Source organism: Numida meleagris, chromosome 8, assembly GCF_002078875.1.
Source record: "Numida meleagris isolate 19003 breed g44 Domestic line chromosome 8, NumMel1.0, whole genome shotgun sequence".
Taxonomy (NCBI): Eukaryota; Metazoa; Chordata; class Aves; order Galliformes; family Numididae; genus Numida; species Numida meleagris.
In genome coordinates, this window is record NC_034416.1 from 10,418,004 (window position 1) to 10,562,182 (window position 144,179).

At 36.5% G+C, this 144,179-nt stretch overlaps 1 long non-coding RNA gene across 1 annotated transcript; it reads right to left on the reverse strand.

Annotated features, from left to right (window-relative positions):
* Positions 18,736 to 114,125, reverse strand: LOC110403435. Its single transcript, XR_002441664.1, has 3 exons — positions 114,052 to 114,125; positions 87,678 to 87,851; positions 18,736 to 20,143 (listed from the first exon to the last, which is right to left on the reverse strand). It is a non-coding gene; the product is annotated as an uncharacterized LOC110403435 (long non-coding RNA).

Sequence of the window (144,179 nt, forward strand, 5' to 3'; positions counted from 1 at the left end):
GATATGACTGATCTTCACTGTCACTAACTTGCCTCTCTACAAAGTAGTTTGGATCAGATCAGACGTGATATCAATTTAAAGGGCTTTATAAAGATCCCTAAATGCAAATTTATCTTGTAGATGTAAAGGATCCCCAGGGCAAAAGAAAAAATATATATTTTCCAGGCACAGAGCCAGCATTTTTATAAAAGCTCAAATGAGTGTTCACACAAGAAACCTCCATAGCTTAGCAGGAGTTGCAATACCTTAGCAAGGATTTAATACATAGTTAGCCTTGTTTTGGAAATGCATTCTACTAAGTGTATTGTTCTTTATTAGTGATTTGAAGGACCTGAGCTTCTGAAGATTTCTTACAGGCTGAACCCAAAGTGCACAATGCAAGAGAATAACAGTTAACCTGTTTGCTTTGTGACAATATTATACCTCTCAAATGCAGCCTATTTCCAAGACAGAAACATTTGGTACCACCACTCATTAAATAAGGAGATATGAATATTTTGTTTACAAACTCCTGAAGTGTTATTCTAAATCAAAAAACTTCAGTGTTGAATTTAAGGTATGATCTCCTAGGAATTCATATACTAATCTTTGAAATAGGATCTTCTCTGTAAATAAATTACAATTCTAGTGTTTTCCTGGAGAAACTGAATTTTTGATTTATCATTGTTATCTCAATTCATACCACATAGCTGTAGGTCTCTTTAGGGTGATAATGTTTCCAGTAATACGAGGCTATAAATGTTTATATTTGTCTAAGTTCTAGCATTGGAAAGGGAGCTGAGCCAGCACAGAATTTGCTCTCACAGCCCCCTTGAGGCTGTATATCGCTTTCTAGTTGTCATTTAACCTCTCTTTAAGAACTCCCTGGATTTCTGTATTTAAATACCACAATTCCTGTAGTGGTGTATTCAGGAGATTTTCAGATTCAAAAGAATAAAGTGTGTATATATACAAGTATATACATACACACACGTAAAATAGTGCTGTGGATATGGCCCAGTCATAGCCACATGAAGCTGTACAAGACCTATTTCTATCTTGTATTTGCAGCACTAGTTCTATGATCATTCCTGCTTGGATAGGCTACCAAGTCAAATTCACACATTTGGTCAAGAACACAAAATGGAGCAAAATCCATCTGTTATTTAAATTAATTTAAATAGAATTATGACTACTTTAAGCAGGGCTGAGTTTAGTCCAAAATCCAGAAGCTATTTCTAATATATATATAGTCAAAAATATTTAATTTGATGGCGATTTTCATGTACTTAATTAAGAGAAAATATGCAGTGCGCATCATGATATAATAACAATCGCTTATTATCTGCATGCTACAGAAAGGCAGAAGGAAGAAAAAACACTGGAAAAAAAGATCTGAAAGAAGTAGTACTTACTGAGTCACTGATGTGTAAACAGTTGTGAGACTACTTGGTAGCATTAATTCGGCACTGTGCTAAGCCAACATTGCCTGGTATTCATCTCCTTGTATAAAAATATTCAGTTATATATTGCACTGCTTAAAAGGAAATGAGAACTTGCAATGCATGACTCGATACCACTTGGGATGTCTGAATATATCTGGAAAAACTTGGAGTATTTAAGTACTGTCCAAAACAAAAATACAAAAACATAAAGGCACGGAAATATTATAGTAGATGCTCACATATTTCTGTTTTCCCTCCACTGCTATTTCACTGCTTGCCATCTCTGAAAATAAAAAAGGAAGTGCAAATACTATTTATGGGCAAATCTAGATAAGCTGTTTTGCAGGATGGTGGTAGACAGCTACTGATGCAAAGAGCAGATAACAAAAGCTGGGGCATTTTGCATCATCCACCTATGCTCAGCACCCACAGAATCTCTCTCTTCATTTAGAGACGTCAGTACTCCTGCTCCTTTACCTTGTCCCCTTGGGACTATTATTAATGACTCAAAACATTTCTGTCATTTCATTAAAAAAATAAAATGGATATACAGGAACGCTCTGCTGCAGGATAAAATTTTGTTGCCTCTGTTAACTTCCTTTCAACAGGACTATTTGTTAGCACGTGGATACAAAAAAATATATATTTCCACCCCTTGTATTTAACATCAGTAGACTGTATGTCATGCACTATGATAAATTGTGCTCTCCTCTGAAGAATCAACTCAGAAATACGTTATAAAATTTTAGTTTCCTTGTTACCAGAAAGTTTTCATTCTGTTTATTTAACTGGCATAAGTCAGTAATGGTGGACTATATAGAAGTTTAAACCCAGAAAAAAAGTAATAAAAACATTTATGTTGTAAAAAAACCTCACAACAAACAACACAGTAATACAAGAAAATATATGACTGTGCCACTCAAGGCAATAGTGGATATTCAGTGGAGCTACAGTGGCAGAGGATCTATGAACAATTCACAGAAAACAAACGGAAACAATTGAAATATCACATCTGTCAGGAATTACTTAGGTTTAAATGAGCAACCATAGTGAAAGCATGACAGGTTTTGCAGGTAAGAGTATCCAAGAGAGCAGTGTGTCACTGGCCATGTGTTCATCCCCCAACCTAAATAGACAGGTTCATTTCCAGTTGGATTAGTGACAGTTGACTTTTGGCATGTACCCAAAGTGAGTCAAACTCCTACTTTGTTATCAGCAATGTCTTCCCATCACTCTGAAAGCCACAATCAAAAGGAAGAGCCAGACTGATTCATCGTTCTTTCAGTAACAGCAGGTTCAAAAATAGATGGAAATATTTCACTCTTCCAATTTCTTGCCTTAAAGAATTACTCTACAGTCTGAGCAAATACTAAGTAGAATGATAAACCCGCCATTAAAGGAAAAAAAAAAAAAAGAAAGTTATAGGCTAATAAATTCAATTTCTTCATTTAAATGAAAAAAATTGGCAGATTGAAAAATGCTTCTGACAATTCTGATCAACGGTACATTCACTTTACAAATTATCCTTTTGATAGCAAACATAAATAGTGTGTGAGATACTATAAATTGAAAAGATCAAATGTCATTAAGCTGTGCACTCAACAAGGCAACATCAGAAAAAAACAGTATGTGTATATGCCATCATACCAACACGCGACTTAAATTATACAGTGATGTAGTGGTAGTTTCTCACTTTTGACTACCACCAATTGTATTCGTGTTTGTCTCCAAGCATGAACTGATCTGCAAGATTTGATACCTAATTTACGCATCAAAAATCCCCAACCCCAGTAAAATCATAACCATGACATTAAAAAGAAAAGAATCTTAAAGATCAAAACAGTATTTTGGGCAAGGATGTGTAGTACATTACAATAGAATTCTGAGGTGGTTATCTTCAGCCTTCATTAAACGTGCTGAATAGCCTTCAAAGCTTAATTGGCATATTGTGATAAATGCTTACATTGTTAGTTACAGCAGCAATTATTTGAAATGTCAGCTCCTCCTGCTTTGCTACTGCAAACAGGCCTAAATAATAAAGGAACTGGTCTTAAAAATGCAAATTTTCTTTAAAATTGTTACAGATGAGCATTTGTTCATTGCCAGAGCTTTGACTGCATTTTATTAATGCTACATTTTGCTGCTATTACCTGAAACCTCATGCGCTACTGGTGACAGTATTTGACAGTTTTATTGCTTATTTTAATCTTATTAAGATAGATATCAAGTTGCTGTCTATTAAAAAATTCCTGTGTATTTATTAACTTCTCAGTTTGACCAAGCTTATTCAGCTCCTCACAGTTCATTTTAAAAGAAAACGAGAAAAGAATTTATTTCCATGAAAACTATATCAGAATAGTTAGTCTACTGGTAAGACTGAGGGTCAAAAGTCAGATTTCTTCTAGGGTTTTTCCAGGATACAACCCTTAGCAAGTTGCTTAATCTCTCTGTCCATCTCTGCAATTATCTTGTGTATTGGGCATGCTAATAACTTTACAGCCAGACGTTTTCAGTACCTTTATTTAAATGCAAATCCATGTTGTTGTCTCACACAATGCAGAGAACAAAGTATGTCATCATGATATTAAGAATTTCTTAGAGAACTGACACTGCTAGTCCAGTCACCTCCAACAGCTGTGTTACTGCATGTAGTCTATAGTGCCATAACAATCCCATTTCTTGGGAAGCGCCCTGACCTCAGAATTAAAAACTGTTCCTTCCAACAAAATGTGGGTAAATTGGCTAGACTGTACTTTTTCATAAAATGTGTGACTCCCACAGATTCTCAAGAAGGTAAATTGGACCACTCAAGATATGGGCTCCTGCTTTAGGTGGGGCTGGTGGATTTGGAAGAACTGTGCAACATATATAATTAATATTTGGTAATTATAGAACACAATAGAACTGTATAGATACTGCAGCTAGCCTTAACATCCTATTTCATCCCTGTCCTAATTCTGTTCTGACACAAATATTAATCAAGACATTTCAAGTGGAACTCGCTGGAAAAAAATGAAATTGCCTTATGTATCTTACCAACTGTGAAGTCAGTATTAACAACCACTTCTGTACTCACAGCACCAATTTAGGCTTATAGCCTGCTATTTATAGCCTTGTCTCACATAAGAAATCTTGATAAATACAGTGGACAAAACCAGAAGTTTTATTTATCTTAGATCAAGGAAGTTCAGCACTGTTATTCTAATTGGTGCTAAAATACAGTCCTCTATAAAAAACACAGCTGCGAAGCTGTGTTTGGATTAGCAGTTACCACATCCTGCAAAAATTCATACAAACTCTCTCATCAAGTATTACTGAGGAAAAAGGGGACAAAAAGGATACATCTTCTCTCAACCAAACTGGCATAAAACTAGAAGCAGCTTTAAGGACTGCAATTTTAACCAAGTAAAACACAAATGCTTAACACTAGTTAGCTAGTTATTCTTGTTAGAAATACTGTACAGGACCAGATTATAAATTAATGCCAATAATTCACTGAAGCATCTGTTCCTTTCTCTAGAGATCACTGCACAAATCTTAACTTGTACTGAGACTTACAGGCATCAGCTCGCTCCAGAAAGTGCAGTCTTCTCTCTGTCAGCTGTAACAGCAAGGCCTACAGTTTACTGTTCCATGTAATGCAAGAACAGACGTCATAAGAGTTTGAATGTGAAGGGAATGTGTGGGCTAGGTCAACCTAAAATAATGAGAATTGTCCTTTCTGAGTGTAAAAAATTTAGAAACACTGCCTTTTAAAGCTCCATTTTATTAACCTTTACCAGCTGCTGTGAAACTTGCACATGATGAGATTTTTGAACTTTGCTGTCAGCAGCTAAAGGGTAATGCTTGTAGTGATTGCTGTTTTGCAAAATGATAATTCTTATGTGTAAAAGGTCTTCTGTTAGATTTATTCTCAAACGATTGCCAAGTGGCACTGGGAGAAAAAAGCATGCTTGGGTGGTTGCATCACAGGGCAGTGTCAGGAGAGAGGTACAATTACTGACTTTCAGCCCTGTCTCCAGAAACGAGATCAGGGTTGGAAAATTGCTTCAGGTGAGAGGGTTGCTTCCACTTTTAGTTATGGTCAGTGCCCCGGAATATAGATGTGAGACCAACTGCTCCCAGCAGCCTACAGCCAAATCCCCACTGATGTCAACTGGGCAGACGAGCAAAGAGCTTAAGTTAAAACAAAATCTGTGTGAAGTAATTAAATTTGCAGTTACACAGTGAGAGCCAGACAGCACTAGGTTGAGTGAGACAAGGACAGACGTAAAGCTTAACCCTTCCACATCCTTACAAAGCTTCATAAAAGCTACCCTCTGAGGAATAATGAACCCCATCTGTCCCAGAAGGACAATCATTCATAACAGGGTCACTCCAGAATGAAGTTTTAAGAAACCTCAAACATTTCAGCAATACTAATTTTACAAACTGCAGGATGCTAAGGCGAACAATCAAATCCACACAGACAGAGCTACTGAGGTGAAAAGCACTAATCTTAGCTTTTCCCTTAAAGTTTTTTGCATGTATTGCGATGACCCTCTGAAGCCTTGTGATAAGAGAAGCTCCAGGGAAAATATCCATAAGAAGAAGTTATCACAACTAACTCTTTCCAGGATTTTTTTTGTAACAGGTTCAGGAATCACCAAGGGAGATGGGCTGGTGTTTGGCAGCTAGACAGAGCCGAGAAGCAGAAAGGGCAGAAGTCAGGCTTGCTGGTTGTTAAAAAAGAAGATTAAAAGGGAAAATTGTCTGAGCAGCCTCTTATAACTGAAACTGAGCAGCTAGAAGCTATCAGGGAGTGAAGAGGCCCAAGATGCAGGGTCAGTGATCTTCAAACAAGTATTGAACTTCAGCAAGAAAGAAGACCTGAGAGGCAGCAGCTGCAAGAACATTTTCACTGCCAAGTTGGCCACTGAGAGTGCTCCTTGCTGCATTTAGTTGCTTGAGAGAGACAGGTCCAATGACACACGTTTCACACAGCAGATTGCAAGGTCTCTAGCAGGAAAAAAGCCCAGGATATTCATTTTTTCCCCCAGATAAGGTTTTCAATATACTCTTCATCTTCAAAGAAATGATATACTTGGTTCCCTGATGGGCGCTCAGGAAATGTATGCCCACCTGTCCTCACCATCATCTGTAAGAATACTGATAACTTAAAAAAAAAAAAAATTAACAGCCTATTACCATCCAGAAAGAAATAACTTCTAGCAGAATATCCTAAAGCAAAAGGCTCGAAACAAACCAGGTGAGAAGCAACAAAACAGGTAGAAGAATGTGGACAACTATTGGCTGTTGACCAAAGAATTAGCACTGCCAGAAAAATAATTGTGGATCATTTCTGTTTCTCTTATATTGAGCCTCAGCACTAAAAAGCAGGAACAGATGATTCCATGTTCCCCAACAAAGTAGTAATACTAAAAGAAATGGCAATAACAGAAAAGTGTCAGTCAAACAGGCATACGGAGACAGCTTTTAGAACAGCTTTTTGGAACCTTGGAACGAGTTCAGAGGAGGGCGACTAAGATGACCAGAGGGCTGGAGCACCTCTCCTTTGAGGAAAGGTTGAGGGAACTGGGCTTGTTTAGTTTGGAGAAGAGAAGGTTCCAGGGAGACCTCATTGTGGCCTTCCAATACTTGAAGGGAGCATATAAACAGGAGGGGGAACGATGCGATAGGACAAGGGGGAATGGTTTTAAACTGAGACAGGGGAGATGTAGGTTAGATATTAGGAGGAAGTTTTTCACACAGAGGATGGTGACGCACTGGAACAAGTTGCCCAGGGGGGTTGTGGATACTCCATCCCTAGAGGCATTCAAGGCCAGGCTGGACGTGGCTCTGGGCAGCCTGGTCTAGTGGTTGGCGACCCTGCACTCAGCAGGGGGGTTCAGACTAGATGATCTTTGAGGTCCTTTTCAACCCAGGCCATTCTATGATTCTATGATTTTTTTTCTTCTAGTATTACTCATCTGTGGAATCATCATGTCATTCTTCAGCATGGATTCCTGGATTTAATCTATATCACAGCTACAGTAGATCTGTATTAAATAAATCTTTTTCCTATGTGTTTTGCAAAAGGGTTAATTCTTTCCATTATATATTCAAGTAAAACATATAAAACTTGATGTGTCCTTTTTAAGAGATGCTGAGAAAGGATGAGCTGTAGCTCAGGTTCTTTTCATGTGTGATACCTAGCTATAAATAACAAATCCGTAGATCCTCTCTTTCCCCCAAAACTGATGAGTTTATATAATCACTTTCACATGTAAAACCTTCTTTACGCTGTCTACTGGTGTCCTAGATAAAACAGACAATACCAGCCTGAAGTTACTTCTGTATAATTGCCTCTGCTGCAAACCAAAACTAAACGTGGATCCAGCATAGACACTCCACACTGGAACATGGCTAAAGAGGAAACTTGGATTTGTGGAACTTTGTCACTTCATTCCCTGCTTCATCATTCAACCAAAAGTATCACTTTTGTTTGTTCACTTTTTTTTAATGCAGCTATAGCTTTCTGCCAAAGGAAAATATCAAATACCAGAAGTCCTTACTCAAGGAAGCAAAGAAAAAAAAACCAACTTCAGAGCAGTTTAAAAGGTAGAGCGTCTACAGGAAGAGCGTGAGAGAACTGTACCACAGTTGTAAAAAAGAAGAAAAAAAAAAAAAAGGAAACTGGAGTCTGCATTAAGATTCTATAGAGATGAGTATTATCTTTCCAGTCAGTAGAATTAGACACAGCTGACTTCACAACAGGGTGATGAACGTTTCTATCACTCAAGCTGCTGAATCTCATTCATGCTTTTTTTCTTAAACAGCAGATTCTGGTTGGATTTTAGGCCAATCCTACTGTCTCTCCGCTGCCTTATCTTCCTTATTGGTAAAACAGACGTAATCTTTTAAAAATACATTTGGGAAATGTTTTCAAATCTATGCAAATGCAAAGCGTCAGTAATTACTATAATTCTTATCTGTTTTAAAAAATATAAGTACCTATGTACCTATAACAGGTATTTCTGCCATGATGCAGAAAATTAAGACAGGCACATCACTCCTAAAAAAGGAAAGTACCTGGATGACATTTGTACACCTGCCTCAGAATTTTTCTGCACACAAATTGAATGTGAAAAGGCATTCTGCAGAAGCTCCTTGTCATTACAGGAAATAAAAATGCTCTAGACCAGTAGTGAAGATCTAAGATGAATGTGTTAATGTGTGTTTTTATTGTTGTACATATTTAAGAGTTATATACTGTAATCAAACCTTAGTATTTGACCACGTATTCTCATCACACTGTATACTTATTTAAAGTTATATCATTGATGTACAGATGAGTCCAATGATGCACTCTGAGCATTTATTTCTGGGGGATGTCAGTTTGTTGAATTGGTTGGTTATGCATTCTCCACTTAAAGATTCTGAAAAGAAGTAGGAAACATTTGTTTCTTCTACATGAAAATTAAAACGTACAAAATGGAAAATGCAATTACCTAATAGTATTACAGTGACAGTCATTGAATTCATTCAATTTCTCTTTATGCATTGATACTGTGCATCTAAATTATAGTCAGAGAGAAAGAGTAAAATGCATTTTTTGTGTGTAATCCCACAAAGTTAAATCCTTCCTAAGTGAAAATTTTGTCCACCCTTTTAAAAATGCAAACTGCCCTCCCCTCCCTCCTCCTCCCAGTACTAAGTTCAAAGTTTGAATCTGACCTCAAAACAAATACTTGCTTTACTGGCACTTGCAAAACATCTCTCACTTCTTTATTTTTTCATTTAACCTTGGTGACAGCTCCTTTTAAAAGGACTGTGTTCTACATTAATACAGTTTTCTATTCAGCTCAGAAGTGAATAATTTTGTAACAGCTTTACTTTGATTTGTTGTTCTAACCAGACTAAAGAACATAACTTTCCACTGATTTCCTACCAAACACACACAGGAACAGCAATAGCAAGATACATGAAACTAAACAGAATCATAGAATGACTTAGGTTGGAAGGGACCTCAAAGTCCACCTAGTTCCAACCCTCCACCATGGGTTAATTGCCACTCATCATTATCATGCTGCCCAGGGCCCCATGCAACCTGCCCTTGAATTATTCTTCCAACTCACACTCTTCAGTCTCGGTCATTCATTCTTAACAAAGATTAGTTTTAGATTACTTGATCTGCAGCTGTTGTGATCATTCATCACACGGTACCATATAGCTTCTCTTTATCATCACTGAGGTCTTACGGATGTTAAGATTCTATTACGCGTTTTCACTATTCCCACTACAGATATTTTGTTCTTAATTTTTTCCCACTATTACAACAAAGATGACATGACGCAAATATATATAGAGAGAATACAATGTGGAAGCTTTTTAGATATGACAAGAGGTATGCTGAAGATACCTAGTAGAAAGGTGCAGAAAGAAACTCCTTTAATCAAGCGAGAAAGGGTATTTAAACTGAAGAATGTTTTTATAGGAGGTGCTCATACTTGATAAACTTGAATTGGAAGCAGTACTAAAACACAGTTCTCCAAGGATCCCAGTAAAGTGACCTTAATATTCCAGTTCAGGCCATATTAACCTTAGAACAATAAGACATCTCTCAGGAGGCCAGAGAGGCTGAACACAGGAATATATAGGGGAGAGAGTTCAGCATGCAATTTTTTAGCAGACAAGTATTTCACTGTAAAGCATAAGAACTCTACAATTTATATTTAATTTTGGAGAGTAATTTAGAATCAATATATGTAACTGCCAGTGGTACCCAAAAGAACCTGTGCTATTCCAATATTAGTAGCTAAGAATTTGGGACAAGCAGAACAGAAAACGTTGTGTGAGACATAGTGATGAAGCTGAATGGATACCAGGATAGATTCATCCTACAAATTTAATCTTTCGCTTTTAAAGTTAGACAAGATATTCTGAGATACATGTTGCGTACTATACTGTCTTACTGTTTTATTTTTTCAACAGAGCAAGAGAATAATAAAAAGGGTGGAGTTTTTTTTTTTACGCCATCTAATTTAGATGACAAAGCAAAAAAATGAATATATGCAGCAGACAGATCTAGTGTAATAAGCAAAAAAACTAAGCTTACTGGTATTTAGAGAGAAAACACGAGGAGCTTGCAGAACTAACAGGAAGACAGCTGAACATCAGCAAATCAAAGATGGATTCATTGGTGAGGACAGGAAAGGCTGTAGTTAAATTTGATGATTAGAGAAGATAGAAAATAATTTTACACATTGTAACCTTTCCTCTTACAGATCTTCTCACTTGCATGTTCAAAGCAACTAAATTATAAGTGCAAAGATGGCAAGATTCACCTACTAAATCTATCCTTATTTGAGACCAAAACACAATGACATCATCTCAGGTGGAACATCAAAATACAGCAGTAGTTAAGTATAAGATAGACCATCTTCTTTGCTAAAGTGAAAACTATGGTGAAAATACTTTTATTTCCTTTATAGGCCAATCCAACAAGCATTTCAGTCACAAACTTCAAAAAATTAATTACATTGAATACATTCCTTGGACATGGTAGCATGACAAAGTGATTTGGAAACTAATTTTCCCAGTACTAAAGGAAAACACGTCTACCCAGTTTCAGAAAGACATCACAGGAGTGGCAACACTCAGATGAATTATGTGTTTCTAATGAAGTATTTTTCTTTGGCTCAAGCTTTAAAAAATAAGAAGCGTTTTCATTACTTACAATTAGATATTTCATGCATAATACACATCTTCATTTACACATAGGTTGCTCCAAAAGTAATGCCTCCCATTTATTTCCATGGAATCTACAACAGATAAAAAGAACAAAAGAACAGCACTCAATTCAGCAAATTCATAGCTACAAAACACTATTTTTCAACATGGACACCAACATTATCTATGCATTTTTGCCAGTGATGAATAAGAGCCTACCTGCTGCATTTGTACAAATCTGAAGCAGTGGAGATGATCCACTGTTGCTACTGCTGAAACACACCACCCACCAGCTCACTGTGTTTACATCTACTGCTTGGTGTCCATAAACATTCAGCAAGCATTGATGAATATCAACAGATGCCATTTTTTTCACATGGGGGAACTCGGTTGCACCCCTTTGCTTCATATGTGTCCTTCCATGTTAGACATCATTTTGTCAGACTGCCCCCTGCTGCAATCTGTCACACGGCAACAAACTGTAAAGGAATATTGTCAGGAAGATTCAACTTCTACTGCCATACCACCAACATTCACCTCTGCTATCGTGGGCCAACATCATAAGATAGGAGGCGTTACTTTTGGAGCACTCTCATACAAACAATTCCAAATTCAGCTCTCCACAGCAATTGATTTGGATTATATATGTGGTTTGCCACGCTCCTTTTTTCTGAACTTTTTCCACATACATATGAAAGAAATTTTCACAACTAAAAGAAAGACAAAATATGACACTTTATTACATAAGACATGATAGTTTGTTTTGTTACTGGGGCTTTGTCACACAGTGAAATCTTACGGGAAATTTCAACTATTCTTCTAAATTATTCCTATCAAAGTATTCCTATCAAAGCCACCAGAAGAAGAATGTATTTCCTTTATGTAAGTGAAACAGTAGTTGATCTCTTCAGAGATGAAAACCAGGCAGTCTTTAATTAGTGTTCACTTTGTAATCACTTTCATTCCTCTGTTGAGATCCAAACAAAATAAGATTTATTATCCAGGTTTAGCTTTGACAAGCCACATGTCATTTTCCTCTCTGTACAACACCACCTTGGGATTTAACCTATCAGCAGGCTGCTATTCCATCACTCTGAATCTGCTCCAACACCAGTTTTACCACAACGTGACTGCACTTGCTGCAGTCTTTAGAAAAAAAAAGAAAAGAGTCAGGTTCAGTGATTTCCTGCCAAACTTTCTTGAGTCTGACTATAGAGATAGGAGACTGAGATTTGAAAAGAAATAAAAATATTTTCAGTACTTGTTTTACAAGTGAACATGTAATTTAATTGTTAACTTGAGCATTCGTACACGGATACAAATGGCATAGGTAGTTCTCCCTTAAATACAATTGTTTTTTTCATGAGATTCACTTTCTATTAAAAAAATGAATAAATTACATCTCCCTCCAAGAAAAAAACACTTGGGGACCTAACACTGACTGTGGTGCAGAAGTCATTGTCAGCATTGTGAGCACACTCAGGAAATGTCTTCCTCTCATAAATTCCTGCCTAATTAGTGAACACTTGATGGCTACCATACATTCAGATGGAAGAAAACTGATAAGCAACATTACCATTTTTAAGTACAAAACATAATGAATTCTCCTCCAGAAAGCCTCATGAGAACTTGTTGATTTTTATGACAGCTCAATGGGAAAAGTCTACAGAAAAACTTGGCTCTCATTTCATTTTGGAAATGTCAAAATGTATTGTTTTTAAAAGGTTAGAATAATTTTTCGATTCAGTTTTATTGTGTTGATTCATGTTAATCCTCTGTACTATCTATTACTATAACAGAAATAAAACAACATTAGGATGGTATTAAGTCTATAAGACATTAATCGTTATTTAAACTACCTTATTTACTATACTTGGGTGTCTCGACTGCATATAATTTTAGATAATGAAGAGCACTTGGCACTTGAAAATTTTAAATTCAGTTCAAATTATTGAATAATCGCATTTGAATATATATGGGAAGAAATTTCTGAAACATTTCAGAAATAGTATTTAAATTGAATAAAATTAAGAAAGCAAAAGAACCCAAGGATGCACATTTTGCATATAAAGAAAGAAGCTTCAGAATGAATTGAAATTTATTATCTTTTTTTCACCAAAAGAACAAGCAGAAACAAAAACAAAAGCAAAATATAATTGAAGAATTTCCATCTGGACCTATTTTTTAATTGAATTTTCTCTTCTTTTTTTTTTGCTCAGCATACAGTTCCACAGCTCTAATCATCTACGTGATTGTTTGTCAGGATTTTTTTTTACCTGGATAACTGTCATTTTTCTAACATAAGGCATCTATAAGGAACAGGCAAGTTATAAAGGCTGAAACAAGTAATACTTATCTAGTATTTCCTTACTTCCATTAAGTACTTTCACACATCTGATTTTAGTCAACTAATGACTTGAACACAGTGCAGGAGAAACCAGGTCTGAAAAATAAGAATTGGAAACCTTACTGAAATCTGAGGAGACTGAAGAAAATGGGAATATTGCTATAAGAAGAAAAATAAGGAAAGAATAATTGTGTGTGGGAAGAGGGAACAGAAGGCATCAATCAAAGAATAACAGAAAGGCATGAGAATTAATGACTGCTTCTTAACAAATCTCTCCCTATTTATACTTGGCATTTGTGACTAGTTCTGTTGCTCCTGCTTTTTTCCCAGTCACATCCTCCTTTTCTGACTCAAAATCTTATATAAAGACTTGAAACTGCTATATTTTTGAGTTATTATTTGGTTTGGTTTGGTAGGCTTTTCTTGACCCCACAAATCGATATCCTCCAAACCAGCACAAATTCCTGTGTAGTGGCAAATACATGTTGATACAGTATGCACCATGCAGCAACCCTTCACATACAAGGAAATCACTGTCCTCAATCCTTCCAGCTAGCCACAGGCTCCACTGTCATTGCAACAGTATAGAAACGTTTCCCTATGTCTTGTAGATAGGAAAGACTAATGTAGGTGCACAGTGTGGCCATAACGTAGCCTGTCAGAATGCCAAAGGCTAATTTCCTTGTGAATTGTGCTATATAATTTGAGGCAGATGAGGATGCAAGCCAGTGACATCTGTCAGACCGTTCAGGTGAAGAAGGACATGTCAGAGGAAAAGGGTCTAGAGGATCAAAGCTAATGCTCTGACCTCTCCTCTCTGCTGTTTGGACTCAAGCTCTTAAAGTGCAATTTGATTAAATTTCAACATGAAACAACTTTATTTAAAAATATATACACCACTCTACTTTTGAATATTAGGTCCTTCTTATATGTATTCACAATTCAATTTTATTTCAGGTAGAAAATTACAATTTTTCAGCTTTACTTTTATTTTAATGCACAATGAAGTAGTGGCTGAAATATATATACATATAAAATCAGTTAAAAAGAACTAAATGATTAAGCATTACGTCAAAGTTAGTTTCCCAAAGACTTAGCCATTGTTATAACATTTGTAATAGAATTTAGGCAAATACAGTCCAGAATTATTCTATTACACATTTATGTGAGAAAAGACTCAAAGTATCATAGCTTATTCATTAAGTGGAAATTGAACTTGTGTCTAATAAATGGTGATGACAGTGACTAAACTGCTTGCAAGTTTGCATGAAACATCTGCATCTGCCTCTAGTTCAAACATGCAATGACTTTTAAAGATAGGGTGATTACCAACTCTAGAAAATATCCATCATCTTTAATGAAATCTCAAGACTCACAGCAAGAGTTTGTGTATATGAACTATGAAATAATTAAAAATTTGTTATCTAAATCCCAAGTCTCCTAAGGGAAGTCTTCATTAATTGTCATGCTATGATCATTCATACTTGTTGGCTTATTATACTCAGACACTGCTGATAAATCTAACTGGTTATTTTCTTAACAGAAATTTAGCATCTATGAAAATCTTCTGGCAACTTCCTTTTCTATATTTTTTTTTCCAAGATGTGGTAATTAAAAATTAGGGTGCCAAGGGTGCCAGTAAAGTTTGATTGAAATATCTGATAAACTACTAACTTCATGAAAATGAGCCTAACTAGCAGCCTTAACAGGACATCCTAGGAATGGAAGAAAGTAGCAGAAAGACACTTATTTTTGCTCCCCACTGCACCACAAAATACAGGAACAATATCTTCAAGCTCTCTTCTAAGTATCTATGTATGTATGCTAAAAATAATGCAGAAAAAAAAAAAGGTTCTGGTCCAAGTATTATTCCACCAGAATTCTATACACAGCCTTGAGTGGACCATTTCAGGACAAGTCCATCATGTGCAAAGGAAGAAAAACCAGAAAGGGCCTCTAAACCAAGTTTCAGGGATTCTCACTTCTACATTTTGGTTTTAGGCCTATATTGTAAAACACGCTGACACATGTCACCATGTTCAGTCTTGTAGGGATTGACCATTTTCTGATTTTCCTGGAAAAGTCAACTTACGTTTCCTAAAAAGGAAAATTAGTACAAAAAGTTCAATTCTTTTTTTTTTTCCCTCTTGAGAATCAAGCAAACACTACAAAGCAACTGGGTGCAGAAATATTTTTGGCTGCTTTTATCTGCATTGGGAACACATAAAAAGGTAAGAAAAACATCAAAGTCCTTCCTTTTTATTCCTGCAGTTTTACATTTTCTATGTATTACATTAAAACAATCACTGTTTCAAAGATATGAAGTCAGATATGTGAAAGTTTTTAAGAATTAAGAGTATACCAAAGAGTCATGAGAAAAAAGCGAAGGCAACAGTATGTCAGAAAAAGAACAAAGCTAACTGTGTCCAGTAGTAAGCTGAGAACGATTTTAGACAGGTATGATCATGTTCAGCTTTTTTTTTTTTGCTTTATTCTTGATGCTACCCGACCAACATAAGAGTGCATGTAACAAAATATGTTGGTTTCTAAATCTAAAATGCAAGGAAGGCTGAAACCATTTTCTAAGGCAAAAACACAGGCAGAACTGTAATGCCCGATATCAATTTATGTTTATAAACTAGAATACATCACACTACAGGAATCAAATTCCAACATGAAATCATGGAGGAGCAGCAGTGTCCCACATCTATGTTGCAATGTGCAGTCTGGATTGCACCAGTGTTCATCTGCAGATGACGATGATAACAGGCTCTGCAAGTGCATAAATACTTGTGCTGCTCAATGTATTAGCATGGCAGCATGGGAATTCACGTTTTACTGTTTGTTTTACAGTTATTTGCTTTGGTAAATTGGTATTTATATTTTTGTAAAGTGCATTAGTTAGCATAAGATGTGTAGGCACCAGTTCCACATTGTTAATGTTACGTAACAATATGCAAAACAATGGGCTGGCTCTGGTTAGCAAAGCTGCAAAAAAACCTTGGCTTTCTTGCATCTTTGTTAAAACACTAATTAAAATATCTGTTCGAAATAAACTGTTTTAAAGAGAAAGATTTAGAGTGCTGCTATTTTTACCAACTTAATTACATCCTTCTCGGTGAGGTAAAAGGATTGCAGGTAGAAAAACTTCAGATAGAAAATTATAATTAATAAGCTTCTCTTCTGAAATAGTAATAGGGATTCTGTCGTGCATCAAGAACAATACTTGGGGGTGCTGCAGAGATACAGTCATTCCCTCCCATGAAATATAAAAGGTCATGTAAGGAGAGGTGGGGAAATCAAACTGCCTTGAAAAATGCAAACCGTACCTGTTATGCAAGGATTCTGGCTAAGATCGTGAAAAATACCTTACACTGGAATTTCACTCTGTTATTACCCTCCACTATAAGTATAATTCAAACTATCTGAGTTCCCACAGAACACCTGAAGTGCTTTAGAATAAGGTTTTCATTATTTACTCGTCTAATGTATCCACAAAATGTGAATTTCAACACCAAATGTGTTGGCTTACGAGTACTCAAAATTTTCCACATCTGTGGAATGACAGACCTTTTAGAGTCTGTATTTCTTTCTACTCATAAATGTATTGGTTCTCTTTTTTCCTGCTCACCGTTGTGCAAGGTCCCAAGACAGCCAGTGTGTTCACTTCCAGAGAACCAACCTTGATGCATTTTTAACTTTTACTGTACTACAGTGCTAAGTACTTCTGTCTTTTTTGGCAATTCTAGAGCCTTCTTCTCTTCATTTCATCTCTCCCCTTCCACCTGTGCTGTTACTGTCAGCTCAAAGCAAGGATGAAGCAGCACTACCCGACACAGCATTACATGCTGCTGTAAGGAGGTACTCTAAGACCCCTTGACTGAGATTCAGCTCTTATTAACACCAGTGTTGAAACAAATGTGTTCCAACTGGTTTCACCTAGCAGGCTTAAAAAAAAAAAAAAGCTACCAGTTGACATAATGTCCAAACCTATTCTTATTTATCTTTCAGCTATTCATAATCCTTTATTTTGTAAGCGCAAATAATTTTCACAATGCTGCAGAAAAGAACAGATGACAATCTTATCAGCATGATCATTTTTCTACTGACATTTTTAGTAGCCACATTATTCTCTCCTTTCTCATCTTTTCTTATTCACCATCTCAGCTCCTTTCCTGCACAGCCCTTCTTGCACATTATTAGGAGCATTCTCATCTTTTTAAAGAAAAACATCACTTCATACTGTAGCACAATATACATTATTAATTTGTGATGACACTAGTCGTCTGGGAATAAAACACCCTGAAAGTATGTCATCGTTTCAAAAGGATGCAGTGATTTATTTGAGGTCAAATAGTAAGTGCTTACCCAGGAAAAACTCTAATGGCAAACAGCCCTTGACAATGAAACCTTCTGTCAATTAGTTATTCAGAATGCACCTGCTTCCAAAAAGTCCAACTCCCAACATACAAATACGTTTCTTTCAAATTTTGCTTTGTTACAATTCAATAGCCTGTTTACTTGATTTTGCAGTGGCTGCTCCTGGATTTCTCAAATGAATTTCAATGAATAATACTTAACAAATGTGTTTCATCTGTCAAAGACAGCATTTTAATTGTATTCCCTTTTTCAACTCTATACACAATTACTGCATTAAGCTTCAGAAAACAGATTTTTGTTATAAGTATTTGAAATGTTTTTTAAAAACAACTCAAAATAACAGTTTCAGAAGCATAGGAAATATCCTAGTATTTGGAAAGCTCATGGGGAGGTCTAAATGACACCAGCTCATAGCTCATATCCACTTCTACTGACTCATGAAGCATTTGAGTTTATGGAGAATCAAAATTGCCAACTCTGCTGTCTGTAAAGAAGCCACGAGGAAGCCACAGCCCTATTATCTTTCTTTTCATTTGGCACAGTGTTTTTAGGGGAAGTAGCATTGCAAGAGTGGGGAGGACTAATCTAAGGAAACTTATAGTTATCCGCAACAGACATGCGCATACATAACATCAAGGCCTTTCCCCACACATGCTCTACTGAAAAAAAAAAAAAAAAAGCAATCCTTAGTTCATCCTCATGCTTAGAATTGCAGAACCCTTTACTATGCATCAACATTCCTATACTACAGTTTCAAACAAAATTCTGTACAGAACTTTACACATATATTACTGGTTCCTTCTTCAGTAGTATAAATACTATGTATTTGTAATTAGAACGTATGCACGTCAGAAGAAGAGATAGAGACAATGCTCTTAAATGACATTTATTTTCTTTACTGTATCATTGAGGTTATATCTTGAAGAACTGAGGTATGCTTTAAACCTGATCTCTTTAAAAAGTTAATTCAAGGCATAGGAAAACAATCTGTACAGCTAGCCTTTCCGAGCTTGAATCTGGCTCCTCTGGAAGAGCTTAAAAGTGAAATTATAGTTGTTTCATGAGATGCTAAGTCAGTTCATGTGATCTTAGTCTTGCAATTAGATGCTGTTTCCATCCAGAACTCCAGCAAGGTCAGCAGAGATCCTTACAAGATGTGGTGTACTTCAATTTTTTATTTATTTTTTTTTTAACTAATAGGCAAAATATCATTTGGAATCTTCTGTCCTGTGGCACTCTGATAGCACAAACCCACCTCTTCTGGATACTGGAAAATTGTCCTCTCACTGGAGGATTCAGGAAAGTTTTCAGAGTTGCCAGAGGTGTTACAGGGTGCAGCTCCCAGCCAGTAACAAGGGGAATGCCAGACTTTCACTTGTCTTCTCTTTAGCTATTCAGATTTATTTATTTTTACAAATCAGAGAAACTCCATGAAAACTGACAGCCAGGGTACTTTCACAGGCCCAAAGGATTTAAGCTCCTTGCTCTTCCTCATGTTCACAGCAGAAATTCCTTATGAAAGTGTAGCACTGTCCAACACAAGTAAGGGGAATGTTTTCTGATCTGTTCTGTTCGATGCTGCAAGCCCCAGATGGATTGCTGATTCAACCCATGTACCTCTCCAAATTGAGAGGGTACGGATGGGTGTTTTTGGCATCCTTTTCCTGCTGGAGTTAATACCTCTCCCACACAGCGGTTCAACAGCTCTTTGGTGTATGAGCCTCTTCACCATCTGATATCCAAAAACCGATGTTAAATACTTTGCAGCTGTATAGTGTCGCTGCAGTTTGGAGTACCAGACTGTTTTGTCGTTGCTCCTATCCATTCAAAAGCAAGACTGCATCTCTCTAAGTGTTCTTCATCCCTTCCCTTCCACTGTTTGAAATGCCTTGGCAGGTCCCCCACTAACAGAGATACATTTCTCATCTCAGTTAGCATGCCATTTTCTTCTCATTTTCATTAGATTCCCTTGATGGATTCTTACCCAAGATAAGTGGGTTTTCTAGTTGCTTCTGCTGGCTCTGTTGCTATTTCAGTAGCACAGACTCATGGCTACCCAGAATATTTTGCAGAAAACAGGACTGCTGCCATAAGGAATTCACAGTGTGTACACTCACAAAAGTAAAGCTTTCTAACTTGTCTGCTGTTAGACAGGGTAATGGGTGGGAGGAGATTCAAGATGAAACGGCTTCCAGCACTGTTCTTTACTTCCCCTCATTAGGATTCCATATTTGTCCTTCACTTTTTTGTTGTCTTCCGTAATGTAAATCATCCAAACCCACTTTGAGAAAAAAAACAAAATGTGCCATGATAATCATTATCTTAATTTGTACTTGCAACCACTTTAAAATATACATTTTGGCTCAGATTCGCAAGGCTTTCTTAGCCTTCTTTATCGACTTCCTGACTTTGGATCATTTAGAATTCATATTTTCAAACTATTTCTTGTAACCAAGGTGACATTGTTTGAGAAGCCAAGCTGTACTGAACTACACACATAATGGACTATGTGATGTGTTTAATGCCCTTTACTTCAAAGATAGATCTCAAAATTACATAATTGCTACTAGTCGTCGTGAAAATCTGCATCCCTGCCAAGGAACAAAAGTAAATCCTAAACTCCAAGTTCAGCTGACCCTGTTGGAAAGTAGAACTTATTCAACTCAATCTTAGAATAAGATAACATTTTCAAAAGGAAACTATATTCAAAACCTTTTGTACCAAGGTACTACTTTGCCAGCAAAATTCTATTAAGAAAAATAATTTTATCTAAGTCAGAAAGTATTTGTCTCCAGAAACAGAGAACTAGACTTGAGTAATTCAGTATATGTGAGCGTGTTATTTATGATATCTACAGTAACAGCAAAGTGCAGTAGCATTACCTTTAGTGGGATAATAAGCAGAAAATTATATTCTAAGAGAACTTGGTTTAGTAAACATGAACTATTTGTTATTTGGCAATAACTTGCATTGAAATTGTCTGTTTACGTAAATGAAAGCACACAATTCATTTCACATTTTTCAATATTTTAAATATAGGTTTTTTTTTCATTTACATAACATGGTAAAAGGATTTTAAAGGGCATATTTAAATGTTATAAAACCGAGTAGCCCATTTGATTGGTTAGTACATTCACAGCAACATTAAATAATTACCAGAGCTCAGACAGATGAATGCCAAATGAAAAAATGCTTTTTTTTTTTTTTTTTTTAAACTTCTACCAACTTGACCATGCCCTTTTCTCCACTGCAAAAAAGTATGCAATCTTATCCATGTCTGGGAGGGCTGGAGGAGGACATGAGATATGTACAGTCCAAACTCTGGTTAAAATATGAGTTTGGGCTTGCTTAGTCATTACATTGGTTTTGCTCTCTTGTATGCCACGTCAATCATTCCAGCATCTGTGGACTTATACGTCGTACATGTAGCAAATTAGTTTTCTTCTAATCAATTTTTTCCTTTTTCCCTTTTCTACTCTCATTTAACATCTTCTACTCTCATCCATCTTTCATGGAAATTTATTTTTCCACTCCTCATGTTACCTCCCTTACTAGTTCTTTCTGCAGCAGCTTAAAAGGTGATTATTTCTCTGAGCCCTGAAATGAACAGTATGATCACAGGATCTTCATTTCTTAGTCAGCTATTTGGCGAAATGTTGTTCAGAGAATTGGATTCCTTACACCCCCAAAATATTCACTTTAACATAAAGTCAAAGCAGCCAGCAGATAGAGACAGAAAAATACATTTAAACGAATAGTTTAGTAGTTATTCTGGAAAATATGTAAGTATCAAGAGTCCACAGTGTATCTACAACTTGAGCTCACTTCAGCAGATGAAACCATGAGCTAAGTGCCACTCTTTCAGCTTGGATATATGAAAGATAAAATGAAAATGTAGCGACCGAGAATACAAGAATCTGCACTTTTCTGCAGATTTACAGGATGAAACCCCAGCCCAAGTGAAACACATGCAGCTTTATTGCAGGTTTTTATGAAGACAATATTCTTCTTAACCTTCAGCCTCATACCACTCAAGAGCATGAAACGGATTTTCCACATATAAGTCTTGGTCTGACTTTGATTATACACATACATTTTAAAACACCATCCTACTTTGAAAAGACTGTCAGCTTTATTCCAAAGTACAAGACTCATGCTGTGGAATATGACCGCAAAGGAGAAGGAAGGAAATCAGAAGCAGAAGAGAGTGTTTGGCATTAAATTTCAACATCTAAATATCTGTTACATCCAAAGGAATTTAACATTTATTCTTAAAGAAATCTTGGTTTTTCAACCCTGTTTCACTTTTCCCACCTGGGCAAAGTGAAAAGCAGCAAGAGATCAATTAGCAGTGTTTTAGCTACTTCACTGCTTTCCTAAATCTTGCAGATGTGATACACAATGTGGAGAAGAACTCAGGCTGCTGTACTTTCATCAGGTTGCAGACCCATCTATCCAGATCCTAACATTTCCATAGTAGTCCTTGAAAATCAATGGAGCTACATATGGACAAATAAGAAAAAAAGGAAGCAAAGACATCAGTATCACTCTTTGCTCTGCAGTATTTCAAGCTTCTGTGACATTTTAAGATTTTTCAGGTGAGTACATCATACAATAGCACTTTTTATATCCAGATTTTTAAAACTACAAAACCAAGCTTTTAGAGACTCTAAAATATGGCATTCTTGCTAACACCTTCAGAAAGTTAACATCTACATAAAACATACTCTATAGACTATTTCATATTAGGAAATAATCCAGTTTAATCCAAAACAGAGAAACATTTACATAATTAACTGAAATATTCCTACATTAAATTTAATAAACTCACTAGGAATGACAGAAAACATTTTGTTGCCCATTCCTTATGAGTTTCTCTCAACTCAGAGAAATTCACTTCACTTCTTTGTCAATAGAATGATTTAAGTCTGGACAAATCAAAAATCAGAGTAATAGATACTGTATAAAACTAGTGCAAATGAAAGAATCACTGACCTGTTCAACAAACAATACTAACATATTTTATCCATCATTTACTTATTTATATAGCTACTATCTAAATAAATACTACAATCTTTTTTGTACATTCAAACCTGAAAGAACACTTTCAGAGATTTTCAGTGCATTTTGCTTTCTGACCATCTCCATCAGGGAAGAACTGGGATACACTTATGTCCCTACTGAACCATACTGCATGTTAAGCAATATTCTACTTCCTTAAGAAAAACCCTAAATTTAGTCCTCTTCTTTACCATATTGAAATAAACTTTTTGCCTATCACACTCTAATTATTCCATACCAGTTTAAATGGAAGTAATGTATCAGTGAAAAAGGCTTGGAAGCTTCAAAGTATGCTTACTTCAAAGGCAGTGCTATTTGGTATAATGGTGTCACAGCATTTTGAGGCAGCACAGTTCTAGTCAGCAGTCTAAGTCATCCGATACCAGACATAATTATTTTATTACAACAACATTAGTTTGAAATACTTCTTTCTTTAGTCTTCCAAATTCTTTCAACTTCTAATTCTTTCATGGCTCACCCCGAGGCTTGCCTGCATATCAAGTCTCTCAAAGAGAAAAAAGCATCTAATGTATTAACTCCCACATGGCCACTGCTTAATACCTCTGCTGAACCTGTCCATTGCTGTAATACAGTAGAGACAAGCGATCCATGGAAAAATGCAAGCAACATCTATACACAAGAGACATCATAAAGCACATTCAGTTACCCCATATGCTTATTTAACTATTAAAACGTAATTCGCAGCAGTTATTACAAGAGGGTTTCAGGGAAGAACACAATAATCAGTCACTGATGAAGTCTTTCTGGGCCTGCTAGGTTCATATTTAGTGCCCAAGGCTGACTCCTGAAGGTTTCCAGCGTGCTCTTTTCTTCCTTTACAGTCTCATCTTTTCAGCACATTGCCTAAGGCAAATATTGTTCATTTTGCTGATTCATCATCGCTTAGATCTGGGGATAAAAGACTGGGGGGCGGGTGGGAAAACAGGGAGGAAAGCTTTCATACGTATTTTTATATTTTTGACTCACTGCTGATCAGTAATTTCACATAAAATAGTGTGAATCCTCATCAGGTCCAGATCTGTTCCAGCTTTTACAAAAGGGACTGGAAGCCCTAATCCTCCTCCTCTTTATTTTGTAATTGCTCTATGGACATGCTTCTGCTCCCAGAGGGACACACTCAGCACATTGAGAAGAAGCAGATTCAAAGGAAAAAGGAGGACACAGTGATAAGAGGGCATTAGCTGTGGCAGGAGCAGCAAGGGAATAAGGAAACAGCATGCGCTTGGGCCTATCATGTCTGACACCAGCCAGGAGGAGGCCTTTTCCCAGCCAAAGAGGGCTCTGCCTACACAACAGACACGGGTGATACTCAGCACCAGGCCACTCTGTTTTCCTGGCACCTTAGCTCCAAACAAGTCTGCCAACTCCTGCAATAGACCATTCCTCAATTTGGCCATTTTAAACTAAAATACGTGTAAACATGTTGCATGCATCTCTCAGTAAGAACGCCTAAGAACAACTACAGAGCAATCAGGATATGCCCATGCAGAGCTAAACAAAATAAAACAGAGAAACCTCCTGTGATGTAGCATTAAGTGATTTTGGTATTCACTACGGATCTGTTTGCTGTATAAATGAGGATATCCTCCTCTTCAAGACAGTCAGTTATCTCTTGGGAGGAAAAGGGTTAGCAGAATAAAAAAATAAGGGTATTTTTTCCATATCTGAACTTCAGATTTTGAATTTCTATTCTAACTTCTCCTTTATCTCCGCATTTCTTTGTGAGAGGTGAAACAAATCGCTCTGGGGAACAGCGTTTCTGGAAAAGTTCATTTATTTGTTTGTTTTTATTTTGCCAAGTCCTGTGAATCATAATGAAACCCTGACTGAAACTACAGTGGAGATTTAGCTAGATCAGCTTTTCAGCTCTAAGAGAAGAATTTGACCCACAGAGCACAGAGTAGAAAGGAGGCAGGCTGGGCCAAGGAAGTAAAATTAGCCACACTGAGTTATGCTCTGTGCAGAGCCAAGCTAATGTTACCAGCTGATATCTGTATAATCCTGACATAAGAAGCTTGTTGATCAAATAGAGGAGATAAACATACAGCCTTTTCATCAAAGGGTGCTGAGCTCCCTGGTTGGCTCTCTGTTCTACAACTCCCTGTTCGGTAGCTTTGAACACTGGCTCACAGCACTGTCTATGAAGTTAATTGAAGAATAGAAACCACAAAGCCAAAGTTTCTTAAGAATACTCATAAAGTTAATTGGCATAATCCACTCAAACAGGAAGGACTGAGGGAAAAAAAAACTGGAAAGAAATAAAAAGGAAAGCAAAGAGATTGGGAAAGGGGGTAAATAAGAGCAATTGTTGCTGAATTCATACGGTACAGAAGCAAAACACTTTCCCTCAGAATTAACAGGTACCAGCTGTATATTACATTGCTATTTATGAACTGGGACTGCATTAGCTCTAGTTAAATGCTAAAGTCCTGAAACATATGGATGCAGTTGGGATCTCAAGAAGGCCTAGAGGGTGTGTCAGAATCTCTTATCCTTCCTGTCTGTGTAACACTTGTCTCATGTCCTTCTAAAGCCTTTAAACTCCTCCTTCCAAGCAATACCCAGATACTGTGGCTCGCTTTGGGGAATGCAGAATAGAGTCACTTTCAGAATTCAGATTGTCTGTTGTGGGATGACTCTGCCATGCAATTCAGGATAATTTTTTCAGACACATTAAGCATTAAAAAATCAGCAGCTATAAAGTAGAACTGGGTTAAGATACCACTCGTATCAAGTGAATAAAAGAAAACTACAAGTTTGTAATTTGAAGTGTTTAAGCACATCAGAAAGGCTTAAATATGAACTTAAGCATCTTCAAAATTTTAGTGAAAAATAACATAACATTAAATTCCGGGAAAAAGAATCACCAATTGCTATATTGAAATGCTAATATGTTATTCTTTTGTCATTCCACTACTGAAGAAAATTTGTTTGAATGTGCCTTGGCTCAGTGTGCCTGGGCTACTTTTGTAATAGCAGAACAACTGGAGCACAGCAATATCACATTTTAGCCATAGCCACACTGCACACATTTGGGAGAAAACATCAGCAATGCCACCCGTTACCTGATGCATGTGACAAGCTAGCAAAATCTTTTGAACCTTATAGAGGAAAAGTGAATGCATGAACCACTGGAAAACCAAGCATAAGAATCTATATTTACATTTAGAAGAAAAAGAGACCACTAGAGATCATCATGCTCTCCTTTGTATTAGAAGTGAAAGAAATTGGCCTCATCTGCACATGACACCATCTAGAACTAAAGCTGCTGTACATGGAACGAAATGTTTTAAATGGAGAAGTGTGGGGAGTCAATTTTCTCCATAAATAAACTGTGGAAAAAATATTTAGCTAAAAAGAGAAATCGAAACAATGTAAAAGCAGTTTTTCTCCATAATCATAAATACTGCAGCCTCTCTGCTGTCACATAGCCCTTCTACATTACAGAACTACGAACTGTGTCATGAACAATACTTCGATTCCACACATTATTCTATTAGCAACCATGTTTTCCCTAGTATAACAGAACAAAACATAAATAGGTTTTTCCATTAGGGTGTAGTTTATAGACAGAACAGGACTTGCCTATCTGCTGAAACCAAACAGTCACAGTGGAGAAACTAAGATGGACAGATTCATTCAACTAAATTAGGAATTATAAAGGTATTGATCCTGTTGTGTTAAATTTACTAATTATGAAGTAAATCTTGTCCAAAATCATTGGCTTTGGCCTTACCAGATAGCTGCAAGTGCTACAAGGGGCTGAGACTGAACATTAACATGCTGCTGAAAGATTACCCTCACTCATAAGGGACTTGATACCAAACTGTCATTTCAACCTGTCTAAATAGATTTTCAGGCAAAATTCAAGTAGACACACTGTCAGAAAATTTACTTCAGATAAGACTGAACCTGGGTTGGCTTTTGCTGTTAGCTATCATCTTAATAGGAAGTAGCAAATCTCCAAAAAAAATGCTTGAGTTTAACACTGGGACTACATCCACGCTCAGTAGGCGAATAACACAACCCTCATACATTTTTTTCTCCTCTTGATTCCACTGAATTAAGCACCAGTTTAAGTTATAAGCTGCCACTAAACCATCATATTAAAGAGGGACAAATCAGAAATAGTTGAACAGAGAAATATCAGATTTGAAAACAAAATTTATAAAAGAAATGTTTCTATGTTACATACAATCAGAGAGACACTAGTAAAAAGCACACAGGGGAGCAGTTCAGAATAGATTCAATTCAGCTTTGAGAAAAAAGAATGGACCACTCACCCCAAGGCAGTTCTTCTCATCTAAGGAAAGTCTTTAAAAATGCATATAAAGTTACGGCTGTATGGATACTCCCAAGAAATAGAACTTTATTGTATTATGAATAAAGATATGAAGGAACATCTGAATTGTTTTTTTAAGCCATAATTCACATATCTGAAAGTTTGCAGGTAGAGGTATAAGACTAGTAAGAAATATTTTTCAAATGCTCCTTTCAGAAGAGATAATCTCCTGTTTTGTAGCCTAGCAGCCTCAAGCAAACAAACTGCTACATTTTCCAAGTAAAATTATTTATTATGAAACAGTTGTTGCTAATACACTGTTAATATATGGCATAAAGCAACCAACACATCAAAGCAGATACTAGTAAGCAGCATGGTAATGAGAAAGTCACAGTACCATGGGCTGTGACAAAAGCAAGGCAAGAAATCAGAACCATCAGAGATGCCTTTTGAACCTAATTTAGCCACTGTTCTTTTGATTAAATAGGCATCAAAGATCTGCTGATTTCACTGTCTCAACTTCAGATGTTTGGGGAGCACTCTACTGATAGGAATATTCTTCATGCCTGAACTGTTGGGCAACTAAAACTACGTTAATAGAGACCAAGATATATGTACCTTAATACAAATTCATACATGTATGAACATACATACATTCCTGTAATATATTCTAGTGTATTATACTAAGGTAAAGTTAACTGCTCTACAGCATCAATCATTTTCGAAGCAATTAAAGAAAGCAAAACCATAAACTGATATGAGGTTTTAGGCCTAGATAGAATGTATTTCCTGAGATAGTATCCAAAGCTGTGAAAATGGATATCTTGGAGGAATCAAACATATGTCCACTACGATAAAAAAAAAATTTCCTTTAGATAATTCATAAACAGAAGAATACATAGGAATAGTTCAGTAAAGATTCATGTGAAAAAGTATTAGCATGAGGTTGTTCCTAAAAAAGCCATAGTATTCCTTATTTCATGTGGTTCCATAGCATTTCAACAATCTTCAAAAAAAAAAAAAAAAAGCCTCAAGAATCAAATACATAAACTTTCTACCAACTCTTCAGTTCTCTTAATACGCTAAGCATTTATTTTGTCTGCGTACTCTCATGAGCACCACATTACTACTTCTGTATTTTTTCATGTAGATCAGCATGAGCTAGCAATTACAAGCTCAGAGCTCATTTTCTAAGCCAGACTAGAAGACACTTTGGGAATCGTATGAAGATTAATTCTATCCTCAAAAATCACGTTTACATGCAATTTACTGGCCCTGGGGAATATGGGAATATATTTTTGCACGTGTGGCAACATGAATAACTGATTTATTCCAGAGCATTATTACTGAAACTTTTTCACTACTAGTAAAAGTAGAATACTCTGTCTACAACAAAACGTCACTACAGAAGTGAGGTCGCAAAAAATTGTATTTGGAGAAAAAGGTTCTTATTCCTGTTTTCTTGCTTCTCATAAAGCTAATTCAAAAGTCAAATAATCCAAAAGTACATAGAACAAAGGTCAAGAAAAAATACCTATGTTTAAGAGAACAGATGAATAAAAAAATTTAAATCACAAGACTATTTTCAGAAAACTTGTTTTTAAAAATACTTCCAGAAGCAATGACATTTCTGCCATTCATTTTGTCACAGAAAACGTGCAGGTTGGCTAAGAAATCTAATAATTCAAGTATTAAACTTACATATTATCTCTCCAAGTAGATTTGAATATTATCTTACAAACTGGCCTATGGCTAAACAAAATGTTCAGACAATGAAAACCACTTGTAATGGGAAAAAGAGAGCAATTCTAACTTCTGAGAAGATTACACAAGAACATCTGCTGTGACACCAACATTTTATTCCTCTGACCACCTATGAATATTAACTTGCCAAAGGCATAACACTCTTGTGCTTATAAACATATTTTCCAGCACAAAACACCAACTGGATATAAGCATTAAGCATTGCACCATACTTTCATCGAAACAAATGGTTACACTTCTTTCTGGTACACTTATATAACTGCTTTGTAAAGCAACTGTGCCACAAACAAATTTCCGCATAAGTCTATGCAAAGCTGTTCTATTCAGTTCTATCATAAGTTCCCTGAGCAAAAAAATGTCTCACATTAAAGGCTCAAGGATTGGTTTTCGCAGGTAAATAGTCCAGATATACTAAACAGACCTCTGGCTGCAGATCACTCCTTTCACACTAAGACTAAACAAACAACAACATGGTGTCAGAAGAAAATAAAAATAAAGAGCAAATCCAAAAGGCTAAATAGCAGAGTTTGAATGCTATATTGTGACATCTCTGGAAGGAGAGATTATTGACTTCAAAAGAGCAATGCGTTTCTTTCCCTGGTCACTTTTATTTATTATTATATTACTTTTCCCTGAGTTGTAAACTACCAAAAAGCAGAAGTAAGCTATGATGCATATGGCTCATTTCCATGCTGCTTATCTTCTCTTTGGAAGAGTTAAAAACCCTGATAGTTTTCTAATTAGACACATGCCCTTTTTGATGTGATATATCACACCAGATCAAAGTAATGATGATCACCTTGTTGCTGATTTAATGAGAACCCAATTTATGGCACTTTACAGTTTGCAAGCTTTTTTTTTTTTTTTTTCCTGGAGACAGTTGAATTTAATAAAAAAAAAGCCATTTCTTTCTTAACCTACTCATTTCAAGGTAAGTCAACATACTTTAAGGCAATTGAGAAAACTGCTCGATTTAAATGTCTGTGAAGTTATTACAGACTCACAGTATTGTTTCTTTAAGGGTATGAGGCGGACCTGGCTAATCTGCTAATGCATGCATACATTAATTTAATATACTACTCTCCTAACCTATTTTCTGAAGCAACAACGGGGAGCAAATGAAAAGGTACACATTTAAACTACACATGGCAAGTAATGCTCAAGGCAATTTTTGAAAGTGCTTGAAGATTTTGAGATGACATGAGAAAAGCTAGTCTTGCTGCAGGAAAACCCATAGGAGAATGAATATTTCCAGCTCCACATGATGAATCCTGAAGTGCTTCAGAAAAATTGGGAATGAAGAGATGAGAACTGTATTTTCAGTATTTACATTATGTTCTATAAATAACACTGCTCTGTGTTCTCTATTTCAGCAGTGATTTAGCTACCTGAACTACATATAAAAGATTTATTTGGATTTTCAAATGAGTAGGTTGGCTCAGTTTGTACTAATAAGATTATATTCTTATCATGCACTCTAAAGAATGTTTCCTGGCAATAACAGATTTGCAGTGTGGGCTATATTACTGCAAACTGTACTGGTTTTAGGGCCCAGCAATTGCAAGGAGTAGCAGGTCATCACATTTCAGACACCTGCTCTTGAAGGTTATCCTTAAATAAATGGAATTACTCACTAGCACGCCAGGGATGTCAAAAACTTGCTTACATCATTAGATACAAAAGAATCCTTCCAAAATTGGGAAATAAATGATGCATATCAGCTGGCTCTACAGAGTACACACATGCAAACATCCATATCATGCAAGCGTGTCACTGAGAATGTTCTTTCAATACAGAGCAGGCTGTTTTCTTAAAAAGCTCTTGCAAGCCCCTTGAGGGATTAACTATTCCAAAATTAGAATTTCCTTTGAAGTCTGACTTAAAGTTTTTTTGTTTTTTTTTCTTTGAACAAAAACAACCATGCTGTAGATTGACAGCTTTCACAACTTCAGAGTTACAGGTGTGTGGAGACTTGATATCTGCAGAAATGGGATCAGGAAGACTGACTTCTGTTGTTGTTCTTCAAAACAGGTTTTTAGATTTGACTAAATACACATCCTGTGGTATTTATATTTTCAAAACTTAAAAAGAATTACCGTCTGTGCAGAAAAAGCTTGGCAATGCACAAGGTGGCCAGTGCAGCAAAATGAAAAACTCATGCATGCATGTGTTTTACTTGTTCTCAATTTGCTGTTTAAATTCAGTTACCCTAAAGGCAGAAAATCCAAATACTAGAAGTATATTATCCACTTACTTGTGTTTATTGTACTTCTCAGCAACTTAAAAACTGAATAACTATGTTTTCAACCTTTATTTACCTTCAAACATCCTGTGCTTCCAATTTCCCTCTCAGCTGACTGTTTTTAACACTCTTAAATGGTCAAAGCAAGTAAATTTTGTCATAACTGGAGTGAAGTGCTGGCTGCAGACAATCCACTTAACATGGAATGCAAGACCACTTTCTCCAAATATATCTTTAATTCTTTTCAGATGGTATATCTAACAGAATTCCTCATCCTTTGCTAAGCAACATACAAATGTAAATTCAAATTATTATGTCTGAGACTAGTCAGATCTGAGACTCTCAGTTTTAGGTGCTGCACAAATATACTACAAAAAGCAGACAACATTGCTCATCTTTGGAACTTTTAATTGATTTTCCTCTGCCCTTCTGAAGCTGCTCTTCTAAATCCTTTCTTCTAAACAGAATTTCTTCATAATGTCTAAAAGTTAAAGAGTGTGTTTAGAATAAAATAGTTCAGCCAAAAAGGACCTACAAAAATCAAGTCCAACTGCCTGACTGCTTCAGATCTAACCAAAAACTAAAACATATTATTAAGAGTATTATCCAAATGCCTCTTGAACGCTCACATGCATAGAGCATCAAACACCTAGGAAGTCCGTTCCAGTGTTTGACCACCCTCATGGTAAAGAAATTATTCCTAATATCCAGTCTGAACCTCCTCTACTGCATCTTTGGACCATTCCTGTGCTTCATATCATTGTTTACAAGGGAGAAGAGACAGGCACCTCTCTTCCCACTTCCTCTCCTCAGGAAGTTGCAGAGAGCAATGAGGTTACCTATCAGTCTCCTTTTCTTCAAACTAGATAACCCAAGCGTCCTCAGCCTTTCCTCAGAGGAGTGGAGAATGCATGAAAAATGTGTTCTCCCTAGAAGTTTTCTGACAGGTATATGAATGGTTGAGCTACTTGGAAAGGTCCAAACAGCCATATCACAGTGGCAATATTTTGGTGTCTGTTAACTCAGCATGAGATAACTGGGGTTACCTCAAGTTCATCCACCTAGCACTTTTTGTGCTACCTGTATTGGATTTGGCAGGTGAAAAGGCAAGAGATTTTCAGGAAGTTAACCAATTGCAGTTCAGTTTAATCTTCCTTTTTTTTTCCTACTATTTTTAACAATGCATGCTTTGTACCTTAAAATTAAATAGGTTGCCTCAAGGAACAAACAGTTGCCTGAGTACTGGAACTAGTGAAGCCGCTTCCAATAGATTTGAGCATTCTGATCGATTGCCTTTTTAAACTGAATTATATCCATTTTTTCTGATGCTTTCATGAATCTATAGTATTTTAATGGAAACATATGAGCTGCCAAGATCAGCTATAGAAATAAGGTGACAACATCAAAAATTATTAGGGGAAAAACTCTGAAACATTCATTCTGTGCTTCTTTGTCAAGTACATTTGAAATAGATCACGGAGCCAAGCAGCCTGGATGTCTGCTTCTGCTTTTACCATGCTCTTGAATTTTTAAAACTTGCCTTTCATGACTCCAATATAAAGAATACCACATTTTTTGCCAAGATACAGTTCTCAGCTCTGTAACCAATCACCTCAGAACAGCATCAAGTCCTCCAGTCAACTAAGGAAGACAACATATATCCTCAGGAGATTGTTGCCTTTTCCACTTCAGAAAGCTCCTCCCTGCAGGCTTGACACCCTGGGGACATTACCAGGCAGCCTGTAGTCCCAAGAGGATTCCTGAAGGCAATTCTGCAGACTTTCCTAAGCTTCACTGGCTGCCATAACAATCTCTCAGTTGAGTTCTTTTGTAATCCTTGCTCAACTACTCCATGCTACCTAGAGTTTCCTTCAAATTTTCTGATTTATGCAGTTTTTACAGACTGTTCTGATACTCAGTGCTCCAAACAGACTCAGCAGTACACAGGCTGCTTTTGAGATTTGGTGTCCCTGAGATGCCAGAAAGCATCCTCGTCAAGAATTATACCACTCTTGTCTCTGTCTAGGTTTTTTTAAACCTTGCTGTTGGCCTTATTGAACTTCAGGAGGTTCACATGGGCCCACCTCTCAAGCCTGTCCAGGTCCCTCTGGATGGCACCCCTTCCCTCTAGTTAAAGTAGTTAATAGTTACAAGTCCTACAAGAAAAAACTTTAGTAATAGCCATACAGGATTGTTCTGTCTCAGCCTGTTGGCTGGTTGTTACATTGAGGTGAATAGCTACGTATGGATTGAGAAAGCAATGCATTGCTTTGTTTTGAAGTGGTTTTTCTTTTATGTACACATTATTCTGGACATAGCATGGAAGAAGAGCATCTTCCAGGTGATTCAGAAGGTTCAAGGAGCATTTTCAATTCATTTAAGAATCCTCCTTTTCCATCTTACAACATATTGTGAGGTATCTTAGGTGAAAGGGAAAAATCAAATGCTTATTTTCTCAGATTGTGCACAGAGAGAAAGTCATGTCAAAAGGAAATTCATTTCAATTCAATTTCAAATACTTGAGCAAGGGGTTGGCTTGGTCTCCCACATAAGCAAATTCACAGAAAGTCTTCTAGTACTTTTATCTTTCCTGAGCCACAGTCTCAGATCATTTTTCCCTTCTCCTACTCCTAGTAACTGCGGGATAATCTAACTTTTACCTTGTGTCTTCAGGACACTCAGTTTCACCCCTAAAATAAAATACAGTAACTGGTTCTTTCTCTGGCACTTTGGTTTCCTGGACCACTGTCAGTTCTACTGTTTCCACAGACCTATTTTACAAGGTTTTGATAACACTATTTCTTCCATATAGCTGTAAACTACTCAGCTATTCCGATCAAACAAACAAACAGGCTCACTACCACTCCTCAGTCTTTTGATTCCCACTACACTGCCTCTTTTTGTATTTTCTGAAGACCCTTCTTTCTCTTACCTTCTTTTGAGGCCAAATACAGCCATTTGACACATGCTTATAACCCTCACTGATTTATAATAGGAGAGAGCACTGCTTGAGCAGAGCAACTTCCATGACCTTTTTGTACTTCATTTGTATTTGATGAATAGTTCTGACAAAGTGCTTATTTGCTTCGTGTTTGCAGTACAGTAAATATACTTCCAGGAAAAAATACTACTTAATTTGTTGTTAATGTTCAGTTGGACTTGAGTTTAACAATTTGAAATTATCTTCTTAACTATATATTCCTTTTTTTTTTTTAATGGAAAAAACAAAAATTCAGAAGAAAATCAATAGTTTCAAGAAAAAAAAATGGAGCCAGGCATCTCTCATTTTGTAAACCAAAAGTTTTCATGTACCTCCTAAAGAGAATTAGAAAAGATTGACACCAGCTTTTCACTATGAGCAAATAAACGACTGAAAGCAATTCAGTAAATTTAGTACTAATTGTCCATGGAACAGATTAAATTGGGCTTATACAGTGGCAGGAATTGCTGTGGGAGGAGAAAAGCTTTTCTTCAGATATTCTGACAAGAAACTTATTACAAAAAAGAAAACTACCAGCAGGAGATAAAGTGATATGTTTTTCTGAGAATCTTTATCGGTATTCAGCGAAGAACAACTTCAGATCACAATAAATAACTACCTGCTAGGTAGAGGTCCTGAGGTTAACATAAAATTGAAAGTGTGAACCAGAGGTAAAATTAAAGTTTCCGTTATTCTTAACTTATTAATAATCTTGGCTGCACATTTTTACAAAACAATAGTATTACCACAGTCACACATTTGTTAGACACTGCATGGCAAATATATATACGTTATGTTGTTGAGTGTGCAACCCATCATCTACAGGAGAGAGATCAAAGTCAAGAATGCTATTCCTCATCTTGAACATGAAAGAGCTTACTAAAAAAGCATAATGGTTTGCCTTGTTTTACGCTTTCCCACTGAAGCATTGTAGAAAGTACATAGAACATTAAAGGTGCTATGTTAATTTGACAAATTCTACTGATGATCAGAAGAAGGAAAGTAGATCCCTTTGAGCTAGTTCTTGGAACAAACAAAAAAAGCCTATGATCCACACTCAGAGAAAAAGCAGTAAGGCATTCATCTTGCGCCCCAATCCCTACACTAAGGCAGAGCAACGAACCAACCATTTGCAGAAAGAAGATAAAAAGATCTTCAATAACCTATGGCCCATATTCTATAGTTTATAATATGATCAATTGCTTGTAAAATATTTGGCTTGCAGAACAAATATAGGTAATTGCAGTTGTATAGTTTTTTACTTCATTTATCTAGACTGAAATTCTGAGAGAATAAACAGTGAAATACAATAGCTCTAGAACTTCTGTATTTCTTCCTAAACTGTAAATCTCTTCATTCTCAGGAACGAGAAGGAAAATGAGGAAAAAAAATCTGTTTCTGAAGTTAGCTCTAACTGCAAGACATTTATTAAAACAGGGCAGATGTAGGCATGAATTTTAAACTTATCTCTAACTCTGAGGTCAGAAAAATTGACTTTATCCTTCCTCTATTCATCACTAGGTCCCTCATCAAATGCTTTTAGAAATCAAAGTAAATTTAAATAAACAGATCAGCAATTTCCTAATAGGCAAGCTTTAGTTCCATGAGAGGAATATAGTTTTCCATCTCATTACCATAAGAGAGTCAAATTTCAAAATTTGAATAGTACTCAACATCTTAGAACAATTTCTTCCAAAATTTTGCACTGCTTTGCAAGGAACTAAGTTTCATATTTCCGTTTTATGGACAGGCAAAGTGAATCTCCCAGTTTAAGTACTTTTTTTCCTGAGGTCTAAAAATATAAAATCACAGTATTCTTCTGAACTTTATTTATTCATTTTATCTGCTTTGGGCTGCATACTTTTTGCAGTACAGGACAAGCATATAGAAGAGTCATCTGTGGGAATGAAGTGATGTGTTTCTGGCTCAGACTCTGTGACAACACTGTATGGAACTGTAACCTGCTGAATTCTCGCTCTCTGATTGGTTAAGAGACAGTCTTGCAGCTAACTGATGACTAGCGAAACAGAACAGAAACAATCTTGTGAAGGCCTCAGAACAAACACTCTACTGGTACACTTGTGAAAGTTGCAGAGCAAACATGTTGTGCCCAAGCGCAATGGAGAAGCTGGGAGTTGGTGATCTTGCTTAAGGTGGTCTCAGGTCCCCCTCCCCAGCCACAATCACCATGCAAAGGGAGAAGCACAGCCAGTACAGCATGCACACAGCTCATGATACCGGACAGTCTGCCTGGTGACAGCTCCTGGTCCAAATGGAAGGGACCACCATACAGCATAAAAAGCATTGCCAACCTCACAGCAGGCAGCACACACCCCACCACATCCTCAACCACTCCAGAAGAAGAAGAGGGAGTAGGACAGACCTTGAGAACTTTATGGGAGCTGCAGTGATGACTTGCTTTTCTTTCCTTTTTCCTCTGTTTCCTTTTCTTCACTTTTCTTTTTCTTCTCTTGCTCCCTCATCTTTTAATAAATAAAGGCATGCTCTTAATCAAAACCTTGACTCCACTCCAAGTCTTAATTTGGAGGGATTGGGATCAATATGATAAACTGCAAGCCACTTCGGCTTGCAACACCATCATTCTAACAGTGGTCTAAAAACTACTTCTCATGATACTTACGCAAACTCACATACACCACACTTCCAACATAAATCAGGCAAGATCCTGCCCTCCCTCCTCTGTGTTGTTTCTCTGCCAGTGTCCCAACACAGACCAAGAGATCAGTGGTCTAACTAACCTGCCATCATTCAAGTGTGACATCTGCCAGGACCCTGACTACTTCTGGTCATTTAAAATCCTGTAATATTTTTTTAATTAACTCCAGGGTCCTAGCCAAATCCCATTTTTGCTAATTATGTTCAGTCTGCCTAACATGCCCCCTGTAGTTTTAATCTAAATAGGTTATTCTTCACTTTTCTGCCCAAAGATTTATGTAGCTATCTTGTGCAAAACAGTGTTTAAGGTTTTTAAGAGGGGAAGTCATTGTAGGTCAGACAGAATTGTATCACTGTATTTTGACTTTGTGTTCAAACCTTTTAACACAACTTCTCTTTAAAAAAAGCCAGTATGGGAAGTCATACAGTTTCCCGATAATAAAGATTGAGTATCTACAAAAGAATCAAAAGGGACAGAATTTTTAAAGAGAGCCTTCAGTTGCAAAACCTCCACTCAGTAACAGCAGGAAAATTAGCTGAATTTTGTCTATAGATTAGTACCGGCCAGGATATGCTCCTCTACTAAAAGCAAAAAAAAAATGTGTCCTCATAATGAACTTTGAAATATTTCGCTACATAAAACAGGCCCAAGCCACTGCTACTTTTAATTGAAGCTTGAAATCACTACATTATTAAACTCCTTTCATGATTCTGTGTCCACTAGTCATCTGTCAAATGGCTTCATTCCCTATAGCACAACAGCCAAGATATTATATCTTTGTGACGAGTTTCATCAGTATAGCTTGGTCATTCGTTGTCTTAGAACAAAATTGTTCAGTCATCCTCACAAACTCCTAAATTTCAGGAAGCTGCATACCTGGCTTTGTTCTGCCTCAGGCTCATTAACCTCCATTTCTATTAATATCAGACCAAAAAAGGCACTGAACTTCTTTTAGATTCTTGCTCTGCATTGAAGGTGATTTTGCAGCTACATGCTTCTGTCTGCTCTGCGTGTCTTACATGCCCCCTAGCACCTGAATGACTTACTCAAAGCATGGCTCGCTAAATCCTCTGCACTGATTTTGCTTACACTGCAGGCATAACCACAGCCTTCTCTAGATGAACAGCACGATTACAGACAAAGGAGATGGTTGGATCTTTCATTATAACCGTAGTAGCTCAGTGAAGCTTATCCTAACTTCATACTATGTCAAAGTCACATCAAAATCAGAATTAAGCACATATAGAAGTGGTTGGGCTAATACCACAGAAAGTGATCAAAAGGAAAAAGGTTATATAATATTTGAAAATCTTGCTAAAATGAAGAAAACCGTGCAGAAAATAGGGGTATGTATCTAACTGTCCACCAGGAATTTTTTTATACCTTTGGGAGACCGGTATGTCTGCCATCATACCGTATTTAGATCATTTATTGCCTTCCTAGTAGACACTATTTAGCACAGCAGTTTGTCTCTCTTGATCACCAAGTGAGCTGTCTTACCTGCTAAAGTACTGTGTCTTTGTAGTGTAAATTCGCACTGTATGATTTACTTCTAAATTCTGTTTCAGAAGAATCCAGGAAATTGTGAACTGTTATGCCGACAGTAGGAAAGTGCTGTATCCTACCAGGATCAATAGGTTTCATTGCTGAAAAGCTATGGCAGCTCTGCCTTGTCTTCACAGGAAACTTCACTTAGATTCATCTTGTTATTTTTAAGTCAAACATGCCCAGGGTTTACAGTTTCTCTAACCCTTGGTTAAGAGGAAGGCATAGTCAAGTACACAGTAAGCTTATTCCTTACTGGCAACCTAAAATTTATGTAATTGAATTTACTCTTTGGTGGTGCTGTAATCTACTTATGAACAATATTGACACATGTTCTCTGACCAAAAAGTATCTTGTCTTCGTGTTCAGCACCCTCAACACCAAACTGCTTGCAGTTTCTGCAGATTTGCTCCTCTGTGGGAGAAACACAATTAAACACAAGAAGCTCCTACCAGCAGACAGCGCTTCGCTCAGAAGTTGTTCGGCACCTGCTGGTCAATAACAAAACCAGACAGTTGCAAAGCCCTACACTGAAGCAGAAAACAAGAAAAGAGAGAATATCAGTATTATATTTTACAACACCAATGGAGGATTTTTAAATCCATGGTAGCCTGATCATCTGGTGATGTTCCAAGCAGCAGTAAGAATGCAGACCCCCAGTGCTAACACAGACTCCCACATGGGACTGCATTCAAGTTTTGGCCTTCTGAGACATTTCCTGCTGTCATCCCCTGCACGGACAGTCAAGTTATTTTAAAGATTACTGTGAGGGAAAATTACAGCTGAAATATACAGGTATGAATCATGGGGATATGCTTCCAAAGAACTGTTCCACTTCTTACAGAGACAGTGCTGGCTGGCACAGAGGTGTGGTGTGATGGCAGCAATCCTGTATATATAGTGTGGATGCATTTTTTTCTCATTAGGTTTAGCCAACCCATGATTGTTTAACCCATAGCAAAGCTGCACTGAAGCCATACTTCCGTAATGTTAGCGTACCTCTGTCTCACTTAAAAGCCAGCAACTTCTCCACTAGCCACAAGTCATAAAGCTGGTATCCCAACACAGTGCTAAAAAAAAATAAACTAAAAGAAAAAAGTATTTGCTTCATTTTGTTCAATTGCTTTTAAAAGGGTTTATGAAGGAATCATTTTTTCTTTGACAATTTGCAAGGTCCTTTCAAGGATCCATTTCATAAAAATCATTCCCAACACAGTCAAGTCAATTACTCAACACTTCTCACTCATCAGAAGTACCCAAAGAAATGGATCTTTTAGTAACAAAAAATATACAAAAATAAATCAAGTTCAATTTGCCTTATACAATGGTTTCACATCTATTCTCTTATGAATTTCAGCTCACGCATTGACTTTCTCTTGACCATCTTAGCCAATCCCCAGGATGCTCATTTGCACAAGAGACTGCAAACTTTCCAGTCTTTTCTTTTAAACTCTTCAAATTGCTATAGAAGACAGATGCAGCCCATTTCAGTCATAAGCCACTAAAAATATTAATCTGCGCGTAATGTATCTTTATTATTTCCCCCATGAAAGCAAAGAATTTCTGCAGCTGCTCACAAACTGTGCAATGCTTTCACAAGAATATGAATACTACCAAAATATGTTGCAACTTTCTTCTAATTTAAAAAACATAAATAAACACATTCCTATCTTGGAAGAAAATTTTGCCTATGACTATTTGCAGCTTTGTGACAATGGTGCAAAACACTTGCAAGCAAGAAACAAAATAGACAGAACCATTGAGTCAGAATGACTCTCTTGCAGCACTACTAACACATTACACCAACTGGAGCAAGTCATCTATAACAAGTATCAACTTTAATAAAATCCATAAGCAGAAGGATTACTTGCTTCAATCAAGTACCCAAAAGGCAAAAATCTCACCTCAGTTTTTCCCCAAGCAATCTATTACTCAGCAATGACAAAAATGCCTCTTAAATCTTTTTTCCACTTCCAGAAGCAGATAATGTTTTCAGAGCAATCTTTATGTACCTTCATACACTAGCCTAAAGAAATTTCTTACCTCCTGTGTAAGAACTAACAGCGTGCTAGATCGAAGAATGAGCCTGAGGGAAGCAAGTGGGAGTGTTGTTAGGTGTAAACCTGTTATCAGTCATGGGGATTCCTGATCACTGTATTTTTTTGTCTTTATCAGTGGTAGACAAATATGAGGTATAACTGTAAAAGACACTATTCCAACTTCAAATACCCAGGGAATCTAAGATACCTGCAAGACAGAAATACTAGAAGAGAAGACAAGTATAGCATGAAGTAGCTACTGCTTCTTAGGTCTATCCTACAAAAGACCGAAGTGAAAATATGAGCATACTAGGAATGAGAAATAAGTTGTTAAAGGAAAACTTGTCCTTCCAGCCTTTTCAGCAACAGTCTATCAGGGATCAGCAAGGTTCAGCTCTTCCCTAAATTACAAGGACCAAGGGATGGAAAGACCCAAGGCTGAGCTTCATTAATGACCCTGGACACATATATGAGGGTGGTGGTGGGTAGGGTGGAGAAGTTTAGAGGCCTATCAAGCCCTAGACGTGGCTCATCAGGGTCCTGACACCCTGCTGGTGTCATCAGGACTCAGAGAAACCACATAAAATATCTGCAAAATTATGTGATAAGTGAATTAAGAAAAGCGTAAGCTGGTAAGAAACATGTAGGAAGTCTGCATTGCTGTGGCATGAAATAAAAGTAAGCCAATTTATAGAGATTGAATATACACGGGAATAGTTTCATTTTGGGACAAATCTAGACGTTCAGATTTTGCTGGTGCATGTTACAAGAACTGTATTCAGAGCTAACTACAATGTTCAGCGTTCCAGCTTACTGATGCAGCATTTCAATAGCACTTTAAAACATTTACAAAACTCAGAGTTTCCCCAGAGAGAACCTTCAAATCACCTTTGGTTAACAGGCATTATGATACAAGCTCTTGGTTTTGTGAAATTTTGGTAACCTCAAAGGAAAATTAAGCTCATTCTGGTATCTTCTATTCATAAACATTCTAGTAAAGTAGTCTAATGAGAAGCAATAGTTAAAAAGCATGCAATGGTCACTATTGAACACATTTTTTTTTCCCAAAAATAGCTGTTCTATGAGCCAGGCCATACATTTCCATGGAACAATCCTAGGTCTCCTTCAGTGAATTTTCAAGTTCATTTAGGAAAATTTCCCTCAGTACAGAATAATCCCAGATTAGTATAATTTCAAGGTATTGGAAGATAAATATTCATCTGCACAAAAGCTTCCTTGATAAAGAAAAGGAAAATATGTAAGATGTTTGATGTAATTATTGCTTAAAACCTTTCCTTTATTTTCAAGCTTTCAGAGTATTCTAAAAGAGCGTTACGGAACTTTTTTTTTTTTTTTTTTTTTTTTACTTTTATTCAAAACTCTTAACAACATGCATCAAAATTTCAAATTTTCACCTTTTCCTCATACTGCAGTACCTCATCAGGAAGAAAGAAAAAGAGTTGCAGAAAACTGAACTCCAAATTCACTTTTTGAAATACTTATTGGCATTTTTCAGCTAACTCCAGAGCTGACAACATCTGGCATTCATCTGTTCTCACTTTCTGTTTCAGAGCTGTCTGTTCTGGTTGAACAGCAAGACAGTTAGTCTTGTTAAGTAAAACTGGAGTCTTCAGTACAATCCAAGAAGGCTATGCAAAATTTAATAGGCTGCTGAAGGACTGTTACCCAATAACAAAAAATCTGATACTATCTATCATATTACATAAAAACATGTTTGCCCATTACCTCCCTGAGCAGAGCATCCACATTTTTATAATTGCCATTTTCCTGCTACCAATGGAGTACAATGTGAGGGAGTCCCTTCCTATACATACAGATTTCTGTATTACAGAATTTAGTTAGACTGTTTTCATGGTCTTTTACTCTTCACAGTTAATAACATTTTAGACAACCTCAGTATGAAATTTAATCATGTATCCATCTACCTTTGGTTTAACACATTGAGTACTTAATAAGATCATTGTCATCAAGCTCTTATCACTCATGATGTATTCTGGATGTCTGAAGCTACACATTTCATATGCAATTACCATGCAAAATACAGACCTTGATGAAATTGTATTCTTTGCAGTTGTAGTAACTTTAATAGCTAAAGACAACTGGTGATACAGCTGAATGCATCATAAACCAAATAGCTCCCCTTTATAGTTAGCCAAACAGCTTCTTCCTCCCCCTCCAGTAAGTGAAGAACAAATTATCAATAATAGGCAGATGGCCATTAGCATAATCCATAAAGCCAGAAGACATTACAGTACTTTGTATCTATCAACACTGATTAGCAGCATAACGTTTAATTAGCCTCTATGAAGAGAACAGTGAGTAACAGAGTAGGGATATGACAAAGGAAATGGTTTTAATAATATACTGGATGTTTTTCAAAGTGAAATAATTTCGAGCTCACAGGCTATTCAGTAAAGGGTGCTTTAGCAAGGATTGGTTCAGAACAAGCACACTGATCAAAACAAGGAAAATTACAAGTTTTCTTAGGCGTAAATTTAGCTCAAGCATTAGAAACTAAGCAGAAATCATCTTGTATAAGCTGAACTAAATCTAGCTTGCTAACAAAAAAGCAAAAGGATTAAGGGGTAGAAGCATTTTCTGCCCGCAGGAAGAAAAGGTTGCATACTAAAGCATGGTCAGTTCTGTAAAACTTTCACTGAGTTACGTCCAACATGCCTTTGACAAATCCTTTTTTGCTGGCCATCTTTAAACCCTGTATATACCTATAACTTGCTATATACAACTACAAACTCGAAGTCAAAGCATAACATCTTAGAGCTTAAGTCTCAAATACTTATTAAGGGAAAAAAAACAATTTAGCCTAAACAATGTACTGTTTCTCAGTTTCCTATAGATCCAATACATAAATAAGGTAAAATAACCTGAATTTAATGATTATGTAAACATTAAAAGATATGTTAGAAGAAACACTATTTTTTATATTCCTTGTATGTTTCATAGAGAGATCTGAGCATTTTATAACAAGGCTTAATATGCAAGAAGCACAGAGAACACAACATTCATAAAAAAGTATTGAATTTAATTCACTATGAGGTGGAACTTTCTATACTCAGTAGAAAAAGGCTCTGAATCAGAGAAGGCAGAAGAATATCCTTTCCTTCTGTCACCTGTACTTTAAGTTTTAGTGTATCACCATTATTTTTTGTGAGTTCCTCTCCAGTAAGATCTCTTGCACAGTATCTGAATGAGTCAACAGACACTGACTACTGATGGCAGAGGTGAAACTGTAGAACATACTGAGGTTGTTTGGACATGTGTGGTGGTGGGAACAGGGACATGGCATCAAATTTAAAGAAAATTCTTACAGTACAATGCAGTTATACCAGTCTGTTAGTACTATTTATACTGAAAAAGCAGCTACAGAAAAATATGCAGCAATATCAATGAATGTGAATCTAGAGTATTTCCTTTCCTCCTTTATCTGAACAAGATAGTTACCAGACAGTGGAGAATGAGAATAGCTGAGAAAGCTGAGGCAAATTGTCACTCAAATACAGACAGAAAAAGAGAAAGAAGGAAGTTTCTGGAGTTGCCAGTGATATTGACAAGTGCCTGAAGAGAAAAAAAAAAGAGTGGTATATTTTTCTCTCTTAATCCAAAACACAGACAGCTCCTGGGGGAGATAGTATAACATGGGAGAAGAAGAAAGTTTCTATGTGGGAACATCCACTTAAAGAATCCATTTTATCAATAACTACCCAATGAAATAAGTATCTGTGCAGAAAAGAATAGATGCAGTCACAAGCCATAAGCACTGCAGGGGACTAGCCCAAGTTGGGAGCAATCAGGGGGAGGCATTGTTTGTTAGGGATAAGCTCTGTATTTACAGAAGCCTCTTCAAATGGCATAGCCCTTATCTGCTAAAACATATCACCACCTGTCAGTGGAGAAAACAGCTCGTAGGCAGAAGGTGCATCAGATGGTAAAAGCTACTCCAGCAGAAACACTTGCAAGGGAAATTTCCTGGAATTAGTTGGAATATTAAATAGGACTTCACATCCCTACCCCTCCTTTGTGTCAAGGACAATCTTTGGACAGCTAAGAAATTGCATCGTTCCTGGCAGGAGCTACAGGAGAACTCATTTTACTTCAGAACAAGAACTAAGTCACTCAAAAACTAGCAACTTCCATAGCAGAATTAGGTGGGTATTGGTAGTACCAGTGGCTAAAACCCCAGATATTGCTCCCAAATCCTGATAGTGGGTTCCCTGATTCAGGAAAAGGAAACATCGTCGAGACACAGACACCAGATCTCCTCTGTGGTAGATTTTATTAAAGTCTCCTGACTAACATCTATCATTGTCTACAAAATGTACAGAATATCTATGAAAGAGGATGATATAGATTCACCATTTGGTTCAAATACAATGACCTTCAGTAGGCTATCTGGATATATGGCAATACTTCCATTCGATTTCTTAGAACGGGGCTGCTTGGATGCATAATCAGATAAGTTTTGTGGTTTTTTTCTATGTTTGAACATCTCTTTCTCAGTTCATCTTTTCACTTCAACATGGGTGTCATGGTTTTGTGATTTTCGGTTATTGGTATTCCACATCATAACATCATGTAGTGGACATACCTAGTTCTCAGAAGAGAAGGACTACTACATTTCCCAGGGTACTTTTCTCCTCTGTTACCATTTCCAGACAGAGGGAAAAGATAAAAGCTTGCAGATCACGAGAGCTCGTCCCTTTTTCCGCCCGTCTCTCATCTTGGCAGCACCTCGCTCTCCAGCCGTCTTATCGTCAGTAGTAGAGTAAGGCCTACCTTCATTTTGGGACATTCTCTCTCTCTGTATTGGATTTATCAGCTTAAATTGTAATTATATTGTATTATAGTGTGTTGTTTTGCATTCCAATATTTTATTTAGTAAATTAGTTTGTTTCTTCTCAGATTGTTGCCGCTGTTCTTTGCTCTCAGGGCCATCTCCTTACCCTTTTTTCCTTTTTCCCTTTTCCCAGGGTGTGAGCCCGTGGGTCCCCTGTCCCCTTCGTCACGGAACTGGGGCAAACGCCCGTAAACCATTGACAATGGGTAATTCTGGCCTTCTCTCATCCTCAATTCAACAGCTACCCTCTTTTTAATAGAATGAAGCTTACAAAATATTTTAGAAGTAAAGCACAATACCTTGAAAATCAATCTATTACATGGTTCCACTGCCTGGCATAACCACAGCTTGCACTTTCTTTTTGCATATTAATGTGCTGTATGTTTTCCAATTAGTCACAGCAAATTAATTGTCCTTGCCTTGCTGTAGACAAGGTCAGTTCAGCTGGCCTTGCTGTAGCATTTCATCTTGGGAATTCTTAGCTAAGAATGTGTTAAAATTAATTTTGTAGTTTTATTAAGAGGATCTGTTCTGGCACCAAATTCTATTTGAATGGAAAGATGTTCAGCTGTATGATGCTTTATCTATTTTACTTATTTCAAATTCAGTTAATTGTATAGTTAGAAAACACACAAGTAAATATAAACGTAAATTCTATCTACAAAACCTAGTTTAATTCAGATATCCAAATAAACATTTTGTTGGCTTCCTTGCTGTTTCTGCACACTGAGCATTTATTTTACAGAACTGTCAGTGATGTCTCAAAGATCTATGCACTGAAATATAACTGACAATTCCAGGCTGAACATCCTCCTCTACCTTTCCTATATCACAAGTAAGCTGGCAAAACTTGTCTATCCCACCTCTAACAGGGTTTTGATATCAGAGATACTTATGCTATCAGGATTCTCATCTGAGGCCAATTTTCTAATCCCCCTGTTTTAATATTTAGGTTGGTAGCACCAGATCAGAAGCGCTTGCCATGAATTTGTGGCAAGTGCCAGTCAATAGGTGTTCCTTCCAGTCTGCCTTTTCTTTTTTATTGGTATCGTGTTATTAATTTATCTTACAGCTCTTTCAAAATGGCAAGGATTATGCAATCAGCATCCATACTCCTGCAAAACATGTATTTGATACCTTCTCAAAAAATAGAAAGAGAAGTCTCAACACATGGAATGAAGCTTCTCTTTCATAATGGACTCACTTAATCCTTTGATATTTGAAATTTGTACGTAAAGAAATTTTTTTTAGATAAAATACAAATCCCTTCAGGCAGTCTCTTAATATGAACTTTTTTTGCATGTATTTTGGGTACCTTCTGTCCTATAATATGCAAAGGAATTCAAATGAAAGGAATATCAAAAGTATCCAATAATATGGATAAAGGCAAACGCAGAGTAGCTTACATTTTGTTCCTTGATAATTTTGCTAGTGTTAGGATTTTGGTTTTCTTACTATGAGACTAGAAACGTGTCTACCACACTGGCTACAGGAATACAATTAACTTATTTCAAATGCTTATTAAAGATATTTATGGAAACACTGGCCTGTTATTCAAATAACAAGGCAAGTTATTTTACTGCCTATTTAAACTGTAGCTTATTGTGATCTGGATGCATAAAAACTTGGCTTCATGATGACTTGCAATTATGGGCCTCTCTGCATTACCCCACACAACGGAAGTCCTCTCCACAAACCATCTCTAGCTCCTGGTTCAAACCCAACTTAGATCCAGTTACGTCCATGCATGCAATTGCACAGAAACTGAAGCTTCCATTTCACCATAAGCTCAGGATCTGATTCAAACCCCTTCAAAAGTAACAGAAAAAACATTCCTTGACAATAAGAGGTTTTAAATATACCCTGAATTCTTGACCTCTCTGAACAAGTCTATTAAGTAAAACTTAGTAGTATAACTATAATGTCTCTGTTTTCACTTCGTAACTAAAATTCAAACTTCTACAATTAGTTCTGATCAGGATGCTAATTTACTGTGATCAGAAATCAGTGGACCTCTTGAAATGGATCACAGTTGTGTGGGATCCAGGCCCGGCATAATACTGTCACCTGCTCTTATCTACCTAAGATCTAGGAATGGGAGTGACTTTCAGACTTGCACATTACCAAGATTCTAGGGATGATGAGGAAATGAAAGGGCTGTGATGAACTATTTGTCATCTTAACAGCCTATTCTTTGACCTGTGAATTTTTTGACTGTAGGTTTATTTCTTAGTCAAGTAAGGTATTAAAACAAACTCAATAAGTTGTCATATGAATCAGATCACATTCTTCCTTAGATATGAGTGAAATAAACTCAGACTTCTTTTGCTTTAAATTAGCAGAGGCACTTTTCAATTGCTTAAGTGACAATTTCCATCTTCACACTTGACATAAAATTTGACATATTTTTAGACAATAGAATTGACTAGAATGTCTTAAGTATTTTAGAGTTGGTAATTACAAATCTGCTGGTGATAAGTCAAACACAAGAATGACAAATGTACTTAAATAATTTGCAGCATGTGCTGTCTCATGTCTTCTACCTATGTCAGCTTCAAATTACCACATTGGTAAACATCTGCCTATTTAAAACCTATGCTTGGTCATATAGCTTTGCTCAGCTTTAAGTTTGCTGTAGAAATTTTTTCTGCATGTTACAAGTAGAGTTTAAATGCCCTAAAATATCCTTTGTTTTTGATATCTCAAGAAGTTGTTCTTCTCTGATAGTTTATGGTATGTTTGCCTTAGCAGTGACAGAATATACAGAATAACTCCAGAGAGATGCAAAGGAACTTTAGCATATTAGCATTCTCTCTGTCACACAGACTCTACGTAGGGTTTTTAAACAATGTGTAAGATGGCAAGATTTTACTTGGAATCACAGCATGGGCTACTTGATCTAGCATTTTTACCATAATTATTTTTTGAAGTTGCAGTTGCACTTCCAAGGGAAAAGGAATATGTTGACAGTGACCATAATACAAGGTCAAAATTCTACCAAGCACTCCAAATGATTATAGGACTGCAGGTAAGAGAAAAAGAGGAAGATCATTTTCAAGAAGCAGTTCAAAGAAGCACTATTACAAATGTATTAATTTGTTCTCAATTTAAAACTATTTGCTGTCTAACATCCTAAGGATCAGAGTGCTGTAATAGGTAAAATCTTGCTATAGAGGACATGCTGATATCTCTGTCTTCAGAATATCTAAACCAAGATACGTATCTTGTATGAGTTTTTAACTAATAAGTCTGTCAATAGTATTGCACTGCAAGGGGTGAGATTATAGTCAATTCTAGGTGCTTCTGAGAGTTTATAGCTTTGCTAAAATACGTGAACAAGTGCACATCTGTATCTCTTAAGCCGGCAATGTGTTCGATATCTACAAAAAAATGAAAGAAGGAAACAAAACACTCTTTGCTTTGAGTAAAGACACAATATGTGATTGTTAGAAAGAAGAGGTGAATTACAGCTGGTTCATTTTTGATCCAGAGATGACTCAGATACTGAAAAAATTAATTGAGCAAAGGGTTCAGTTAAGCTGGAAGCTTTTTTTTTTTTTAGTGTAGGCTCATATACCTTACTTACCAAATAAGAACATTATAGTACATACATTCAATTCTTTTAACATTGTTTCATTTTTCACATATGAATCTTAGCTGACACACACAAAAAAATCATGGAACAGGAACTTTTGGAACAAAGAACTATGAAGTTATTAACAGACAAGTTATGCTGGACTGCAGTCAATTAAGAGAAATCAGATCAAAACGATGAAATAAGGAGTTTCCTACTTTAAACTGAATGTATGCAGTCAAAATGTAGTCCTGTTATTGATTCAGAGAAGTCAATAAAGCCTGAGCTTGGTTCAAGGAATATCTATTTCCATCAGTAGGAAAGAACTAGTTAGTAACATGAATCTTTACTGGTTTACATTTGTTTCTAGTAAAGAGCAGCTTGTACACGTGAATGTAAGCAAGTGGCAAGCTGTTTAGCAACATTTCAGCTGGCTTATTCAAACTTAGGGTGAGAGTAATACATATTCTTAAATTTCATTGCCTGTTTCTGAGTGTAATCACCCTAAACAGACATATGCTCTAAACAAATATTGAGTATCAAAAGTGAATTTTAAAAAGGAATGTTTAAAAAGAACATTAACATCCCAAACAGAAGATTTACTAATGTGCACACCTTGATTATTAATCTTGCTTATTTGCAAAATGCTGCTAATAAGCTGTGTATCTTAATCAGAAGGCTGTGTAGCTCAGTCTGTAAAATACTGAATTGGATCAAGGTATATTGCTTATAAATTAAACATGCAGAGAACAGCCAACTTTGTATCTTGAGTATTAAACTATTCTCTCAATCAGCACAGAAGCGTGAGGAAACAACTATGCAGAAAGATCAAGGGCACGTACAGCTTTATCAGCATATTATTCTTCACGGTTGTACAACTAAGCAACTGTTACCAGTGGTTTCTCTAGAGCACAGCAAAGATTTTAATCACAAAAATACAAGTAGTTGGTAAGCGTACAGGGGAAAGGTTGGAATTCTCTTCCTGTAGCATGAATTTTCCAGAAAGCCCTCATAAAATCTAAAACAATTACAATATTGAAAAACTGGCCAGCAGAACATAAAAAGTATTAAAAATGGCAAACTATAATAACCCATGAGTGAATGTAAGCTTGAGGTGAACATTAAACAAAAAGTCCAGGTTTGATTTCTAAATATATATCATGATCCCTGAGCAACCACTGCTGTAGGGTGACTTTGCTAGGCACGGGCTATTAAATACTGAACTAGAGCATAGTGTTAACTAATACTAGTGTTTTGAATGCACATGTCTATAGTAGTATGCTGCTGTCTTCCTGTAGAATATTAAAAACAAAAAATGTTTTGAGAAGGAAATGAGTCCTTGCAACGTTTACTGAGATTTGGGTGTAATAGAAATTCCTGGCATGGAAAAACAGTTTGCAGGAAAAGGTAATGAATAAAATTGTAAAAAAAATAAAAATAAAAATAAAAAAATAAAAATAAAAAAAGGAACTTAAAGAAGACTTCACTGCTTGAGCCCTTACATAACAACTGAAAGTTACAGCCAAAAACAGATTTGCTGTAGGCTGGAACAGCAATTTAACGGTTCAAATCAGGAAGAGTAATAAGGTTTTTAAGGGATGCATCATTCCGGACAGACCCAACAATGCATATCATGTCATTATGAAAGCGCTCAAAATGTGGTTTGGAATTTAAAAATAAAAATGTCTAATCTAACATTTATCAAACATTATCTAGACAAAAATCTAAATTTTAAATGAAACATATATCTAATCTGGTTCTGTTTGTTTCCATTTTGGAGAAGCTGGGATTTTGGACAAATGGAATGGCAAAAAAAAAATTATTCATTTCCTCCTTCCCTAGAGACAACATTTCCTTCACACTAAAATTAACCGAAGTTGCAAAACATAAAGTTTTCAATGTTTAGTCTGTGATCATTAGAGTGACCCTCACAGATATATATGCAGAAATGTAAGTAGTACAAGTATTTTTGCAGACACAAAAAGAAGTTATTGACTCTCCAGTCCTTGTATATCGCAGCTGTCATTCATAAGACACACAGCTTTGTTAGCCAGCCTAAAGGGAGTTTGCTGCAGTCTTTTTAACCTGCTACTTCAACAGCACACTGATAATTCTGTGAAAGACACTGAATCAGTAGGGGGCTTGGTTTGAGAAGTCTTCGTTTATTGTTTTTTTTTTTAGAAATTTTTTGAAAGTCATATTTTCAGGAATAGTCAGCAATTGAAAAGGACTGGTATGTAGTAATTCAATAAACTGCCATTTTAAATTGAAAGTTCTCACTGTAGGTCCCTAATCTGAAAAACAGAAAGTCGACCCCTGGTTCTGAGTACAAAAACTAGAACTCAGTTTTTAAACTGCTGTAAGTGAGGCCAGCCTGATCCTGAGAACAACCTTAAGCAATAATTCTGAGTACTTTGGACAAATTCACTTCCATAGACTCACAACATAGCTGGCTTTCTAATATCCTTTCTCTGATGAATTGATGAGTAAAGAAATCCTAAGTCACTTGGTAACCACAATTTTCTTACTAGTACGTGAGTTAAAAGAAAAGGTGTCTTCAGAACACCTACCCTAGCCTCCTGCCAATTATGAACCATTAGACTTTGATACAGATATGGCCAAAAAAAGAAACACAATTATTTTTCTAAATGCCATCTTTCAGGAAGGCAGTAACTTGTTTCAGAGGCACAGAAGAGCATAATTATTACTTTTTTTGTTCAGCTTTATTTGCAACTGTGCTAAATAAATAGCCTTACTTTTGTTCCTTTCTTGCAGCTAGATACAGTTTTTCTTGTGATTAGATAGAGCTCTTCTAGAGCTCTCACCTTCTACACATTTTCTCTAGCCTTGCTATTGTGAGGTTCTTGACTTTTCCAGCATCATCTTTTAGCAGAACTATTTGTCAGATTGAAGGCAGGAGTCCAACATCATTTTCTCTAATATCTCTCATGCAGAAGGCCCCGACCCCTGTTGTACTGTACGTACTGTCCTTTTGTACCGACAACTCTTTCTTATGAGTCAAGTGGTACTGAACTCACATCCTTCACAGGATCACTGCTTCTCATTATCTGTAAGTCTGACTTGAATCCTCTGTTACTCCAGATGTCACTTGGCTCTCTTGCAGTATATTTTGTTTGAATGAGTCTAGCTTACAAAATCATCCAACTTCCTCTGTTCTCGTCACTGCTTACCTGTTCTTGTTTATAACATTTGCAGGTAGCACAGGGACTTACTACTCCCTGAGCAACACAAACAACATCCTTGGTCAGCACCAGCCCTGATTACTGATTTTTCAAACTCCATGCAGAAAGCACTCTGCTTGCTGATGACTGCTTTTCAGATTTGTCAGTACATCAGTTTTAATATACAAAAAGACTTATATTTTATTTTTTTTTTGCCCTTCTCACCCCGCATAGTATTTTGTAAGTGAAATGGATATTTCTAATTTCAAAACAGCCAATCTGCCTTAAAATATCATTTCTTTATTAGATAATGATATTCAGCACAAGCTACTGTACTCGGCAACATATTCAGATTTGCTTTTTCTGCACAGCAAGAGATTGGAGATTGCTCAGTTGGCAGAACTTGGGAATAATTTTCGTTTCCAACTGGACTGGAAGGAACATAACAGTGTAGGCCACTTTACATAAAGAACAGGGGATTTCAAAGTAGCTGCACGTTACTAAGAAAATCTACAGTTCACTTAACTGATAAATACAGGAAAAAGATCCTCTACTTTATGCAGTGAGAGGTAATCTTACAGGAAAAAAAAGACAAATAGGCTTTCTGGAACTAACGTAACACACTTTTCCTCTTAAAAATTTAATAGCTAAAAAGCTTTTAATTAAATAATTTTGTTAGTTATTTCTAATATGTTTATACTATATCCTCTTGAATGTGGTTGAAGAAACCTTTTTCCATCTCCCCCTAGGCATAGTACAAGGGCGCTTTATATGCAGACTGTTCTGAATTCAATACATCTTTGTACTCTGATGTGTTTTATTATCATAGCTGTCCATAAATGAGGATCTTGCAAAAACATAAGAAAGAAAATCCAAGAACTGAATAAAACTTGATCAACATTTTTTCTGAGCCTAAGTAAGGGCTTATTCATATAGTTTTGTTTAGCATATTGACAAGCAAAATTTAGACTACAGTTTAAACAAAGAGTTTATATTTAACATAGTGTTGCATTGCTCACTAAAACTTACCCTTCGATGTGTAGTAAAGGTCTTTAAGTTCAAAGCTACAGGGAATCAACTACCACTTCAAATACAGGCTATTACCAAGCAAATAGATAGCATTTTCAAGCAGGCTGTCATTAAAATATAGTCAACAAACTCAGCCAATTAGTCAGGTCAGTGTAACTAGCAATAAAGTTAGAAATCTTCCCATCTGACTTTTAAAATAGACTTGATTAGGCACCAACTAGAATCTTCATCAACAACATATGCATGTTTGTCTCATTAATGATGAGCTCGGCAGGCGTTATCACTGTCACGGGAGACATTCGGTGACATGTAAACATGACAGAGTTAAAAAAAAAAAAAAAAGGAAGCTTTCTATCAAATTTTTAACATAAGAGCAGAGATGGTTTATGGTACTGGAAAAAATTAGCTTAATAGTCTATGGCAGTAACTTTTTAAAAAGGTAATAAATACACTCTGTAGAGTGTGGGCTCATTCATGGATATTTACCAAAAACTGTAGTTCTGTTACTTTGACTTCTCTACCAATTTTTACTATAGCAAAGATCAATCTTGAGACTCCACTGATTCCTCAAGAGCTGCAAATAATAGCTATAGCCTATCTAAACGTGTTATAGATGGTCACTTCTCTGTACACACAACTAATAGGAACAGCAGTAGACAGACATCCCACAAATACGCTTTCTCTTGCAAGAATCCAGACAGCTGACGTCTCTCCCCAAAAGCTTAGGAAAGGACAAGAAAAATCTCTTACTGCATTTCAGCAGCTTCCCTCTTTGGTTACTTGAATGCTATTCTCATTGGCACTTAGCCAAAGCTTGTTGGAGTCAGTGGGAATCTTTCCATTTGCTTCAGTAATATTTGGATTAGGTCCATATTAGCTTTCAGATTTGCTCAGATGTTTCAAATATATCTGGCACTTATTTTCAAGGGCACGGTGTGAAGAAGAATGGCCTGTTTGCTGAATGCAATTTGATGTAATGTAGTTTTGCATGATAATAAATATAAATTTCTTTCCCATCTTGGTTTCTTGCTTACATTTCTGCTAATCAAATTGTAAACTAATTTGTATTACCTAGGCAATAAATGAGTTGCCTAAGGAAATAATAGCTGAATTCTTCATCCATTCTTTTATGCGAACGCTTAGATTAGAACTTTTTCTTAGACACAAAGATGTGAGATCAAAAAGCAGTGATTTTATGGAAGTATAACTCCAATTTACTTTCAGAGATTATATTTATTGGCTGTAATGTAACTTATAATACTTAATCTCTTCTATAATATTTAAAGAATCATCTGTCTTCACACTGTAGATTGCAACCTAAATAATTTTTTAGAATTGCCTTAATATTCTTAAAATATGCTGTCATCATTGCAGAACTTTACCCATAAAATTCTCACATGATTCTGTTTAATGCTATTACAATATGTGAACAATTCTTCAGATATATGACTCGTTAACAACTGACACTTTATATCAGGTGGTAGAATGTAAGAGGCTGAGAAATCAGATCATTCTGAACTGTTTTTCACATAATACAGTCCAGAATAATACTATTCTAGTGCTACAGGTGACAGTGCTGTAGTGTTACACACTAGCTAAACAGAAAGCTGTACCACTGCAGATTAGTTATATAAGATAATCCTAAAATGATATCATCTGTCAGCCATTCTAATGATCAATAAAATATATTAAATTATATGACTGGTTAATAAGAATTGAAATTAACAGCCAATTTTTTGAAAATGTGTCTGTCCAGGAGAAGTCTAGAAGAGAAGAGAAGCTAATTCTCAGCACCCAGCTCAAGGCCCATATAGGCAGCTGGGCAGACAGGCAGCAAGGTGGGTAGGCTGATCCCTGGTGCACCACATATGCTGTGGCAGAAACACTTGAGTTGTAGTTTCTCAGAATGAAAGGTGCAGATGTCACTTTAGTTCACTTGAATTGAACCGTATCTCTCCAGCTGAGCAGGCTCATTCTGGTTCACTTGGAAAAGGAAGGACTAAAACCAAGCTGTGAGGAGCTTCAATTGGAGAAGGGCAAAGAACCAAAGAGGACAAGGAGTACAGCTATAATTTAAAAAAGTCTTTCTTAAATGGAATATATCCGTACCATATTATGCATGTCAAAATTCATTCCAAAATTTAAGAACTTAAGATACAGCTGTAGTGATAAAACAGGTTGGAGGAATAATTAAGAGGTTTAATTACTTGGTCATAGCAACTTAATGTTTGAGAAGACATGAGTCCTGCTTTTCCAACTCCAACTCTGGTACCCCCTCATTAGATTAGTAGTATCACTAATAACGCACTTCATTGCAGGTAGTTCAGGATAGAGCTTAGCTTACTAACCACAGGTAAAAATGATATAAATGTATTACATTTTAAATCACACAATGGAAAGGAGAGGTACGCTTGTTTACCAGGACTTCAGTAGTTTTATAAAAGCAGAAATAACAGATCAGAAGAAGCCTGGCAATTACTAAATCTGAGTGAATCTCTTCCTCTTTATAAGTGGGAGACGTTGGAAAACTTCCATGTTAAGCAAGCAAAGCACCTCTACTTCAGAAAAAGCTATCCAGTGTTTGCTGCAGGGTAGAAAAAAAAACTGGACACCACAGTCTCTCTTGTTCGTAATCTAATTACCACTTCTCACATCCCTGAATCTCCATAATAAATTACACAGGTAGTAAATTCCCTGATGATTATCAAAGCATCACATAGGTTTGTTTTCTTTAGAAAAAAGCTTATAAAATTTTTTTTAAATGTCAATAAAACTGTTTGTATAAACTGACTTCCTCTAAATTGTGCTAATGTGTTAATTTCTTTTCTGTATTCTTTGAGAAATAGCCATTGAGGAGTAACTTTTGAGACACTGAATAATGAATAGACAGACATCTATATTCTCACTCTTTTTGTTTTTGGTATTTGATGCATTAAAACTATCAATATTGACAAAAAATTAATAGTGTTTTGTATTTACTGTTGGTACTTCTAAGAGATAGGTATTTACATCATCTAGGTATCTCTCTCTTGCTTTCAATAGCATTATTAAGTTTCGAGTAAATTAGGAAACTTCTGAAGCATGTTTCTTAAATAGTTGTACGTTATCATTCATTAAAAATACATTACAGTCTACTGTTAGCCATATTAATACATTCTTGGTCTTAAGAACTGAATGGAATGCCTCCATCATAATTTGCTGCATTTGAAAATATTTCTCATTTCAAAAGCATATATATATAAATATATAAAGCATACATAGATATATATATAGATATATATATAATGGCACTAATTTGAAGACTTTCTTTAACCAGGGAATGTGTTGGACAGTACACAGGGCAGAACAAAGACGCCATTTGAAAAAACGATTTAGAAATTTGTTCAGATTAAACAAGTAAACATTAACACTAAGAATATAGACCTTCTAAGCAACTCCTTTCACTGTGGTTTGGAAGATAACACCATTAAAAGAGCAGTGACATATTCAAAAACCATTGTTTTCCAGCCTGCTCACATTTCACCAATATTTGTTTGAAAAAATCAGTGATTTCTTGATATACACGCCCCATTCCCTGCATGTTAGTGACTTACCACTGAAAGCTGAGTTTGATGAAGTTAAATATTAAGAGCAGTTCACATATGCATATAGAGCAACAATAAAGTAGTGCAGCCTGACAACCAGAATACACTTCGCATTGCCTGAAGAGGAAGCAAAAGACAATTTTCTTTAACTGAAAACTGTGTGAGTCCATCTTTTACAATAATTCATACTGAGTTGCACATCTAGGGTAGGAAATTGCTTTCTGCTGTTCAGAAATTTAACTTGTTTTTTCTCAAAAATGAGTTCTTTCAGTTTGTGCAAAACAGAAGTGTTGATATGAGAGAACTCTGGAAGAAAAATCATGAAATATATGAATTCTTCAGACAGTCTTCTCCATTGCCAGCACTTTCTGATAATTCTCCCAACACAAAATTCAAAGTTAAAGCCTATATAATCATCAGCTTTAAAGGTTCTAAATAATGTCATCCATGATGTTATTGAAATTTCTTCCTGGATATTCTCCTAGAGATCAAACTTTTGATAGCCTTACACATTACAGTATCATTAACGTAAAACAAGGACTGGCAAAAAACTTCCTTTTTTTTTCAGTTAATAATGATTTCTATCTTTATTTTAAAGAAAAGTCTTATCGAACCATGTTACAAACCCATCAAATACCTGTTCCTGCTAAGACATATGACACTGTATAGTAGCAAAGTTAAGTGCTGTGACCAATCTTCAGCAAGGAACGCCTGGAACTGGCAGCAGTTCAGCACTCAGACCACAGTCCAATTTACAGTTTTGGCAACAACTTCCAGGACATTCTCCAAATTCTTACTACTGTCTCTGAGAGAAAGTGCCTCTTAGCAAAGAATGATCCTGGATGCCAGATACTTCACTTCCAGAACAAAAACAAATCACAAACTGCTTTCAGTGCACTAATGGTCACTGAAAAATAGCTTCTTCAAGGTAATATTTCCAAAAAAACTTCACTGACTGCACTAAAGATGTCAGTTCCTTACATAATCCTTTTTGACCAAGAGCATAGTGAACCATAGCCATCAGTTAGCAGGCATTTTACTGCTCAGTATTGTATATGAAACCTTTAGAAAACTTGCAGTCTGTTACCTTGCTGACACCTTTAAAAATATGTGGGATATTGTCCTTGACATTAAATTATCTAAGGCTTTTTTTTTTTTTTTTTTTTTGCTATGGTGTACAGTTTTCTTGCTGTCAGGAATGTCTTCAAACAAGTTGTTAAAACCACTCAGCAATAACCTTGTTGATAAACTCACTATCCAAAAGCAAGTTCCTGAGTTTTATATTACAGAGTGGAAAAAGGAATTGTCTTCTATCTCCTGGCCTCAGTCTATGAACACGTGTGCTACTATTTTGTTGGACTCACAACTGCACAAGTGTCTCTAGGAGTCTTCTTTTAAGTGTCATGTCCAAATCAATCTAGTTGTTTTAATAGGTCTAAATTTGGGGTCATACATGCTACCCTGGAGTAGCTCAGCCCACTCTTCTGTTATTTATCAGCATCCTCATTTTCCTCCATGAGGGATTAGTACTCCCCATCTTCTGGCCTAGACAAGAGTGATCCTTAAACAATTCCTTCCAAATATACCATAGTTAAAAAATAACAAGTGAAATTGATCATTGTCCTGGTTTCAGCTGGGACAGAGTTTATTTCCTTCATAGTTTCTGGTATGATGCTATATTTTGGACTTCAGGAGAAAAATAACGTTGATAACATGCCAGTGTTTTAACAGTTGTTTAACAATCAACAAAATGCTTGTCTGCAGTGAAGTTGAGGGTTTTGATAGGAAAAGGTAATTTTTAAGCAGTGATCCATTAACACTTTCAGTTTTCACATATCTTATGCCTTGCCACAAGCTACCCTGTACAGACTTAAGTTATAAGCACAGCCTCCTCCATAAAAGACCACAGAGGTATTGGTCTGATGTTAACCTGAAGAGTGATTCCTCATCTCTGCATTTCTCTTCTGGGAAGAAGTGAGGAGGTAACCACATACAAGGCCTTGAGTTTCTTTTGTAACTCTTACAGCTTAGGTATCACTGCATACCAGTATCAAGACGGTTGAACAGTTTCAGTTCTCTTCTGTTTTCAGTTTATCATATCTACAGGTCATTTCACTGGCTTTCACTACACAATTACTGTTCTATCTGCCTATGGTGAACCTTTGAACCTCTTCCTTATTGGACAATTTAAACAATAATAATTTGAAATATCAACCTAAGAAAGAAAAAATGCCTTCTGCAAGAACACTTTGGTCCAAGAAGAGGTGAGATAAAAAAACATTCCTTCAAAATTGTACTACCTTCATTTTAAAATGTTTCTTATTCTAGACATGTCTCTTGAGGAACCCAAAGAAGATGGAGGAAAGTGAAATACAGACAGGAGACGGACATGATGAGACCAGAAAGTCTATGAATAAATGAGCGGGAAAGTAAAAGTAAACTAAGGTAAAGGGCAACTTAAAGACATAACATTCTGGTGATTACATGGCTCATTACAGTAAGAAGAGAAAGAAATTGTAACGGTAGGTTTGAAATGAAAGTATGATTAGTATAGCAAATTGAAAATGCAAATAAAATAGTAATTTCATAACTGCAAGATATAGGAGTATAACCTTTACAGAAGATTACATGGTATTTGCAATGATTTGCAGACTTAAAAAAGAACAGATGTCGTTACCCTCTTTTACTTTTCTGACAATTACTTATGGTGAAGAGCGGGAAGGTTGACAGGAATTTTAACAGTGATTGTAGGTAGTTACATAGAGCTGCTGTGCATCTTCCTCGTTTACACAAGCAAATGAATACAAAGTGCTATTTTTTCCAGGTCTTTTGTGTGTTCTGATGGGCTTCTCACCTAGTTAAGTTGCAATAATTGGATACATTTTGAACATTTTTGTCCATTAGTCTTATTGTTCTTCTTGTCAATTAAAGATTTGAAATATGCATTACTATGCCAAACAAAGTTACAAAGTGATTTTAATGGACAGAACTATGAAGACAGAAGCTGAAGTTTCTGTACCTACCGAAACAGCATCTCAGAGAACAAACTTGAGATATTTGGAATATGAATGTGGTTACTACAGAATTCACACTCAGCAGTGAGAATTTTTTTAGTTGTTCATAAAAAATGTTGTTTATAAAAATGTTTATAAAACAATCAGAACATAAAATACTAAAAGAAAATTGGAGAGGGGAAAAGGTATCTGTCACTATTAATCACCATGGTACCTGACATTTTTTAGAAGAAATAAAGACCCTCAGAAAAGCTGGAGGCAGAAACAAATTCTTGCAAGTTAAATGAAAAAAATGCATAAAAGAAGCAAGGACTTTGGAGACGGCATGAAAACTAAACGTAAAAGTTTTAAAACAGGAAACCTAACAGGGATTATGCAGTCATCAAGTGACCAGAATATAACAGATGTACATAAAAGACACAGCCTCCTCTTCAAACGTACTCATACTGAGAAAATAATTTAAACACACTGAAGGATTTACCTTAAATAGAAATGTTAATGTGGAGAGCTCACAGAACAGATGAGCAGTAACAAAATGCCACAATCAGACAGTATTTACCCAGCAATTCAAAGCAACTTAAAGAAAAAGAAGCTATAAGTACAGCATATATCACTTAAATCTTGCCTTTTCTACCAAAGACTAGATAGGATTAGATGATCGCAAGTGTAATGCAGTATTTAAAAAAGGCCAAAGAGGGACAGTCAAATATGAAACCAACTAAACAACCCTACCTAATCCAAATGCATTTACGCATTGAAATATTCTGTGGCAGATTGCTGAAGACGCAAAATATTCATGACTTCAAAAAAGAATACAATTCATAGCAGAAAATCCATAGTTTCTAATCTCACCACTTCCAGCCCATTAAGAATTGAGGCACCCGTGGGCCTTAAAAATTAGTGTTGAGAAATGATCGATATTTGCTTACTTGTGCTTTTGCCCACGTTTCATTACACTGACACTGTCCAAGATAATCCTGGGCTATACGAACATTCACAACAAATTATTAATTCACCCTTACTATTTAAGTTAGGACTTTATTTGAATAGAGGCTACATTAGCACTGGAACATCTACAGTAGTTAAGTTTTTTAAATCTTTTTTTTTTTTTCCCCCAAATCCCTTGATGAGGCCACTAGGGTATTTTACATATGCACAGAAGAGATCTATACAGATTCAGAGGACTGTAAATAAACGTAACTTCATGTGTCACAGCCAAAGAATTAACATTTTTAGTCCTGCCACATAAGCTGCAGTGCAACTGTGACAAATTATGATCATTCCATATTCACCCACCTTCACAACCCTTTTTCTGGGCCTAGATGAAGGGTTTAGCTGCTTATCTATCAGACATTCCAAGCTAGTGTCTCAACTTATTGTCTCACCCTTGTCCTCAAGGGTGATTTAACCTATAGCTCTCAACTACAGGCCAACGTAGCCAAGCATTGCAGAAGTCAGCTCTGTAGGAAAGCCAGCAGCATTTGACTAGGGCAAAGAGATATTAATGAATGCATATTAAATGTCATGTAGAGATTCATCACTTGTCTGACAAAGGATTAGAAGTCAATATTGTTTGATTTCACTGTTTTTAGTGGTAGGCAACTATGATTTATTTCTCTACACTTAAACTTTCCACTGATGAAAGTTTCCAACATTTACACATACTTTCCTGTTAAATCACTATTATTCATATATAAAATATAGAAGTAATGTGTGCCTACGTGAGAGGGTCCTGTTTTTCTATTTCTTTTAAGAACAGTAATTTAAAAAATTAAATTGCTGCATAGAAATTTCCATTTTGATTTTTTTGATGGCTCTGCAACTGCTAGAATCATTTATTGCCTCAGTTACTATATTCCATTAGGTTATTTTCATGTTTTTACATAAGTGAACTTAACAGGACAAAAAATATTTTCTTCACTGCATTTCTTTCAGTTGGAGTGGAAAAGTATTAGATTAAAATAATTCTGCAGTCTGAAATAAAAGTGGTCAGCAGTACTGAACAAGTAGCCACCAGAAAAAATAGTTTCCCCATAATTCTAATCCAAATTACCCTCTTTCAACTTTCTGCAACATGAAAAAAATACGAGGCAGAAAACCTCAGGGATTTCTTAAAGCTTCAGATACATAGTTTCTGTTCATTCAAATAAAACTCAGCAGCACAGCAGATATTGATAACTGCAATGCTAATTTAATGCAGATGATAGGGATGGTATTATACTGCATATGTAACGCAAGAGTGTTCTTTGTATATGCAGACACCCATGTGTTATTATTTATCAATTCAATTGACAATATTGCTTAAATGCAAATTGCTAAAGATTGCTATAGGATAAAAAATGTTGAGTCTCAAAATTATCCAGTATGATTTAATATCTTGTACAGAACAGTTTGCATACAGTACTCAGAAACAAATTCTTGACGGCTGCTGCAGATCCTGCATTCCTGTTTCAATATCGTCACAAAACCCAAAATATTACCTTGAGGAAAGGCAAACTTTTGAACAATTCCACTCTGACCTAACACAAAAAAGCCTTAGTTTTCATTATGCCCTTGCTATTGCTGGGCAATATGAGCAAGCATACAGTGCTTTGTATTGGTACAGTATCTTGGTATTTCATTATTTTTATTAAATTGTGCTTTATTAATGTTTGCAGAACTAGCTGACAAAAAAGAGAATCTTACAAAATCTTTGTATAGCAAAAAAGTAATACAAAGTTCCCAAGAAAATAGACAGCACGGAGATATTAAAATGACTTATTTCTGTTTCCTTTAAGTGAAATTATCTTCATACTTTTCTGAGTAATCCATATACATTCTCAGAAAAACTCCTTATGTAGTGCATACATAGGTTAATTTCATATACTGGAACTTATAGTAAAGTCAAATTAATCAGAAGTAGATTCTTGAAGAGTCGTTGTGCCTTTGTTCTGTCTCATAACCTCTGGAAAAAATCATCACAGCCCAGACGATGATAAAAATGATTGAAGTGAGAAACTTAAGGAGGAAGAGACAAATGTACAGCAGAAAAACTCTAGTAAAATCTCATTCAATTAAATCAATAAATCTCCCAACAGCATAGAAGAGAACAGAAGTGCTTTAGTGGTCAGGAGTTAATCTAGAAAATCTGCCATCTAATCAATGTGAAGTTGCCTACTGAGAAACAATTACTGTTTTGAGCTGCTAAAAAGTTTTGTTTGCACACTCTGCCATTTGCCAAACCTTTTGAAAGATTACATTTTCAGGTCAGGGCACTGGGTAGAAAGTAGAGTTCTTACTTTCATACGAAAGCTTCTAGGAAGTCAGGGCATCACATAGATAGAACCCATACTACAGAGGGAATAACAGGTTTACGTTTTTGACAGGGACAATTGAATAGTACGCACTTTGGAATTTCAGAAACAATTTGATGGTATCTGTAAAGAGAGGAATGACATGCACATAAAAGTTGCAACTGCAATTTCAGTTGCAGAGAGCATGCATTTTTCATATGCAAGTAGAAAAAATGAGTTTGTTCATATGAATAAATGCAAACATGCAAAAGTTGGCTGGCACTAGCTAGTTGCATTGCTATGTTAACATTAACGGAAACCTTGCTGGAAGCTTCGGAGTATAAGAACCAGGATAACAAATGTATGGGGAGACATTTCCAGGAAAATAAAGAGTAAATAAGGAAATCTAACAGCTATTCTTTTATTATACCCTTGCTTTTTTTCCTGTGTATCTGGATTTAATCATTTTTGGTTATAGTTCTGCTTTGTAAATAACTGATCTTCTGGATGTGATTCTGTCAAAAAATAGACTACTGGACAGGTATGGGTGAAACAATACTGTTATTTTCCATCTGATGACTTCTTTCTGTTTTGAACTATTCCTTCTGCCAGGAGTTTTGATGTTGAAAATATGTCCTCCTGCAGTACTAAGCGTAGCACATGCTATCATGTACCTGTGGTGAGATTATTTCTCTCTCTACCATCAACTTTACATTCCTACAGAATCTTTTCCTTCAATGTGAATTCCCCAGTGGATTCTTTCAGAGGTAGCTAGAAATATCATACACTTCTTGTGGATTTTCACTTACAGCTGCAGGATAGACAGCGATCAGACTTAACTCTCTTGAGATTACAAATGTGTCTGTGTTGCTCAGACCTTCTGTGACAAAAACATAGGAAGTACATACTACAACTGAGGCTGGCTGACCACTACATGCAATTTCCAGCATACACAGGAATGTACACCAAGAGTTAAGTCACAGAAGGCATTTTGGATGCTTTTCAAACTAAAGTAATATTCCCACATATTTCAGCAGAGAGAGAATGAAGTGTACTCTTTTTGAGATTAAGAGTAAACTGACTGACTTTAATGGGAGCAAGGTACAACATAAACTATTTTACTTACTTTTTACCTCACATACGTGTTAAAAATAAAATATGTATTTGGGGGAAGGGAGGAGAAAGGCAAACTAGATATTTCTTTTTCCTTTTTCTACTTATCTGTATTGTACATCTTCATTAACGATGTAATAGTCAAAAGCACATTTTTTTCTCTTAGAGACCATCTGGCACTGTTAAATTTTTAGGGAAGCCTTCATTCATCTTAATGCATGGATTAGATTTATCAATTATGATATCAAAGACACAAAGGTTATTCTTGATAAGAGAACTTTTAAATCAAAGCAGTGATAGGCGATCTTTATAACACCAAATGTAACGTGACAATATATAGGCAATATGTGTTGTAATGTATTTGCATTTTAAAAAGAGTTATGAAGTATATGTTTCTGTGCTATTTACTTTTTTATCTGATGCTCTTTGTTCTTTTTAATTTAGAGAACCCTGGATCAAACAAAAGTCAATTATAGCCATGCAGTCTTATCAAGCAAAACCACATCTGAATAAGGTTTGTAGCTTGTAATCAGTGTCAAATAAATTAGAAATACTATTAATATTAAAAATAACTTATTTTAGTTGTGATAGTAGTTGTGGCATTAAATCTCTAAACCAACTAGCCCATTTAAGACTAAAAGTTGAGAATACAGACACTTTCACTATTAAGAAAGCCATAATGAGATTGTTTACAGGTATTTTGACCTGTGTTATACTACTTAGCAAAACTTATCCATGCAGCACTTATCAGACAGCAGTAAATAAATTTGAACAGCTGCGTTCATGTCAGCCTGGGCATAATCTCTCCCAGCCATTTAACTTCAGCACTGGTAGACTTGGTATGGGCAACAAGCATCCTACAGAAAGACTGCGATCGCAAAAGACACTAATATGCTCGTAGAAAACTGCAAGAAACCATGATCAGGAAGGGATATTTTCAGGTGAAGTCTAAATATATGTATTTTACATAATTAATAAATCTAGTACAAAAAGGTTTACCTAGAAGTTGGCCAGTTCTCAATAAAACATTATGTAGCATCAAATCAAGCATACAATTCCACCCTATAAGTGCAATGACTCATTCTCTCATCATCACAGCTCATGGAAGCAACAGCCTCACTTGATGAATGACAACTATTCCATTCCTAAAGAAATAAATCAATAAATCAGATTCAAAAGTTAGACAAAAAGATTACAAAAAAGGTAAACCGAGGCAAAAATGTTCCCTGAAATCATTTGGTGGAAAGAGGATACAATTTGCTTCCATTTTTTTATTAAGCTGTTGCATCAAAAGACTGAGACTGCATTACTTTATGATAACAACCCTACATTAACATAGCTTTCCATTATAGTTTATGTTCAATATTGCTTGAATATCTGCAATAAACCCTCAACACTGCTCAATTTTAGTATATAATTATAAGCTACATTTGTTTTCAACAAATTCTACAGCAAAATCTGCTAAATATCGAACCAAAGTAAGTTCTAGGTTGACAAGATTTATTAATAAATTGACAATTTATTAATAAAAAAAAACTAATGCAAATGGAATCAAGTGATATATTACTTTTTTTTTTTTTGAAGTATTCTTTAAGAAAAAAAGAACCTGGAAAGGTAATACCTACTTCCATAACTATTCTGCACCTTACTTTATTTCTTATAAGCAAAACACACGGGGAGGAGAGAAAATTATGCTAGTATCCGTACAAAATAAGGTCATTAATCAGAACATCTTTGAAAGAGGTGAATGAAAATCACTGATGAACAGCACTACCTTGGCAGAAAAAAAAAAAAAGCATATGCACAAATCTCTGTATTGTTATTCAAGAGTATTTTAGCCCTGTAGCTCAGAAATAAGTAAATGGCAAATGCTAATCTACATCTGCGTGCATACACATGAATGCATAAATGTACTAACGAATATGATGGTTCTAAAGTATCTTGTACTAAATCTTCAGTAACATTCGTGAGCATCTGTTCAGAGAAGTCAAAATAATGTACCTTAGACTGTGGCCTGCTCTGTTTGATAGAGATTAACTATTTTCTCATTCTCCACAACAACAAAAATCTTAATATACTTTGGGAAAAAACTTCTAAATAATAATTATCATTTTTCAAATATTCTACAGAAATTGTCTTTTCAAGAAGGGAAACTTGTCCCAAATATTATCAGGATTACAGTAAGCATTTAATGAGTTAAAAACATCTTCAACTATTTCCTGAATCAGGACAACTTTAGAAGCAGTTTATCAAATTCCCAGTAGAATGATCAGAAGGTGCATGTTCAGATATGAACAGAACCTTATGAAGATGAGATCAAAGGTGAAAACTATGACAAGAAGGGACGTTTCAAACCTTCTAAATAAAGGCAAGGCTACCTATAGGTCTATAATTATAAAAGAAAGTCAGTTGGGAAAAAAAAACTTTTATGTAACAATAGAATAATTACTAATGATTTGAAAGAAAGTGGTTTGTGCCCCCAAGAGAGTATACCTGAAATTTTTGAGCATTTTGAGCATAGGTGAAAGCCAATGGAGATATTTATTTAAAAACATGGCATGCTCAGGATTCAGAATGTTTTATTTACAGATCAATAACATATCAAAGCATCTGAAATAGCATGCATGCAGCTAGAGTGACTGAAATGATTTGTCAGCCACATGCTACGAGTGATCATTTGCTACCACACAGCATTCACCAAGTGGCCAGTAACAGGCTCCTTGATCCTGAAATAAACTGTTGGTAACTATGCGCACGTAACAAAGCGCAGTTCTGCCCTAAGGGCTTTAGCTGAGAAATTACTAAGAGGGTACAGGGAGATCCTTTCAGTACTGGCACATTGACCTCATCAGGACAGATGCAGTCAACAGGCCCCAGAGACCCTGGGACAGGACAGCAGTCAGTACAGCTTTGCCAGGGCAGCCAAATGGGATGGAACCAGCGCACTGTCACCGTGGCTTCCCAGCCTGGAATGATTTCTACAGTAGGAGTGGGGAGATGCAGTCATCTTGAGCAGGACCAGTTTATTTGCTGGTAACTGCCCTACCATCCCTCTTCCATCAGGCTTGGAAATACCTAGCTTCCAATACAACGTCACATCATGGTACGATGAACACATACAGCATGTTCTAATTAAAATGTAGATTCTATTCCATGTTGTGTACATAATACACAAGTTTCTTGAATACATCCTATAAAGAAAAGTTTCTTCTTGAATACATCCTATAAAGAAAAGTTTCTGGTCCAAAGCTGTGTAAATGTGATTATGATGCGATGCTAATTTGTTATACTGTAGGTTCTGCATTTCAGCTGTTGATATGTATTTTTCAAGTCTTTTCAGTGAATCCTTTGATTTTTCCTAGTAACCAATTGATGAGTTGTTGCTCATTCTCTTTCCAGTTTTATGCAGATCTTTCTAAAACAGTATATTAAAAATGGTTCCCCATGGTTTATTCATACAGTGGGACAAACTTTGAAGTTACAAGAATTTTATTCTGTTTCACTCTATATGGGTTATGCAATCCAGATGATTTTTAACTTGCTGCTTTTTATTTTGACAAGGCAGTTATCACACAACAAGGAAGATTCATATCTCACCCCTCTTACTATTCAAGTTTTAGTCATTCTTATTTGTAACTTAATACATTTTTGTGTGCAGAGACAGAAATCCAAGTGAATAAAAGACACAGAAAAGTTGAGTTGCAAACACTGAATCTTCATATACGAAGGTAAAAATAGCTACTTGGTGATCTAATGAGCTAGCAGATCATTAGTATGATGATTTGGTTGAAATTAGATTCCTGAACACGGATCTAGAAGCCTAGTAACTGCCATTCTGTTATCAAAAGAGAAATAAGAAAGCTAAGCTTCGGCAAGTATTAGTTTATAACATTAAAATAAGCCTCTAAAATTGATCTCTTATCTTACAGAGAGAAACCAAAAGCAGGTTTGTTTGATTGTAATTACCAGTGATGACTACAGCTGCTTTATAGACTTTTGCTTTGGACTGAACTAAGCACCAGATCTTCCTGTTGCATTTTTTATTGCAGGAGTATTAAAGTTATCTTCAAAGAAAAGGAACCATTTATAGCAGAGTCACAGAGCCAGGGTGAGTTACTGGACTGCTTAGCTTGAGAACACCATAATAAACCCAATTTACATCTCTCCTGATTTGTTTAGTATAAGGAAATACCAACAACAAGGAGAAACAAACATCAATGACAGAAATACACTACATAATGCACATGTTTAAGCTGGCTACACATTTATGAGATTTTATTCAAAAAGTAGATCTGAATTTGAAATCCAAATAGAAGCAAAATTATACCGATGGGACAAGATCAAAAACTAAGAACAGGAAATACTTGAACATGCAACATTAGGTGATTGCTTTTGTTTTTCTTTCAAGGGAATACTCTGTGTACAAAAGGTGACAGAACATTGGCAGCAATGAAAGCACTGCATTTATCAACAGAGACAACCTATCTCAGAGGATATAACCAAGAAAGTTTTCCTACCCAAGTGTTACCAATGAACTTTAAACAGAAGGGCTCAGGCACACATTCATTTTACATGGCCAGTCTATCACCAATTACGTAACTAAATTAATTCCTTCACACTCTAAAGTTTCTTCTCTCTCATATTTAATAGTAAACTAATTTGACAGCGATGTTGATGAGTGCTTTAAAATCAGTTAAGAAAAAAGAATTAGAATATACTTGGACATAAGACAAAGAACATGCTAGTCAGAAATTCAATGACAATAAAGAAACAACAGCCCTGTTTCTTCTGACCTGGAGCTCAGTAACTTAAAGGTTATCATCTTTACAGTGGTAATTACCTTTATAATTTGTTATAAAGGTATGACACTAAATTATAAAATTTATAGCAACGTTGCCACTGTAATGGTAAGAAACAACAATATCTTCTAACATTGATTTACAGGAGGCACAAGACAAATTCCATAATACCAAACTAAATCAAGACTATTTTGTTGACTTCTCAAGGGTATGAATTTTGCCAGAACACATACAGATTGTCAGACTTTTATTTTTTTTTTAGAGCATCTTTAGTCACAGACCATCCCAGAATGGATTCTCCTACTGGCATGGTAAATGGGATTATTTTTTCACATTAGTGTTCCTATATTTATTATTTTTCTTTGCTGATTTCACTAAAGCTCTGTTAAAGATTTCAAAGCTGTTTTTCAGGCAGTTCTTGCAGTTGCCTCAGTTTTTTCTTTTTAACTCTCTGCCACATACATTGACCTTCTGGTGGATTTCTGTTCAGTTTTCTCCTGAATTCACAAAGAAAGTTTAGAAGGAAAAAACACAGAAAGAGGTATCAATATGCACTTTTACTGCTGCACAAAGCAAAACCCTTCTAAAAATGCATCAAAACATCCAAGTGTTTTTTCATTTCAGAAACAGATATAATAGGCATCTTGTCATAAAGCAGCTGCTTCCAGCACTGCTTAGAGAAAGCTAAGGTCGTGTTCCTTTCACAGATAATAAACAGAGTCCATGCAACTAGAAATGCAGCAGGTGGTTTAATAACACCTTTTCTCCACAGTAAGAATGTATCCGTATTGCTTGTCTTCAGAAAAGCAATTTTTTTCACACTAATAGATCTAGGCAGAGAAATATGGCTTTTGTCACAAAAATGTATTGCAGCACTATAGTCTTTATCACTGAGGTGAAAAAGGGCTTTTATGTTTATTACTACAGTTTCAAAAACTTATTTTAAAAACATAAACACCGTCATTGCAGATATTCAATCATGACAAGTGCATTATTCATGATGTATGTGATAAGCCATTCATCAGATAATGCTTTATCTATGTTATGACTCTTCAGTATTGACTTTCAAACTTAGAGAAGCGCAGCCATTAATGCTTGCTGCAAAGCATAGTTCTAGTTTCCTGCAAGTGGAACGCTGAGCATTCTTACTGCAGCAGCTTTTCTGAAAGCTCCCCACCTGTAACAGAAGCTAGCATTTCCTGGAAGGGTCAATGTCTCCTCTGGATGTGAAAGTGGACTGGAGGACCAGGAAGGATGTTACACTGCACATACACTGCATGCTGGATTCTCAAACCCTTGAGCAGTGAGTACTAAATCTGCTTATATATCTGATAATGATGCTTGCTATTTGTACAGTGGTGACACCAGAGTTGGGAGTCAGGTATAAAGCTTACTAGTTACGTACACAGGGAAAGAACAATCAAGAAATTGAATATGTAATTGGATTATTTTAAACTTCAGCTTTAAAAATTTAGAGTAAAAGCATAAAAGATGCAAAAATTTCAACATCTTGGAACTTCATCTATTTGTTTCTGTAAATCATCTAAAACTTTATTGTTACTATCAATGTGTGAAACAAATAGAAAGAGTATAAAAGGATGTCAGGGTTTTTCCTTCATTAATTTTTTTTAAGCATCTCATTCAATAATGTTTTTCCATGAAGAACTATCAATGAATTTTATGACAACACAGGGTTTTAAAAAATGTTTTTGTAATAAACATTAACAATGCATATTTTTGTTTTTAAACACCTTTTGGCTCACTTTACCCTTAGTTATGTCTGCTATATAGAATTCATCCAAAGGATAAATTCATGGAAAAGTGTAGACTATAGCAGAGAAAATATGAAGAGCAAGATGGAAATAGAAGAAAATTTAAACAGGAAAATAAAAATCAAAAATGCTGGAAGTTGTAAAAATGAAATAAGAAATGCAAAATCATTCATATTCACAATTTAACCAAGGCACTGCACAAACATTTATCCAGAATTTAGAAACGCTACTGTATCAGCATCAACAGGTTCCAGATCCCTTGATCCTCAACAAGTAGCTGCTTTCAGAATTCGAAATCCTAACTCACTATGCAAGGACAACAACCCTACTGGACCTGGAAAGAGGGACATCAGCCTAAAGTCCAGTGAAAAAGCACAGCAACCCAGGCAGTTCCTGGGAGACCCACATACTATTTAATTCCAGTCAGACAAAATGAATTCCACCTAGCACTGGACTGATTAGAGGAGGACTCTCAGAAGACAACTTCACAGAATCACCTGCCAGCTCTGTTTTGCCTCAGCAACAGCAAATTGGACAGTCTCTTTCTCCGGCCTTCCTAGCTAGTACCTTCTGCACTAACATTTGTACAAGTAAAAAATTCGCACTTCAATTTCCCTCCTATGGCAGGAAATGAGCAGTACAACTTCATCATTCACTGATAGCAATGAGCCTTACATGGATGAGCAGCAGAGTAGAGAATCTGCAGCTCACTTCTCTACCTAGCTGGCACAGGAATGGTGCTGCCCTCACTGAGCTGTCACATCTAAAAGCACTGGGCCCCAAGCATGTGCTCTGATAGAATACTAATCGGTTGGTAAAGGCTTGCATATGATTTACTCCGGAATTGACTTTAGCAGTAAAACTCTTTCTGAACTCATGGGTAAGCAGGAATTATGGGAGTAACAGGTATTTAGCAGCTGGCATATACACATGCGAGACTTGGACCATATTAAATTTGTTCCTCTGTTTATCAAATAAAAAGTAATTATGTATAATATTTGCCTGCGAGAAACCACAAGTTATCAAGAAAGATTCTTAAAGTAATTGAAGTTGGAACCCATAATTGAATTTGAGATGCTTCTCCTAATCTGTGATTCTTCGCAAGATGAGGGATATTATCTTTTCAGTATACTTGCTGGATTCAGCACTGTGCCTCTATAGCACGCTATTACATTTGAAGAAGCAGATGGTGATGAACATACAGCACTTCTTTAGTCTAATAATAAGTGTATAGAACTTAATGATTTTGGCAAACATTTAACATTTTATTACTGGCAATGTGTTTTGCAATACTCATGTAACACAGCAATAATAAAGAAAACAAAACTGTTGCTCAGAATGTTTACAGTGTGAATCTTCACAAGTTGTTTGAATATTTGTTAGAGACCTGGCATAAATAGACCTCTTCCACTTACATTCCAGAAGGTTTATCATAAAAGCAAATAATGGAACCAAATATACTGTGGAAAAATGTCCTTCTCCAGAAAAAAAAAAAACAACTTCCACTCTCCAGCATACTTTTTCCTAAGAGCTCCATTCATGATATCTTTCATATATTGAAAGGCGGAGGTACATGGAGGTACAAACGACTACCCTAGAGCACTCACTACACCCAAAGAAGAGCCAAGAACACCATTTAAGTTCTCAAATCTAAAGCTATATAAATAGGAGCTTCTAGAAAAGTGATGCCAAATAGCCCTTTGATTTTCCTGTGTTCTTGAAGGGATATTTGCAGTCACTGTAGTTTGAAGAATGATGTGAGTGGTTAACACTGCCCCATAAATGCACTGGAACATCAGTGCCTCACCGTCCTATAACCAGTCATGCTGCTTCATCTCCTTTCCTTACATTTATGGCGATTTGTCTGATTTGAGGTTTTGAAGACTGTCCAGTGACAGCATGGACAGTTGCTTAAATATCTATTGTGGTTTCTGAAGGTTTTTTTCCTCTGCCAACACTTCGTACATCCTCTATTACCATTAAAATGTAGAAAATACTTTGCAGGTATACAAGACCACTAATGGACGAGAATAGCTTTACCATACAAAGATGTGAAATTTAGAGAAATTACCACATTAAGCTTTCTAACATAGGTTGTTTTTTTTTGTTTGTTTGTTTTTTTTTTACGTCAGTGAGGCCATGGTGTGCACTTTTATATTGAATGCTAAGTTGTTAAAGAGAACTTGTGTATATCAAAAAGCTATATGGAAAGACTTCAGTTGAAGAAGCTCGTATTGAGCAGAACATTCTCATATTTGGCTCACTCTCTCTCTCCACTAGGCAATACCAATCACTAAGGTCTTCAATCCAGGCATCAGAGGAGTCAAACAGCATAGTTACAGGATGCGTAACATTTGTATATCCTGACATTTGCAGAACTTTCTTGCTCAGATAAGTTATTTTTTTCCTGACTTAATATTTCCACAATTTTCTCCAATCTTTGATCTTTGATCAGGGGAAGTATAGATACTGCAAACTCTGCCTTAAATTCATACAATTTTTTCTCTGTAAAATATACCAATAATGACTATATTCAAAAGAAGATTACAAGGCTAGTAATGGTAGAGTGAATAGCAATGGTTTAAAATAATTCTCAGACATGAAATTAAAGAACCATTCAAAGATTCAATACTGTATTCATGGCAAAAGAACACGGAAACAAGCTAGTGATTCAGTTTCTACAGAAGCTTTCTTCCATTTAAATGCATGTCATTCTTCTAGATAAGAAAAATAAGTTATTGATATCTTTTCTTCCTGGGCAAAAAAAAAAACCACTCAAATGGTTCACAGCTCCATTTTGTGACTTTTACACTTTCATTGTACCCTTTTAAGGATCAAACACAATGAAGAAAATTTGCTTAGTTCACAGTAATGTAGAAAAGCATAGGCAGCTTTCACGGAATCACAGAATACCCTGAGCAGGCAGGGACCCACAAGGATCAACTCTTGGCCCTCACACAAGACCACCCAAAACCCAGTGTCTAAGAGTGTTGTCCAAATGCTCCTTGAACTCCTGCATTGGGGCTGGGCCCACTGCCCTGGGCAGCCTGTTCCATGTCAACTGCACTCCAGAGCAGACCCATTCCCAGACCCTCCCCTGACACACTCCATGCTGTTCCCTCAGGGCCTGTTGCTGTCACAGAGAGCAGAGCTCAGCGCTGCCCTCCACTCCCTATGAGGAGCTGCAGCCGCCATGAGGCCTCCCCTCAGTTTCTTCAGCCTAGAGGAGGCTAAGACAAATTATAACAAAGTAGTTTAATTAAAACAAGCAGTTTTGTTATACCATGTTTTCAATGCTTGTGGTTGGATGTGTTTTTCTACTGGTTAAGTCTCTCTGCTGTTACTACTAGGAAAATACTAGAAAGCAATGCAAAGAAATGTGCCTTCAAGTGACCCACATGGCATTGGGACTACTGGATTGTTTTGTTTGGCACCTACACATTATGTGATCATACAAAGTTACTTAAGAAAAGTTTCTTCCTCTTCAAATTAGACATCAACTTTCCTAAGCAAGTCACCTGCTCCACAGATAAACAAACATGCCTTGTTAGTGGATTCCTGTAGAGGCTATTCATAGGAAATATTTACTAATCAGCTTTCCATAAGCGAGCATTTATTCTGACAAAAGCCCAGTCAGTTCAAAAGAACTCAGGAAGCAACACAAAAAAGTAAGTTTCCATAAATGTACATATGAATATTATGAGAAATCTTGTACTATTCACCCCACTCTTGTTAAAGAACTGATATTATTAAATAATTGTTTATTTGGGGGCTGTGGAATGCCAAAGTAATGTTGATGAAGTGGCAATAATAACAATAAAATATTTCAGTTGATTTGATTCTCATTTTAAATGTTAGGTGATAAGGAGTAGTTCAAATTTTTTTTTAATTTGACTTAAGAATAAGTAAGCAAAATTAGGAAAAAGTAACTTGTTAGAAGGCATTTGTAAATATATATGAATATATTTATGATCTGTTTATACTCACAATGAACATTCAGAAGAGATTTTAAGAAATTGCTAACATGCCCCAGCATTTTGCTGTAGGAAGATCTGAGTGACCAAATATAGTATATATTTATGTAGGTCACTCCAGAAGTAATGCCTCATTTATTTCCATGGAAGATACAACCAATACAAAGAGCACAATAGCACTATTTGATATGAACTCGCAGCCACAAAACACTCTTTGAAGATCACCACCACCATTACCTGTGCATTTTCACCAGCGATGAACAAGAGCTGATGTGTCACTCTCAAAAATCTGCACCAGTGGAGGTGACCCACTCTTGCTGTCTCCACTGCCTCACTGTGTTCACATCCACTGTTCAGTCTCCGTAAAAGTTCAGCAAACAGTGATGAATGACAAAGGGTGCCATTTTTTTCCTGCATGGAGGAATTCAATTTCACCCCTCTGCTTCATATGCACTTTCATGTCAGTTGCCATTCTGTCCGACTGCCTCTCCACTGCTATCTGTTACATGGCAACAAAATGTAATGGAACATTGGTGGGAAGGTTCAACCTCTACTGCTATATCACCACCATCTGTATCTGATGTTGTGAGCTAACATCATGAAGTAGGAGGCATTGCTTTCAGAGCAGCCCTCATATGTTTCTTAAACATGAATTGTATACCAATGCACATCTGTAAAAAGTAATCAACATTTCATGCCACTAGAAACTTGAAATCAATTATTAAAATTTTTTCAAGCAGCAAATTATATTTTATCCAGTTACTGCATTTTATTAGAGAAGCAAATATTTAACTGCATTGCATACAGTCACTAAGAGATATTCAAGGTCAGTGGTTTGCTTTATACTCCCTGAAAGAGTATTAAAAACAGCACAGCCCAGAGCATCTTACTCTTCAGCAAAAGCGGATGTTCCAAAATACAGTTATTCTTATCACTTGGAGGGTCCTTGGCTTCTCATTTCTTCTTTTGATCAAAAGTATATGCTAAGAAACTGTAAATACATCTAGGAGTTTCATTACACTGGCTGCTTGGTCATAGTCCCTGGGGTACTCTCATGTCTTTAGTAGAATAAAAACAACTGCCAGTAGTATTAAAGCACAAGTAATGTTTCAATACCCTTTTGTAAACAAAGGAATACAGTGAAGTTTAATACCCAGCTTAGTAACACAAAGACGGTTGGTCCCAGAGGAAAAAAATGCCACATGAAAACTAGGCTCTCTTCTTGTTTCTTTGGATGTATTGCATGCCCTCAAGAAGTCATCTGACCTTACCTCCATTTTATCATCAAAATATGAATGATGTTAATATCTTTTGAGATGACTGAAGATATAATGCACAACAGAAAAGAGTTGCTTTGCTCTCTTTTGCATCTTTAAAACATACGTGTTCACAATAGTTTCATTTACACTCCCTAAAAGAAAATAGTTTTACCAAAGAGAGGCTTTTGTGTCACCCAGTTTGCAGGACTGGTCCTTAAATCTATACAGAAAAAGTGCAGACTGTTGTACTTTAGGCAGCATGGTTGTGCAAACACTGTACTCCCTATTCAGCTCGCGCGAGAGAGAATTTAGAGGACACACGCCATTAGTCTTGAGGGCAATTCATTTTAAGAACAAAGTAGATAATTTCATTTTCTTCTCAATTATCACTTTCAATATCAGGAAGTAACAGAACTCTTATGCTTCAGCTTGGATAGCCTTGGTGTGTTCTTGATGAAACCATGTTTTACCTGTCTAAATCCACCGAACTTTATGTTAGATGATTAGTGTGTAATGCTGCTTTCTAGGAAGTTTTATTTCATAGAGTAAGTTAAATATTAATTCATGACCTAATCATTTTAATTCACCTACAGACCAAGTTTAGTCTTCAAAATAATCATTTTATAAAACTACTATTTTTTTGCATAATACTACTGATGTACCATAGGAGTTATTTGAAAATATGTACTTTTCCCTACAGTGTCATTCTCAAGTGATATGAGCAGAATTTGACTAGTATCTGAAAAGTGTGAAAGAGAAGTGCCATACATATACATTCAGAAATGAAAGTGTATTTTAAGGACTGTAACTTTGCGCTTCTTTCACCAGTCATTTCTGGCTATTGAGATCTTTACTTCAGCCAAGGACAACTTTTTGGCCAAGGACAAAGAAGTCCTTGTGTTAATTCCCTTTGTCAGAAGATACCTAAAAAAAGGAAAGAAAATGGGAAGAAAGAATATCTCTGAGTAAAATATCTGACACTCTTCTGTTCCTAACTGAGGTCATCTATGTTGGTACAACTACCAAAAGAGGAAAGAGTCTGTATAAATTTTAAGTTTAATTCTGCCGTAGATATTAACACTATACCAATCTCACAAAGAAATTGTAGTTGTCAACCTATAAAGCAGCTTACACACATAATATTTCCTGTAAAAGGAGACAAGTTTCATGGCACTGTGTATGGAACCCACTTTAGCAGAAGTCCCTTCCAATCCCTATGATTGTGTTCTAAAGGATCCATAAACAGAAAGGAGAATTATCTTAAGCTCATACCTGTGAATCTGACTTAATTTTAGAACACAGTGGATACATAAAGCAAATAAGCTAAAGAAGAACGGAGCAATTCAACCTTCTGAACAACTGCATAAATCACAGAAAACAAAAGTGATGCTCACCTTCCCTATAAACATTCTAAATATCTTTTAAGATACTGAAAATAAAAATCCAAGAGGAAAGAAGAAAAATGAAGTTTTATCTTTAGGGGGAGCAGGATTTCTCCAAGGCTTTTAAAGCCTTCCTAGATAATACAGATAATAGAAGGAGTTATGAACATAGAGAAGACTCCCTAAGCCATCTTATCTTTGGGTGAAGAGGATTTTCAGGTACCATCTGCTAAGCTAGTTAAATTAATACACATTTAGCTCTTGAAGGAAAGCTTATATGTGCAAGAAATTCTCTATTTTATCCACCTACATTAATTTTGGCGCAGTAAAAGACATCGCATATAAACTATGAGACTCTGTGTGCTCTGAAGATTAGACTCAGAATATACCATATCAACTGCAGTTTCCTAATGTTCACCCTGAAGCAAAGGATACAAGCTAGATCCATAGTCAGTCCAAATTATAAAAATGTGGGGAAAAACCCACCTGACTGCTTTTTAAGCCTTGTATTTTAGTAAGAGTTCCCAACATTGTAAGTATGTTTTATCTCTTAACTCAATTATGATTACCCATAGACTGTTGAGTTAACAGGCATACTCTTCATGGTAAAGTATACAACAACCAGATATGTTGATCTAATATCTAAGCATTCCAATATCTCATTTAAAAAGCACTGCATGGATTTATGAACAGGAATATTAATAGTTTGACTTGTATCAGTCAAAAATAGGCTGTTAGGGTATTGCACACTCGTGATCCTTCTTTCCTTGTGGATACAGAATATTTGATTTTGAGTTTACCTACATAGATAAGCTCGCAAGCCTAAAATACATTCAGGCAACAGCAAGTCTTTTCCTCCACCAAGACCCACTGCTGAGTCTATACAGATACAAGGTGCTGAACATCAATGGCTGTATTATGCAGATGTACTGCTTACATTATATAAACATGCTCTGCTGTCATCCTCTTTGTAAACATGAATAACATCTTGTCTGTTTAAGCTTTAAGACTCCACAACTTCCTGGTAATAAAACTTTCTTTGGATAAGTAATACTTGTCCAACTAATACAGAGGAAGAATAGGACACCCTCTGTAAATAAGCAGATGTTGTTCATTTATGCTTTCTCTCCTGCCAAACACTGATTTACTGTAAATTCCCTCCATCTGGCAGGAAGCTAATCTGAATATGAATCAATCTATTCAAAAATAACTTCAAAAATGTTTGGCAATCATAACTTTTTTCCTGTACAATACCATTTTTCAGTTGTTCTTCTCAGACAAGCAAGCTTTTCAAAGCAAACCAAGCATGAAATGTTTTGAAGGCACTCTGCAACTTATTTTTGTGAATTCTATCACAATAGTACCAACTTATAATTTCTTTTGCAAGCCAGAAACATGTTTTGACTAAATTAAAGCAGAGTATTCAAAAAATAGAAGGGTTTGAGAGTAATATCAGTTATCTATATGCAGTGCCCAAACCCAAAACAACCTGGAACATAAAATACTATGTTTAATAGACCTGCTTTAAAAATCACATTTTTAAATGCTAGTTTTATAGTTCTGATCCCTTTTTCCTCATATGTTCTCTTTCATCATTGAAGGATACAAATAAGTGTATACACACACATTAATGGGAGCAGTTTGGGAACTGCATCCAATAATAAAGTGTTATAACTAAAGCTCAGCTAACAGCTTTGTGTAAGCATAGCTTACATTTGTGTATATTCAGCAGAAACATCATGGCTACCAAGTGAGAACGATAAGTAGATTCCTGCCAAATGGGAAAATACAGAAGTGAATTACTACAAAACCCCCTCCTAAATACATGTAAAATCAGTGTGTCTTTCCCAGCTAACATACTTCAGATAATTAGAAAAGCCAAAACATGTTTCTCATTGGAAAGAACTTAAATTCAGGGTAAATGACTTCTATTTAGGAAAGCACCTAAGTACATAGATGTCCTAAATGAGTGCTCAGTAATTAATAAAGATGTAATAACTTTCATCAGTCTGTCTACACAGGATTTTAGCCTTCCATTCAGAGAAGTAAAGGTACTAGACATTCTGAATTGTGAAAAGCATGTGCTTAAACTATTAACATTTAAACACAAGTTGTATTTCAAGTTGAACATCTGCTTAAACATACTATAGTACCAGAACTAAAACATTTAGCACCTAATTGAAAGCCTGGGAGGGAGTAGACGGGGGGCAAGAGATGTATTCATATGGACTAAAAATTGCATACCACTAGACAGAAGCAGCAACATAAGCAAGAAGAAAAAAGGAGTTATGAGCCAAAGTGAGTTGTAGAACCCAGATGGGCAACAAAAAGGAAATGCAAATGAAATGAACAGCATTCCTAAAGAGAGCTACAGTGTTGTTTGGGAACAATATGGCCACTATAGGAATAAAGAGACACAAAATGAGTCAATTTACTGAAGGACAGAAGCAGGGGAGGTGACTGGCCTTCCATTATCATATCATATCTCCTTGCCAAGCAAAAGGAGCACTGCTGCATTTTCCAAAAAAATTCAGAGGGATCAGAGAACTGAAAACAGTCTCAAACATTTTTACTGTATAGACACAAAGCAAAATGCTTACAGGCTCCAAGAAGGACAAGCCTTCAGAGAATTATATAAAACATAGCAGGCACAGTCAGGGCTATAGCAGTGAAAACAAGAGCGTACCTACTTTTGACACCTAGCGGGAGGTGTTATAGGAAAGGCTGAAAAATTCTCAGTTGCCCCTGTGTTCTTCTCAGACTGTATATTCTCATATAGAGGAAGATTACCATCCTAGGGTTGCAAAGAAGCACTTCCACTCAAGCTGTCTCCTCTCCCTGAAGGACTGAGCTGGAGCTCCTGCTGCCCAGAAGGCCTGGCAGGGCACACAGCCAAAGCCACACAGCACACTATCAGGCAGCTATGAACACAGCCAGCTCAGGTTGGGGCTTTCAAGTTTCAAGATGAACTTCTCAGGCTAATGAACATATTAACTGGCTCCTACATTTGCCTGTTCTTTTCATTCAGGACAGTTCTTTCTCTGACCTGCTCCCAATTTCCATAAGAAACACAGAGCTTGTGCTTTCCTGCTCCAAATATATTTTCATCAGATATTTACCTGATCCATGATCTGGCCATAGCGGGGCCTGCTTGTTAACTAAAACCTGATCAACTAAGACCAGATTTGCAGAATGAGCAGCAAAAAATTATATAACAGCAAAATTAACTAGAACCTCTTTCCCATTAGTAACTGTATATAGTTAAAATAAATATACTGCCACATCCCTGATGAACAATGTAAAGGAGATGCATTTTCATTTATTTCATTGGTGTAATATACTCATTATTATAAGTCCCTTATAAATAGCTATTCTTCTTTATGCTAGTCAATTAAATGTATTCTGCTTCTCATAGCATTAATAGCTCAATTAAATCCTTTAAAAAGTTTTTCACCTAAAGGTTTTACATATGCAAAATGAATTACTTAATATATTTTCATGTAATTTAAGTCATTACATAACTTTGGATTAAAGTTCAGGGATAAGCTAATTTAAATTGTGAACTGTATCGTAATTCAAGAATCTCGTTAAGATGTAACTAATTTGAATAATCAGAATTTCAATGCATTGCATAACATCATGACCCCTACAACTATACTGGCTGTTCCTTACATATTTTTATAGGACTTAGATGATACCCTATAAGAAAAAAGCAAAACAAATTAACACTGCCTACCTATACTATGGCACCAGAAGAAAAATACAGATAAAGTTTATATTCAAATCTGATAACAGAGGATACTAATGTGACATTAAAAACCTCACATCATCATTAGCGTAGTAATTTCAGTGCATACATCTCAAACGTTACACTGCAAAACAATCCTTCTTGCCAAATGTAACCAGTGCATTCAATCTGCTTACAAATTTATCCAATGCGAAGACTGCATTTTCCAGTTATCATAATTTTAAACATTTAGATGTAGCTATTGTCACACTGAATTGCAGGCATCAAGCATGTAGGTTATTTTAGAAAGTAATTTTGTACAGTGTTATACACTATAGCCCACTGCCTACTTTGCTATTTCCTATACATATTCTCTATTTTTTACGGAAACTGCAAGCTGAGTTAACCTTGCTCTTCTCTTAGTCCTTGAACACCTTCAGTTTTCCCAGTTACGTTGTAAGATCTCTGAATCGTTGCTAACAAATTATATGAAACAGCAGAAGAATAAGCACTTGTAGTTTGATTAAAATTCTTCACTTGCAAGAGCAGCACATTCAGCCATGGCAATCAAATGTAATACGCCATGTTCGAAAAACACCTAAGACAATACCTCTACTCAAAACAACAAAAAGAAATATTTAATTGTTAATGACCAACACCTTGAAAGGGAAAAGGAAGCAATGCAGCAGAGCACTGAGAGACGGAGCTCAGTTCACATGCTGTCTGCTGTACCTATGAAAGAAGCTGTTGTTCCCACCCCATGCCATGGCCAATCATTGCTTTCAGCTGGCAGAGCTGTTTATGTGAGTACCACCTGAGATACATCAGTCATTATCAGCTATGTTAGCATGAGGTATGCTAGCCAACATTAGAATTTGTACAGCTAAGGCTAAAGGCAATCTGACAGCAATTGCAATTCATGGTTTCATGGGAACAATGACTTTTTGCTAAAAGGAGCAAAATGAACTTTCATTTTGAAATATTACAATGTTTGATGTTTACAAATCAGCTGCCTTATCTTTCCAACTCTCCCTCATAGACTGTACTGCTTGCAGCTTCAGACACATCAGATAGAATGGTTACACTTTGCTAAACACTTGCTGTTCCTTTCTATTTAAAGATAAATATTTCATGGTCCAATTCTGCCTCATCATTTCACAGAATGCACATGCAGACTTCTGTGATTTACATCTAACCTCTACTGAGTGATGCTGGAAATGAAATACAAATTCAGCACCACTCCTAAGGAGTTCAGAAGCTAATTAAAGGTGACATACACAGTGGGTACAGCAATGGACAAAGAAGGAAAGGCAAAGCAGGTCAGATTATTGATCAGAAAAGCAGATGGTTACACAGACCACCTAGGCAAAAATTGAGTGGAACCATCTGTGAAGACAAATTTAACAAATTTAACTAGGAAGTTGTTGAAGGCCTTGAGAGTTACCCTGTGTGATCAATTACAAAATGTTTTGTCACATCCATTGTTAATGATAATTGCAATTTTGTGTGCTTTGGAAGAATCACTGTTCTTTAGGAGGGAGGCTTCAGACCATATAATTAACTGTCCTTACCCAGGACATCACTTGTGCGTTCCTGATAATGCACTGTAAGAACATCACAAATTTTTCTGCCCCTCTTTGTCTCTAAGAGCTCTAGCTCTTCTAAAGCTGACTTTACTAAAACACTGCCAAGGGATGCGAGTCCCTTCAATTCCTGAATAATAGATGCTGAATAATAGATGCTGGTCTTTAGTAGTACTGTTCTGAAAAACTCAACAATCAAGAACGTAAGTTTGTAATCAGGATATTCATGAGCCTAGAAGCCTTTTCCGAAACAGTCCCTTATAAATCCTTTCTATTAATCAGAAAACTTCTAATTCTCAGGGAAAAGGTATTTTCTCCATAGCAGGGGAGGACTTAACTGGCACACGAAGGAGATCATACAGTGTGGTTGCCTGTGGCAGGAGGAAAACCGTCAAAAACCCTCAAGCTTTTCTTCCCTAGTGAAACAACAAATAGAAGAAACCCAAAGATTTTTACTACAAGAATATCTCCAATAGCTGAAGTTTAAACAGTTTGTGCCTATAGCAGTGTAGATTGTAAGAATAGCTATGACAAATACACTTAACTGCCCAATGCTTTGCAAACAAATCCTGTTTAAAAAAGTGAAGTTTCAAAACAGTTTCTTCTCCTGCTGAGACTAGAGGACTAAATATTGCCATGCCATCTGCAGTAAAGTAGCCAAGTTTAATGTCAAGATATTTCATATTATCTTCATTTCACATAAATCTCATTTGCTAAATAGATCTCACTTTTTCAGAAAGTGTAACAGAAACTGCTGCAAAATCAATATATGCAACACATACCTATCTGGGGCTTTTGTTTTGTGCAAATGGACAGCTTCATGTACTGTTATTTTAGAATTTGCTTTATCACAGAACCATAATTTAAAGGCCTACAGGAGCATTTTAACTTAATTCAAGGAACCCCCTAAAAAAGTGACATGTTGACACTCATGGAAAACAATGAAAAGACACACTAAAAGTATACAATGGATGGGAAATATCGTATAATAATCTCCATTTCAATAAGTTGTGTGTTATTTTTAATAATGTTAGGTAGTATATCAGAAATAAGATGTTCCAATTAAGTATCCTGAATTATAAGACTTAGCAGGAAATGTATTTTTACAGCACCCGGAGACTAATGCTGAAGGTGATTAATCTCTAGCTGTTTGATAATTGCTGTATCTAGCATTATTAAGAAAAAATCATTGTATATAATGACACATTTTCACCAGACCACCTCCGTTACATTTCACCATAGGACTACTGCCAGTATTCCAATTAAAAATAAGTGAAATATATCTTGCAATAGTACTGTTTTCTTGTAATTATGCCAAACATGCTTTTCAGTGCATTTAAATAGACTGCACTGCAGTTGTTCTTGAAAATACAAATGTATCCAAATGAATATCACTGAAAAAAATGCTTGTAAATAGGAAAATATATCATGGAAATAAATAGTTCAGAATCTAGTAAAGAAGTGTTTCTTTTACAAATACATGAAGACAAGGAAATCACAAGAATTTTACATACAAGCAGCATATTTTACCTTTACTGAGCATAAACAGTGTAAATAGATCTGTAAGAGTATAAGCAGCGAAAAACTGGATCCTTTAACACTTATAAAGGTTGACTGAATCTAACTGAAGTCATTAAATAGTTCACCGTGAGTGTTCACCCTCCAAAATTATCTTTCCTTTCCTCATAGACATCAATAATATAGATTAGTTCCCCATTGGATTGAAATACCTCTCAGGCGAAGAACCAAATGTCTCTTCAAACCCTTCCCCCTCACATAGCAGACTTGGAGCAGTTTCAGAATCTTCTCTGTACAAAACTCTGGATTTGTTTTTAAAATGACAGCCTTTCCTCAGGGAGGCCTATGGAGGTTCATTAACATTTTTAGATGATGTGAACCATTCACTCTTAAAAACTCAAGATGTACTTTCATGCATCTACCTATCATTTTCTTCATGCATTTCATGTGTGCATATATTTCTATTATCATGCTAATCCACCAAAATTAATCCAGTAGCACACAAGGTTAATGCATAATCTAAGTGAATTCTTGGAGCAGTATTCACAGAACTACAGATCTCAGGAGGTGGAAGGGACCTCAAGAGATCATAGAGTCCAACTCCCCCTGCTTAAGCAGGTGCCCTACAAGTTGCACAGATAGATGTCCACACAGGTCCTGAACATCTCCATAGAAGGAGACTCCACAGCCTCTCCAAGCAATCTGTTCCACTGCTCCATCACTGTTACTGAAAAGAAGTTCTTCCATGTGTTCGCATGGAACTTCCTATGTTCAAGTTTTAGGCCATTACTCCCTGCCCTATTGCTATGCACCACCAAGATAAGCCTGGCCTCACCCATTTGCCTCCCACTTCCCTTTAGACATTTATAAACATTCATCAGATCCCATCTCAGTCTTCTTTTCAAAGAAATACTATAAATAGTAAATACTAAAAATGCTTCTGAATACTAGAGCTTTGGAGCTCCAAGCTTGCAAGAACACATCTGTTTCTGGGAAAAGTCTACAGATTATGAATGCTAAGGTCCAATTTTTAACTATATACCTGTATTTAAATTGAAATATGCTCTATAACATGAATGACAAATGTTTTTCTTCCTAATTATAGTTTGTCCAACCAAAGAACAGTAAGATGGCTTACTTATGCAATGTTTAAATCTTCTCAATGAAGCAGTGTCCAATGGCTTGTTGTTAGTAGATATGCAACACGCTGTTTAGAATAAAAATGCACAATTTCCAGAACTGCACAGAAACAGAATATCTAATGCAGAGTTTAGACTGAAATTGCAGGCAGAAGTCTCAGAGGAGAATAAAGAAAGCAACTGGATTGTGAAAGAGGAAAACTAATAATAATGAGTGAATTTACATATATCTAGAGCTAGCTAAAGATTTATGTTAAAACGTATGGTTGTGTTATTTCTCCTGTGAGAGAGAAGAATTATAAATGTTTTACTGTTTTGTTATATAAGCCATCCCTGTCACTTTAATATTTGATATTGAAATGTAGCATCAGCTAAGTGGTCCATAGAGATAAAGAGATATTTGTTCCTTCCCAGGACAGAGAAAGCAATCAGAATATACAATTAGAAGGGACCAGCTGATTCCACAATGGAAGCGGTGAAGGCTGTGGCCCCTTACCTAAATAAAACTTTTTTTAGGAGAAGATTTGAATAACATCCCAGAGAACGCAGCAGAAGCCCAGAAGGGTAGTTCTTGAATCTCACCATTCGGTATTACAGCCCTAGCCCACTGTATAAAAGCATAAATTGAAACAGCCTAAGAGATGCTTTCAGTTGATAAAGCCATGAAATTACTTCTGCATTCTAGTAGATGAGCAGAAACCTCTACCTTCATCCATTCGGAGACCAGAATAGAGGAACACTGTTTAGGATTCTCCAGACTAGCAGACAAACCTGCTCCAAAAAGGGCAGAAAATCTGGGCTGATCTTCTTGCTGCAGACACATTGATTTTTGTGCCAGACTCTGCTGGCAGTAGAGGAACAGATGCTGTATTTTGGTAGTCTGGCAGGAACACAGGGCTCTACCCATAGCATCAGGAATGTAATAGCTATTTAGGAATGACATACATTACATAGCAAATACCAAAAATATGGTACATGCAACCAGTTGGCATCATTAGTTTATAACCTTTTAAGAACTCTAGAAGAACAGGGTTCAAGGGGGATTTAACCAGTTAAATGTCGGCTATCCATTTAATTTTTGTGCTCACATTTCTACATAAAATGCTCCACTTTGGCTACTCCTTTTTTTTCCTGTTCTGATGTCATCTCTTCTACAGCGCTAAATTCCCCACTGGCTTACTGACTTGCTCCCTTGACTGATCGGTATGCTCAGGATGTGGGGATCTAACAAAAAGACAGACAGCCAGGCTTGTATGTTAAGGATATTTCAGTGCTGTGAAGGGATGCATCATGCCATGATCCCTCTGGTAATTCTAATGTAAACCTCATTCCAGAGCTGGATGGTGGCATAACACCATCAGGATGGTATACCGGATGAGTATACTAGATGCCATATACCACTTCCAAATCTCTGCATGAAGCTGTGCTTTGTTTTGTAGACCTGGCAGTTATCCCAGCACTAGCTGAGGAACGACTCTAAGGTAGCACCCAGCATAGACATGCCCAAACAGATAACAGGGCTATCAGCATCACCAAGCCATGCCAATTCTTGGCATTCTCTCCTACTAGCACTACAGTATGGTGAGTCACTTTGTTGAATCAATTCTACCTAGTCAAAGAAACTCCCTGAAAGGTGGACATTCTGGAAGATTAGTGTTTTACATCCACCTTTGCTGCACAACTGAAGTTTTCTGGCAGCTGATGTTTTTTTGCCAGTGCCAATTAGGCCCAATATTTTAGATAGGAAGCTCTTGACTTACAGTGCTTTATACTGCAAGTAAAATAAGGCCTGACAAGTTTCTGAACATCATTGTGGTTCTTCTTTGCTTCTGGCTTCTTGTGGTGAAAGATTTATAGGAATACTTTCAGGTTCCAGGAATACAGTGTTACCCTGATACAAACATTCAGCCCTTGTACAGTTAAAGGCTCAAGTGATGAGCCTAAATTTGATGCTAGCTTGACCCACCAGAGCTAGCTCTATGACTAAAGGGAGTATTCTCACAGCAAACTTTATCAAAAGGTCACAAAAATAAAACTCTTGTTTTGTAAACAGAGATATACACTCTCAGTTAACAAGGAACTATTCTTTGAATCTTCATGCTAGCAGCAGTAACACCCTAAGTACCTGAGTGTGCAGATACTTAGTGCTGGCTCACAGCTGTGTGAGGAAATGAGGAGGCCCAAAGGGAACTTGGACTAAAACACTACCACCCCACATGCCCCTTTCATGACACTTGTCACAGAGCGCAGGCAGCAGGACAGCACTGAGGAGGAAGCCCCCAGCCCATCAGCTGCTCACATGCCTGCAGAAGTCACTTCAGCAACTTGTAACAGCATTCAGGGATTCACATCCTTCCCTCCCGCTCTTCCTTTTGAGTTTTCTGTAAATGGATTTAGACTGCCTCCTTACCTCACCATCCTCATCTAATTGAATTTGTCCCTGCTAATCCTTCTTCTGCTTCCTGCAGGAAGGCTCCTTCACTTTCATATAGTGCAGCAGCTCAAGGGTAGGTGGAGAAGGTCTGTCGTTATAGCTCAAGTGACAAGCAGAGGGGATGCTACACAGGATGCTGCAGCTGTAACACTGTGGGTGAAAGAGTTGGAAAAGGCTCAGTGAAACAAAGGATTGTTGTTCCCTGTAAGCCACAGCATTACAGACCATTTTAAAAGGGAAAAGACTGTATTAAAATGATAGTGCAGTTTGATGGAATTAAGTTTCCACATCTTCACCATTTCATGGCAAAATATACCAACTGCAGCAGTCCATGTTTTGATGCTCTAGTCCTGACCTTGGGCTGCACAGTGGTTACACATGAAAGCTACTTTAATATTTTTCTTGGCTACTGCCCTTGCTAGCATTATTGCTGTAGGTTGCTTTACAGCTGAGCTTAGGGACAAGTACCACACAAAGGGAAAGAAGAGTGCTGAAGTTATTTTTCACATTGACCTGACTGGGGAAAAGATTTTCTTTAGCATTTTTTTTCCCCCAATAATGCATTCATATCCCAATGAGACAAAAAGTAGGTCAACTCATTATTCCAGCTGCACTGACTCAGCAGTTCTGTAGCCATTTTTGTGCAACTGAAAGTGGCACTGCACAGAGGAGTACATCAAAATTAGGATGGAAACATCAACATTGCATAGCTCAGTAAAACCATATGATACTTAAATAAAACACATGCATATTCAGAAATACTGGTATTTCAAGCTGCATATAAAAATTCAAAGCACAAATAACATAGCTTTGCAGCCCTTGCTTCTTTTTTCCATATTATGTTCTAAAGTTAACTCAGAGCTCAAAATACTCTGGACTGACAGCTCTGGATACTAAAGCATTCAAGCTGCAGTGCCAACTCAAGCTTTGTCGTGCTGTTCTGCCAGTCCCACCTGATCTGGAAAACCACCTGTCTGGCTTAGGAAGGATTTCAGTCTCCATCCTTAATCAATTGGCCTCACAGCTGAAGCTGACAGCAGGATACTACAGTGGTAGTCAGAGATAAAACCCACTGACAAATTGAGGTTCATATCAAGTCATAATACGAATGCATAGTGGCTCAGTGGAAAAGCACTAAAGAATGATACAAATTGAAATCCCTAGAAGCCCTTCTCTTATATTGTTAATGACTCCACAACATCGTAAATTATTTTCTGAGGACTAAAATATTTATTCTCAAACTCCTCAATATGAGACATTCTGTTGTGAGGCAATCACCACTCCCAGTCTCAAATTAAAGCTGGTATGGAGTCCAGAGCTGGATTTCTTGTCACTCTGACAGCTTTAAATCTTGAACCCAGTTTTGTAACATACAATATGTATATTGAAGTCCATATCCAGTGTTTCAGTAATAGTAACGAAAGATTCCCCTGCATATTTCCATATTTCCTTGAGCTCCGTCATTGCTCCTCTTCCACCAAACTGAAAACAAGGCTGTCTTAATTCTTAAGAGGTGATTCTGAATGGAACTCAGATCTACTGTGGTGTAGAAGCTCTAGCATTAGGCACATGTGAGCATGGAGGGGAATAAATTTTGATTTGCTGGAAAACACATGGCTCAGTCCTCAGTGTTGAACAGAGAGTTAAAGAATTCCAAAGCAATTTAGAGCTGCAGTACTTAAGTCCTTTAAACTCCTCTGAAACCACACTTGAGCTCCCTCTGAAAGGAATCTAAACATATATTCAATACACCACTAAAGTACAGAAGAAGTGGCTATTGAGATGGAGGAGAGGTATAATACATCATCTCTGGAGCATGGAGGCACTGCATTCCTTGCTCTGAAATTCCAGATGTAGTTTCACTGTCTCACGTAAAATGGAAAGTGAAGCTGTAACTTTTCATTGCTACATAACCACATCATCCCTCAGAGCTATTAAAAAAGACATTGCGTACTTCTACAGCTTTTAATTTCCACTGGTTATTGTTTTACTTCCCCATCTCAGTAACTTTTAAGTACAGCCACTCACAGTGAGATCATAGTGTCAATGAGCACACTACTGTAAAATTCTTTTTAAGACTGAGCAGCAGTATTTCTCATAGCGATACCATTAACCACTGAATGCAGGAGACAGGAGAACAAAGTTACTGTAAGAGCCAACATTTAACAAGCTAATCCAGTGAATGCAGCTATGTGATTTCACTCATTAGAAAAGAACAAGACAGCCAATAACCAACCTGAATTGTTTTCAGTCCCATAGAATAAAAGGTTGTGATTTTCTTTAGCACCTCTTTTTGACCAGAAAATATTGCAATAGATAAACTGATGTTAGAGACTCTAGTGTAGTTTGTTTCCCTTTGATGTACATTGCCTAGCATACAGCTATTGATAATGTACACTAAAGTACAGTAATGTGTATTACCATCTGCTGACTGCACACAATGCAGACAAGATAGATCTCAGGCAAACCTTGAGTGCTTATTTCCCTCACTTCCACTCGGGGGGGCCCCAAGACAAAACAGCAGAAGGAAGGAAACTGCTTATTGGACTTAACTACAGATATTAGCTGTCTTGCCTTGAGCACTGTAAAAGCACATAACCCATCTCTGCATATTTGAACTGGGCTACCAGGGGGAATAGAGTCTGCTAATGCCAACAGCTATAGGAAAAAATTTGACGAAGCAACCCAGAATTTTTGCTGTATTCAGTGGTAATTACAACTCTGAACAGTAAAATTGCCTTATTCGTTGTAACTGAGAGCACAGGGTCCCAGCAGCTCAGATCTGGGTCTTGATACTGGATCAGTATTTTTCTGTAAATGGGAGAAGTCTGAGATCCTAAAACATGGCTCACGGGAACAAAAGTTGGGAGTGTTGGTAACCTTGAGAGGCTGGAGTTCAGGGCTGACAGGAATTCTCTGTTGGAGCAAAGATGAATGCGAAGTCCTGTGGTGCATCCAAGTACATCAGCATAAACTGGGGCCAAACAGCTGGAAGCAGGTCTGCAGAAAGGGCCTAAGGATCCTGGCAGACAGGAAGGTGAACACGACTGACTACAATCAGGCTGTACTACCACAACAGTCAGATCTAGAAAAGTGATTATTTAGCACTTGGTAAGACCACAGCCAGAATCCTGTACCCTATTTTGGTCTTCCCAGTATGAAACAGACATTTATAAACTTTAAGTAGTGTGGCAAATGAATAAAAAGGCAGCTAAAGGCCTGAACACTATTCCATAATTTAAAATATTTTAAGTGAAGCATAACTGAACTTTGAAAAGGTCAAATCCTGCTACATTCATTGGCTTTAGCTACAGAAAATATGTTGACTTCAAATCAGAATTTCATTTAAAAAGTTGATTCTCTAAAAACAGCAGGGGCAAAAAAAAAAATCAATTCATACATTATATACAGCATGTCTGAGTAGTGGATAGAGTATAAAGGAGATTTGCTGCTTTGAGGAAGCTAGAAGTCAGCATAGAATAGTTTGGAAAAGGAAAGAATCTCTCCCATGAAGTGATCTGCTGTCCTAAAGGACAAATGTAAAAAAATCTCAGAACACAAAGATGACAAGTGGGAAAATCATACTAAACTTTTTCAGTGTTTCACTAATAAGTCAACTGTTTCTTCATCAAGCAATTTCACTTTTTGCATAACATTCAATTAAGTTCAAGTTATTAAGTCAAAGCCTACAAAGAGCCAAGTTCACAATATGCTTATGTTAAGTTCACATTTCTTATTCTCAGTTCTTTAGCATGAAGAATTCTTTTCAGAAAGAAAGCTTGCAACTGTGTTATGCCAGCTGTGAGACCCTGCTGAACCATACTGATAGAGGCTGCTTACACCTAAATAATGTGCTATTAGAGGCAGATTGAGCAAGGGCTTGAAAATAAGCTCTCGGTTTGCCTTTGATGCATTGTTCCATTCTCTCTTAAACACTGTTAATATTAGTGAATGCCTGCTCTACAGGCATGTGGGACACAGCAGGGCTTTATTTTCACAGAGGAAAAAAGCCACTAATATAATCAATTATACCTAATGAAACAATCAGTAAATTTAAGTAATTAAACATAGGATGTATTTCACTAAAAATAATGGAAATATCATTCTTTCCCAAACTACAGTGAATATTGTACTTCAGCTTAGGCCTTCATTTACATTTTGTTTGATCTACATGTGAAGATAGAGTGAAAAGGTGGCCACAAAAATCAATCTTATTTTTTTCTTCCCCTAAAGCACATGCCGCATAGGATGCCGCTGCACTGACTGTAGGCTCCTTCAAGCACAGAACGGGCAGAGCAGAGCTGATCACTTTCCTCAGGATAACTTCTCCTTTACCCTAGGGATGACTGATGCACAAACAGCAGTGACTTCACCAGGCAGCATTAGCAGAAATTCTCCATACAAAAAAAGAATTCCTTGGTGACTCTCGAGCAAGTTTCAGGTACTGTTTACCTAAGCACTCAGCTCACACAAAAGCTTGCTTTTATACATGTTTTTAAAAGCCCATGAGATTGTCTAGTATCATCTTTAGTGCATTCGTCATCTTTCCTCTGAGTATTTTTTAAATCCTAGCATTTCTAAAGAAGTTTGTGTATGCCACTACACAAAGCATCTGTAATTTTATCATTTTAGAAAAATTCACCACTAAGATGTCACACTGAAATACATATACAATTGTTCTGTTTTTTGTTTTCTTTAAAAAACTATTTTAATATTTTCTGATGCAGAACTATTCATCTGCCATAAGCACTTGTTTGTCAGGCTAGGGAAAAACAACTGTGTACCAGATTTCCTGTAAAAGAAGAATAGGAAATGAAATTCCCAAAAAACTAGCTTTACATTTTCTGACAATTAAGTATGCTTTGGTCACAGCTGACAAAAATCTCAGATTCATTTCTAAAGTTTGAAAGTATTCACAATTTAAGAAGAGAGATACAAGAATCACAGTACTAGGAAGAGTTAGAAGGAGCTAGGCAGAACTCTATTCTTCCTAAAAGTACATCATGCTTGAAGGGAAAGTGCAAGAAATACTATGAAGCCAAATATCCTTACATAGGAAATTCCAACCAGAGACACTAAGAGTATTTGGTAGCAATGGCAGCAAGCAGCAGATATGAAAGCAGCTGCCTTACAGATTGGACTTTCTCTAGAAAACAGAGGTATCATTTAATACGTAAATGTGGATTTGCAGCTGACCTTGAAATAGCAGCTTGAAGAAACCCTTCTTCTTAGGTTTGAGCACAGGAATATTAACAAATTTCAATTTCAGTTCAGGGTATGAAAACTAGTAGTCGCATCCCCCTCCAGAAACAGCACTGTTACAAACAGATCTTTGATCTTTGGCTTTTGATCATGGTGCATGCCACCATAATTTAAGCATCTGCTTCCATTGTATGCACCTAGTCTTGAGAGAAGACATTCCAGAGTGCAGGAGTTTAATTCAGGATAAAGCTTCTCACTTGGAAACTACTGCATGCTTCTGCATTTAAGTTTGTCCCCCTACACTACTAATACAACGCTAAGCAGCTTGTTGGAGCAGGATTCTACCTGCTCAGTTTGACTTGTGATGAAATAGCTTCTTTTAAATCTGTTTGTATTCTCAATAATAGTGGGATTTTTTGTTGTTATTTTATGCTTCCATTTTTGTTGTTGCTGTTTTTGTTTCCTCTTTTTAGAATGCCTGCAAATACTTTCTTACTAGCATTCAATTAAATTGCTTCTTGCAAGTACCCAGTGACCTGTGTTTTCCTCACTACGACACTAAAGTCAGCATTAATTTTAAAGCTTCTTATTGACTGCCACATTCTGCTCTTCGTACTACAGCTTACTGGATTCAGACTCCTGAGACCCAAAGATCATCAGCCTCATGTCATACATAATGTAGGTCATGGCACAGATGTCACCATTACTTCTGCTAGATAAAAGCACAGCTTTTAAAAAGAAGTTACCTTTTCACTAACATTAGAGTTCTGAATGTAGCAAGTTACAACTTAGAAACTGAAAGGAATAGGGAGGTTTTTCTGAACAACCTGGAAAACAAAATTATGCCTTATTGGAAAGAAAAGTATAGACTTATCTTTGGCAATTTACAACTACTTACATTTACTCTGATGAGTATTCATACTTCCATTTTCTGATACATTGGCCAAAATGACTGTGGCAGTGGTATGCCTTAAGGACTTCCGACAAACTGAACCAGAAGTTCAAAAAGGAACAGGAATCTGGGCTTAGGGTCATGCACGCATTGTCAGAACATGCTTAGCAAAAGCTTTGCATTACTTAAAAACAAATAGAGTTCAAATTTTGACTCAAATCCTATGCATCCCTTTCTAGACCAGGAAGCATACAATTTAGTATTGGTAGACAATTTTGTCTAACATCAGAAGCAGCAGATTCTGTGTCCAAACAATTTAGCTATCAATCAGAATTATTATAAGCTACCATTCCCTAAAATGTGTAGTTTAGCACTCTGAGAAGGGAGAATAAGATGGGAGACTGATTTCATAATGTTACACCAATACCAGCATATCAGGTTGTTCAGCTCAGATACAGTAGCCAGTCACTATAGATTTAGCACTGCAGGAATTGAACTTGTATTTGCCCAGCTACATTAAAGGAGAATAGTTAGTTGCTAAGGGTATCCAGATCAGTGCCCATTCAAAGCAGAGTGCTTAAGATGTTTTAATGCTAGTCTACAGCACTAAATCCTATGTTCTGGAATGCTACAATATTTAGAAATTTATTTTATTTCCACATTCAAGTGTACCATGTAATTATCCAATGGCTTTCAGAGTTTTAGTTGTTCATACAGATTTCAAGAATAGTGGTTCTTACTGTCCTCTTCCACAGCAGAAGCTTTACCTGCAAACCACTGTCACAACAGGCCAGATGTCAAGCATACTGTTTAGCATGGCTGTTCCTGGATTCCATTTAAGCACGCCAACATTTACTGTGAAGTCTATATAACTGCAAGATGTGATCTTACCATTCCATTATCACTATTCAATTACTTTAATGTGCACAAACCATGACTCAACCCTCCAATGTCAAATTCTCAGTATCAAATACCATTTGCTTTTTGTGGATGATACGGACTTCTGTCATTATAAGCATATCTGAGCAGGGACAACTACGTTGTTATGGCAGGTGGCAGACCACAATACAGACCATTCCAGCAGAACTACACTGTTAAGCCACCTGATACATTTATTTATAACATTATTTGAATTTGAACTGATGTTTCATGAATGCATTCTATACAAAAACACATTTGCAAATAAATTCTGTAGGGTTTTGAATACACATGCTTCCCACATTTTCACAGATACAGTCTAGTACTATTGGAATTCAAAACAAAAAATCAAAACTGTTTTAGGGGGCTTCTAGTCTTGTATTTCAATATTTAATAACTATATGGGAAAAAATGCATCTTCATTCCACTGACTCTGAAAAGGCAAGATTTTTTTCCCTAAGATTCATAAAGGTGTAACCAAGAGCAAAGTTTGACTCTATCACAAAAGATCAACCCATCCTGACTATATACAGAGAACCAAGAAACAAAATGCTTACTTGGAAGTCCATTACTTTACCTTTTTGCTGTTTTAAAGCATTATGCTGACAAATACAACACTGTAAGAATCAGGCACCAATGGGAGATTAACATTTTTGAAGACTATATGTCAAAAAAAAGAAACCACTGCCAAACAGCCAAACAGATGGATCCTGATCAGAGAGGAGGAAAGGCTGAATGCAGAAAGTACTGAAGATTGATATCTACTTACAAAGAAGCAATCTGAGCATAACGAAAAGCAGATTGCTACAGACATTTGGCATATTTATTGAAGCATTAAGAGTCTTCGGTAATGCCATTAACATATATGCAGGACTACATTTAAAAACATGCTATATTAGGCTTCCCATACAGAAATTTTGAATTACAAGAACTAGCCTTTATAAAATAAAGCTTAACTAAAACCTGTTTAATTTCGGGTAACCCATTGTTGGCACTGCAGTATAACAATATTTCCATTTTCAAAATGTGAATGATATTTATAGCTTAAACGTATTTATAGCTGCCCCAGTATTGTTCCCCACAGCAAAGTCAGTTACAGTGTTCCCATCAACTTGTATGTAAGAAAAAAAAAATCAAACAAAACAGTGTCCGCTACAGTTCAAGTACAAAGCTTAGTGACAAATATTTGCAGTTAAATTGTATCTCTGCACCATGAACTATAGCAGAGATAGAATATCTTTGCTGCCTCTTTTTAAATCTTAATGTTTTACACAGAAACACATCATTGAAGACACTCTTGAGCTAAAGTTGAAAAGGCTTAAAAGATTTCAAGTCATTTTTACCTAATATAAAGCTCGTCTGGAAGAGCCTTGTTTTCTAACACAGAAAGCTTAACATCCTCTATATTTACTGGTATTCCAATTTCTCATTTGTTGTAACAAGAAATCAATCAGAGCCAGATCAGTCTGTGGCTTGAGCTCAAGTGAACACAGTTACAAAAGCTTACAGTTATTGGCATAAAGTACTAGCTACAGTGAACACTGGCTTGATGCAAAAGGATCCTTCAAGAAAACAAACCAGGTATATGAAATGAACATAAAATGCTACTCTCTTTGAAAGTAGGAAAACTAAGGAACTGAGCTCATCTTATATTAAGAAATATATTAATTAAAAATCAGTGTATTAAGTAGTACTTTTTTGCAACATCTGTTTCTTCAAAGCTTCTTTTCCTTAAAGGATCCACTACAATTTACATTTCAGTACCTTTTTAGATCTTGTTTTGATTAGCATTAGAATTCAGGAGATCTGATCTTAGGAAAGAATGTCTTCTAAACAGAGGTTTTAAAATACAAAGACCCACTGTTCAAACCATGGCAGATCAGCTCGGATCTCAACGTGAAGAAATGAATGGCACAGTTAAGTATATATTTCAGGCCTTGTAACCTCAAATTGATGAATTTAATAATGAAAAAAATCAGGATCTGACCTGTAATATTTTCTTCAGGATGTCTGAAGAGAGTACTGGTTGGATACAAGAGCGAGCAATGCAGATTTAGACATTCAACCGTAGATATATTGTGCAATAGTTCTAATCCCTACAGACAAGTTCAGCAGTGTTTTTCTACTGTGCAGTCTTGTACATGTGCAGTTCTCTATAAGGTGATTAAGTTTTATTGGTTTGAGAAATGCACACAGTTGTTCATTCCATGAAGTGGCTTACTTGTCACAAGGAACTACAGCTCAATCCCTAAACCACTTTAGCAAAAAATTAAATAATAGTTGGGAGGAAAAAGAAAGAAAACTTCAGAGCAGCAAATTATTCATCCGTTAGGCAAGTGGCACCAAAAGAAAGGATAGCAAAACAAAATAAAAACAGCTTCCTGTACATATGTGAATGAATAATCTACTGTAACTGTGCACCACTTCATATTGAATGTTTCTACCACTGCAGGAGAACTTTTTGCCCTCAGAAAGACTTGCTGTGCAACTTGGCAGTGGCTTATTGAACTTACAGTAGGAGGAACAACTCTTAATTTTACTTAGAGCACAGTTATCTTTTTACATCACCATTACATTCATCATCCACTGCATTGGAAAAGACAGGTTACATTACTTCAGCACGTACTTAAAAATACTAACTCATCCAATGGAGTATAAAAGAATTTTTGTCACCAAATTAAGCAGTTGCTATATTAGGTTTCTCTTTTCTTAAGAAAGTGACTTAATATCATCATATCTGCTTCTGTTATTCCCAGCCTTTAGCTTGCAACTGATTTTCTTTTATCACAACCTGATCTTGACTTGCCTGAAGATAATAATCCAGTGCTGTAACTTGTGAATGAAAAAGAATGTTTCCCAAGTCCTGTATTTCCTCTAGTTTGACTCGTGTTCTTATAGCCATTGTACTCCTTGTACTAGAATACCTGTCATGAGCCAAGTTATTCTCTCTATTTGGGAGTAAGTTTCAGAAATCTGAAGTTTGAGGGACACAAAGGAAAACAAATATTGGAACACATGTAAATTCTCAGAATCTTTGGATTTAGTGACTGTTTCTTAAGCTATAACACTATCGAGATCTTTTACTGGTTGATTGCTACATCTGCAATGAAAAATGAGTACGTTGTCAGTATTAGCAACATAAATGTCATCTCTTAAGCATGCAAAAATTTACAAGCAATAAACCAACTGTCTCTTCAGCAAAGTAATCTCTTAGAGTCTTTTTGTGGCACCTTTGAGGTTGACTTTCTTGTTAAAAATGCAGATCTCATTCCCTTGAGATACTCATCTTTCTCCAGCACCAGGCTGGCAGAACAACAAGCTTAATGTACAGAAATGCCACTGGGGTTGACAAGCAAATTCTATCAGTATGCAGTGTTTACACAGAGCAGTTTAGTAACAGCAGTTCACACAGTCCATTGCCTCGGAATAGAATTATAATTAAGCTTTAAATCTTTAGAGTTCAGATTAATTCTTATCACACAGGTCTTCTACATTCATACTGCAAGTCTGAAAAACTTGTCAGTAAAGAAAACAGCATAAAATGATTAGCCAGCTTTGAGGCTGTTGTTTGGAAGATATCCAAATACAGTATTTCTACGACATGAATATCTAGTCTTTTCTTCATTAATTATGACATTCAAAAGAATCTCAGCAACACTCCATTTTTCTCCTGCGGAATATTTCTCTCCAATGACACAAGAACGAAACATTACAATATGTACTAGCTGTAAGGTTTTGGGAGCTCAATTCACTGCTTAGAACCATCCTCTGTGTATTATAAAGAAGTATTTGCTAACCATTTTTAAGTTTGCAACAAATATCTAAATCCAAAACCTGTATGTAATCATGAGCTTCTGAAGAACACTGATGTAAAATGCCAGAGATTCCTATGAGGCTGCTACATTTAAGCAAGACCATGTCCTTCTTACACACATCTAGAAGATTGTTGTAGTGTATCATCTAGCATGAAGCAACTCCATTATTTTAGCACTTCCCTTTCCATAGCTCAACCAGAGAAACATGCTTGTATGTTCCTCTTGTGATGAGGCTATAATACTTTGACTAGCTGGGGAAAATTCTCCAAGGACAGCTGTATGGGCTTAATATGGCACCTCTTTCCCTTCAGGCTGCTTTACTCGCTGAAATGCATTACACCAATATCTTAGGCAACAGAGCAGCAATTAATTTTAGCTCTTTTCAGCAATATATACAGATCTTCATGGATACACGCACAAGTTTTCCATGCATTACTCTTAATGTATGGTAAGTAAAAGCACAAGACCAGATACTTCAAAAGTAAAAAGGAAAAATAATTTTAAAATTGTTGCTATTACTGCCCTTAAAAACATTAAGTCTTCAGAGATTTCTTCTTCAACTCTAACATTAATAAAACAACATCATAGTCAGATCTCACAATCAGCATATATAAGGTGCTATATCACTATGGCTCACAATCATACCCAACTTCTTAACATAAATTTCAGACTAACCTAATATTCACCCGCTTATTTCTATTCCACATCCACTGAACTACTGTAACTGAAGCCAATAGGAACCTTTTGTGACTTCAACACTGTGGGCTTCAGCACTCAGAATTAGCAGCTCCTTGTTTAGTTCCATGCTTCAAATACTGCCCATTGGTAACTGGATGAGGTTTTTTGTAAGTACAGAACATGTTCCCATATTTATTTGTGGGATTCCACCTTCCTACTTCTGCAGGGTCATCACTTGGAAGCATGCTGAGATATAATAAAGAAGAGTTCACGAAACAGGATAGACTAATTTTTCCATTTGCATTCTTATTAAAATAAAACATGCTCAAGATGTATCTCATGGTAAGCAAAGAGAAGAAGCTCATTCGAGTAGGTATGATTTTCATTAAGTTAACAGAACTAGAATATATTTTGCATGGGAAAACCTGATCAACCAAAGTCAGCCAGAATTTTATACTTCTTCCAGAAGATTAGCAGAGAAGCAACTTTCAGAAGTGTGCTTCTTATAAATGAATAAGACTTCCAGCAAATGCAGTAGGATACAGGATGCCAAGAGCTTTTGAATCCAGCCAACTAAGTCACCAAATATCTTTATCATCTTGGCATGATACTAAGTGACAAGTGAGGCCCTATAAGCCATGTTACTTGTCTATATCAAACTCTGCCTGTCTATCCATTCACAGAGGAATATAACATATATAACATATTGCATTTGTATAATTCTGACTCAGGAAGGCCCTTTATCCTTGTTTTTGAGGGACAGAATGGAAAATTATATCCTTCTTGCCTCTATAGGAGAGTATGAACATTCAGTTTGTATTAACTGGTAGTTAATAATAATTGGAATTATGCAGTAGACGCATCACAAAGCACTTAGTCATCTCATATCATTAAAATGATGTACTAAATCATACTTCTCATTTCAAAATTCTTCCATTTAAGCAGCAGCCATGAGTAAGAGGACCATAATCAGAATCAAAATTCCAGGACAAATACTGAGGTATCATCTAATAGACCCCTATGATCCAAGGCCATAAGGCTCTGAAAATTCTGTCAGAGGTTTGCCTAATCTTTCCCACAGGCCTTCAGTTCTAAGGACTCAGAACACTTCTCTATTTCATCATTTCATTCTCCATAGAGAATTAAAGAAAACAGCTTGTTCAGAAAGGACAAGAAAAAAAACATGTCCAAGAGGTATATGTTTGTTCTGAGGTTCAGTTTATAGAGAATGATATTTATCTGTTGAAGATCACTCACTTGTGATTTTCTCCTATTTTATACTTCCCAAATACAATCAATGGTGAATGTTTATTGTGAACCCTAAAATCAGAAAAATCTGTTGTGTAGGGTTTTCTTCTTACCTGGCAATGTCAAGGAATTTTAAATACAAAGGTGTTTGTTGGAAGAGCAATACAGCAGGACACTGATCAACCAGCAGATTCCCAAATCCCCAAGTGTCTGTTTTTGACAGAGATTATGATGAAAGTGAGATACTCCTGATGTCACACTGAGTGCAAAGTACAGGTTGAAGATGCCAAGGTAGAAGGTAAATTTCATAAGTGGCCATGAAATAGTAGTATGTTATACAATGGAAAACTGACAGAAGTAACACAAGAAATTGCCCTTCAGGAATGCAGTTCTCAGAAAACAAGAGAACTAGAAGTGGGTTCTCCTAGGATGCTGGCAGCTCCTTAACAAACACTTTTTAAGGCAGAGTATAAACAACATCATGGAGGAAGAGGCAGTCTTGACACTGACATGAGATATTCTCTGATCTTAAGGTAAAGAAGAAACATGCCAGAAATACAAGTCAGATCAGATCACTAAGGAAGAATATAACACTATCTTGTGTTTCCCCATATGGATCCATAGGGAAAAATCCAACCAACAAAGAAGATTACAAGGGAAAGTAACTCAAACAGCTTGTGCTCTGCATATCTGATGAAATGAGGTTAACTGGTCAGTCTTGCACTGAGAAATTCAAATTGAGTCAATATATTTTTCCATTTTGTTTGGGTCATTATTTATAAAAAAGGGGAAACAAAAGAATTGTGGCTGATGAGGCTATCGTAATCAGTAAAAAAATCATTACTACAGACACACGTAAGTAATCTACTGAGAATGAAGTCCAAATCTCCCCGCCTTTCCACATACTCTACCTGTCTCCATACACTTCTGAAGTCAAGCAACCAGCTTAAGAATATGCTGAGCTCTGTCATACTGTAGTTTCATACATTATGTGACCACGCATGCACACTGAGTTTCTGCACAATACAGGTAATTCTTAAGGAGGTCAAAGGGAGTTATTTAGTTCAGGTCTTTGGCATATGATCAGTTTTCCAGAACGATGTCTGAAACGGAGCCTGAGATGGGACAATCATCACACGCCATCAGTGCCACCTTGTGGTGCACAGCTTACCACACTATCATTGCCCAACCATCAAAACTTTTCTTGAAAAATATTGACAATTACTTTGTTCAAACATTTTCTTTTCAAAACAACTGAGTTTACCTTAAGCATTTCGAGCTTTATATCATGCTAGGAGTGTGAGAATGAAGTGACAGTATGTACAAGCCCCAGGAAAGAAACGTGTGTACAACATACCATACAGCTTATTGACATAGGGGCATGAACAAGGTAATCTCAGAGTTAAAACATTTATTTTTTGACTGTTCAGATCCATAGCTGCAACCATGGGTTTAAAATATCTTGAAACGATGCAAACTGTATTCCTCACTTTTTTTTCCAGGACATTCACTAACAAATAAAGATCTCTTGGATATTTTTCTTCTTTAAGCAAACAAGCCAGTCAAAAAAAAAAAAAATACCTGAGATCACGACTCCAAGCACAAGGAAGGCTGTTTCCTTACTGACATTAGCTAATCTCTTCTCTGCTAGGACTAGCCTCTGACAGCTCCAGCCCCAGGTAGTCTGATGAACAAATTTTAGTTTGTTCCAGAGCCTTGCTTTGCAGCAATACTGGATGGGCTTTCTGGCACTATCTCTGCCCTCAGCTAATCTCTCTGGAAAACCCCTGAAGATTAATTCATTCTCATAGGCTGACAGTGCATGTTTTCCATGTACTAGACCTTTCTAGAAGTATCAGAAATCAAGATATTACAAAGTAGATTATCTGAACAAATTGAAGAAATATAGATATAATGTGTTTTAAGTTGTCCCTCCCTACCTTCCACAAACTATTCTTAATTCTCAGTTCCTTGTTTTTATTTTTATTTCAGTCACATGCTACTATTGTATGAACTGGCCAGTAACAAGTTAAAGAACTTGTTTTAACCCAGACTGAATAGCAGCAAAAATACATCTACAACTTCATTACACAAATTAAGTATGTAGATAATTTCATGTTTTATCTTATGATCTTGATGTCTTAAAGCAGACGATGAATTACAGTGGAAATAAAACCAAGTGAAATTTTGCCAGTCATTACTTTCAGTGACTTGCTACCATGCCTTGCAATACAGCCTTGACATTCAGTCCGTCCTCACCTGATCAGATTGCATGTGCTGCCAGCCACCTCTTATCAGCAGTGAGCAGAAACTACACTCTGGCCTCAATAAACTGGCAGTTCTATTTGCAGCCAGATTAAGAGAAACAACTTCAGTTCCATAATTCATAGAAACACACGAGTCTCTCCTCCTAAATCACAATGTACAGAAGTGCTCCTCCTACAGAAGGCATTAAACATACATTTTTTTGTCATTGCAAGAGAATGTACTGTAATATATTCCATCTATAAAACTTACAATAGATAACAATGATTGTAATCTTCAAGCAGTCTGTGCAATAACATTTCTCTTCGTTCATTCCTTTTGAGGGATTTTGTTTAACCAGGTTTACTTCTATTATTATAAAAATCAGATACGGTGTATCTATATGCCACATAAGTTTTCAGGAGAATATAAAGACTGGCTTTTATAGCTACATTGTATTTACAAGGAAAGCATTTCAGCGCTAGGGGTTTTTTGTTAAAAATTATCAGTACTGGTAATAATTAATCAAATGACCTAATCAAACCTGATTAGTTCACATGCAGAGCTCTGTTTTGTTGCACAAGAGCATCTACTTTCTCCAGCCATCTCCACCTAAACTTGGTAGACCAATTCCCAATTAATAGTTCCAGCTATCGGCCAGCCAAGCAAATATCAACTTGATCTCCAAAGGGTGCTGTTTTCCATACATTGTATCAAAGCAGTAATACACATTACTCCATGTCCCCTTCCTGAAGTTGAAACACTAGTAATAGCTTTAATCTGCATTTTCATCTAGCAACTGAACACTCAGTGTCTTGCAGTATGAAATATTTACTTTGTTACCTTTACTTCCAATGCTCACAATAACAGGCAATGTTTTATCGTTTATTCCAGAAATAGATTTCATCACTTCTTTTCCACCTAAGTATGTTTGTTAACTTCTACAAACACATGATAGTAGTAAAATTATCTAAGTAGATACGGCAATATTGTTTTCATTTTCTCTTTATTGAACCTGATTAATTGCTGATGAAATCAAGACAGTCATTTAAACACCCGCACAGTTTACATCTACCGATAATGCTGGACATCACAAAAAAATTAAATCTAAAGCTGTATTCAGCAGAACTGGCCAAGCTATAAGAGATCACCCGTTACTCATAAAGGAAAAATTAATCATCCATCCATCTTATGTGAAACAATGACTTACACAGCTCATCAGGAAGTGGCAAACAACCTCACATACAGTTCTCACCACCACATTCTTAGAAACTTCACTTATCTTCACTGGGACTGCTCCAATTTTAATTCAGAATTAACCCAGCTGGAGCATTTTCACATTTATTCTCCAAGGACACACCACGTTCCCTTATTTCTAAGGCCTAAGATGTTGGGATCTCCACATTTCTTTATGGACCTGTTTGGCACTGAGGTCAGGTAGGTTTAAAGCAGATTCTTACAGTAGAAACCAACCCAGTGCTGAAGACAAGTGTAGGTAAAAGTGAATTATTTTACCTTACATTTTCAAATTAATTTATTTTAAAAATACACTTTCATTCTCTGCTCAGTTATCATTCCAGATCACCAAGATCAAGATGGTCTGGTTAAAAATTTAGTAGACCCTCTACAACAACTTAAAATTAGTTCTACTAAATGGCCACACACTGGCTATTTGTTCCTCCATTTCTAAAGATTTTTATTCTCATCCTTCATGAATGTACATATACATTTAAAAAATAGTTGCCTTAAGAAGAGTCTCTTAATTATGCAAAAGCACAGTTGAAGTTGTATGCCATGGTCAATGAAACTGTACTGAACTCTAGGCCCAGAATGACGAGTCTGAGATACCACGTGCTCTGTTTCTCTGCTGTAAGTTACTAAACAAGGAGCACACAGAACAGTCATGCATCTCACTGGCCCCATCTGTGGGCACAAGTGTTAAGCCAGCTCTTCCGCCAAGCAGATGCAATCAACTTGCACTAAATTTACTTAAGATTCCTCAAAGTATAAAATGAGCTGCACTGGGATTTGGAGAGTACATTGTAAATTATATTCAACCTTAGCAAGATGGTCCCCATAGAATCACAAATGTCAGGTATTTCAAAACTTAGCTATGGCTGCATCAGGTAGAACAGTCATTTGGATGAGCTTGTTTGTCATTCTGACATCGTGATGAATACACAGATACTTAGACAATTCACTGTGAAAGAGAACACCATAAAGAAAAATGTATACTGAAATACATCTAGGAAGTTACAGCACTTCTACAGAGAATGTGTCATGCATTTTTAATAAAATGCCAAGTTTAATGCTAACAGCTGTTAATAAGAGCCTTCTTCAATGTAATTTAAATATATTTCATTTCCAAATTTAAAGTTCCATACTACACAGTCTTTTAGATTCAGAACCTATGTTCATCTCAGTATGAAATATTCATTGTATGTTAACAGTATTAACAGCAAATTATTATTTCACAGCTTCCTTGAAGTACTACTAAATTTGGGAAACACACAGATAAAGAGGCAGATCAGGTAGCATGGTTAACTGTCAGGTGGGTAATAAATCCCATTTCCTATTCTTAGCAGAAACAGCAATTGGACTACGCAATCAACATTCCCCAAATGCTGTTTAGCATTTCTCAGGTGGGTGTGGATAAACAAGAAAGCAACAAGGATGCTTCAGGGAAGCACTCCTGTCAACCAAGGAAGAAGTTCCTAAATATTTGTCTATATGTTACCAAATTCAACTAAAATATATGAAAACCAGCTGTTGCAATACTGACCCCATTCCACAGGCCTCACAAGAGGCTGCCTCCAAAATGCATGCAACTTCACACTCTATGGAGGCTGAAAAAGTCAATGCTTCTGAAAACCAGGCTTCTGTGTGTTCATTTGGGGTTGGTGGTTTTCTTTGTGGTTTCTTTTCCTCTCCACACAATTCAAAAATACTAAAAAAAAAAAGCTCCATTTTATAACCTGACACAATAGAAGTAACTGAAGTTCATGGGATTGAAGAGCTTGCACTGAAGTCGAGAATTAGTGAAATCTATTTTCTCCAGCATCACCAGAAGGTTACTAGAAATGAGAGATAAAGCATTATCAAAAAAAAAATTCAAATCCCAAAATAAGCCAAAGAGGTCATAGCTTAAAATGCAAACTGTTGCCCAACATATCTTTAAAATTATTGTGTTCTCATAGTTCATGAAACAGGTTCTTTAGTTTTTTTCTTCTTTTGCTGCCATTGTACACAGTCTAAGTTTCCCAATGAAATGCCAAGGTGTAGAACCTTCAGTTAAAGAAAACTTCTTAGAGTACCAAGAGTCACACAACTGCTCTGGGCTCTGTTTAGCAAACCTAGATTGTTATCTTGACTATTCATGCAGGCAGTGACTGTTCTAGAGATCTACATGCAAGGCTTTCAGTGAATTTGTTCTGTTGTTCAAATATGCACACAACTTTAAGCACATTTTTCAAACTGAAATTCAGCATTAAATATTTAATTTCTTTTTTTCAAACAGTTATATATGAAAACCACATAATTCCTTGAAGTCCAGTGCAAGAGACTAAAATCCATCATCAGGGCTATCTACAGCAACATCTTACCATTACCTGAGCATCTACACACTGATAGCACTACACAAACTCACCTGAAAAAAATATTCACCAAAAAAATCCCTACTATGACACAGGTTTCTATAGACCACATATCTCACCCACATAAAGGTCTCTGCCTGCATCCACACATCTCTGTGCAGATACCTTATTATGAATTAGTTATCAAGGTAAGCCTTGCAACAAGTAGAGATAAACAGGCATTCCTAGGACAAAGCTTCTATGATGCCATGTTAGAGAGCATTTCTGAATTAAATGAGTCACAGTCCAGCCACTGATCCTTTACAAATCTGAACTGGATAACATTGCATCATATAAACAAGTAACGCAAACTCAGAACCAAGTCTGAAGTGATCCCTGTATAAACTCCAGTATTCTTTTATTATTTAAGCAGTAGTTTCCAGATTGCCCAAAGGCAATATCAAAACCAATAGAATTAGGATAAGCTAGTAAATTCCATTGAAGTAGTTGTGACAAATGTGTAGCTTCATTAGGAATACAACCATTCAAAGCAAAGTTGCACAGCTTTTAGGAACATTATTCCCCATAGAGTAATATTAATCAGAATATTTTCAACACCATTACTACTACCATTGGTGCTGTGTAAACTGTGAGTTACAGCTCTGAAGCTTATTAATTACATAATAAGAGGTTGGATGCACAAGTCACAGAAGATTTCTTTGTATGCATTAAATACAGATTTCCTCTGACCAGAGCAAAAGTTAAATCATCCTGGGACCTTGCAGAAGAGACTCAAACTCCCAAAGCTGGATTTATTGTATTAACATCTTAAGCACATTTTTGCTCATGCTGTAAGATGAGAGTCACAACAAATGTCCTGGAAAACTGTCCTTTGATAGATTATTCCAGATGATGCACTCCCAAAATACCACACGAAGGTCAGAGACCAAGCAAGTCCTATTCTGCACCATTTAAGTCATCTTTACTCTCATCATTAGTATAGTTTATTGCACAAGAAAAAAATAGGAGATTAGAAAAATCTAAGTGACATGTAAGGACAGTATCTTGTTGCCTGTCTCATTCAACCCGTTACACTGGAAACTGTACCTGAAACACATGAATATTGCTATCTGTATCATCTCTGCATGTGAAACTTACCCTGAGTGCAAGAGCATGCTATATTAGCTCTCCACACAGAAAGTGATCAAAATTCAAACCATCCTTATTAACTCTTGTTTTCATATACAAGGTCACAAAAAGCAGATCATGACACAGGATGCAATTTTTAATGAGATTTTAATCTTTCAGCCTACCCTACCTACAATGTATTAAAGCATTAAATACAAGTTTAAAGCTAAGGAATCAAGAAAACTTTATTGTTTTGGCATAATTTCTTTTCTGCACAATATGACCTTGCAGATTTTCTGTTTCCAGAATTTCCTTGAAATCTTTATTGAAGTGACAAAGAACTGTTGTATTCATACTGATCTGAACAGTACACTACTTTGGTATTAACCATAACAAAGGCACAACGGAACACTTCAAATTTCAGAACACATGCCCACTGCTTGAGGTAAAAACAGAATAAATGAGAAATCATAGCGGCTTTTAGTATTTAAAAATAGCTTATAGGCAAAGATGGAGACCAACTTTTTATACTGTCTGATACTGATAAGACATGGGGGAATGGTTTTAAATTAAAAGAGAGTCAAGTTATGCAGGATGTTAGGGGGAAATTTTGAAGTTGAGCTAAGGAAAATTATTGTATTTGACCAGGTTGAGAAACAGGGGAAAAATTGATATGTATATTTCTATATCTTACCATCGGTTTTTCTCCTGATAAAGGGTGGTAAAAGTAACAGTCATGACCTTGTAGGTCATTTGGTAAAGGATCATGGAGAAGATTTACTGTCCAGAGGAATAAAAAGTACAAACAAAGCAATCTTATAACAGAAAGGAATTATTTGAAGTGTACAGTTCTGATGTCTTTGTCCCAAGAACACATTTTGTCCATTTCCTAAGGAATGGACCATGGTCCTTCACTGATCTCTTTTTTAATTATGACATTTATATTCACTTGAACAGATCTGATTTCAGATGCATTGGTTAAATAGCTTATATGAAAAAAATTCTGATCAGCTTAAGCATACTTCCTCTCATAAATGTTTTATTAATCTGCTTGCCAATCACAAAAGTTTATCAAATAACACTTTGCAAAATAAGTCTGTAATATTTGCAGTTCAGCATTATTAATGATGTATGCTGTAAGTAATCCTGTTGTGTGGCACTACTCTAGCAACATAAAGCCTGAAATCAAGAAAGGAAGACTACCTTTGTAAACAATTTCACTACAGTGGTGCAAATAACTCATTCATATACTACTTTCCACAAAGAGCTTTCTTTTCCTGCACATCTTGGACAAAGGAGTTCTTTAAAAGAACTCTATTCAGCACAGATACCTGCAGGGAAAAAAAAAAACAATACTCAGTTGTTCTCTGAAGTCCAACTGTAGTTTGGTAGATTGTTCAGAGGTTGTTTTGCCACATATATCCAGCTTCCATTCTCCAAACCAACCAAAAAAGCATCTAGTAAGAAAGCTAGTCTCCTAAACAAAATGAAAAAAATGTATCTACAAATCTCACTGAGGACAAGGTTTCAACAGGAAAAATACATATCCTTCATAGGATACTAGGACAAGAGTTCAGAAAGAAATTGAAATCATTATTAAGTAAAAATACATGATATGGCAGATACATGTGTGAAATATGAAACATCTTTTGGAATTTCTCTTCATTCTGAAGTCAGAAAGCACTTTTCTTTCAGTCTGCTCTAACACTGCCATTTACTCTTACACTCTTCTGAGCTGACAGTGCCCACCTGAGCTTATGCCTGCCCTGAGAAATCATTGATTTATTAACTCTGTACAGAACAGTCATGCTGCCCTTTGCCTAAGATAGAGGAAGAGCATGGTTTCTGCTGCAGTTAAGCTCATTATTGTACAACCTATGACATTATGGTCAATGAATAGGCTAAGTTTCAGCTCATATGGTGTTCCTTTTAATTACTTTGTTGTAATAGTTTCAGGCTAACTTTTTAAACATTTTCCTATGTTTCAAGTACAAACACTGTATTAGGAGGAGTAGGTGAAGGGCAAGTAATGTTAAGCTGTAGAAAATGAATTAATTCTGAGAAAAGCACCCAGAATTTACCCAGGTCCACTTCATATATTCCACTATTTTTTTTTTAAAACACTACTACAAAACACTACTTGGATTTCACGTGATGCTTTTCTGTTAGAATTAAGTCATTTTTTGCTCTATTAACATGGGCAACAAGACTTTAGAAAGGTTTCTTCCAGTCCCACCAACAATGAACCTCATTGTTCTGATATGCAGAAGTCTGCTGGTTTCTAGCCTGCTCATATGAGCACATTAGCTTCAGGGCCATCAGTTTCTTCTCTAAACTCACTTCCCTGGTACCCTGGAGAAATGCTACCTTTTGCTATAATATTTTGTTTGGTTGGTTTTAATAGAACAAAGTCTCCTTTCTCCTGAAATTCCTATGAACTTTGTACTCCTGCTTCATTCTCTATTCATCACTCTTCTGGACAAGTGACTGGAACTTGCACAGTAATCCAGATTAGATCAGTAATTCTCTGGTAACATTCAGCTGCAACTCACTTTGTGAGTAAGCAATAGCAATAAATTAACACAGGAAATTTCACTAAGGTTGTTCCAACTATAGGTGGAGTAGGAATAAACAAAGACCTACAATTCACACTATAATACAATTTACTTTTATGTTAATTATTAGTATCATAGCAGGAGAACACTACACCTAGTTTGTTTGATAAAGAGACAACACTTCAAAATTACAAGGGCTGCTCCAAAAGTAACATCTCCTATTTTATTATGTTGGCCCAACACATCAGAGATGAGTGTTGATGGGATGGCAGTAGAAGTTGGACCTTCCCACCAGTATCCCATTGCATTTTGTTACTGCATGACAGGCAGCAGCAGAAGGGCAGTCTGACATGGAAGCGTGTATGAAGCAAAGGAGCGTCACCGAATTCCTCCATTCAGAATAAAATTTCACCCACTGACATTCATCAACATTTGCTGAACATTATGGAGACCAAACATTGCATGTGTGCACAGTGAGGCAGTGGGGGTAGTGGTGACAACACTGCGTCATCTCCATTGGTGCAGAATTTGAGTGGCATGCAGGCTTCTGTTCACAGCTGGCAAAAAAACACAGCTGATGGTGATGACTTAAAGTGTTTTGTAGCTGAGAATTTATATTAAATAATGTTACCATGCTCTCTGTATCTGTTGTCATTTCCATGGAAATAAATAGGAGGCATTACTTTCTGAGCAACCAATTTACTAGGCACTAATGAGACTACTATTAAGAGACATCTGATGGGAAATCTTCATCCTCAGTAATGTGTGAATTACTAAAAATGATAAAAACAGAGTTTGACAAAATAAGCCTTTCTTGATTTTTAGCTGTATGCTGCAGAAAGAATATTTTGTAAGGAGTTCAATAAATTAGTTGTACCAAGACTTAAATCTGATTTATTTTATGAACACTTAGAACTAGATCTGCTGGGAGCACGTCAAAAAAAGTAAGGGTGGTTGGCATATGATATTCAGCTGACGCTAAGACATATCATAGAGGTGTCATCTGTTTTGTCTGATACTAGAAACACTTTCTGAGGAAAGAGAGTCCACACCAGTAGGCTGCAAGGTGGTTAAGTCAAACTAAAACTCCCACGCCAGGGCAGCCAGGGACTGCAAAGGAATGCTGCCCCCACTTTGGTAGAACAAAAAGCTGAATCTGGCTTTACCACACTGCAGACCTATATCTTAATTAACAAGTAACAAACAGCAAGAAAAAAATGTTTTTTTCCAATAGGGAGTAGAAAAAAACCACCTTCATTTCAAAGGTTCACCATCACAGAATTAAAAACCTACCATTGCAGAACTGCCATTTTGTGAGTGTGAAATTTTGTGCACAAATGAAAACTTTCTTTCAAATATCTCACGTACTTCAATATTATTGAAGTCTAATGAAAAACATTAAAAAGAAGAGATTTGCCTAATAGATTCAGCTCATAACTTAACACCAAGCAACTAAATTACTTAAGTTATAATTAGTAGTAGCAAAGATAACTGTGAAGACATTGGTACCATTCTTAATGGTTTACATCACTTCAAAATTATCCTGGAAACAGTAGTAAAGAGTAGTTCAAGTTTGGCATAAAGTTAGGGCTAAGTTAGCAAATTAAGGTTTCCTTATATAAGTCATTTTATTATAATTGAGTTGGAGGTATGAAGTTGAGGATGAATAACATTTAAGCAGTCAGCATTAACCTTGTAATTTGCTATTCATGTTTTCTGGTGAATGACAACCCAGAACTTCAACTTAATTTTGATTCAATTAAAATAAGAGTATGTGTCTCCATGTAAAAGTTGCCACCAGGAATCTCACTGATCTGATAAAAACGAAGCCCTACAACACAGCAGAAGGCTAGTATGGGAGATATCATATAAATTGTATCTCTGAGAATGAACATGCATTACTGTTACATGCCATTCTGAATAAAGCTCTTAAAACAGCGCATCACAACAAGCAAGATAGCTGACTGAGTTAAACATTAGTATGACAACTTTATTTTTAAAAGGTATTTCAGACTGTATTATTCCATATAGGAATAATAGGGAAGGAGAAGAAACTGAAGTTAATATTAGCTGACTATTAAATATCAATATAGCCATTTCCTCCATATTTGCTCTAGTTTATAAGGTAAAACCAACAGCTGCATTAAGTAGCTTAAACAGAAGACCTCCTGCATATGTGATATGTTAGTCCAAGCATACCATGCTTATATCAGAATTAAGACGTGAGTAGAGGATTACAGCAAAGTGAACATAAAATATAGACAATTTCATAAATCAGAGCAATGGCACAGTTTAACTACATTCAAAGCAGTATATGATACTATTTCTTAAGTTTCAATTTCTCCTACCTTAACAAAGAGAAAAATCATAACTGGTACAAAAACCATGGTTCCCATACTGATGTGGAAATTAGGGCATTTTGGTTTTAGACAAAATAAATGTAAACGTACTCCTGAATACCTGTTACATTTTCTCTTTAAATAGCATTGACAGAGAAGAGATCAGAGATGATGCTGGAGTAGTGACACAGCCAAGCACTACAAGTTCATAGAGAGCACAAAAATAATTTCTCTGCATCACAATAAAAACAAGTCAAGGTCAAATTAACAGAGTTTGAGTGAATCACACACCATGAATAATTTAAAATGTAGGGTTTTTTCCTTATTTACTACAAATGCACAAGCAGATTCATTTCTGCATGTCATATTTGCATTTGCCATTCTATTTTGAAGTGCTATACATTGCCTATGATCCTTAGGAAAGTTAGGTTTCTTATCTCATGGTTATTAGCCAAAAAGCATATGTTGTTATCCACAGCTCAGTTAGATACATGCAGAAATGCTCCCTGGGTGAGTGTCTGTATTTTTAAGTTTTGTTTTTACAGACTTACTTATGTAAGCTGAAAATTCACTTTACAAAACATCCAAGCTAATAAAACTCAGTACTTCAAGTAGTCATCAAAGCAAATAAGAAAGAAATTGAACACCACTAAAGGGTAACTATTAAGTGGTAATTAAAAAAAGTATAAGCTGTAAATAGGAATTAAGGAAGCAATAACCTAAGGTACAACATTAAATTCCCCAATATTCAGAAAGACAGCATTTTTAAGCCTACAGCAGATCAGTTAATTTGTCTGACTTTGACCCCACTTGAAGGTTGCACAGTAGATTAAAAAAATGAGTCAAAGCAATTTGTTATCCAAGGCTAATAGCAAGTACATTACATAGCCTGAACAGGTGTTCATGACAAATTAGAGAGCTGGGCAGTCACCAACTGCTTGAAAGTTTAACAAGAGCAAGAGCTAAATTCTGCAACTCTGACAGGGCAACCCTGGAAGTTTGCACAGAACAAAGGACAAGAGACTGAAGAGCAACCCTGGGGAAAAGGTCCAGGGGGTTTTGGTTAACTATAAATTGAATGCATACCAACAGTTCACCCTGGCAGTCAGAAGACAAACTGAGTCATCTTAACTTATTATTTGCTTCCTAGCCCAAACAGTTAAGTCAGAATGGTAACTACTTAGAATCATAAAGGCTGCAAAAGACCCCCACAATGACCTAGACAGTCTATCTACCATAAATACTGCCCCAAAAAGAAAAGCAATTGTAGATATAGCTGCTTTAAACCAGCTTAGAGTCACACACAAAAGACTAAGAAAAAAAAAATCTGATAATAAAGAAGGAATCCCTTACCCCCTTCCTGAGGATCAGAGCTCGCAAAGCACTTTAAAAGATGCAGTCTCCAAATAAAAAGCATTCTCTTGCTGCAGCCAGCCCTTAAATGAAGTTAGGGAGAGGTGGAACCTGGTCACGCAGGTGAATTGCTTCCACCTGTGCTTTCAGGGCTGGCTGTGTCCCTTCACCAGGTGCTCAATCACTGGTTCAGACTGTGGCTTAATAGTTCCATACATGCCCATTAAACCACATCCCTAAGTATCACATCTCCACAGTTCTTGAATGCCTCCAGGGGCAGTGACTCCACCACCTCCCTAGGTAGCCTGAGCTGCTTATTTCTTTGCTTTCCTTATACGTTCTAGTAAAACAGAGAGTTACGTCTCCCATGTGAGAATAGTGTGAGAGAAGAAATAGGCAAGCCTACCTCCATTAGGCTCCTGCTACATCCAGGTTCCCACACGCTGCTTCCCTCCTGTGACTGCGGCCTCCAGGGCCCTGAAGTGCCTCTTGTTTTACACAGAACTCTCTCAGGGAATGCTCAGAACTCCTGTCCAGGCAAATCCAAAATCCATGTTAAACCTGTGCAATGGAGGGCAGGCCTGGTCCTTGGCGTGGGGAGAGGACAGTAAGTAGCCGTTCTATGAGGGATAATGTCTCCTAAGGATTCCTCATATTTCGGCAGCAAAATAAGGAGCTTGGAGAATCTCTTTTTTTTTTTCTTTTTTTTTCTTTTTTTTTTTTTTTTTGAGGTAATATTATGGGCTTTCTAATAGGCAGCTGAGCAGCATTAATTAATCAGAGCCCCTCCAGCAATGCCAGCACTAATTTCTGCCTGGGGAAGCTGCCCTGCCTATTGGGAGCAGCTGTGTGGTGAGGCCCTTCCCTCAGTACGGCCTGTGCTGGCAGCTGTGCCTGCTTTGGGGCCTAGTGATGGTTAATCCTGAAAGCAGAGGGGCAAAGCCCAACCTGCATTATTTTCTGGTAAAATTCTCTTTTTGAGAGGGCCTCAAAGCTCTGTGAGGTGAAGCAAGCTGGTGGGGAAAAACAGGGCCCCTGAAAACAAGAATAGGATGAGAGTGCGTGATGTAAGTAACTGTGAGGCTTGAGTGCCTTCTGGCTGTACCTCTGCTAACAATGAAGTTGATAAATACTTTGTAAATGTTAGTTGTTGGTACGCTTTGACCTTGATGGTGGTGGTAGCAGCTTTAAGGAGATGTGAAGGTATTGCTGGTGTTGCTTCCAGGACTGCCTCTTAGGAATACATAAGTGCTATAAATTAATAAATCTATTTATTGATGACATTATGTGAGTTAATAAATCCAAGAAGAGCGTTAGACATCTTTATTTTAACATTATCTTAATACAGTTAATCTGAGAACTGTTGCTACAAATTATTTTCATGATTGTATTGATGAAAAAATAGCATGTAGAAACTCTCATCCTTATTTTTGGTGAGACAGGCAGTCTGCTCTAGATGCAGTTTGCCAATGGTCAGCCTGATTGTAGTACTATGTGCTCCATCTGAATCTCAGGGAGGGAGTGGGAAGTGTTATGACTAGGTCTCACAAATCTCTGGGTGTTTTTTTTATCCTATTTCTCTTACCCAGGGGGTGGATCATATGTGTGATGAGCAAAACCAGAATTTGGACTACTACTTTTAAAATATCTTCTTTTTGGTAGAGATCTGATGCTTTTATTATACCCACCCTATGAATTTCTTCCATGTGAATTTCAGGTTTTTTTGTTTTTCATTTTTTAACTCAGTACCTTAAATCTAGGACAAACAAAGGTAAGATATAGAAGTCCTTTAGCTTCTGGGCCATAAAATTGAGCTACAATTCGTAACCCCTATTTATAACTGGATAGGTATTAGGGTTGTATTTGTGATTTCATGATGATATTTTTGTTTTGGTGAGTTTTACACATTACTCAAAACTCCTTGATTATCTTAATTGCATAAGCATCCACGTAAGTATTCTCCATTTTTTTTTGTCCTTATAAATAAGTGCATAAAGGAATGAATTAGCTCCAGAGTAGCTTTCCTTAAAAACAAAACAAAAGCACTGTTGGAAAGCATTTTTTCTCTGGTGAATCTGAAAACATAAAAGTACTTCTGATATTAATGGAAAGTTTATTATCCTTTTTATTGCTAATGATAAATACTATTGTGTAACTTGTTCGCTCTGAGATTTTTGGGAATATCCTCATTAGGAAAAAAAATGCAAACAAAATGTATTTTGATGCTAGGAAAAGGAGAGATTTTCTGCCTCAAGGACAAAAGTTCAGAATTGTATATTACATACATGATTTAGCTTACCTGCTAGTATGAATAGCAACTATAGCATAATAACAATTTCAGATATATCCAGAATGTAATGTATGTGCTCATAGATTAATATAAAACTATCATACCCCTGACTCTCATTATGCGAAGCTGTTTCGCGTGCCCTTCAATTGTGTGTGCAAATGACTGATTTTCTGAAAAAGAAATAAATATAGATTGTCTTGCAGCTTGTAGACTGCAATTAATTTTGGAACAACAGCGGGTGTACTCTGAGATCTTGTGAGATAGATGGCTAGGTTTACAATCAATTAAAAATACTTGTCTCAATGTGTCCAATTACTTCCTAAAGTAATAATAAATCCTTATTAAAGCATATACAAATATTATGTCAAACGTTATTGAAAAAACTGAATATTTCACTGCAGAATTCTTGCTTTCTGTGTTTTAATTACAAACAGGCATTCTCTTCCTCCTGTAGCTGCTTTTGTTTTCTTTAACACAGTGAAGAACTTTCTGGGTGTTCACTTGCACTGATCTCTTGACATAGTTCTATTTAGGTCTGTGAAAATAGTGCCTTTCTTTAGTTATGGTAGTCAGTTCTCTGCAAATGGGTAAATAAACTGCAAAGCCTTTATGAAAATGTCCAGCTGAAAACATACAAAAACAGCGTTTGTTTTCTATTCTATGTTTAGCTGGCATGACAGTGCTCGATTTAGTAATGTAACACATTAATGTTGTTTCCAGTTCTACCAAAATATTGTTGTAGCTCAGGCACATCTGCTGTATTGCATGTTGGGTGCCTGTAACTGCTGTGCTCTGTTTCTTACAGATGACAGAACCAAACTGTGACCTCACACCATTTGTACTTAAATGGAAAACCTCCCTTCAATCACTATAAGTTTTTACTATCATTGAAAAATAGGTTTGAGGAAATTGACACATTACATCTCAAAACTGCCATAGAAAACAGTCACCAAGAATATAATTGAATGTGGATGTATGACCTCTGTTGCAGTGTGATCCTCTCTGTATATTATTTGAATCTGTCTCATTGCATTAGCAGCTAGGATGCTGCCCGCAGTCTTTTTCCTCATTTTTTGAGATGTAGTTCACGTTGCTGATGGAGTCAAAGCACTTTATAAGCAGTACCAGGAATTTTCCAATGGAAACAAAAACATTTTATAATGCAGTAAATAAGGCAGGCCAGAGAACACTTGCAGCTATTTATATGCTGATCATAACTAGGGATATAAAGAGAAGAAGAGTTCAGGGCTGCACCTTGCTCCTGAGGACAGCTTCTAGTAATTTAACCATCTATGCATCTGGCTCAGAGTAGGTATGCAGCTGCAACCAAGTGGTATGCAAGTTCCAGGACTATTGACTCCCCTGCCAAAGACACAGGACTTCTGGCCATGTAACAGGGAGTGCCTGATGCAGGGATGTGCGTGCTGATTTGTGCAACAGTTTATGGCAGTGAGTGATGCCAGGAATCTTTCACAGAAATCTTGCATCTTCAGCAACCTGTATGGACCTCGCAGGGAGAAATACAAGCTCAGAGGAGATTTCTTTTGGAATGATTTCTTCTGCATGCACCTGGTGAGAAAGTAGCTCCAGCTAAGCATTTTAGTAATTCATTCACATAATGGGAAGTTTAACTTGAAGGCACATGGAATCTTATCATTTTACAGTCCTATGTGCAATGGATGAAGGGAACATAAAGGTCATGTTTTAGTGAGGAAGTCTTTTTCAAATAGAAAAGAAGATTCTCAGCAACCAAGTGAGTCCTGATGTAGGTGGTAGAGCAAGCCTTATAGTTTTTCTAAAGGAGCTATCTAGTTTTCGTACATTCAAAGATATGTACCATGGTGTACTGCAAATTATGGTGCTTCCTTCTTACTTGTGATTCTACTCTCCCAAACAAAAATCAGTGTGTATATTATACACAATATTTTCCTTAAACATGCAATTTGTGTTTATATATGTTAATTTCGTATAAAATGTGCACTTCCTTCTTTATACACATTTGACATAACTTATTCAATATACAGTTGCTTTTTTCTCAGAGAATATGAGAGAAGCAATAAACATGCTAACAAGTAGCAGATTGCCTTTCATATAAGGAGCAAATAAAATATGTTGGATATCTTTCCTGATAGAAGGCTGAGGGGGTTGCCATGGAAGCTTATTCTCATCTGAGATCCACTACATCAACAAATATTTTACCTCTGAATTTTTTCTATTTCTAGATCTCACTAGAATCTGACTAAGGTAGTCAGGAGATCTGTGGTATGTTTTCAAAGACTGTCAACAGCTCTTTCTAGCACAGTCACTAAGGGAGTTCCCAGTTAAAATGCAGTTCTGATCTGTGCTAAGGAAATCATGGAGTACCATCATGTCCTCATCATCACTGTCCAAAATGTATTTCATAAAGTCCCAAATTCCATAGCCATCTCCAGGTCTCATTCATAGCATTTTTCCTGTAGGCTGCTTTGCAGGAGGCTGTATCTTCCTGATATGATTTTTTTTTAATAAAATAGTTAAATGTAGATTTCAATATTTCTGAAGTTCATGGTAGTGTTGAACTTCATAGCTATAAAGCTTGTTTTATTAAAAGAAGATTTTCTGCAATAGCAGAACAATTTTACTTTTGGCCATATAAAGCTGATTTCTAGCCTTGTTACCCTACCATTTCATGTAATATTGGCTTAAGAAATATATCGATATTAAGTAATTAATCTTTGACCTTGTGTTGAAAAAACTGCCTGTCTTCAAGAGCTCAGGATGTAGCTTAGAGCCACTGCTCTTATGCAGTCAGGAAAAAATTACTTAAGCATCAAGATTCATGATGATAGCAATATTGCAGATAATTTTCAATAATTCATAGTATTGCTTCTACTTATTCACTATACTATGATAGCAACATCATTCACACATCTGTATCTTATTTACGGCTTTCAAATATTTTTTACCTACATTTATAGTTTGTTTAGTTTTTTTAAAGCCTGCCTGTCAAATTCCCTACAACGAGGTCTTCTGTGGTACTGTCAGTCCAAGAGAACACCTTTAATTGCAAGCTCTAGGGTTAGGTGCTTTTCTTTTTTTGCTTTTTTTTTTTTTTTTGCTTTATTTAGTTTGGTTTGTGTTTTTATAGTAGACAAAGTGTACACTTTCATTTTTAGTAAAAAAAAATATATATATAAGCTTAATATTTCCAGTAGAGATGGAATACTACTGAGCAAAGCATTTTAAGCATTGATTTAAAATAGCTCAATTTCCTCCACTCTTTGTGGCTATGAGGGGAATTGATTTTTAAAATAAGTAAATTTCAAGTGAGGTGGGAAGCTTTTAACTTACCAGAAAAAATGCAGCATATTGGGATAAAAATGGCAATGTTTGCCTTAGAGTTTAATTACAAAACGAAACATCAGCAAGAGGATTACTTTATTTCTACTGATTTCTTTTTTAATAAACCTTGTGCATTTGCAGCGTTTTTTAATTTTTTGTGTGCACAATATTACCTAAAATAGCAGTATAGGTAGTATTTCTGTATTAGTGTTGTACACAGCAGAAAAATGTAGGTATGCTGCGCTTTAATAAGATGGGGTTTTTTATTATTATTGTTTTAGTTCAGCTTTGCTGCATGTGGGTCTCATTAAACTCTGTGATAGTGGCATGCTAACCTTGGCCAAATAGCACTTACAAGCCCTAGGAGTCTCTAGGCTCTTGTCAGTATGAACACTGCTATCTTCCTCAAATAACCTCTTTGATTTCAGTGGTTTATTTACTTGGGCAAGTTTTTCTCTATCAGGTAACTTTTGTACAGCTCTACTAATTATCTATTTCTTCTTTACTTATATATCCAGTCTAAAAGCTTTTAAATTTATGACTTTTTTTTAAGATACATTGATGACTGTAGTGGAAATACTAAGTCATAGCCTGAACCAGTGATGGAGCACCTGGTGGAAAGGCAGGGCCAACCCAGGGGAGCTCAGCTGCATGCAATGAACCTGAGTGATTGGAAGGGGTGGAGCCAGGATCCACCCCTTCCCAGACCTCATTTAAGGGTTGGCAGGGGAGGTAGGGGATCTTGCTGGAGATCCCTGCCTACCTGAGGCATTCCAAAGGTAAGCAGCTTCTTTCCTTTGTTTCTGTGCCCATGGGTGTTGCTTTAGAGCAAATGCTCACTTGCTGTAGCCTAGGTCCTTGCTATTCTGCTATCATTGCTGCTCATTCCATTGTGTTGCATGACTTAAAAAAAAAAAAAAAATACATTGTTTCAGTGCATAAGAAATCTTTTTTTCCTAAAGACAATTTCATTTTAAATGCGGGATACTGAAATACAATTCTAAAAATCTCTGCGCTTTTAACTTGCAAACCCAACAATAATTTTAACTGCAATTTGCGGAATCTCACTAAGTAAGTAGGATTGCAGTTTCAAAGTCTAAGCATCTTTAACAGAAAGAGAAAGCAGTTCAGCTGCCATCAGAGGAATAGTGTCTGATGTAGTTGTAATGATACGGCGCTTTCAGTGTTTATGTTGTCTGTAGTCATGCATTTTTTTGGCAGAGGAGATTTGTCTTCTATCTGATAAAACTTGAAGAATAAATTTTTTTGTAAAAAAAAAAAAAAAAAGTAGGATAAAATTTTATGATGGACTTCCATTTGCAGCTCACAGTCTAAGTGCATTGGACAAGGCTAAACCAAATACTAGTAGCATGTGTTGTTATCTCTGTTTAGAGTGTCAGTCACTATAAAGCACCTAAAAAGCATTGAGAAGAAGGCCCAGACTACTCTAGCTGAGCTGAAACCCAGGATCATAAGGATTTTGGACAGTAAGTCTCTACTTGCCTTATTTAAAATAAAGGAACAGTAAAAAAAAAAAAAAATTCTTCTGTATTCCTATTCAACATTTTTCATTAATGGACTCTTTCAAATAATTACCTGAGAAGCCTGATATGTCACAATATGTATGTGTATATAGTTTACCAGCACAAATTTGCCCAGGCACGTGGAATGAAATTATCTTTCTAGCAGAATGGTAAAAAACCACACTGCAATATTCAGAGTAAGACTTTTGGATATTGCATTTGTTTGACAAAAAAAAATCCAGTGTTCTTTTTGCTATTGTAGGTAGGCTGCTCAGTCCAACTCCTTACAGATATAGAGAATTTCTGGGCAAGCTGTGAACATGTCTGACTGTGATTGGAAAAACTTGAACTGTTCAGCCTTCTGAATGAATAAGATCTTGAAATAATTGCACTAAAGAACAAGAATCCCTGTTTCCCTACAGTAAGCTTTGGGTTGGCTTGTTGTTGAGACGTGACTATTCTGACCTTCAACACTGTTTGTGAGTTGTTTTTCTCAATATCCTCTGTCTGCGCGTGCTCTGCTTTGTCCTTTTGCTAGACTAGAGCATTCTAGTCCTCTGTTCATAACTCAGTGCTTAGACAGCAAACTTTAATGAAGCCCTTTAACTCATTCTGTAAATGAAATGAAAGAGTAACGGACATAGATTCCTTTTAAAATGTTGTTGTCTTTCCTTCCTTGAACAGAGCAGGCCAGATAAAGCTTACTGCCTAGATTTTTCTACTTTTACTACCTTATACACAGCGGCCATTGGTGTTAATCAGAAGTACTTCTTTTGTTTTGTTCTTTTTCTATTAATATGTTGTCATTTACAAAGAGATAAATATCCTGTGAATGTAAATCCATGGTTTTCTTTAGAACGTTTACATAAACAACCAAAGCTTCTCATATCGTTGCAGTTCATTAAAATTTAATGCTGTGTAAAGTTCAGAGATCAATGTATCCATTTAGTAAACATGCCTCTTTGCACAAGCTTTCAGTCCTTTCTTTTTAGTGTTCAGATGGAGTCACTACTGAAGTATTCCAAATATGTATACATAAAGTGATGTTCTTAAAATCTTCTCCTGCCTTCTGAAATTATACTCTTCTAAATAACTAAAAGGTTCTTTTGTTATGTGATGTTGTCTTTTAGCAGTGGCTGTTTGTGTTTTTTCTTTTCTTTACTCCATTATTTTGCCTTTTAAAGCAGTTAAAAATATTTTGTTAAAGCTGCCTCTAAAAGGAAAAATTGTATTTTGTTTGGCCACAATATAAATGAGATGCTTACAAAGAGCAAGCTGAATGCTTGTATTGCTGAAGTATTTTTAGTTAATGAAGATGCTATTTGGTACAGCAATATTCTCATTAGTTCTGTCTCTTGTTCCGGAGCCAACTACTCTCATAACCTGCAAGGTCCGTGGTCTTATTAATCCCATGTATGCCTTGCTACATAGGCAGCCTCCAGCTTACCTCTTAAAGGTATTATTTGGTTTATTCTAGAGTAGATATTTGCTTCAGAAGAGAAAGAAGCTGATGCTCTAATCTATTCACAGAGGAGATGTTGGACTGTCAGCACATTTAGTTCATCACGTAAAATCTGAGTGATCTTATTTGTATGTATACTTTTATAGAGAGATGCATACAGATATTCAAATGTGCATACACATCTGCAAACAACTGTTGTATGCAAAATTGAGCAAAATGTGTATTAACACATATACAGACACCATTACACAAGGAAGTATTTAAGTACTGCAACCATTCAGGGCTCAATGTTCCAGCTCCTCCTCGTGCCTCCAGTTCTCACCATAAGCAATGGGTAGAATCTGACTGTCTCTGGTGTCTGGGCTCAATTACTTAAATCTGTCCAGTTCTCTCTATTATGATTAGAGTGGATCCATGAGAAACTCATGAGGCTGAACAAAACCAAGGACAAGGTCTTTTGCACCTGGATCATGGCAACCCCCACTATCAGTACAAGTTGGGGAGTGAAAGGACAGAGTAGAGACCTGCCAAAAAGGGCCTGGGGGTATTGGTGGATAGCAGCTGGATGTGTGCCCTTACAGCCCAGAAAGCCAACTGTGTTCTGGGCTGCATCAAGGGCCACATGGTCAGCAAGGTGAGGGAAGTGCCCCTCTACTCTGCATTCATTAGAACTCACCTGGAGTATGCGTCCAGATGTGGAGTCCTTAGTACAGGAGAGGCATAGACCTGCTGGAGTTCATCCAGAAGGGGGCCACAGAAATTATCCAAGGGATGGAACAGTGAGGACAGGCTGAGAGATCTGGGGCAATGCAGCCTGGAGAAGGAAGGCTGTGGGAGACCTGAGATCAGCCTTTCAGTATCACATAGGGGACTGCAAGAGAGAAGGGGACAGACATTAGCAGGATCTGTTGTGACAGGACAGGTGTTTCAAAATAAAGTAGGGCAGATTTAGATTGGATGTAAGGGTGGTTTTTTTTTTTTTGTAGTAAGAGTAGTGAGACACTGGCACAGGTTGCCCATAGATCTGTTTAATGCCCCATCCCTGGGGACATTGAAGGTCAGGCTAGATAGGGTTCTGGGCACCTGATGGAGCTGTAGCTGTCTCTGTTCATTGCAGGGGAGTTGGACTAGGGGACCTTTAAGAGTCCATTCCAACTCAAATGATTCTGTGGTTCCATGATAATTGAGAATGAATGTTAAACTTCAGGTGAAAATTAGAAGCTATTTTTCAACATTTGATCTTAAATTACTGTGAATTTTTTGTTCCTATTTTAAATGTGCTTTTGCCTTTTAGTTAAGAAGTCAAACTAGGTTTCATCATTTGAAAAAATCAATAGGAATGTGTTTTTTTTCTGACTGGGATGAAATAATTATTTTTCCTCCAATCAGTTGTCTTTTTTTCTGTTTGTAATGAGTAGCAGGACTTTTTTTAGCTTCTCTTGCGGACACACACTGAACTATGTATTTCCAGTTCCAATCTTGTATAGGAAATAAGTTCTTTGTTTTCATGTAAACTAAGTTCTGATGAGACACATATTCAGATAACAGGTTTAGGTAGTTCACTTGGATAGCTAGGCTGTCTGTTACAGAATAACTAGGAACAATTTTTCTTATACATGAATGCTGTGTGGTCAGAACTTTTCCTCAGGCCAAAAGAATAAAAAAGACGACATGCAGGGTCATTGTTTTTTGTGTTGTTTTTGTTTCTCTTGTTGATGTACATACTGAATGGTGATGCCTGAAATGATGGCTTCTTTTGTTGGGCAAGGGCACAACCTGATTTTTGAGTTTCATCAGATTCCCTGTTTTGATGGTTAAGATCTGCTAAGCTGGTTTTGTTAAGTTCTCTAAGCTAAAACATTTCAGCATTTTTGGCTGAATTGCATTCAGGCTGTTAACAAGTCCATGATTCAAAGTATCTTATCCTATCATGCTCTAAAGAGAATGTACTTCCCTATCCATACACTAAATCTACTATGAGTTTTAAGAGTCCTTCTGTCATCTTGCCTCCTGTTACACCTGATTTATGTTTTTGACTGGAGATAGTCTCCCGTAGGATTGTGAATCATATAGCAATAGGAACAAATCTTTGCTGGTAAGAATATCCTCTGCGGAACAGTCTATCACATTGGTATCTCTTTAGGCTGTGCAAAGGCTGCTGCAGGTGTTTGCTTATTCTTTCTTCTTCTACACTTGATTTTTATTTAGGAGCTTTCTTCTACCGAGGTCTTGTATTCTCTCATACTCAGTTGAGTTTTTATTTGCAGCTCAAGAAGTAGAAGGGACAGCAGTGCCTGGAGTCACCTGAGAGCAAGATTTCTTTCTCCTAAGCTTTAGAGATAAGCAACACCTACATTCTATCCATTTGCTTTCTTTTATTGTTTCCCAGATCAAAATCTGTGCATCTGAAGGTAATAGAATTCCTTGATAAGTGAATGTGCTGTGACCTCAGGAAATTATTTGAAAAAGTCCATTAATGAAAAATGCTGAACAGGAACACAGAAAAAAAACAATTTTTTAAAGGAATTATGGGGCAAGAAGAGACTTACTGTCAAATTCCTTATGATCCTGAGTTTCATCTCAGCCTTCGTATGTGAATGTGCAGTGATTTCCTCTCACAACTGCCACTGCTTTAAAAAAAAAAACTACTCTTGTTTAAGTTTGAGGATCCAAATTATAGTAGTTTGCAACATGTATACTGGGTTAGAATCATCACTCTGATTTACCAAACTTGAATATATTCTGCCAGTGGAGAATGCATTCCTGTCTCTGCTGTTATTACCTGTCTCCCCAGATTTTACATCACACATCCTTGCTCTAGCATGAAACTAACTTTATCACCTTCTAGAGTAATTGATGTAAGGGGCCAACACCTCAAAGAAACTCTTTTCCACTGAAGTCTAAGGGCTGGATTTCATTCTTAGGCATTTAGTGCCTAAGGCTAGTTGCAGCATTTTAAGCTGCACTACCAGGGGAAGCAACAAGGAGAGGGAGACCCCGAGAGAGAAGATACAAGATCTTGTCAAAACTCTATTTTTACATATAATTCTTCAGTCACATTCTGTCACACTATCAGAGCACGCCCTTCTATTCCAACAGACTCCTGTATCTTCAGTCCAAAGAGGAAAAATATTCTCATTTGTTGTGCAAAATCATTCTTGTAATCAATAACTTGCTGTGTTTTGTTTCATATCTCATTGTTGCCCTTAAAGTTGGGGAACAGATTTTGTGGGTGAAAGGCTTTCTCCGTGTTCCATGTTGCTCTTCAGACCTGTATGGCACTGCCATTCACAGTCTATATAAGAATATTTATCATTATCTCCAGTTGAGTTCTGGCTCATCTATCAGGAAAACATTAGGCTGGTCTGTCTCTGGGAGTAATATAGCTGAAGTTTACCAAGGTAATGAAATAAGACAGGATGCGCTCTCTATAAAATAAAGGCTTAAGCACAAATGAATATAGATAATCAAAACTTGGTTAATTCTACCGGTCCTCGTACCTTCAATATCCAACTCTAGAACAACTGTTCTGAAAATTGCAATTAGGCACTGCTTAGGGAGTTATTAATCTCGGGGTGTTTTTCAGCATATTAGGATTGATTAGCCTGTAGAGCAAACTGCAGTCCTTAAACATGCCTGTGGGCTTTGTCTTCATCTACATTTAAAAATATTTGTCTTAATGTTTTCTAGAACTGAATTAGAATATCTCACTATATAACACAATGTCTCTGGATATATCAAGATTTATGGGGTGCTCACATATTTATAGTTTCCAAATAACTTCAGTTAGGATCCCAGAGTATACAAATGAGATGATTAAGAGTTGCTTGAGTTTGTCTCTTCCAGCTGCAATAAGCAGAACAGCAGTGCTGACAACTGTGTGTTACTTGTGGCCAAGGATTTGACACTGACAAAACATTGTGGTATGAGATGGGAACCACAGCGATCCTGATGAAATTAGGACTGTTGCTGATTTGCTGACAGTCAAATGTCAGATAATTCTGAAGTGGTTGTCAAGCTGACCACAATCCAGTGTTGTCAGATTTTCAATGCAGATTCTGCATTACTGTGTTCAAACTTCAAGGACTGCTTTTTGTTCTCTACAGAAAACTGCTGAAATGCATAGTGGAGTTGTTTGCACTATGCTCCTAACAAGAAAACCATTGAAGTTTATTGGAAAATAAGACTTCATATTAGCATGGCACAAACAATTTAGTTAATAGTATAATTAAGAGAAGTCAAAGGTAATGAGAGCAGGCAGAAAATAGTTATGGATCCCAGAAACTGTTTTGTCTAAACTGAAACTGGGATTTCAGTAATTCTTTTTTCCTTTGATCCCCCTGCCTGTGTTCTTAGACCACATATGAGCATAAGCATCTTACTGATCTGGAATCTTATGAACCATAATGAATACAACATACCATGATCCATAGATGCTGATGTGAAATTTCCAGTAGTAAATCAGGGAACTAATGTAACTTTTCCACTTCCTGTAATCCTTCACATCCTTCTAAAAGCTCCATGTAAAAATGTTTACCATTTGGTAGAGATTTAAATCTACTTTATGTAAATATAAGGAGAAATCTTTCAAAATCTGGATCTAAAGGTCTTGAAAATACATTTCTCAGTGATGTTCCACAATTCTCCGTGCTGTTCACAGATGCAAATGCTGAGGAGCAGAATGCATGCCCTAACACAAGTTCACTCTTCTATACATGGAGATTTCAATTTTGATTTAATTGAACAAGTGACAGTACAGAAATAGAGGTTTTATTACTTCTTTTTAAGGTGCTTGGACATTAAATTCAAATTCTATGAATAAATAGGCAAATTAATAGGTAAAGTTAGACTACAAGATACCTGATAAATAATAATTAATTAGGGCTGGCCTATATCTTCTGCCTTTCAGAATTTTCTCCTAATTAATTTTTAAATGGTATTGTGTGGACTCATGAACCTGCAAGGGATTAGTTTGATTTGGGCTTATATCTGTCTTCATTGAACTAATACCTGAAAAAGTGAAGTTTCTTTAAACATTTCAAATAGAAAACCATAAAGGAAATGGGGGGGGAAAAAAAATATCTGAACAGTTTTATGCAGCAAGCTATAACTGATAGTCCTTGAGAGAGGACTGAATAAATAATAGTAGACTAAATCACTTGGTAAACTTGGTTCAAGAAACTTTAAAATGATAAAATAAATCTCATTCTTTCACAGTTAATGTTCTTTTTTTTCCTCTTGCCCTTGCAGAGAATGTAAGTCATTTGTTAAGAACAGCAATACGGTTAGTCTGCAGGCTACTTTACCAAAGCAGTCTTTGTTTTTGCCTTTCAAGTCTGCATTCTGGTAGGACAGATGTGCTTGACAGATTTTTTTGATAAACAAATGCATAATAAAATGTGGTTAGACTAAATTTTTTCCACATGCATTGCTATATTGCAAAGAGCTTGGCAGGTACTTTAACTTTGCTGTGGCAGGTATACACATAATTATTCCTTATCCTTGCAAATATAAAAGAAAAACAAACAAGAAAAGAAAAAAAGAAAACAGTTTGCTGGCCAGGATTGAGGTTGCCTGAAGATAAGAATTAATTCTGGTGGTATGAATTTCATCACCTAGCTGGAAGAGGTTGCCCAGAGAGGTGGTGGGTGCCTCATCCCTGGAGGCACTCAAGGTCAGGCTGGATGGGCTCTGAGCACCTGATGGAGCTGGAGGTGTCCCTGCTCATTGCAGGGAGGCTGGACTGATGGCCTTTAAATGTTCCTTCCAACTCAAATGATTCTGTGATTCAATAATTTTAAACTATTTTGAGAATAAAATGGAGAGAGGGTTTTTTTGAAGCCTCTATAGCTGCTATTACCTTTGACTGATCATCCCTCTCTCCTTCTCTAATACTGTTTTCTGAGAGCTGTCACACAAGAACCGTAACATTTACATCGTTATTTTCTTTAGGATTTATGCATAAATATAATTTAAAACTGTATAGTAAGAACATAACTGATCCCTAACAGATGAGAGGTGGGAGTTGCAAAGCTGCTAATTATGTTGGAGGGGAAGGGGCTGTTGTGCTAGGAAGTTAGCAAGAAGAAGAGAGCAAATGGAGGACAGAAAGAAGTGGTCAGCAACTATTGGGGAAAAATCAGAGAAAATCTTTTGCTGAAACAATAGCTGTGTGAATAGTGAAATCTGTGGTGAGCAAAAGCCTTGATTCAAAGTTGAGAATCAAGTGTAAGATGTCAGGAGAGGGAAGATGAATTTGACTGCTGATATCCCAAAGTAAAAACAGTGTGGTGACTAGGAGAAAAGTAGAAGGTAAAGTACAAGACTAAACCAGAGAAGGAGAAATGGACTGTGAACAGATTGATGGGAAAGTTTGTTAACTTGAGAAAGAGGCAAATCTCCTGTAAGTTAGCACAAGAGTTAAAAGAAGCTGGAGAAAAGATCATAGGAATCAAGTAACAAAAAAAAAAACTATCAACCAAGAAGGACGTGAACTTGTTTACAGAGAAGAAATTGCAAACAGTCTTTGGTCACAGTGATTCTGAGGATTCCAAAGCCAAAGGAAGTATGTATGAAGATGAGAAGAGATAATTGGAGGGTAGATGTCCAGGGTAGATATCTTGTGATCTGTACGGCCTAATATTGTGTAGGACATGAGATTCAGTAGCTTGATTCATGTTACTTTACTTTTGTCCTTCACTTTGGAAACTACAGTTCCTAACTGCGTTCTGTTCTTCAAATAGCTTCTTTGCTTAACCCAACATTTTCTACTGGGTTAGATAGGATCTCTTTGCCTGGAATGTTTTTTTTCTTGCATCTCCAGCAAAGCCTGATGCCATTTTGTATGATTTTATTTTGTGATTGTTTTCCTTTCCATTGCAGAAAGAGTTTGTGTTGGCTTTTTCCCCAGGAACAGTGAAACCCTTAACTTTGTATAAATCAAAGCAGTTATAAATACACTGGAGGGATACAGAAGCTGCTGTTAGTAAATATGAAAATCCAGAGAGTTTAAAATTAGTTTTTGTTGGCAAATTTAACTATTAAAAATTGGAATCTTTCTTCTCTTACAAATAAATGCAAGTACCCTTTTAATAAACAAATTACTACTGATGTGCAGTTAATCTATTAATTACATAGCTTGCTTTAGTTCAGAGATTTTATCTTTTATGACAAATTATCTTTATACAAGACCAAAGCTATTTCATTAACTTCCCCCCCAAAAAAAGGCAATAATTAACCAGATAAATCATTTTTCCTTACAGATATATAATCTATTTGGTGTTTTGTTGCAGTGAATTATTAGTTATGCTAGCTTCAAGCTCCTACTTCAAAAACAGCTTTTATTAAAAAAAAAAAAAAGTAATCCGTGGAACTTCTGAGCAATTGTGACCTCTCCTGGAAGCATTCAGATTGATTCCAATAGATAGCGACCACAGAAAATCATTATTGCTATTTTAGGATCTAATCTGCATGTGCTAGGAGCTGTAAACATGGATTAAGAGATTGTACCTACTCTGAGGAGTTCACTTGTAAATACAGCATAATTCCAAAATATAAACAAAACCAAACAGGAAATCAATGGTAGGACTAGATAGAATCTCAGTCTGCATCTTAGATTGCTTGTGCCACCTCTGAAACGGTATGAGCTACTTTTGAGCAATCACTGTGTTTATGCATGTGGTTATACATATGAAAAGACAAGAACTCCAGAGTCATAGTTTGTTAACATAAACAATACAGAATCTTGAGGAATATAATTTTAAAAAGTGAAACAGAAGCACATCTTTGTTCAGCAAGAGATTCAGAATTGAGTTTCTGCTGGAAATAATATGATGGTCATAACTGCACGACAGAAGGAACCTTTAACGGAATTACCAAGAACTCAATCATTGATCTAGAAATGCTTTGTCAGCCATTCATGATTCCAGCCCAGAGAATCTTGAAATGCTCTTACCCTCAGTGTTTGAAGTGATGCTACTCTGAGTCTCTATATCAGTATGAAATGTACAATAAGTCACAAATTTGATTTATATTCTTGGAAAGAGATGTTTACATTTTGCTGTCAGTTCATGCTTCATTTCAAATTGTCAAGTTTTTGGAAAATGTAAATGAACTTGCCACTTTTCTTAGTGGAACATTTGCCATCCTGAGCATATGGTTCATTAAGGCTTCAGCAACTGTTTACTGCAGTTAGAATTCCCTCAGACCTGTTTTTTTTTTAAGTAGCAGTACAGTAAGATCTGAGCTCTTAAAGTCAAAAGGCCCTGAAGCCAAGGCCATCTCCCTCTTCCCAGTGCCTCCCTACCTTCTTTGATGATCTGTATAATACTTTGCATGTTATTTTTGAAATATGTATTGCAATTGTCAAGATCCAGGCATATTAGTTTGACTATTTTATGTGCAAGCGCTTTATATAATGAAAAATCGTCTGAAATTAACTAGGAACTAGTATTAATCTATTTATTGTATGCTCAGATCTGGTCATTATCCATATTAAACCTCTGTTGAGGCATTGTTTAAGATAAAAGGGAAAGCTTGCAATGAATTTTGTAGGCTGATGTTAACCCTAGATAGGTTCTAATCTACAAATAACTCTCTAAGAGAGAAGGGGAAAACAGGGAAGAGTCAAGAGACAGAGGAGGACACAAATCAAAAATTGCACTGTGTACTCTGCTTATCACTTATCCTTTCAACAAAGCAATTGGGAATTGCATTGTCACTTCTTTACATTTCTGGAGTGTGCAAAAATTTCAAAGATTTAAGGTATTTACTGATGACAGAAATGAACTGGGTATATTTCTGTCATCCTCAGGAGAATAGGTATTCCGACAGTGTTTGTGATATTTTTTAAATGAAATAAAAACCAAACCACAAAGTAATCACATTTTTCATTTCCAGTGGAAATATGTCAGTTCAACCCATGCTGAATTTTCTAGAGTTCTTCAGGGTGCTTTTGTGTCATACACTTGATAGTCATGCTTCAGCAGCGTGCTCTGAGTTATTCCTGATCCCCTCACTATGACAGGAGAGCTGATATAAATTGGGTGGCAAAACTGTGAATAGTAATGAAAATTATATTCTTATTCATTTGCAGATTCTAGAATAAGTAAAATATTTTTTAAAAATTGATTCTTACAGTTTCTGGGATGTGATGTTGTAAAGGTAATTTCCTTCAAGTCCTGGCAGAACACTTGGAGCAAAATTCAAAAGCTTGCAGGAAAATGAGTCTAGTATTTTCTCCATAAATATTTAGTGAAGACAGCTTTAATCTGTTAATGTTACAGTTAGTTTTGAATCACTTTGTGTCAAGAAGTTATGGTTTGAAAGAGCTCGTTGCATGTAATTGTATAGGGTTCATACATAGGATGAAGAGGATCTGTAAGTTCTCTTGGCTTTTCAAAAATAGTAAATGATTACTGTGGACTGCATAAAAAGAGCTATAACAAATGCAGGTGGTTATGGATTGGATTTCTATTGTCCGCAACACAGTTTTAAATGTCTTTATATTCTTAATGCAATCTTTCATTTCTTGACACAAAAATGAGTTATGAAAGTATATAAAAATGGCTTTTCTCCCAACTTGCTTCCTCCCCTGCCTCCCACTATTCTCTTTCATTATGCTTCTCCATCTAAAACAGACTGGTTTTAGTAAGACTACTCAGGGTGTTCGTATGATATTTTAGAAGTCTTGAAGACTTTTTTCCAGAATCTATGGTAAAATGTGAACATACATGTCTCTTGGCCTATTGTCTTTTAATCCAGAAGTTTAATTTGATAATTTGCAGATTTGTTTCGTTTCCCTGAGGGAAATGATTCATGCAACCATTTTACACAGTACTGTCATTATTTTCTCCCAGTGTCTCTCCAAAATAATTTGCTTTTATGGATAGAGCCCATATTTTAGCAGAGTGTCTGTGGTAACTAAAGTGTTCTTTCTGACTGGCTGTCTCAAATACATTGTGTTTTTAGACATAGCACTATTTTTTGGTCTCTCTTTGGTATTCTGTCCTCTAAATCCTGACAGAATTGACCGTAGCCATGTACTTGCATTGATGGTTGTGGGTATAAAAGAAGTACTTTATTTTAAATATTTAATTATCTAATGAGAAACTAAGCCATCAAAATGACCTAATGGATGATCCAAAATACTACCTGCTGTTTAAGGACCTTGAAGTCTGTATGAGATACTTTTACTCAAATAGCACATGGAACACAGGAAGATAAATTTGTTTCTATGCAAACAAATAAATGGCTTGTAAAAATACAAATATATCAGGTTAAAATGCAATTTCATCTCATCCCACGCTTTTCTATGCTAATAGCCACTAAGGTACAATGTCACGAGAGCTACAACTCTCAGAGCTGGTCAGAAAACTTCTTGGGTAGTTCTTCCTTGCCTTCATCAGTGGGAAGTACAGGGACTTTGATATCTAGAAGATGCTGGTGGACCTTAATGTTTAATAGAAATAGAAGGATATTCTTTAATTTGTTTTTCTCTTTTAATACATTAGTGCCCTTAATCTTCCGTAACATCCACAATTTATTCTCAGAATGAAAAATGCTTTTAGTTACAACCTGTAATTGTTTTAAAATCTAATGTCAGGTAGTTTTTCTGGCTAGTTTAGCAGCTCTCTGCTCGCATTTTTCCCACTATTTATAGATTTCCTGGGCCACCTCTTTTCACAGCAAAGATTCCTTGACACTGCATCGATCTAAGTAAAGCTTATCAATACTTACTAAGACCAGCATAAGTCATTTCCCCTAACCTTAATGGAACCATGTGTAGTCCTAACTGAAAATGTGATCTCTAAAGACACAGTGAAAAAGAAAGTGGGTTGGTATGGATAAGGTTGAATTAGTACCCCAACATGACAGAGGAGATTAATGTGGTACAAACTTGTTGCTTTCTAGCCATAGCTTTGGCCACTTGTCACTTTGTCTTAAAGATGTCCTTACCCTTTTCCCATAGATCACTGGTTTCAACCTCGTGATTTTTGCCTAACTGGTAGATTACCTAGAATTTCTTCATTATCCGGATGCTGTGTGCTCCTTGCTTCCTGTTCTGAAGCATTTCTCTGTATAGGGGAGCACAATTAGCATGCTAGAATTCTGATGCAGCAGAATTGATGGGTGCAGGCATTCCATCATGTAGTTAATAAAACACTCTTTAATTTGGGGGAGGTGGGAGAGGGTGATTTTTTAATAAAAATTAATGTTGTTGCTCTTGAATGAGATTCTCATAAAAGGGATCAAGCTGCCATCAAGATATACTAAATTATGAATCAATAGATTACTGTTTTAATAATCCTCTTCATTCAAGACAATGTATAAAATTCATAAAGATTTGGCATAGAAGATATTCGAGACGATTATTAATTCTTCTTACAGGCACACTCTTGAAACTTGAAAATCTTTTTTTGTTTTTGTTTTGTACCTGTTTCAGTGACAACTGCTAAAGGTCAAGCTGTGATAGCTGACCTTTTCACAAAAAATTGGGACATATAGTTAGAATAATTGTTGTGATCATGATTGGTAGCAAAATCTTTGTCAATTGCTTGATTAAAAAGATTAATCAGTAAAATAAAACTTAAAAGCCTTATGCAAGCTCGTTCAGTAGATGTCAGTATGCCATACAAGTGAATAAACATCTCAAGTCTGGTGAGAATGTTTGGCTTTTTTGGTGAGGTGAGGGTTATTTGTTTGCTAATCGCTATTTTGAAGCCAAAGAAAGAGTTTCATACGTTAATGTTACAGGGACATAGACAACAAATGCTTTACTTCATGAAATTGCAATGAGAACTCATTCTTGTCTTTCCAAGAAAATAAATCATGTCAGAAAGAAATCCATCATTTCAAAGCGTATATTGAGATAAAATTCTGCTACTTTAAGCTGGCATTCTACTAAGGCCTGAATGGTGCAGGATATATTCAACCTTTCTGCAAATCTGGATTTTTTCAAAGCCTTTTAGAGTTGTTTTTTGTAGTAACCTGTTGGATCTGGCTTTGAATATGGAATTCTTCCAAATCAGAGTCTTTTGATTTTTACCTTGATCTTGGATATTGAGCAGGCAAGTGGAATGAAATTGGACAAGCCTGACAAAAATGCCTGAAATGGAAGAACAACCATGCCAGGCTTCCTTTGGAATTACTGAAGAGAAAAAAAAAAGTCTGTCAGTGAGAGGAGCTCCTCTGTCACTGAGCCTAAAGTGACTGTGTGCCCAACCAAACCCTGCTTAACTGATATGCCTAAATTAATGGGTATCTGGGTCAGTTCATAGGTGGAAAATATACTTGGAGACTCCAGGCAGGATAGTGCTTATGTTTTATGGGGACTATGAATAATTAAAACACTTGGAAACAGACATTCTGCTTGAGTGTTTACGGCCCAAGAGGCATCACTGGTTAGATTTTGCCACAAACAGTAGAGGCGTTACAGATGAGCAACTGAAAATGTAACTTTCTTATTAAGATATGCTCTCAATTTTTGAGCAGCATTGCTCTCTTAAATCTGAGACACAATGTCTCACTGTAAAATCTTAGTGAAGATCTAAGTATTCAAACTGTGTATTGTGCCTGAGTTAACCTTTCTCAAAGGTAGGGGCGAAATATCTGAAATTGAGTGTAGGACGGAGATTGACTGACAAAAAAACTACAGTGTTAAGCTCTAAACTGGTGAGAAGTGGGTTGGAAGAAGCACATCTCTCAGCTTATGGTACGCTGCCTGACGGAGAGAACTAAAAACAGTAGGTTTTCAGACTTAAGTAATATTTTACACAGAATACTATTGTCACTATTTGTGGTATCTTCATACAATATTAGTATTCTGAGTACTCTGCACTATCTTTGTGGACAAAGTGCTTTCTAACTTTGGCAACAGCAGTTTTCTAGCTCTAAGCCTAATACAAAGGGGATGCGAGAGGAAACCGTTAGCTTTGTTTTCTATTGCTGGAAAGCCAGTAGATGGAGCTTAAGTAACAAACCCTCTTCCCAGAGCATATTAATAATACAAAGGTACATAGGCAAATAAACAAAACTCTGCCATGATAGTCTATTCCCAATAGGAAACAGAGGAGGAAGAAAATCAGTAGCTGTCAAAAAGAAAAGGATGAAACCAGGAAGGAAAGGAAATTTTTCTTCTAATAGATGAGTGCACTGAAATTAACAGCAAAAAATAATTATTAATTATTAATTATTAAAATCCAGGAGTCTGCAAGATTTGTTGAGGGAAACATAGTATTGTTTTGTTTTTAAGGTATTCTGCACGCCCAAAAAACTTACTGAGTTGGTTTATTTGTGCCTTTTACTGACTGTGCAGAATTTTGAAAAGTACTGACTGACTTCATTCAGTGTGCCGCTGGCTTATGGGTGCAGGGACTCAGGAAAAATACTCAGAGTACATTTGCACTGAGCTTTCTGATGCAGTACAAGAAAGTCTTAAGCCTTCTTATCTCTTTACTTTCCTCAGCAGGGCAATCAACTCTGCAGAATGTAAGAGATGAACAATAGGAAAGCATGATATATCTCTTTTTCAAGGAGCTACATGAAGAAAAACTCAAATATTAAGTTGGGGCTTGGACTCGATGATCTCTAGAGGTCCCTTCCAAGCCCTACAATTCTGTGATTCTGTGACACTGAGTGATCAGCTAAGGCAAGCAAATGCCCTGCTCCCAGATCTCTTCTTAGATGACTCGCTATGCCAACCTGGGGGCACTCTTGCACTTGTTTCAAACATAACAAGCATAGCATCTTATAATTTCAGGGGTCTAAATTGTTACCTATTGTATGGGAACTGCTGAGTCATGGCCTGAACCACTGATTGAGCACCTGGAGGAAAGACCCAGTCAGCCCTGGGAGCACAGGTGAAGGCAATTCTCCTCTTAGGCCTCATTTAAGGGCTGACTGCCCCTGAGGAAGGATCTCTTCCTGGAGATCCCTCCTTGGTGGGAGCCTTTTCCTGCAAGCCCAAAATCTTCCGATCCGGGTGAGCACTGTATTTTCCTTCCACCTTTTGTAACGCTATTTCCATCGCGTTAGTCCTTCTGATCTCTACACCTATTGTTGGCATCCTTTGGTAAAATAACTTTGGGAAAGGATTCAAAGGCCTGGAAGAGAAGAAATCATAGGAGTGATCTTAGATGCTTGTTTTAATATGTTTAATATTTACAGGAATATTTCTGTTGTAGAAAGGTTGGAATTTTACTCAAATTATGTTATTAAAGACTTATTTAAGACTTGGTAGCTTTCTAAAAAGTCTTAGTATCAAATAAGAATTTTCTAATATCATTCTGCTGTTGGATCCCAGTATTGACTGTACAGCTTGCTGTAGAGCTGTCCAATGAGCACACTGTAAAAAGAGGTCCTCCCTTCTAATCTTTTTTTTACCTGAAGCATCAAATTAAAGAACACTTACCAAAACAAATGTCAGTGTCTTTTTGAATGTATGGTTTATTTCCAGCTCCACACGTTTATTTCACATTGCCTCTTCTAATTGTCTGGTTTTGGAGTGTTCTGCTTGAAGATGAAATTTTTTCTGATTATGCGTGCTGCTGTTGTTTTTCATCTCCATAAATAAATTTGTTTTATGGCTTTGATAACAGAAGCCTAGACCTCTCAATAAAAATTTCCTTTCTTTCTCGATGGGTCAATACACCACTTGGCTGCCTGCCTCACAGCAGTCGTACAATCAGTTGCCTTCAGAAAAGACTGAGACCAAATTCCAACTTGCTGTGTACCTAGTAATTGGCCCAGTTTATTCCATTCTTAAAATGATTTTACTTTGCTGAGATGATAATCTCTTTCCAATAGTCCTAAAGTGTCATCTTGTGGTTAGTACTGGTTATGATTTTACATGATCAAGAGAAAATGTATCTAAACAACAAATACAGAAAATCTGTAAGTTTTCCTCTGGATATTAATGAGATTAATTTGGGTAGTCGAGATTATTTTAGAGGTTGACTCATTGGGGTATACTTTAGAAATAACTGATTATAGGTACTATAAGAAATTTAGTAATCAGTTCATAATCCATTTACATGATATCGATAGACTTCCTGTGGTTAAATGGCTTCATACAGCATAAAGAAATATGGAAAAAAAAGTCATAATGGATTATTAGATCTCAGTAATGCTCCTCTGATTGCTATATTATGTGTTTAATTTTCAAACTTTAATGAAACACACAGAATTGAATCAGATTGCAGAATCATCAGAACTGAAATAATTAAACTATCAGACTGGTCCTGGCATAACAGAGCTCAAATATAAGCTCTCTGAAATTAGCACACAGCATCTCAGCTTGCTCAGATACGCAATCAATCTGATGTTCCTTCTGAGAGTATAAAAAAACAGTTTGAGTATTTTGAGACTGAATAGCCTACAGCATCTTGCATCAAGCAAAGAAATCCAAGTCTTCTAGAGGGATTTCCTCTGAGAGTTTGAATGATGAGGTGGGGAGGAGTTTTAACTGTTCCAATATTTTTGTCTCAACACTTTTTCAAAGGCGCTTTCTGTTGCTATTTTAAATTTTATTCCTAGTAAATGTTTATATCGATACAGAAACAGTTTTGGCGTTATACTCTTCCAGTTTTTAAGTATTTCTTCCTAGGAAATCTAAGGTTATGTCATAATCCCAATTCAAATTTGTGCCAAACTCTGGAATTTTCTATTTGAAATCCTTTAGATAGCAACAATCTGTTCTCTGTGCTTGCGTATAAATCACTTGCTGGCATATATTACCTAGATCACGGGGCCTTTCTGTATATTTGAAATTCTCTTGGCAAAAAGATTTTATGCTTGGTGAAGAATTGCATGGGATCCAAAACTATTTTCAAACAAGCAAGCTGAAATTTCATCTCGCTTGAATGTGTAACGGTCCATTTGACCTCAAATGTAGCATTCTACTTTCAGGCACTTGGCTTTTTTTTTTTTTTCAGGTTATGAGTATTTTGGACTTTAGGTCTTATGGTAGCTTTGTGCTCCCTCTCTCCTATTGATAGCATGCCACTTGCTCTGGTCACAGTAATGGGAACAGATCTGTTTCCCACCTCCTGTGTAACTGACTCGAATATTAGGACGTGGAATCATTCTCTATCCCTTCAGCGTGGTCTTGATGACTGTTTGAAATGTTCACAAAACATGGGGTGTCACAGCACATGTCCCGATGGCTGGAACATTCCTCTGTGAGACCTAGGTTCAGCTGAGCTGCATAACCCATGCATTTTTTAACACAAAGACTATTCTGATGCCGGATGTTCGCCTATTCCACAGTTCTGTTAGCACTGAATAATAATCTCTATTGAGATATCTCACATAGGCACAACTGCTTCAAGGGTCTGGCGCAGAACAGCCTGTCTCCAATGTCTTGTGCTGTCAGTACAGGTCATAATCTCATTCCTGAACTGAACAAAGACTTGTGTCAGTGTTAGTAATGTGGTCGTAATGTGGTAAGTGGAAATGTTCGTAGTAATTGCAGTATATTCAAAAGTAATTCTTACAATGAGAAGGTAGTTGGTTGGTTCAATCACTTTATGGATCGAAGCTAGAGCAGCTGCTGAATCTGATTGGCATATGCTGCATGGAAACATAAAGCTTTTCTGTGTCACTGGTCTTTTGTTTTAAACTCTCAGTGTATCTTTTAAGAGGTAGAAAAACATAAGGATTTCCTACAGTTTCTAGCACCAAGGAGTTTGAAAATTTGTGCATGTTCTTGGGTGTGTCATTAATAAAAATGCTTTCTCATGCTTATTTATACTACAGTGAGACACTGCAGTTGCTAAATTATTCCCATTTTAAAATATCATGCATTCTCTGTCCCAGAGCATATAAATCTAAATTCAGTTGCACAGTAGGCAGTGTTATTAATGCATAGACAAGATGGTCCTCCTGAGGTTAGAGTTGCTAAATAAAATAAATATTCCTGTTTTAAAGAATGGATTGGGTGTTCTTAACAAGCCTATTTGTGTGTAATATTTTTCACTTCAGAACCTCTCTCTAAAGTAGATTTTAGAGTTGCAAGCCATGAATGTGCTAGCACAGATATCCACTAAAGTGATAACTTCCAATTAATTCTGCTTATGAAGTACTCCAAAGATAAATAGATATTGATTAAAGATATTAATTTCTGAGAAAAATAGAAGACTTGACTTGTTTCTGCTTTTTTAACTTACACTTTAAATAAGAAGACTTTAATAGCTGATGCTAAAATCCATCCTTTGTATTGGAAAGGTATCCAGAATCCCAAACTGAAAGATTCCACTTTACAAAATGCACATAAAAGAATAAAAACAGCCACTAGTAGAAAGAGAGATTGGAGTGAAATATCAAACTACCTGCTTTGAGGATTAATCCTATCCTTTGGTTTGTGAGAACATTTGGGTCTTTGTCTCCAAAGACTAAAACTTCCCAAGTCAAATATTCTACACCTGATCATGCAGGAGCAAATAAAAAGATGACTTTGGGTTCCCCTGGAGATGATCATTCAAATATTTAGCCAAATCCTGCCTACTTTAATATTCCTTTGTGATTTCACCCAAGGCGCTCTGGCTTCTTTAAGTGTGAATAATATTAAAATGTGTATTTATACCATCTTTCATGATCTGACTAGTGAAACACTGTGAAGTCAAGTCAATACATAATAACATGTCACTGTTTTATTAAACCAATAAGAAGTCTTCAGAGAAGAGATTTTGTTGTTTGTTTTTTTTTAATCAAGTCTGACCCAGAGACGAAAAGATACAATCTCATATCACAGCGCAAGGTATTTGCAAATCTTTCAGACTCAGTTACTTTCTAGGATTAATTACTGCTTTTGCTTTCTTACAGACTTCCGTAACCCTAATATTCTTTTACAGTTTCCACAAAGAATACAGAATACTATTCCTTGTGTATTTTACTCTTGTATTACTATGTTATCATGTTTGTTGCTCACCTGGCAAGTATTTTATTAACATCAGTATTGTGTTGCACTTAGTATTAACTCTCAGATTCCAGATGCTGTACACAAGCTTCATGTGTTCTTTATGCTTGACTGTATGCATCACTCTGGCTATGGGAGCACTTTCCCGTACCATCCCTGAGTATCGCTTGTGTTTATGAGGGTTGCTGTATGATTTTATGCTCTGGGTTACAAATGTAATCAGATGTCAGGTCTGACCTAGCGCTTACTGAAGCCAATGAGACGATGTACATCAGCTGGAGTTCTTTCTGTTCTTAAAAACTCGGTTATGCATATATCTGCTGCAGACAGACAGGCATTAATGCAATTTTAACTTAACTGTGCTAAATTCCTTAAGGAGTTTGAAGGAATCCTGAAGGAATACAAGAACAAGAATAATTGTTCTTGTATTAAGCTTAGGTAAAGGAGCTCAATTCAAACTCATCTTACATGTTCGTCATGTTATACTCTGGTACAAGTCTTGCTTCAGATACTTGTTGCAATAAAGTTAATGAAATTGACTTTTTTATTACTTTTCTGACAAAAATATGCTTCAATATCACTGAATAACTCTGTGGTTTAAGCAATGACTTGTCATTAGCAGTAGTACAAAAAGTCTTACTACTGACTATGGAGAACTCATTCATTCTAGGAATTTAGCTCTTATTTCTTCCAGCTTTCAGACAAACTAAAAATACATTAAACATTCTTCTTAATGCTGCTCTTCAGTGTCAGTAATTGCTGTGGTTTTTACAGGACTGTTAGTTAACTAGCTGCAAAACTGAATCAGAAAAAAGTCTACTCTGAGAGTCAGTAGTTTAAAATGATAGAAAGAGGCATCAATAGATATTGAACATTTCACTTATCCTTGTCTTTCTTTCTATGCAGAGAATGAGGATCATCATCAATCAACGTATGGAGTCTAATTTGAAATACAGGTATGTACACATGTTCATTCACTTTCTCAGGGAGCATGAGGATGTGTGACAGAACTGCCTGAAAACAACAGCTATTTATATTTTTCTGCATACACAAGAAGGGTGAACTTTGTGCTTGACCTGCAGTAGTGAGTCTCCAGTGAACACAGTTTGTCTGTGAAATTATTTTGTTAGAGTTTCATCAAAATGATGAGATATAAAACGTGTCAAACCTTATCTGTTGGTTTGGCTGCTTCCCTCTGGCAGTCTCAGCTGGATGCAAATATCTTCAATTTTATTGTCCCTGCACTCTGCAGGTGTCCAGTATTGCCTCTGCTTGTATTATAGTCTAGCATGAGTTTGACTGAGTAGCTCTGCCATCAAGTCCAGCTCTGCCTTATAAAATCTTACTTGACGTAGTGCCTTTGGAAACAAGGCCTTGTAGGCTGGATTTTATCTATATACTACTTTATTTTGAATGCCCTGATATCATTTAGCGTCAATACACTGTGAAAAACTGTTGTTTTGTTTTGATCCTAACAAATAACGTTTTCTTTGCTTTCTTAACACACTGTGTAAAACAAATCAGAAACTGTTCGCTTTTGAAGTAGTTCTCGTGTCTGACTGGGATCAAGATCTGGTTTGTAAATAAAACCTGTTCCTATCACTTGCAGAAAAATATGTAAAACGGTACCTCTATGAATATTTATTAGGTCTTCTCCAAAAGCAAATTATGATTCCCTCTCTGTTTTCAGATTAGTAAGATAGGGGCAATTGAGGGAATTTTACTGAAGGTAGATTTTGATATAAATGGAGGTTGAAATGCGTTACTGCGTTTGAGAAAACGTAAAGTATTTCAGTCTGCAGTTCAAAAGGAGGAAGGAAAGGCCATCTGATATTTTGAAAACAGATTTGAACTTTTTTTTCCTGTTCAGTTAAATCTGTTAGTAGCTGTTTGTAGTGGAAATGCTAAGTCATGGTTTGAAACAGTGATTGAGTAGCTGGTAGGAAGGCAGGGCCAACCCAGGGGAGCTCAGGTGCATGCAAGGGTATCTTGCTGGAGATCCCTGCATTTCTGAGGCATTCCCAGGGTAAGATTTTTTTTCCTTTGTTTCTGTGTCCATGGCTGCTGCATTTGGGTTTATCCTTACCTTACTTGCTGTAGCCTAGGACTTTGTTACCCCACAATCATTGCTGTGCTTTCCATTGCATTATAGCGTTACACTGTTAAACATCCTGAAAAAAGCTCTAGTTTATTTACACAAATTACAATCCAAATAAAATAGGACTATTTTCAAATGCTTATCACAGTACCCTTCAAATCCATTTCTCTAGTTATAGATTCTGGTTATCTAAAGATTTAATGAGTCAATTCTTTTCAGGGGATTAAAAAGATATGTGAAGCAAATATTCTGAGTGGACAGCTAAAACTAGGAAGAATCTTGTTTATCTGCCCTGTAATGCCTTACTGTGTGTCAGACCAATGGAATACAGTTCTAAGAAATCTCCCACTGGGCCTGTGAAAATGCTTGATGTGAATGGGAAAGCGTGCAATTAACACATTGCTCAGGGATGTGTACTGCAAGTAGGCAGCAGCCATTAAAAATGAGTTATCTCAGTACTTTATTTATTTTAAGAGAAGCTTAAGACTTTCTTCAAGAAACAAGCAAGTAATGGGGATAGTTTCTGATATAATTTCTTAGCTTCAAAACATGTAGGAGATTTTCTCATCTATCTCTTAGGGACAGTAATATTTTCCGATGCCTTTTTTCTTTTTTTCGCCCCAAGATCTGCTCATAGAAATTCTTTATTTCATTTAATCCATGAAAAAATGTTGACCCTAAAGATAAGCTCAATTCCCACTTTGCTTCTCCCGACCTAGTTTTCCTTGCTGCGGCGTCAGCAGCCATACTTGTTGTGGCTTTGCTGTGGGAGCTGTCTGTTTTCAGCATGAGATCACAGTATAGTGAGGCAGCACTTGTGCCATGTAGTGGTATGTTGCTTTTGATAACACTCATCCAAGAGGCAAATTGCCTGAATCTACATCAGATGCATCTTATACAGAAAGGATATTTCAGCGTGGCCATCATAATAAACTTTCTGTTCCCAAGGCACTGTGCTGATGCCTCACATCAGTGTGGAAGTAAGCTGGGTGTCGTGCGTATCTTCTCTCACGTCTTGTTTTGCAGGCACTGAGCCACATGCTTCTGCTTAACTTGTTTGAAAATACAGAGCTTTGTTCCTTGACCTGTTTTTCTTCAGTAGGTCTCTCGAAAAGGCCGTAATTCCCCAAATGAGAAAAGGCTAGCAAAGGCCCTTTGATATTGTATGAAACAATTCTAGCTAGAAACAGGAGTACATCTCGGGACTGAACAATGTAGTAGGTATGAAAATCATGTGAGGCTTGCATTAAAATGATGCTTTTTTTAAGGATCACTCAACAGTTTTAAACTCTCACTCTTCTGTTTTAACTCCACCCCTTAACAGCTACATTAAGAATCACAGTACCTAAGTACACAGAGGGCTTTCTAGTCTTCTGTGCATTACTGGATGATTTTCTTTTACAGTGTGGTGCAAGTATTTTTAAATGAAGTATTCCCCAAGAGCTAGGAAAGACAATCAAAGTCCAATTTAAGCTTCAAGAAAATGTGATGCCAAACATTAATAAAGCATTAGCTGGATATGACAGGGTCTTGATTTTATTTCCTCCTGGAACCTCTGCATGGTTGTGCATGAATATGTTATCGCTTCTGACTCTGAAATGCCATTGCAAGCACCTGCATCATCGAGCTGCACTGTAACAACCACCAAACTCTTTCAACGTGATAATTCTCCTCCCACAGTTTTAGTCTTTTGTGAAATGACATGTAAATTATGCCTGTGGACGTGAAGGTGATGGTTACATTATATGTTCCTAAAAGGGGTAGCCAGCTAGATATCCTTTTGTACTTGATTGTTACCATTTAGAAACTACCATTAGATGACTGTTAATTGGGTTTATTATATTTCCATTATCACAGAAAGATCAGAGCTATTATAGATAGATAGAACAAGCTCTGTTTCTATAGAGCTATTTTTAATGAAATCTT